This window comes from Mytilus edulis, chromosome 12 (genome assembly GCF_963676685.1).
Source record: "Mytilus edulis chromosome 12, xbMytEdul2.2, whole genome shotgun sequence".
Classification (NCBI taxonomy): domain Eukaryota; kingdom Metazoa; phylum Mollusca; class Bivalvia; order Mytilida; family Mytilidae; genus Mytilus; species Mytilus edulis.
Genome location: NC_092355.1, coordinates 27,146,416 through 27,290,594, shown reverse-complemented (window position 1 = coordinate 27,290,594; position 144,179 = coordinate 27,146,416). Strand labels below are relative to the sequence as shown.

The following is a 144,179-nucleotide window of genomic DNA, read 5'->3' as shown; positions in this document are numbered from 1 at the left end:
TTTCATTTTTGTAAATATTTTGTACTTTGTTTATTAACCTGGACACACACAATTTTGAAGATATATTCTCAAACATTTATATTCAAAGTTCCTGTAACAATGGCGTGATAGCAAGAAAAAAAACATACAATTTTGGTAATTAATTGTACCATGAAAACGAAAACGTGAAACGCTTTGGATATAAGTGTTTGGAAGGGCCATCGGTTTGTAAATATACATGCATGCATCCTTGATTTTATTTCAATTTTTATCGACATGCAGCTATGATTAGCATTAAAGGGCGTTAGTTTTCTCGTTTGAATAAAGTTACATTTGCTCAGGGTACATTTGTCATCCTTTTCGAGGCCTTTTTTTAGCTGACTATGCGGTATGGGATTTGCTCATTGTTGAAGGCCGTACGGTGACCTATATTCAGACACTAATTCTCATATAACCGTGAAATTCCTCGTCATTGAGTTTGAAGTGTCTAAAATTTGCCATTTGTTTTGTTTCTACAAGCTTTAGGGTGTTTTTTCATGCCATCATAACCAAGAGAAAAGAAAAAAACTAACAGCAAAGGATTAAATTATCCAGAAATTTCATTCCAAGTGCATGGAATGTAGGACCGATGCAAAAATGTCTATGTCATAATTTAAATTATATATAATTGTACTTACAAATGGCAATTAATTATTTGTTTATACCAAATAGCTACTAGTAATTTATTATCACTAAAACATATAGTTTTCGGTCAAACATTTCTTTCCGGGCTGACTTGTCCAGTTTCAAAATCCTGATCTCCAAAAAATTGTCGTATCCTTCAATGTAATTTACCGTAGTCCATAGGCTTATTGCTATGCTTGCACATAATATAACAGACAATCACTAACATTTTCGTGTTCATTTTACCCTTGTATATTTATATCATAGAGAATAATTAATTTTATACCATATTTCAAAGTGAAAATAAAACTAGAAACAAGGCATTCAAAAGTTTTGCCTATGTTAAGTTAAGATTGTAATCATACGGGACATCGTCCTAGACAAATTCATCATCTATACAACAAGTTACCGTGTGAATCTTTAATTATTAACTCTAACAACGAAAGAAAAATATCAGAATCATGTCCCGAAACTAAAGCAACTCTCAAAAATGTCAATTGAAAGCCGCAATGTAATCTACGAGTCGTTATCTACGAGTCATGTGATCATAGAAAAGGGGTGTATCGATGAAAAGGGAGTGTAACGCATGTAAATATCTTTCCTTTCGACCACTTCTATCATTGGCGGCATGGTTTAAATTGATGACAAAAAAATAACGCATCCAAATTGTTTACAATCAGGTAAGTCAAAATATTTTTACTATTCATATTTTAGTACAAGTAACAAGTTTTTTAATTACATCTTTTCAAAATCAATTGTTTGTTTTGGCTTTGCAATGTCAATAATTGATGATCATGCGTGAAAAATTTGCGATCACGAGTGCAGAAATGACACAATTAATGTCCCGTAAATTTCAGTGTTTTGTCCCGTAAATTACAACAACTTCAGAAGTAAAAAAATGAGGTTTGACAGGTTATATGACTACGAATGAAGATTAGTTTAGAACATGTATAAACAATTATCTTCTTATATTAATCGGAAACATAACAAAATTATCAAAACACTATTAAAAGGTTAAGAATAATACATATAGAGAATATTAAAAATGTTTTTTACAAGCTGTACCGATTCTACTTTTAAATCGTCATCTATTATCTTTTAGCCTGTTATTCCATAGAATATCTGATTCATTGTTATATGCTATTATTCAAAAATTTGAGACTAAGATAAGTTTGTTTGTGATTACTAATGACAAAATACAATGACAATTGTTCCTGTTTGTAGTCTCGTAAATTACATTGTAATTTGATGTGCACAATTCTCATCTGTGAATGAATTTTTGTTATTTCATCCCAAACATCAGTTAAAATTTAAAAATACATTTGTTTTGAAAAAAACAAATATTATTTTAACATCAGTTCAAATTTAAAAATACATTTGTTTTGATAAAAACAAATATTATTTTTCAGGTCAAAATGGCGAAGTCTAAGTCACAAAGGATGAAAGAATATAGAGAAAGGAAAAAAGCATCTCTAGGAGAGAAGTGGTTGATACAAGAAAGTAATCGAACCAGAGAATATTATAAACCAACAAGTCAACTTAACAGTAAAGAGAAGAAAGCAAGACGTGAACGGATTAGGGATATCGTTTCAGCGTACAGAAAACGACAAATAACATTGCTCAATAAAACCAATAATGTTGCACTTTTAAATGAAGCCGATCTAGATGAACCCAATCCGGTTGTTTTAATTGCAGATGAAAACGGTGTTTCGTCAACATCCACAAACCAGCCATTGATTGTAAAAATGCCATTAATATCTGCAAAAAGTAAAGGAGGAAAGAAAAGAGCTTCGCATGCATTAAAACGAGCAACCAATGAGATTCGTAACTTAAAGACACATAATAAAAACCTTAAGAAAAGTCAGAATACTTTGAGAAAAAGATTGGAACGAGAGAAGAAAAGGAACAGTGAAAAAAAGAACACACCTCGAAGCAAAACTGATGCACTTATCCAAAGAGCCGGTCTGACACCAGGCACAAGGAATACAGAAAATATAAGAAAGAAACTGTTATATGCAGAATGTGTATCAAAGGAAATAAGAGAAACATCAGAAAAAAAATCCTACAAAGAGAAAGCTGGTTAGAATCGTTGTCTCAGGAAAATTCATGAAAAAATACAAGATGCTTACTGAACTGAAGAAAAGTACGAACATCACATGGAGAACACAGGCACAACGTTCAAAGAAGCTGAACCATGAAAGACAACCCATGAATATGTTTCTGAGACAAAAAATTGCCAGTGATGTAGAACAATTTCTTTGTAGGGATGATAATTCAAGATGCATGCCAGGCAAGGCTGATGCTGTTAAGTATGGGAAAGTCAAGAAGCAGAAACGTATACTAAATGATTATTTACATAATATTCTAATTAAGTTTTGTGCTGAACATACCTACCGAATTTCACTGGCAACTTTGGCACGTTATAGACCAAAGTATATTTGTCTTGTTAACTATGCATCTAGAAATACGTGTCTTTGCCAAAAGCATCAAGACTTTGCATTAAAACTTCGATGTATGAAGCAAATGGGTGTCACAACCTGTACTAGTCCAGACCAGTACGTAACTATGCATAGAGATAATGGCATACAAGAAGATTTAGAAAAGATAACACTAGAAAAAGTCAATTACAAGCAGTGGAAAAAGGTAAAAATTATTGATGGTAAGGAGAGTATGAAAATAGTAGATATAGAATTAGGAAAAGACGACTTCAAAGTTGAAATGGTGAAGCAATTTGAATGCTTCACGTGCCATGTTGATAGGATCAAAGCGCAGTATACTGCAGTAAGAGACATGAAAAAACAACTTCCAAACAACCACGCACTTGTCCAAATGGACTTTGCAGAAAATTATTCTTGTCAGACCTTAGAAGAAATACAGTCAGCATACTGGAATGCTTCGATGGTAACTTTACATCCAACTATTACATATATTCGTTCAACCGATGGTTCCATAGTCCATTTCAGTACGGTTTATGTTTCCAGTATTCTTCAACATAATGCCAGCATGGTGTATGCAATAATTAAAGATCTTATCAATCACCTGAAGGACGAAAACCCTGAGCTTACCAACATACATTTTTGGACAGATTCACCTACCTCGCAATACAGGAATAAATCTATTTTTGACCTGATAAGTTCCTTCGAAACCAAATTCAGTATCAAGGCATCATGGCATTATTTTGAATGCGGTCACGGAAAAGGACCATGTGACGGCATAGGTGGCACGCTGATAATGCCGTCAAACAAGGGAAAGCTACCATTCAAGATGGACACGATTTTATGGCATGGGCATTAAGTGAATCAGCCAGTCAAATAAGTTATAGATACATATCTACAGAGGAATTTGAAAACAGTAGAACAGAGATTGAGAATAGACTAAAAGAAATCAAACCAGTGAAAGGTACAATGAAACTTCATGCTGTTGCTGCTATTGCTGATGGACGGATCCTCACGAAGGAGACAACATGCGTATGTCAGGAATGTTTTTGAGATGATGGATTTAAGGAAACAACCAACTGTAATTGGACTGTTCAGTCTGTTCTCAAAAATCGTGATCAGTTGACACCAGATGTCCATCAAACGGAGATTGATGAAGTTGAAATACAAAACAATGAAGTACCAACAGAAATAGAAATATCTTTAGATGATCAAATTAAGATAGGGTCATATGTAGCCGCGATATATGATAACATTGTTTACATGGGTAAAGTGGTGGAAATAGATGCACCTGAAAAAGAAATGAACATATCTTTCATGGGTCGAGGAAAACTGGAAGGACATTATAGATGGCCTAGCACAGAGGATACTGTTTGGATAGATTTCACAAAGATACTTTGCAGAGTTAATGACCCTACTCCGACAGGGAGATCTAGGAGAGTTTTTGTCTTTCAAATTGAAGATGTTGCTGAATCCGAGAGACGTTTCAGAGAATATTTACACTCATGAAGCCTTTTGTATACATAAAAATCACGACTTTTGCTATGACGTCTTTGTCTGGACATAAATAGTGAAATATTTGACTATGATAAAAAAAATGTAATTTACGAGCCATTGTGGAAAATCTGACAAAAATATCAATAGCGATGTTTTTTTAACAATACAATTTAACAAGTACATTAAATAAGGGCATTTGACTATCGTAAATGTATAGTAAGACCTCTGCTTGGTTAATTTAATAATTGTAATCTACAAGCCAAATATATGTAATTTACGAGACATTATTTTATAAGGGTAGCAAACAGTTCAGTACACTCAGATTGGATTTCAACAATAAAATTATCACATTATGACCCTTAGTAGATGTCTAAAAAGCTGTTGTATTTCTTAGGTAAAGCCTTAATAAATCGAGACTTAATTTGAAAGAAATCTTTTGCAAAACTTTAGTTGGGCAAATTTGTCTGCCATCTATTTCAATCTGTTAAAATTACTTCATTCAGAATTTTGTTCATTGTTTGAGTTTTATATGTTACAAAGGAGTTTTTCTATTCATTAAATTGGCTGTATTTGTCACACAATGTGTTTTGGTTCATTTTCAATTGTTAACTTCACAGGCGGTCATCGACTCGTAAATTACAAAGTCCCGTTCTTACCCACCTTCCTGTTGGAATGGAAAAAAATATTAATTTTTATGTGATGCTGCAGAAAATTTGGGAAAACGTTCTATAGATATGTATGTTACTATTGGAACACAAGCCAAAGTAAATCTAACCCAAAAAAAAAAAATTCCGACCTTAATCCTTGAAATATCACGCTTATGTGAGAATTACGAGTTGTTAATTTCTGTGTCTTTTTGGTTTCTCGTCTCTCGTGGAGACTTTAATAATGTCCCTAAATGACAAATTGACAAAACGAGAAAACTCACGGCCCGGTTGTAATCTATGTTCAAAATAATTAACGAAAAATAAATATGTATCAAAGCAACAGACAACCACTGAATAACAATCCCTTACTTTGGACAATCACGTACATGTACAGAATGTTGCGGGGTTAAAATAGAAATTAGAAGAAGAAGAAAAAAAAAGAATTATTAACTTGCAAGACATTAATACAGTCACCATCGATGTGTTCAGCTCATTTCGACAATTCAGTGAATATGAGTCAAACTGACTGATAATTTTGCTAATCGATGAGCGAAATATTTCTGAATTCTGCTTTTATACACTTGTTTTTAAATATCAAAAACCAAAAAAAGTCATATAACGCTTATTATTTCTTTATGAATAATTCTTCTTTTTTTTCCCCTTTTCTCTATTATGACCAAATTATTCTCTATTTTTTATATGTGATATAAGAATCATATAAAATTAGTGGTATTTTATTTAGACCAAAGTGTCTATCTGGATAGCCGGAATCAGTACCTGAAACGGCTTTAATTTTAGAAATCAATGTAACGTCACAAACGACAGATGGCGGGAACAATGAATTGTGGGGCAACATGGAATCTCTAGTATTGTGTTTGTAGGTATATTCGCTGACACCATAATTTATAAGTCCATATAACGGAGATCTTAGAGTGACAAATAAGGTAATAAACGATCCGTTCGTCGTTTGCACACAGATGTCTTATACTCTCACCTGGAGCTGTTTTTTTTCTATTTCTTTTCACTAGCTACTAGCTAGAATTTAATTTTTCGACTGTATTTATATCCGCGTAAAGTTTAAATATCAATTGTCAAGTATTGTTCCGTTCCTTCTGTACAATAGTCTGTAAAAAAAATTTGTTTGTATACTTTGAGTCGAGACAACATGGCAACATGGACACTGAGACTACTGTGTTATAGTAGTCTCAGATGGACAGTAAAACAAACAATTGATTAGCATGATTAGATGACAACAAAAAAACCACATTTTATTTTGAATACAATTATGTCATGAACGTGAGTATTTTCTTATTGGTCAGAGGCAACATGACCAATAACAAGGCCAATGCAGAAATAATCATATTTTATGACATAATAATAATAGTGTTTGACTGTTTTAGTTTTTTCTTTTCACTAGAATATATAGCTGCGGAACCGTAGCTCATAGGTCCTTATGTTATTTTTTGACAATTTGCGGACTATGGTCTGCAAATAAGTAAAAAAATAACATAAGGACCTATGAACTACAGTTTCACAGCTACATGTATACCACATTTATAATAATTGATATTTATTAATTATCAATTTATGGTTTACGTTGGGAGGCTTGAGATAGAATTATCTGCATAATTTAATTTCTTAAACCATGTAAACAAGTAAATATGAGTGTACTTTCATATATATGCTAAGATGATCAGATATGTTTCGAGAGGTCTTCTAAATTTTCTGGTGATTTGTTCACCTTTTTCAGTCACTCTAAATTTATATTTAAGAATTGAATGCTTCTTTTTGCAACTTTATTGGGGTGTAAAAGCGTTGACCGAAATACATTTTGAAGTAACAAAAAGAAGTAGTGACAATACTTATAATTACATTAATTTTTTTAGTTAGATACTATCATAAAAACACGAATTTTATCAATTTTTTATTTACTTCACCTGTGCACTTTATTGTTGGACCTCGTGTTATCACGAATGATAAATTTTATTGTGTAATGCAATTGCCGTAAACATGTCGCACCGTAACTTGAGAATGACTTATCCAAATTTCATGAAACTTAATATTATTGTTTCTTATGACGGTCAAATGATCTGTATACTTTTTGGTGAAAATTAGATTAAAACTTTTTGAGTTACAGGACTTTGTTACTAAAACAGGGTTGTGTTTTTTCCCACATCGTGCTATATCTCAATAATGATTTATGATAATTGATTAAAACTTTACACACTTCACAGTTATATTAATCTAAAGAACTGTATACTTTTTGGTGATGATTCAAAATTGATTGTAAAAAAAAAGGGGGGGGTTTTGACATGTCGCGCCGTATCTCAAAAACAATTTATGACTACTTTACACACTTCTTAGTTATATTAATCTTCAGATCTTTATACTTTTTGGTTTTGATTCAAAATTTTATGTGAGAGATATTGAGTTTTTTGTTAAAAAAAGGTGTGTTTTCACATGTCACGCTGTATCTCAAAAACTATTTATGATTATTGCATAAAACGACGGGTGTATCATGCGCTCATGACGCAGCTGTTTATTTTCAGTTGACAGACAAATTCAAAAGTGGTCTTATAGCCAGTTTAGGCCACACCAAATTAATTTCTTGTTCTATGGATTTTTTACTTCAAAAATTGGGACGAGCGAGTGATTTGGAAATTTTAATAAAAAAAAAAAAAAAAATTGTACAAAAAATGTGTAAGTATTAGACAATATTTCATTATTTGATAATAAATTAAACATATGTCCTTCATACAAGGATACAGCTAGAGGGATTTAAAATTGATCTAGATGTAAACACTTTTATTTTAATGTTTCCAGCTTGTGAAAAATAAATATATTAAGAATGACGACATCTCATTAAACAGCAGCAAACGACATACACATGCCTTTTAAACACTTAATTGTTATTTTTGTGTCACAAACAATAATCGTAGGCGCATTGATCACTGTTCAATAATCAAGTAAATGTATCTGTGAATATATAAGTGATGACCATTCCAAGGAGAGATCTACATGTAGCGTGATTAATAATTGATCTAAGTAAAAACGGTTTTATTTTAATGCTTTCAGGTGAAAAATATAAGAATGACGACGTCTCCAAGACTCATGCAAAACCTAGCAAATGCTAGAATGGCCAATAATACCAGTATAACTGCTGCAGCAGAAGTAACCAGACTGGTCAGACAACACTTTGATCCTCCACCAGGTGAGTAATAAGGGTTATCCCATGAAAATGGATGGAGAACTGGAGTGAAGAAAAGGAAAACCAAAGACAGCTCCCCCCCCCCCCCCCATAAAAAAAAACAAAAAAAACCAATCAGTCATAGAGCAATTTGGCACACTTCAAATGGACATGAAAACATCAAGCATAATCAGGGTTCTCACTTAGGTGAGTCCATGGATTCATGAAAATCTATCTGGAATCAAAACTGGTGAATCCAAAGATGCATCAAGATTGGAAAAAATGTATTTATATATAAACTGAAAACTCAATAATTTTACAGCAAAAGTCATCTGAATTTAATGTCATTTCATTGCTCTTTAACCCTTTCACTGATTGCTGCCCAGAGAGAAGCTACTCTGAGACGATGGCTTCCCTGGCTACTATTACTCAAGTGGGAGATCTTCACAATAAATGTCAATAAAAACTTGTTTGTAGTTATTTGTGTATTTATTGCATTCACTAACACCATGTTCACAGTTTTTTTCATGTTTTGAATATTTTTTATTCATAAAATATTCAAATTTTCAAATTTTCGGCATTTATTTCTAGGTGAAATTCTCAAAATTCTGCTCTTTGACCCCAAATCGTAATTTTAAAACCCAAAACGGCAAAATTTTGAAAATTTTTATGAGGTTGTACAAATTCCTCACACTGAACGATGTCCATTCCAAGTGTTTTGTACATAAAACGACATTTTACGTCAAAAAAGTATACTAGTTTGGCTTCAATTCTTCCATATTCTTTCAATAAAAATGTTCCCTCATTTCAAATTCTCGTAAATTCCGTAAATTCGGTCTGATTTTGACACAGTTTTCAACAAACGGAAGCGCCATGTTTATACTTTCATCCGGGTATTCATCAAAGAAAGATAACTCATGTTTGCAATGTTTTGAGCGGGAAACATAAAAGATGTATTCCGATCCCGGTAAAACGGGACTCATCGTCAGCTGTCTGAAGCGTGAATCCCGGTAAACCGGGACTAATCGGCGAAAGGGTTAAGGTCATTGATACTTAAACAATAAATAATTTGCAATAAAATATTTTCTTATTTACTGTTGGATTCACCTTTGCCAAAAATGATGATCTTTGTCTCTGGACTCACCTTCAAAAATTCTAAGTGTGAGGACATTTTGGTACTCAATTTTGCAATGATAATAAGCTTATTCTTACTTGTATCATAGACATGTCATAGACATATAAGGTACTAGTCTTTCACATAGATGACACGTCAAGATATAAACTATAGATTGATTACAGCACTAAAAATGTGGTTCAAGTGACTAAAAAACTGATGAGCCCAACCTCAGAGACTAACACATGAACCTATTGGTCCCAGCTAAACCAACATGGATTAGAATTATTAAAACAAGTTTCTTAAAAAGCACTGGGGCTAATGTGATGGCTGTAACTGCAGTTACGTATATATCCAAAGATGGCAGACGATGATTCTGGTCAATATAAATTTCTTTTGTCAATTCTGTATTAAATAATTATGTAGTATTTTTCAGTATTTTGTGTCTTATTTAACATAGTTTGAAACTCATATTAAAGCTTAAATTTCTTTTCCTAGTTCAACCGCTAAATTGACATCACATTAATCCCAATGAAAATACTTCATCACCAGTGTTTTCCATAATTCAGAATTTCATGAGGGTCTGGATTAGGTTTATGCCTTATTATACAAGACGAGAGAAATGGTTTTCTGCAGAAAATACCTTGAAATCTTTAACATGATTAAAGACAGTATCATGAGTATTGTAGGATGCAATTATACATTAGGTAACCATGGTGACAGTCACTTTTCATTTTGTAATTTCTATGATTAAATGTAAATTTCAAATTACTAACTTAATCATGTGAATGCTGATTAAACTATGATATGTATAGATTATAACATGCCCTTTTCCATATTGGCCCTGGTATCATCCCGAGACTCCCATATCGGCCTCGAGGCTTTAGCCGAGGGCCGATATGGGTCGAGGGATGATACCTGGGCCAATATGGAAAAGACATGTTATAATCTTTTTATCACATATTTAAGTTTTGCAGAAAAGAGAAAAAAAGGTCAATTATAACAATTTAATGAAACATAAAAGGTAAAATCTTACACATTTTATCACAAACGTGTCGTAAAGGACGCAATGACGTCACGTCATTTGGAATCAGGGCACATTATCAATATACTCTTTTTTGCCCCGGGCAATTTTGAGGTTATTGCATATGCAAAACCTAAGGTATTCATAACAAATATGTGATAATATACAATTATAGCCTTTGTATGAGGTAGATACGAGGTTATATCCACCTAAGAGAAGCATATTGACTGAGGACGAAGTCCGAGGTCGATATGCTTCTCTAGGTCGATATAACATCGTATTGACCTCTATCAAAGGCTACAATTGTTATATTATTTAATCAACAACTATTGCATGAACAATGTAAATTTGGGGATTTCTAGAATGTATTTTTAGTAACATGCTGTATGCCCTGTGCAATATGCTGTTTTTGACCTATGAAAAGCTTAATAACACAACAGTATTGGCGTGCAATCTGAGTAAATACAAATGTACATGTGATCAAGTTTTAACGAATCACAAATCCTTAAAAATATTCAATTAATAATATATTTTATTTAAGCATCTCCATACAGATATCGGAAGGTGTGTCAAAAGACCAGTCAAACTTTGTTACACGAGAGACCAGAAAGTACCTGGCAGGAAAATTATGAACGAAGAGACCATCACATGAAGTGTGGCTACTATAGTCTTCCAAATGAACCATACAGAAATGTTGGTGGTCAGTTTGACCTTGATCCTTATGACCTTGTGTTGAAGACAATTTCAAAAAATTTAGATGTGAAGGTAATATTATAAATATATTAAAAGTAGATCAAGTGTTGGGCAATGTTTAAAAAATTTGAATAATTAATGTCTGATCTTATCCTCTGGGTCAATTCTTATTTGAGCAAATGATAGAAAAGGCAATTATCAATGAGTTTTTATTAGTCATTAATTCTGCAAAACAAAACTTTTGAAAATTTCAAGTTAGTTGTTTAAAATTCCTTGTGGCTGCAGATTGAAACTGCTTGTGACAATAAAAAAAAAAAAATTCTGCTTACCAATCCTTAAAAAATTCTTGTTAAGGGAAACCAACATTTGCTTTCTGTATAGGCTTGTATATTTAATAGTAAGTTATAATTTTATGAATAGCAAAGACAAAGTATATAATTGCATAAATATGTACATGTATACAAACACTGTAAGAGTAATGTAGTCAAGAGAAATCCAAAAAAGGAAGAAAATATGACTATTAATTATAAAAATATAATATGTACATGTATGTATGTAAACAATAAGCATCTGAAAAGAACAAGAGAGATAACTAAATAATTACCTACAAAATGGCCACCAAAAATCAGCATGTATTACTGTTTTACAGGTTTGGGATGCTAGATCAAGACATGGGACTGCTACTAAATCAAGACGTACACCGCAAAAGAAAAGAAGACAAAGTTTGCTTCCCCCGATATCTTATGAAAAGGTAAACATGAGCATTCCAAAGGAATTTAAAATTTAGAATCAATTACAGTCTTTTGAGAGATTATTAGGGCCCCGCCGACGGCGGGTCGCCCTATAGTGATCAGTCTGTCCGTCCGTCTGTCCGTCCGTAACACTTTCGTGTCCGCTCCATATCTAGAGAACCGTTATGATTTCATACTTAATACTTAACATGATTATTAACCAACACCAGAGGGTGTGTCATGTTGTATGTACAACTTCCTAGGTCAAAGGTCAAGGTCAAAAACTTTGGTTTCAGTTGACAACCCCGTGTCCTGTGGTGAAGATCGTGTCCGCTCCATATCTAGATAACCATTATGATTTCAAAGTTTATACTTGACATCCATTTTAACAACCACCAGAGGGTGTGTCATGATGTATGTACAACTTCCTAGGTCAAAGGTCAAGGTCAAAAACTTTGGTTTCGAGTTGACAATCCTGTGTCCTGTGGTGAAGATCGTGTCCGCTCCATATCTAGATAATCGTTATGATTTCAAAGTATATACTTGTCATACATTTTAACCACCACCAGAGGGCGTGTCATGATGTATGTACAACTTCCTAGGTCAAAGGTCAACGTCAAAAAAACTTTGGTTTCAGTTGACAACCCTGTGTCCTGTGGTGAAGATTGTGTCCGCTCTATATCTTGAGAACCGTTATGATTTCAAATATTATACTTGACATCCATTTTAACCAACACCAGAGGGTGTGTCATGATGTATGTACCACTTCCTAGGTCAAAGGTCTGTCTGTCTGTTGGTCTGTCCATCGCTAACAAATTTGATCCACATTATATTTTGAGAGGACAGCTGTTATTATTTCATACTTTATACCTGACAAACATTTTCAACTTAACATATATATTAACCAACACAAGAGAATGTGTCATAATGTATGCATCCTAGGTCTAAGATCAGTCTGTCGGTCTGTCCATCCGTTCGTTGTTCTTAACAAACTGTGTCCGCTCTACCTCTCGAGAACCATTAATATTTCATACTTTATACTTGGTGGGTCATAATATATTGAAGGCATAATTCTAAAAATATGTGACAAATATCAATTGGGCAGCACCTTTAAACATATTGTTCAAACATCAATCCATATATCCAGAAGTCACCTTAGAGTAGTAAACAATGAGTTCACATCATGCAGTCATATCACTATTATACTATGAAAGTAAGATGAGAATATTTATCAGTTTTAACTTAAAATCTTAGATCAAAATCACACATGAGACTATGTAATAACTTCAAATAATGCTTCATATCAGATTATCCATACAACTTATTTACCCCACGTTATTGACAGCGGGGCCCACAGAGATGGCTCCCATCTCAATGATATCTAGTTTATTTATGATTCCTATTTGTAAGTTGATAGATTTACCCAGCCCACATCTACCATGGTACCGTCATCTTTATGCCCCATTTATGGTCATTATGTTTTCTGGTCTGTTCGTTTGTCCGTCTGTCCTGCTTCAGGTTAAAGTTTTTGTTCGAGGTAGTTTTTGATGAAGTTGAAGTTCAATCAACTTGAAACTTAGTACACATGTTCCATATGATATAATCTTTCTAATTGTAATGCCAAATTAGAGATTTTCTCCAATTTTCACAGTCCACTGAACATATATAGAAAATGACATTGCGGATGGGGCATCCGTGTACTGGAGACACATTATTGTTGAGAATATGAAATAGCTTATTGAAAAGTAAACATGTTCTAAAAATTCCTTTAAATGTCAATTTCTATCAAACTTTATAAAAATGTATGTTTTCATTCCAATAGTTGCTGGTTCTGTTTCAAACAATAAAAACTTACCACCGTGCTATAACCAAGTTGCTGCCAAGCATGTTGGAAGTGCTGTTACACACAGACATTCAATCAACAATCTTGTCTGTATAAACTTCTCTGTTTTAGGGTGACATTATAAGTGTTTGTGTGATAAACATTGCTGTCTCAATTACAAAATCTGTTGAACTACATACAGAATTCACTCTTAACTTCCCATACTTGAAAATCTATTTTATCCTGAGTGCTATAAATAGTTTCCTTCAAAATATGTAGTTTTAATTGATGAAGATATAAAGGTTTTTTGGGGTTTTTTTTTTGTAGAGAGCTAAATCTCCCACAAAGTCAGAATGTCAGCTACTTGAAGATAAACAATCAGATGGAGGAATCAGTACTATAAAAGATCAGATATATGACCTTCAAACGGCAAAGAAATACGTACTAGCAGGACAGTCTTTTGAAAACTTCATAAAACAACTCCAGGTATGTATACAGCAAGATACCGTAAAGCGGGTTATTTTCCCAGATTTCATGTTTTTAAGCCCAGGAAATTGGGATCGGGATCCCTCTGACCCTCCTCTCTAGTGTGAGGTAAAAAAGTGTGAAATCTGAATAATTTTAAATTAGGATTTATTCTCAATTAACCATGTTAACATCAGAGTATTTTAATCACGATATGTATGAAATATTTGCCACTCGATTTTTTAAACACCAGTCCATTATAACATCCTTGTATTGCCGATTTATGATTACTGTAAAGCGGGAAATTATTGCAAAGTCTTTATTTCACGATTTACTAACACAATCCCAATTTGCCCCATTTTGAATTCGCGATTTCCCAGTGGCCTAATATAAATATTTTCATAAACATGATAAATGATTTGAAAAGTGAACAGCTTTACTTAAATCAAGTGATAGAAATCTTTTGTTTTCAGTTCATTAATGTTAAAGTATGGATGAAAACGTTTGTCATGTTTGCTTGTAAAAACACATTCTCAATAACAAAAAGTAGACCTAATTAGGAGTTAATTGGAATTAACAGCTGTCAGGATTAATGCTAATTAAAAGATATTTTGATTTGATTAATCTGTGTGTTGGATTCAACAAGGTGATTCTTTTTTGACTGATCGACAGGTGTCATTTACATATTTTTGTTTGCATAACAATATCAGTAATGTCCGCTTACTAGAGATAACTTCTGTGTTAATAAGATTGCTGACGTGAGTTAAAGATGTGACTTCTAACATTGCTTTTCATTAAGACTTTCAGTTAGGATTTGAGGTATAGATGTGTCCCTCTATTAAAGCAGTGCATTACAGTAGTCCTCAAAATATTCTATTCATATACGTAGATATAAGAAGATGTGGTATTAGAGCCAATGAAACAACTCTCCATCCAAGTCATAATTTGTAAAAATAAAGGTATGGTCTTCATGTTATGAAAATTTTTTCCTTGATATTTTCAATTCATACGGCGAAAATGAAACTGCCGTGAACATTTCCTTGTTTACAGTAATTACTTCTTTTTTTTTTCTTTTAAGGACATCAAAGCCAATAAGATTAATAAGTCAGTTAAAAAGAATGAAATGGTCCTCATCCCAATGTCAGATCCCTCAATGGAACTCACAGACACAAAAGTGCAGTCTACGCCAACGCCATTGTTTGGTAAAAGTTCTGCAATAAGTTTCAATACATGTACAAACAAGAAAAACCTTAAACAAGATGTTCTTTCAATGCAAAATACAGGATCTGCCACACCTGAGAGTTCAAAATTGACAATGATAGAAAGTCGTAAAATGTCTGTTTATTTACGATCAACCACGTCAGTAATGGCTGTAATGGACCTACAAGCGGCTGCAAGGTAAGTGGCATCCAACCCGTAGATAATTAAGGAACTTTATGCATATATTTATTAAATATTGAAATTTTCTAAACAATAGACAAACATGCTAAATTAATAATTGTGATTCCGGTAAATTAGCTGCATAAAATAAATACTGTCAAAATTAAGAATGTAATTTTTATGCCCCCAAGATTATCCATGACCTCTTCATGCAGTTAGTACCAAAAATATGTCCAACTACCTGTCATTTTCTGAATATTAAAAAACATCCTGCAAAATATTAAAGATGTACCTCCAAAATTGTAGGAGACAATAGAACAAACAATGTATTCTAATTTGGACAGACTGAAGGACGAATGAGCTTTATTCTCCTACTGTAAAATCTTCATACATAGTGTTAAATTTATATGGTTGGGGGGGGGGGGGTGGAGGGAGGCATCATTTGTGTCTTACAGACCGTAAAAATTTCAAGAAGTATGCCATCACTGTTTGTCAAATCTTAAATATGTGGAACTATATAAATACTCATGCATATGGTAGAGCAGGAAAAGGGGGGCATTGTCCATATCTAGTTTATTTTTACAATACCTTTTCCGTCACAATTCCCCAATTATAAAAACATAATAAAAATTTCTGGATGATTCCATTATTAATTTTAGACTATTTGTGTAATAGACAGAAAATTGTCATAAAGAGGTCTCAAACTGAAAGGGAAAAACACAAAAATACTGTAATCAATGCTAGTACACATATATATAATAACTGCATGTTCTCCCATTTCTTATTAGTATTAATAAATGGCGTGAAACTGTATCACCAGTGCTCAAGGTTCACTTGTACATTTGTAATTAAACAAAATAAAACTCGGATAAAAATTTAAAGCACTTGTAATAGGAATATTGTCAAAGTATATCTATATATAATAAACAGACTTTTATTTATAACCTTAGACATGTTAGATTTAACTTAAATAGATAATCAAAGGATATGGGGTATATATCCATGTCAAAAAATAAGTACATGCATGTATCTCTTATGAAGTCAGTTTTCTCTGGTCCCAATATTGACTTTGAACTATAACTTTTAGGATTAGGGCTATTCCAGAAAAAAATGTATGGAGGGGTTGGAAGTCTGTTTTTGTCAGCACCCGCCACCCAGACAATTGTAATTGAGAATAATAGTGCATTATAGTGTGAAAAGTTGCTCTGATACCCATCACCCATGTATTATTAATATAATGTGCCTTCCAACCCCCCCATACCTTTTTTTCTGGAAAAGCCCTTAAGGCATAATAAGACAAAATGTAAGAGTTGACTCATAAGCACTCATACCACATTTTCTTATCAATATTGACTGTACTTTTGTTTTCTTCAGGGAACGTAAAGAAAGAATGAAGAGAATACACATTGAATACCTTGAAGCAGTGAATATTATTCTAAATAGTCTCTATAATATGAAAACAAAGGATTTAAAATCAAAGGTCAGTAGAAGAGGGGTGAAAGATACCAGAGGGACACTCAGACTCATATATCAAAAATAAACTGACAATGCCATTGCCAAAAAAGAAAAAGACAAGCAGACAAATAATAATACACAAGACATAACATATAGAAAACTAAAGACTCAGTAACACTAACCCCACCAAGAACTGGGGGTGATCTCAGGTGCTCCAGAAGGGTAAACAGATCCTGCTCTACATGTGGCACCCGTCATGTTGCTCATATTATTACAAACCAGGGCCTACTTCGATTTGTCCAACTTGGGTTAGTAGAGTCTGTCAAGTTTACTCGACTGACATTCGAAACCCCCACCCCCCCAGTTTAACCTTTTAAACCTACCAGAAGAACCTCGACATAAACCCTGGGTCAGGGCAGGTTTAGTACAGTTTCAAGATGGCGTCAAGTAGTTAATGATACAAATAAACTGGAATTTGACAGAATACAGACGAGGGAAATTTATTTTTGCCTGTATTTTGGAATAAAAAAATATTGTTAATTTGTGAATCATTACTGTCGGTGATGTTCATAAATAAAACAAAATTATTTTTTTTCTGAACGAACTTTTTTTTTCTTAACCCTGTTTAGCTCTCTTTCAAACTATTTTTCAAAAGCATACAGGCCAGGACTTTTCTTTCTGAAACATAATGTATTTTTTGTTATTTTAATGCTCAGTAAAAAAAATCAATCACTTCCCGTCGATGGAAGAGATTTTACTTTGATTTCGGAACGGTTGCGCACATGCACATTAGAATCGATATTTTAACTCAAGTCAACCGGAGTTGGACGAATTAAAGGTAATTAGTCAAATAGGTACGGTCACATTCATAGCTGTTACATAATCTAGTGTAGTAATGTTAGAAAAGGGGTTGTAAGTTTGAACCCTGCTATTGCGGGTGCACTGGAATCCAATATCAATTGACTAGGATTGTCAGATTTCCTATAGAAGGTTGTGGTTTTCTCAAAGCACTCCAGCTTCCTACACCAAAAAAAACTGCCCAATAAGAAATAGCCCAAAAGGCGTGCTTAAAAGTGGCGTTAAAATACATAACGTCAAATCAAATCATAAATAATGTGAACCGATGCAAATAAAAAAACAGATATAACAGACAGCAACCATTGTTAAACACTGAATTGAATGCTTTTTAACGTATTTTTTTATACACGTTTATCTCTTTGTAATCTAAATATGTCCCTTTAAATTTTAGCTATATTAATCTGGGTTTTTATTTCAGACCCCTTTATCATTTGACCATCTGAAGCAGTTGAGAAAGGATACAGTCTTCACACTACAAACTCATGGCGATGGAAATATGTAAGAAACTAAAGGATTATTTCTGTGCTACAAAAATGTAGGATAGAAACTTTTAGCAAAATATTTGTCTTTAGATATATTTAAACCTCATTAAAATCTACTGTATTGTAAATAAACTCATTATAGATACTAGGAATAAAATTTTATATTTACGCCAGACGCGCATTTCTTCTACAAAAGACTCATCAGTGAAGCTCGAATCAAAAAATGTTTTAATGGCCAAATAAAGTACGAAATTGAAGAGCATTGAGGACCAAAAATTAAGAAGTCGACAGCAAAATCTTTTCCATCGTACAAGGAGTCTGAATACCAATGTTCCAACAACTTTCTTACGTTTATAAAAACAAATATTTGACAATTCTTACTTATATATTATATATATATATATATATATTATGTTACTAAGATCTGAATAAAATTTATTTAATTTAAAATTATGTCTACAGACACAGTAAAAAAAAATGATTGCAGATTTTTATTTGCATGTACCTTTTAAGATAATAATTTCTAGCTTTTAAAATTTACAGTACTGTAGAAACATTATTTTTTCTAAATTCAAAGAATGACAATTTTCTATAGATATTATTATTGTGTATGCAGACTTTGCAACCTCGAAATAAAATATCAACGAAAATGTAAGTTTACAAGAATAAAGAAAATTGAGACCCAATAAAAATTAAATAATTCCACACAGTAAATAAGCTGTTTATTTGCAGGCTGAGTCGACAATCCAGGCCCTATAAGAATGCTTCAGTTGTCAGCACTGTAGCTTCAGAGAATAAAGTTGGTGGTTTTGCAGGACTGTTTGCCAAAAAGAAACCATCTAATATGTTTGTTCAGGTTGCTATGCTTCCAGCAAAACTGGCACCAAACAAATTTGGGTAAGGCTAAGAAAATAAATATTGTTTCTTGTCTCCTGGTAGGAAAAAAATATGCTTAATAGGAAGGTAGATTACCTTGATTTCTCAGTGAAATAAAATGTGATAATTTTACATTTTAATCTATTGCCCTCCCATATATATGACTTTTTTTTTGAAAAATGTAGAAAAGAATTATGACATAAATATGAAGAAACAGTCAATACATGTTCATTGTTGCTATAAATCTAGTGTGATTTCAAAAATTTGAAAAAAATGGGCACAAATTTTAAGTCATCTCATTATGACCGAAATTGTGTGAAAAAAAATCCAGATCCTTGATCAGAACAATACTTAACTTTTTCAGTCAAATGTTTAAGCCAAAAAATTTCCAGATCCTTGATCAGAACAATGTTTATCTTTTTCAGTCAAATGTTCAAGCCAAAGCAAAAGGAACCTGAGTTGAAATTAGAATCCTGGGAGGACTTTCTGGCAGTTGATCCACACACACCAATGCCAGAGAAAAAAAAGAAGAAGATGTTTGCCACAGGAGTTATGGCCCTTGTCAAGGCAGTTCAGTGGCAAAAGTAAGATAATATAGAATAATTAAGTCATTTGCCATAGCAGTTATGGCCCTTGTCAAGGCAGTTCAGTGGCACAAGTAAGATAATATAGAATAATTTCTTTTAAATAATGTTCTGTAAAAAAAACACTGTGTCACTTCTTATACTGACGTTTTCAGTAGATATGTTTTTAGGATGGAAATAAATGAACTTTAAGTATATTTTAATGGAAGAGCCATTATGCCTAGGTCACACATTCATGGATCACCTGGCCGGATCCGCTACGGAGTAAATCACACAGATGATCCCGGAAATGGAGTTTCTGTAGTCTGATACGTATCCTATACGGATGCACAACGGTATGACTATGGGTTTTGACGTTACTACCACTGATAATGAAGGACGGGGTTCATTTTGGCAACACGAGTGATACAGGTTCTTACGGTAAGACAGTAAAATACGGAAATGACACAGTTTACTACGCAACGACAAGGATGTACTGAGGATAAAGAACGGTTTACTACGGTATAAGTAAGGGTAAGTACGAATGAGAAAGGACTGAAATGGAATCGCACAAACCGCCACATTTCTATAACTTACTTGTTATTCATCATTTCTATATGGCAGTTAATTGAGATTTTTTTCAACCTTGTTAAATAAATCATTTATCTGCCTGTCTGTACTATGTAGTGTTATTCGTAATCCTCGGACCAATGACATGTAGCAGTTGGGTGGAATCAGAAAAAATGAAGCAAAAGTGTGACATGGGGGGTCCAATTTCAAACTTAATATTTTGTATTTATTTTTGTCTTGCCCTATTACCAATACTTTAAATTTTATAATTCCAAAGTTTCAGGCCGAACAAAACAGACACATTGAATAATCTTAAATTTTAATAGCATACATCTCAAAAATATTTAACAGAAACCATACCACTTAAAAACAAGTTTGGTAATAAAACAGTCAAGAAAACATTGCTCAGACCTTTTCCAAATGAAAGTCAATGTAAAAAGGAAAATTTTAAAACCAAAATTTCCATCTTTTCTGCTAAATCATATAATAACAATCAAATTGAATAGCTTAATTTGAAAAAAATAATAGTAACTAGTGATTGAAGTTTTTGCCAATAAAAAGAATCTTAATATATTTCAGTTACAATAGTAAACTTTGAAAGCCCTGAGATTTTGTGATCATTTGCAAAAAACAAAATGTCATTTCATTGTACCGTTTTAATGTAATTGTATGTAGAAAAAGCCTTCTATTTTCAGTATTTTGTCACACTCCTGACATATTTTATAAAGATTGAAAAATGCTTTAAACTTTCACAAAAAATCACTAAACACATTGCTATATCATTGATTTCAATTTCTGATATCTTTACCCATAGAACAGGACTTTCTTTTTAGGACCATTTGAAAAAAACACAAAGAGAGGCACCCCAAAATGTCAGGAGTGTGACAACTGTCTTTAAACATCTACCAAAGAATACAAAGGACTTAAATGTTTTATTTTTTTTATTTTTCAGAAGTGGCTATTCTAAAGAGAAGAAAAAAAAATCATTACCACTGTGATATGTTTATATCATAGATGTGGGAGTGCATTATATATGTCAGGAGTGTGACGCTTTTTTAAGGCATTTTCTGTCAATTCATAATTTCACAAGAACAAGTTCCACAAGTTTCTTTGTGTAAGAAATGTTAAAACCAAGTAATATTCATATCATTTACCTCTTAAATGTGTTATTTATCATGATTGTTTTGGCACAATCAGTTTTAATTAGTCATTTTTCTATTTTTTGTGCACTGAGTAATGCAAATTTATCAAAGGAAATAAGTGTGTACAACTATAATATCATATAGGAAAGTGAGGAAATGAATTTTGTACAAAATAGAACAATTATTTTGATTTAAAATGGTATATTTAAAGATGTTTCAAGGATTAACCATTCAGATGTAATTCGTCACACTCCTGACATGAATTTAACAATTTAAGAAAAATATGAAAATTAGCTTTATTTTTAGGACAGATAATTGAAAGACAGCTAGTAAAATGAAGAAACTTTTGGTAAACCTTCCATTCCTTAAAACATCTACCAGATTTGCTGAAATAAGCAGGGCAAAATTTTCTAGAAGAAATGATTCAAAGAAAGAGACTTCGAATGAGAGAACTCGCAAATACTGGCTGAATCTGAAATTAAAAATTGATCAGCGGAAGTTTGACCATCTTAAAATAAAAACCTATAAAACCAAGCTAACAAAAAAAAGCTTAAAGAAAGAAGAACTTCAAATTCCAAATTTTATAAACAATATATATATAAAGAAAAACAAAGGCAGTGGCAGAGAAACAGTAGAAAAAAAGGAAGAAAGATAAAAAAGAAGTTGGGTTGAATAAGGACTTAGAATGGAACAAAAACAGCTCAAAAATTAAAATGAGAACAGATCTGTGACTGTGTCAGATTCCAGATCTACAGTGAGAAAACCTGCACAACAAACAAGAAAACAATTGCCACAAAACAAAAATGCTTATAAATGATCCCTTCTAGAAGGCCCTTCTGGGTGTAGCATTTTTTATGATGTGTTTCAAAGAACTCGTCCAAGCATTTGGGTTTTGTGGCAGTTGTTTTCTTGTGTGTTGTGCAGGTTTTCTCACTGTAGATCTGGAATCTGACACAGTTACAGATCTGTTCTCATTTGAATTTTTTAGCTGTTTTTGTTCGATTCTAAGTCCTTATTCAACCCAACTTCTTTTTTATCTTTCTTCCTTTTTTTCTACTGTTTTTCTGCTACTGCCTTTGTTTTTCTTTATATTGTTTATCAAATTTGGAATTCAAAGTTCTTCTTTCTTTAAGCCTTTTTTTGTTAGCATGGTTTTGTAGTTTTTTATTTTGTTTAAGATTGTCCAACTTCCTCTGATAATTTTTTAATTTTATATTCAGCCAATATTTGCGGGTTTTCTCTTTCCAAGTCTCTTTCTTTGAATCATTTCTTCCAGATAATTTTGCCTGGCTTATGTCAGCAAGTCTAGTGGATGTTTTAAGGAATGGAAGATTTACCAAAAGTTTCTAAATTACTAGCTGTCTTTCAACTATCTGTCCTAAAAATAAAGCTAATTTTCATATTTTTCTTAAATTGTTAAATTCATGTCAGGAGTGTGACGAATTACATCTGAATGGTTAATCCTTGAAACATCTTTAAATATACCATTTAAATTCAAAATGATTGTTCTATTTTGTACAAAATTCATTTCCTCACTTTCCTATATGATTTTATAGTTGTACACACTTATTTCCTTTGATAAATTTGCATTTACTGTGCACAAAAAATAGAAAAATGACTAATTAAAACTTATTGTGTCAAAACAATCATGATAAATAACACATTTAAGAGGTAAATGATAGGAATATAACTTTGTTTTAACATTTCTAACACAAAGAAACCTGTTGAACTTGTCCTTGTGAAATTATGAATTGACAGAAAATGCCTTAAAAAAAGCGTCACACTCCTGACATATATAATGCACTCCCACATCTATGATATAAACATATCACAGTTGTAATAAATTTTTTTCTTCTCTTTGGAATAGCCACTACTGAAAAATAAAGAAGAAGAACATATTTAAGTCCTATGTATTCTTTGGTACATGTTTAAAGACAGTTGTCACACTCCTGACATTTTTGGGTGCTTGTATAGAAGTTAATCCAATATGTGAATTATGCACCTCAGGATGTCTGTATAGCCTTTTATGGATAGCTTATACATGTATACAATAAATACTTACCAGTTTTACACACAAATACTCCTTTAAAATACAACCATAACACTTTAATTTAGAAATTATCAAATTTTGCCAATATTAATTTTTGGTACATACCTTTTCACAATGTATATTTATTTACATAATATTTGTGCAATGATAACACCAATCTATAATCTACAAAACCTAGTAGTGAAGAATGAACATAAACCATCTTCATATACATGCATTCATCATAATAATTTTTACTCAACATGTAAATTATTAAAAAAAAATCCTGTCACACAAAAAGCGTCACACTCCTGACAAATTTGACATGTTTTTTTAATAAAACTTTTGGCTGGTACAAGATATCTAAATGAAATTTGGCTGCAAGTTAGCTGGTATTGAACTTGTTGGTTTGACATTTAATTTACTTTCCTAAATATAATGGGGGAAACAATATGCCCCAATATGTTAAAATCTTCATTTTTTCTGATTCCACCCAGTTCTTGAAACATATTTAGGACTATTCTTCACACAATTGAGTCATGGAGGGCTCAAACTTGCCATAGATAGGGATGTCAGTCCCTAGACCACCATCTACTTTGCCTCCTGTCACCTCTACGTCTGTCATCAAGTATCTCAACCCTGCCCTATCATTTTGTGCCATTCCAGCCAATTATTTGCAAGCAGCAGTTGTTGATTATTCATGTTGGATAATCAGTATGTATACCTCAACGTCAAGACACAGAATAAGTAGCTTTAGGGCCCTACAGGTATGAAGTATTTATACAGAAGCTAACCTTATGTCAGTCTGTCATTGTTACAGACATAATACTGTGGATTCATTATTTTATTTTTTTTTATTTTTATTATTTTCAAGATTTACAACAAATACAACACATCAAACATACATACAGTATTAGCGATAGATTTGAATATATATTTATTTATGACAATACACATTGTTGTAAATTATTTTTTTCTATTTATATGGAAAAAAAAGAAGCAAGAAAATACAGAAGAAAATATAATTAGAGTTAAATGTTTATGTACCACTGTGTGGCACTTGAGAATTGTAAAGAATTTTATAAAAAAAAAAAAAAAAAAAGGAAGAGGTTAAAAAATATCCCGTAAGATTTTCAGTACATAATAAATTGTGCTATTAGATACAATATTTTATGTTAGTTTTGACAATAAATATAGATTGTAAAAACAAATGACAAATTGAATTATAAAAATAATTCTTTAAATGCATTCCACATGGTATCAAAGTGTTTTTGCCTCTATTTTTTCTAAATTGTACATATATTTTAACTTTTCTTTAATGGCACTGACTGAAAGATCTTTTGAAAAACATCTACTGTTGTATATATATTGTTTCATGTATAGAAAAATCAAATTATATGGGTCACCTTTTCGAACTTTTGATATATCTCCAAAAATAAAATTCAACTTATTCAATGGCGGCTTACCCCACCAGATAAGAACCAATAATCTACATCTTGCAAAAAATTTTGGATAATCTCACAATTCCACAGAATATGTTCAATAGTTTCATCTTCTAATTTACAAAAAGTACATAGAGGGTTATCGATAAGTTTGATTTTACATAAAAATTTATTTGTGGCAAGAATTCTATGGTTGATTCTGTACTGAAGCCACTGTAGTTTTGTATTGACAGTGACTGTAAAAGGTAGTTTGAATATATGTTTCCAAATGAGATGTTCACTTAATATTTCACTCCACTTCAGTTGTCCTGTTGGAGTCACCTTGTTACTTATGAGTATTTTGTACATATCTTTAGTACCTTTTCTACTTTTAAGAAAGACTTGTAAGCAAGCTGGAATAAATGGACAACATAACTTATATGAACCTTTTTTGTAATTGTTTGCTGCTTTTTTAATAGCAGAAATAACACTCATGTAATTCAAAAAAATTACATTGATATCTTAACATTGCTGTAACAATTCTAATGAAATAAAACATCCATGTTCATCTATTACATCATTGACATATTGTAAACCATGATTAAACCAATGTTGATAAAAAACAGGTTTATTACCAATTCTGATCATTATTTGTTAAACCAAATAGGACTTGATAAAAAATATTCATAGTCCATATTTCTGTCTTTATCAGTAATCATTTCCCATGCTCTGAATACATCTTTCCAAAAACTGTTTTTGATATATAAACTAGCTTGTTTGATATACTGAACACCACAATTAAAAAGTTTATTTTTATCAATATCAGACATCAAAATACTTTGCCACTTATTATCTCTCTGAAAAATCCTTCTTATCCATGATGATTTAGTGCCATGGTAAAACTATAAAGATCTATCATTTTTAATCCTCCCTCCAAATATTCTTTAATCAATATGTCCTTCTTCACTCTATGAATAGGAGAATTCCATACAAAAGAATAAAAAATGTCATTAATTTTTTGGAAGACACTGTTTGAAGGATTAGGCAAAGACATATATAATAAGGTGGTTTAAAATAGGTAAAACAAGAGTTTTTATCAAAGTTATTCTACCTATCACTGTAAGGTTTCTTTTTGACCATTGTTTTATTATGTTCTTAATCTGTATAATTTTATCATTATAGTTGATGTTGACAATATTGTCTAAGTCCACATCAAAATTTATCCCAAGTAGTTTAAAAGTTGTCTCCCCCCATGAAAGGCTAACGTCGGGACATAAAATTTCCTTGTTATACTTTTTACTTCCAAACCAAATTACTTGTGTTTTCTCAAAATTTATATTTAAACCAGATATTTTTGCAAACCAGTCCAATTCAGATAAGGATTCATATAAAGATTTTTCACTACCATCTAAAATCAATGAAGTGTCATCAGCAAACTGTGACAACTTATGCTCAACTTGAGTTACTTCAATACCATTAATTTCCTTATTTCCTCTTATCTTTAGTGCAAGAATCTCAGCACAAAGGATGAAAAGATAAGGTGAAAGGGGATCACCTTGTCGACAGCCCCGACCTATGTTAAAAAATTCAGAAAGGTTACCCCCTTGTATAACTGCAGACTTGATATTATTATGAAAAGCTTTTATCCAGTTGATAATTGATTCCCCAAAATTAAAGAACTCTAAAACATTTAGCAAAAAATCCCAAGAAATAGAATCAAAAGCCTTTTCGAAATCAATTAACAACAAGAGTCCAGGTATTTCGTGATCTTCTGTGTATTGCATGATATCATATAAAAGCCTTATATTTTCTCCTATCCTATGTACCTCCCACTAATAAAACCAGTCTGATCTAGATTAATAAGTTTGTCAAGGACAGTCTTAAATCTGTTTGCAATTACTGCTGACCCAATTTTATAGACAGTGTTTAAAAGTGAAATAGGACGCCAATTTTTCAAAAAATGACGTGGTTTATTTCCTTTTGGAAGGCAAGTAATAATTCCTTGCTTTTGTGTTACTGACAATTCTCCCTGTTCTGAACCATAATTTAAAGATTCAACCACAAAAAAATGGAGATCTTTCCAAAAAAATTAAAAAAATTCAGTAGAAAAGCCATCAGAGCCAGGAGTTTTATTATTTTTCATATTTTTTAATGCCTGTCCAGCCTCTTTGACTGTGATTTTACCCTCTAAGCTCTCCTTCTCATCATTAGAAAGTATTGGAACATTTACATTTTTAAGATCTTCTTTCAGATCAGCTACTGAACTTGAGTTATCTCTCTTCTTATATAAATTTTCATAGAAAAGTTTTACTTCTTTTAAAATTTTGTTCTGATCAGTAAGTATTTCCCCATCATCTCTTTCAATTTTTGGTATAATTTTACTCATAAAATTTTTTGACTCCAGTCCACAAAAATAATTTGTTGGTTTTTCACCTTCCTCTATCCATTGAACACGTGATCTGACTATTTTACCCTTTAATTTTTTAATACGTAATTGCTCAAGTTCAATTTTTTTGCTCTCAAGTTTAGTTATTGAAAGTTCGTCAACATTCTCCTCTAACTGTATAATTTCATTTCGTAAAGTTGTTTCCCTTTTTTCAGATTCCCTTTTTTTGTAACTGGAATAAGAAATACTTTTCCCCCTGATTTCCATTAATAAAGTTTCAAGAAAAAGTTGGTGATTAATTCTCATTTGAATATCTTCATTATCCATCTCATCAATATTGTCAAAATCATAAACTAGTGCACAATATTGTGCTTTGATTTCACTAATCTTTTGTTTAACTGTATTTATATATTCTATATCATAAAGTAAGGAGTTGTTGAACTTCCATAAACCTTTTCCTCTAATAAAAGGATTAAATTCCAGTTCAAGTAATACCATAGAATGATCTGAACGATAACTTGGATGTACTTCACAGTTTTTGAGACTATTTAACATATTATCTGTAAGAAGAAAGAAGTCCAATCTAGCCTGTTTAAATGGAGTTCTTTTTCTCCAAGTATACCTTTGGACATTGGGATAAAGCTCCCTAAATGGATCTATTAAACTTCTTTCTTCCATGATTCCTAAAATACTATCTCTAGCCTTAGGATTATTAGTATGTTTGTAGTTACAATAATCTATATAAGGGTTCTGTACAAGATTGAAGTCACCACAAATTATGTAACTTTCATTTTCAAAATCATCAACAATGCCCATAATATTATCAAAAAAATCAGGACTATCCATATTTGGTCCATATAAGCACACTAAAGTAGTTTTTTGATTTTCTACAAAAATTTCTAAAATCAAATAGTTACCATTTATATCTTTTTTTCCTTTTAACACTTTGAACTCAAAATTATTGTTGAATAATATAGCAACTCCTCTAGAATTGGAACTGACAGAAGAAAAATAACTTTCATATCCCCACATAGATCTAATACTATTTTCTAAATCACTTGTAAAATGTGTATCCTGGATACAGTATATATTACATGCTTTTAACTTCAGCATATTAAAGACATCTTTTCTTTTAACTTTATCTCTGAGTCCCTGACAATTAACAGATAGAATTTTTAAAGAACCCATATTTGTAATAACTTTGTATCAATATACAACATAAAATATTTTTCAAAAACAGCACAACATTGCTGACAGTAACAGGATATATAGATATCAAACATGATAATTAGCAGAAATTGAAGACAGTAAATTTGAAGAAATTGTAATGAAAAAAGATTAAAAACATATGTAAATGATTCATTATTATTAGTTGGTACCAATATTCGTGAGTTTCCTGGGTACAGGTGAACAACGAATTTCAATGTTCAACGAAATACAAATTTCTATAAAGTTGTATCCTGACTTTGGCAGAACCTTGAAATCAAATATCCTCGAAAATTCAAGGTTTCCGCAATCCACGAAAATTGGTACCAATGTAATAAAAGAATCCACAGTATTCCATATGTTGTCATGTTGTAACGTAGTAAACTGTAATAGACTCTTAGAACCCTGGCTGATACCTAGCTATCCGTGTTACAACGTAATAAAAACTTACCCCTTACGTGGCACATTTGTAAGAAATGGTATCGTATCCTTACCAATTCATGGTGTAACCATAATAGTAAGTACTTCTCCGAAACTAGCCGTAGCAATCATTTTCGCCTCCGAATAAGTACGGATTAATACGGTTTTGACAGGGACTATAACGGATTAATACGGTTTAGTAAGGAGTTACTACAGTCGTTTGATCCGTGGTCAAATTTTGTGCAGGTTCAAAAATTGTCAAGGATTTACAAGTACTACTATGATCTACTACGAATGACTACGACAACAATACGGATATCTACGGACTAATACAGATTGCCACGAATGATGCCAAATAGTATCCGTAGCTAATCCGGCCTCAAATCTGTGAATGTGTGACCTAGGCATTAGTAATTCCATTAATTTGTTAAAAAGTTATTAAGATTTTCAATCATCATGCTCTATTCCCAAAAAGCTGGACTTTTCTTCCTTTTATTTGATTAATTTTGGCAACTGATAGCGAGTGAAGGTGTAGCAATATGTCGAAATCTCTTTCAGCAATCTTGCTATTATAGCACCATATGAATTTATCTCTAGCTATGTAAATCTGCAAAGCCTTGGAGAAAATGTCTACCCGGTAGAATTTCACAAAACTTTTTTCTAGAAAAAACTGTTACAGAATTCATTAGGTGAGGGGTATGCATGGTATGGGAGGCACTCAAATTAATAAATAAATTAAAAAAAAAGAAAAAAAGTAGTCAGGTTTTTACAATCCCTGTACAACACCACCTTATTATGGTGTTAACAGGTTTGATTTATAAAACAAAACTGTTTAATAATAGACTATATTTTTATTACCCATTTATGGGCATTATGTTTTTTCGGTCCTGTTCTTCCGTCTGTCTTAGTTCAGGTTAATGTTTTTGGTCAAGGTAATTTTTGATGAAGTTGAAGTCCAATCAACTTGAAACTTAGTACACATGTTCCATATGATTTGATCTTTATAATTTTAATGCAAAATTGGAGTTTTTACCCCAATTTAATGTTTCCACTGAACATAGAAGATGATAGTGCGAGTGGGGCATCATTTACTGGGGACACATTCTTGTTTTTTTCTATTTTTATTATGCCCCACCTACGATAGTAGAGGGGCATTATGTTTTCTGATCTGTGCGTCCCTTCGTCCGTCCGTCTGTACTGCTTCAGGTTAAAGTTTTTGGTCAAGGTAGTTTTTGATGAAGTTGAAGTCCAATCAACTTGAAACTTAGTACACATGTTCCATATGATATGATCTTTATAATTTTTATGCCAAATTAGAGATTGTTTCCCATTTTCAAGGTCAACTGAACATAGAAGATGATAGTGCAAGTGGGGTATCCGTGTACTATGGACACATTCTTGTTTTTTTCTATTTTTAGGAAATTAAGTGTAGCCAACGATGTTGGTGGTTCTTCTAGATCTCCAACGAAAACTAGTACTGACGGTAAATCACCAGAGGTACAAGACAGTACAGCAAAGATAGAAAATATAGCTCGACTACTACACAATGATCCAAACAAAAAACTACCTGCTATTAAGAAAACTCCCATCTGGCAAAGAATAGCTGCAGAAAAAGTGGATCTGTATGAAGAAAGTAAAAGGTATGCATTTAAACATCATTTGGCCAGATACACTGAGTAAGTAAAATTTAGGGTGGTACCAAACTCCTTAATTAAAATAAATTTGATTCGTTTAATTTTCATAAAATTTTGACAAAATATTTTCTTTGCCCTTTGACAAAAAAATAAAAACTTGAAAAAACTTGAACCACACACTTTCTCAGAAAAAAACATTGAACATGTTGGATATATAGCAGTTTGACAAACACTTATTTTGATAATTGAGAGGCTTTATATTTCCTTAACAATTAATACAACATGATTAATATGTAATAGCTGATTTTAACAGAGTTACAATGTATCTCCCTCATCCCCTGTAGTGCTAGGTACCACCTGAAGCAACATATATATTTATTAGAAATCTTAAATTTGAAGTTCGAACATAAATAATGTAATAAAGTATTGGATAAGAATAATTATAATGTTTGGTTCATATTTTTGTTACAATAAGTTTTGTATTTTATGTTTTGAAGTACTAAGGTTATTCAAAATATTTGTCTCTAAACTTTTGTTCTAAGTATATATATATTGATGATAATGCACTCACACACTGTCAACTCTTGAGCATAATTAATTAAATAACACTTAATTCGGACGAACCCCCCCTTGAAAACAAATAAGCTCTGTTAAAGTCAATGTTCTGTTCGAATTGTGACTGTTTAAGTCGAGTTTGTTAGTCCAACGAACCCCCCTTTGGAAATTCCTGGCTACGGGCCTGAAAATTATATCCGTAAAAAAAATATATCAGTACAGGAGATGACAAGAACATAAACAAGAGTCTCCTCATTGGAAATATCTGTACAATTTTAAAACGTGATCCAGACATATATAACATTGATCATGTTGATTGCAATGAACTACCGCGAGTTTCCCGTGAAAAAAAACCCAAATAGTTAACATGTTTATTAAACTCAATAATTTCACCAAGATTCTGATGTCAAACTAAAGTTGTTGTAGATAACTTTGAAATCAAAACAAAATGTGAATACCTTTTTAAAATTTTAGTCCCTTGCGTTTTCTAATTTATTTTCATTTAATAGCTAGCTCATTCTTGATGCAATAAAAAGAATAACTAATCAATTTTTCAAATATCGAAACATTTTCAACTCGTGACGGACCGAAACTGATAATTAACTCGTGCTCTTTGCGCATTCATAAATTAATGTGTTGTTCGGTCACTCTTGAATATTTATCTATATTTGAATACTTCGATTAGTTATTCTATAATTATTTTATTCTAGTGATAAAAAAGAAAAGATTGAACCAGAAGACATTGTCTGCAATATGAGGACCAAGTTTATTAATATGAAACATAAACATAAACAAGAAACAGATGCTGAAGTACAGAAATTGGAAAGGTAAAAGGTCAACATGGGGGTTGCAATTCAGAAATAGACCTTATACAAAAGAATATAAATACATCTGTTACAGCAGATTTCATTGAGTGTGTATTCAAAGGTAATATCGTTGGTTAGCTTGCTTGTTAGCTGAACCGTGAAGTCATTGTTAGGTCAGGTAAACTATCCTCCTTTAAGAGTAGACTAGTCCGGCAGATAACCAATCTATCTGTCTGTTGGACTAGGCTATTTTGAAAGAAGGGTAGTATACCTGACCTGATAATGAATTCAAGGTTCAGCTAACAAGCAAGCTAACCAAAGATACTACCTTTGGCTACATACTCAATGAAATCTGCTTTAACTTATTTCGGTTTATATCTCTACGGAAGTTGGTAAGTGTTTGAAAATTTAGTTGTTAGAACCTTACAAAACAGACCAAAATTCATCTTTTATTTGGTATTTGACTGTTCAAAAAATCAATAAAAGTCAAATGTTGGCACCTGTCCTAAGTCAGGAATATGGCCTTGCGGTCATAAAACTTTCAAGTCCGTTTTTTGTACTCGTACTCGAAAATCAACCAATCAAAATGCTGGATTTCATGTTTCGAGCACGATTTTTGTGCTCCGAGCACTGAGCAAAGTTTTATGACTTCAACCCCTGATATACAGTAGTTGTCGTCTGTTTATGTAGTTCATACGTGTTTCTCCTTTTTATATAGATTAGACTGTAGGTTTTCCCGTGTTTGAATGGTTTTAAACTAGTCAGTTTTGGGGCCCTTATAGCTTGCTGTTCAGTGTGAGCCAAGGCTCTGTGTCAAAGGCCATACCTTGACCTATAATGGTTTACTTTTATAAATTGTTACTTGGATGGAGAATTGTGTCATTGGCACTCATACCACATCTTCCTATATCTATTATCCATACTAGAACACACCCGTGATATCGCGGGTCCGTGACTTAATTAAAGTATAGAACTATGCGTATTATCTGATAAAGTCATGCCGATTATAAGATGCACAGTTTTCTCTGCTTTAAAAAAGCTTTCTGTTCAAGTTGAACCCGTCGACCTTGAACTTATCAATTATTGGTCATATTAATTATTTGGAAAACAAAAGTGCCTGGAATGAAGTATTTCTTAATCAACAGCATTGTCCTATATTAGTTATTTGATCTTTGATTCGCTGTTTTGCGTCATGCCGGCTAACAGATTGAAAACTGTACCTATACGCCTTAATTTAAGTCCAAATTTTTAGTATTCGTATTGTCATCTTAGAAAGTCATACTGATTAAAATACTACAATAGGGAACAATGTGACAATGGTTGAACTTAGTAGTGTCAACCCTGTGGTTATGACCTGTGTATATAGCAAAATCCTAAATACACCGTATGGTGGTGCGCCTGTTAGATGCGGAACGTACAGTTAAGGTAATAGGTAACAGGTGAATATACTATTGGTATCGGTATCGGATTCGACCCGGAACTTGTTAATTATTGGCAATTTTAATTATGTAGACTGCAAAAGGGTCTGGAGTGGTGTAATTTTTAATCAACACCAATGTCCTATATTAGCTATATATAAAGTTGAATTCTTTAATTTGCCGTTTTTACCTGATGACGGCTGACAAATTGGACCTCGTCATTTTAGTATTATAGATACATGGATACCTGCACTTGCATAAGGTTGATTGATATATGAAGCTGCTCATGTCTAATACCGTACTCATGATTTAATACACTTTTATGAATTGGCAAAATGAGAAATAAAGTTCTCTTAAAAAAAATTTAAACTTGAGTGAATATTAAGGTTGATAGATGATGCTAATTTGTCTTGGCTTTGTACTAATGAAATATAACTTTAAAATAGCAAAACAACAATAATTGGCTCAAAGCTATGATGTACTGTATTGTCAGTAAAACATATACTGCCATTAGGGACATAACTTAAGTAGTGACAGAAATATTATGTAGCAGCTTGTAAAGAGAATTACCAATGATGAAGTCATTACAATTATCCCAAGATAAACCTGATAGGTAACTTATGTCCGAAGCGATGGTTTTAATAGAGTTATGTCCCTTGGAAATATTCATTTTATCCGAAATTGAATTGCATTAAGATTTTGCTCTGAAATATTCGTTTCTCTTTAGATATTTAGAAGAAAAAATTTAAAATACAAACTAAGCTATTAATATTTTTAAGTTATTGTCCAATGCAAGCATCTGAAGAAGAAGAAGAAACGTGGAGCGCGGGAGATTTTGGGACTATGTTATATTTCCTTAAACATGTTAAAGAAAAGCAAGAATTTTAGAAAAAAATGCATTTGCTGAAAATTTATAAATATCAACAATATAACAATTAAGTGTACTGATTCTCTGCATACAACAAAACATGATTAAGTCTAACACAGTATATATATATGCTGAATCATCAAAAAATTTACAAAAATGGATCCAACATAAAATTATACCATTTATGATATTTTTTCGAAGACTTGACATTTTAGAGTCCTGAATCCTTAACCCTTAGACTGCTGCATTGATTTCTATTGTACTTTTGTGTAATGCTGAGTAAAATTTTAATCACTGATGAAATAAACATGTTCACTTACAATTGCTGTATCTTTGTAAATATTGAATATTCATCAATAAAAGTTATATAAAAAAGTATTGTTAGATTCTGTATTTTTAATTTATTTTATTTTTGTGCGAGTCTCTGGTCATGTTTTACCTGTACAGGTGCGAAAATAGGTAAACAAAGGTAAACTTATTTTTTCATGTTTTATTAAACGATCCATCAATGTAAAAGTATCCATGACTTCAGAATTGAACCAATATAGTTTAAAATCTCTTTTAAGAACTAAGTTCCATTGTGATTATCAAAAAATAAAAGTTTCTTCTCAGACCAACGGCCTTTTTGATGCAAATATTTTCCGGTATTTTCCTCCAACTTTCACTGCGCCGACTTTTACTTCCATGTACAAATATATTTACACGACAAGTTCATTTTTAAAGCTTTCATCAATATATAATCTTGACAAACTTAAAGTTCGGGTCTATCGATGTTAGTCAATATTGATTCACATTTGAAAGGCGAAATGATAAACATCGCAAATCCTGTTTCATGTCATCCATTTTGAACAATGTCTGGGAATCCCCGTAATTCTCGCTTTAAAAGTCTTCTGTTTGCAGTTTTGATAGAATACTTTCATTTCTGTCTATTATATCTTCGGTTCTCGTCCAAATCCTTTTAATCGTCCGCCGCTGTTAAATCGTTATCATTGAAATACTTCTGAACGTGTTGGCCATTTCTCCAAACAATGTCCGCCATTTTGTCACTTTTTTCATCAAAAATTTTCACTTTCGGTTTATCGCTTATACCTGATTAAAAGTCAAGAGACACTCGAAAGAACGCAGATTTTAAGCCAATCAGAATCCATACAAGTCGAAACTGCCGCAATCTCATGAATATTGACTCCGCCCATTCCATGGTAACTGTGTAAACAAACGAGTACGGAAAACGACTATAGTCGCGAGTAGCAGTAGCGGACTGTCTTATCGGAACGACAATAGTCGCGCGTAGCAGTCTAAGGGTTAAAACAATTCGCCATTACAGAAAACTTAAGGTCTATGGATAAATTGATTACTTTTGAAATCTTGGTGTACGAACAATGGTTTTTAGGCCAAGGACGCTACATTATATTGTTCCTAAACCAATCAAAATATATTGGTGTACGTTTCACCCACAATGCATTCGATTCTGAAATGGTGAATTGTAGCCTGTGAAATTTTTACTCAACTGTACCTTATGTCTATTGCAGGGAACGACTGTTAATATTTAAGTATAAGTATGGACTGTTTGGTGACATGAGTTCAGTGTTTGACGAACACGTACAGGAGCTTGCTCATGCAAGAAATAATGTTAATGATAATGTAGATATAGGAGAACTTATAAAGCCATCGCTATGGTAAGTATAAATTGAGATTCATATTTGTAAATGTTGCAATACAATATTTCACCTTTTATTTAATGCTGTAAGACAAAATACACTCGTTTTGCTAGTTTCAAAGTCGTGGGTCAAAACAAAATAAGTTGTGATTGTGGTTAAATAAATATAGTAGATGTTTTTATCTTCTCTTAGTAAATATGAGATATCATATGATTGCCCATGAGACAACTATCCAACAAGGACACCAAGATTTGAATGATATATAGGGTCAGTCCCAAGGGTTCACCCCATCCTGATGTTTTGATACCTTGTCAAACTTGTGAAGATCCCAACCCCTAAACCATAAAAATTCTTGTTTGTCATGTTTTAAAAATAGATTGAATGATTTGTGAGGAGGGATAGGACCTTTATCAGGATCCGGGAATTCTTTTTTGAAATTTCGGGATTTTAATTTATTTAAATTTCCGGACCTCAGGATTTCATGTTTTTAAGCCTGGGATTTTAGGTTAATGATATTTGCATTTTTATTATGGGCCAGAAAACTAAAAAAAAATCATCATTGTTTCATTCCTTAAAACAACAAATAGATTTGAATATCATCATAGTATAGAATCAATTACAAAATGTTATTGTAAATTCAAAAATTATTGCATGCATTTATTATTTCATTTTATTATTTTAGACTTAAATGCAGTTTAATTTTTATGATTTTGAGAAAAGTCCTGTTTAATTCATTTAAAATATTACAAATCTGTCCATTTTTCACAATAATAAAAACCTCGCAATAATTTCTGAATTTACAGATTTCAATCAATTCAAATGGCAAACAATTAATTTCATTGGAATAATTCTGTTTATTTTCTAAGGTATTCTGAACTAAAAGAGAAAGCCATTAAAGTGTGTGGTTCTGGTAATGATGTAGAAGATATATTCCACAAGATGGGACGCCATTCTATGATGGATGGAAAATCCATTCACTTAGGAAAGGTAAATTAAATGAATATAAAAGGGGAGCAACTATTAATGAATTGTAAAATTAGGAATATTGTGGGATAGGGGCAAAATCATTGAGAGTGTCAAAGCATAACTAGCAACAACAAAAACAAAACAAAAATAAATGGTCACCTGATGAAGTTAAAACTTTAGTTTTAAAACATTACTTCAATTTGCAAATTTATTACAATTTGTCAAAATCTATATAATGACCTATTGTCTGAGCTAAAAAAAAAATGAAAAAATTTTAAAACATCTTCCAAAACATCTTCCATAACAATGTTAAACCTGAAAGAAATTAAATAACATAGTTCTTGATGACCATAGCCTGAAATTCAAAATAAATACTGTGAGAATTATTTTTCAGGCAAAATTGTAATTATTTTTCTTTTATTGCAAATCAGCTGTTAAACTAATTTCAGGCAAAACTTTGTTTAATTGTGATGTCAATGCCTACCCATGAGATTTGTACAGTAGCTTTTCAAACAGCAATAAAGGTATGTATGAGATACTTAAAAATGTTAAACTTTTTACGGTTCATTCAACCTATGCCAACATTTTGAAATTTAGGTATAAAATTGTGTGAAAAAATGTTGGCATAGGTTGAATAATTTTTTACAGATTAAGTGTTATAAAAACAAAAATTAATTAGGGGCTAATCAATCTACAACCAGTTTAAACGTAGCGTTAAAGAATACTCAATATACATTTTTTATACAAGTATTAGTGAAAATGTAGGTAATTGGGTGTGTTGAGGATCTCTATTTCACAAAGGAATTAGTTTGTTAATTTCATAAAGACTGACTCATGTAAAATATCTATTTTAAATGTTCACTATTAATTCCAACACATACAGAGAATAAGATGAATTTCACTAATGTGATTGTCTCAATAGTCACACTATAAGATATAATGCTACATCTGCACAATCAACTGGTGTCATGTTCAACTTAATCCTTGAGTCTCTAGTATCAGTTTCGCAAAACTATCTCAGGAGTAAGACATGTCTTAGGATGTTTTAACAGCATATTCTAGTCTTAAGTGGGTTTTACAAAGTGGTCCTTAATTTGGACATCTTTTAATGTTTGTCACAAAGTAATGACTCCACGAGAGTTTGTTTATAAAAATTACTCATTTTATATATTAATTTTGCAAATTATCTTATATGATATTATCTTATTATCAATTTGGATGATGGAGTTTCAAATTAGAGACACAAAATGTAACCATAAATCTCACAACTCAATATAATTAATAAAAAAAAAACACAGGGAACTTGCATTTTTTAAAACTAAAACAAAGTAAATAAATGGTGCATTGTCCCACTGGAAAGTTGAACCAAAAAATCACTATTTTTTTAATTTATTTTAAATTTTATATTCTAAAATTACTTTGATTTTAAAAAAAATCTGTTGAAGTATGTTATATTTGTATATTTTGTTGCTTGTTGAAGTATGCTTCATATTAAATACAACAAAATAATGAACAAAAATTTAAAATTTGCACAAATGAAATAGCTTTTTTCTCTTTTTAAAGCAATTGCTTTTATGCTATCGCGTATGGCCATCTTGTGACCCAGATCAGAGACTCCGCCCATATCAAGCCATAGTATTTTGTTAAACAGGCTCCTGGTCTGCCATTCTTTAACACCTATGTATGTTTTCTACTGCAATACATAGCTTGAAACTTTAAAAAAACGTTAGTGGATTTAAGAAGTTTCAGAATATGTTCTTGTAGATGTATTTTTGTATTTAAAGGGTCAACCGTTTGACTATCAAATAACATAGAAGTCCGAGTGAAAAAAAGTACATTTTTATAAATGCGATTCCGTTTTCCTCCGTCCGTACGATGTTTCAACAAAATATGGATTCATTTCAGTTGTTGATTTAGTATTGAAAATTTAACTGAAATATCTCCTATTAAATACGGTTTTATATGTTTAATTTGTGTTTCTTTAAGAGGTCAGGTGCTCTTGTTCATTCATAAAATTATCGTTCATTCATACATTTATCGTAAAATCAAAATCACTACACAGGTTAATGCGTAGTGTCAAATGATTACCTGTAATCTAAAAATAGACAAACTTTGTTTGCGCAAATAATTTAGCGGAACGAAACCCTTGTTGAAAACACATATAAACAATAAGTTCGTTTTCCTTTTCTGTCAAAACTCCGTAATATTTATCGATCACCTTACTAATGAAATGGACCCGTCCAAACGTAGTAGATGCCAAGTCGATCCAGATGAAGAGATATTTCAATTTGGAATTTTCTAGTTACATAGATTGAAAAAAAGTACGTCTTTTTAAATATCATGATCAAAACTTGGTATGCATAACAAATGTCAGATGAAACCATTATCCTCGTCTTTTCAGTGAACAAGTCTACTACGTTTGTTGTCACTCGAAGGTCCACCGTGTTAGCAATTTTATTTCACATGTTTTCGAAATATTGAAGAACATTTTTCGCAATGTTTCCTGAAAATTGATAAATGTCAAAGCCATGTAGAGCTGTTTGTTCTTGTTCGTATAATAAAATTGAGAATGGAAATGGGGAATGTGTCAAAGAGACAACAACCCGACCATAGAAAAACATACAACAACAGAAGGTCACCAACAGGTCTTCAATGCAGCGTAAAATTCCCGCACCCGGAGGCGTCCTTACACTGGCCCTAAACAATACATATACTAGTTCAGTGATAACGATTTAATGTCATGTTTGTCTGTGATGACCCCCCCTTTTCGGGATTGCATGAGAATTATAGTTATCTTGTACCCACATGCACTTGTTTCTATCCATAGGAAGGTCGACTATCCATATAATACTATTTTGGATAGAAACAAGTGCCTGTGCTCGTACCGCATCAGAAGGACATACATGTATATCAACTGAGCAATAATGTTTGGAACAAAGTTTTAAAAATGATGACAAAGTACCATTATGAAAATATTTTTATTAAGCTGAAATATATATTTAGATCTATTCTTTACATGTTAAGTTTATGTCTTGTAAGATATTTTATTTCTTTCCCGTTTTTTAACATTTGCGTCTGGAAAGTTGAAATGTTTTAACTTAATCATTTGTGTTAATGGTTAAATATAAATTAATAATGAAAATTGTTAAAATTAAATCAATAAAGGAAATTATTGCCCAGTTACAAACACTACCAGGGGATAATCCATGATGATTTCTTTTTGAGTTATATGTTTCAGCACATGTATATTTGACCCCAACTTTAGCCTGGTAAACGTGTTGTCTCCTTGTGAAATATAAAACATATTAAAAATGACTTTCTGCTAAAGTCTTTTATTTATATAAAGTTAAAACCTTCTTACTTCTAACTAGACAACACTCATGCCAGGTTTAATTATGATATATATGTGGATGAAAAATAAAAGTCCCCAAACATTAACATGACAGCAATTGCTTTTACAGCCTTTAAGGCTTTGATTTTCTCAAGTATTGTTATATTTAAGCGTTACATTTTAGAAATTTAGTCTATTTTTTATAATTTTTATAATAATATTTAGTTCAACTAAATTTTTCTAGTATCAAGGGTTTTATTTTACAATTTTTGTCTTCTAGAATTTTTTTGATATTTCAATTTTTACTACAACATAATTTTGCAAATTACTTTATTTTTGTTTTGAATTTTTAACTAATTATGAAAAGTAATATTTAATGCTAAAATATACTGACTGTATTTTACCTTTTATTAATTAATATTTGTTATAACAACACCTTTTGTATTTCGTTTGTAGGCATAGGTTGAATATGTTTTTATCAAATGTTGGCATATGTTGAAGACACCGTTAAGGGGAGCTTACTCTGTTAATTGTCATTCTCATTCTCAAAAAGAGTAGGTCCAGTAAGACCCCTTTTTGGCCCCAAAATATAACAGTTTTACAAAATTGTTAAAATGTAAACTTTTAGTTAATATTTATTGGACAGTTGAATGCTTCTGCTACATAAATATGGGCTGTTTTTGACAATACATTGCACATATATCGGGTTGTAGCAGCATTAAGTCAAGCTAAATTACTGAAATCTTCAAAATTCTATCATTTTAGTTAAATTTTAGACGGTTTCCTTGTAAAACGAAAGTGGCCGCATTCCTGTTCATCCATAATATTGAAATGCAAGTTGTATTTTATGATAATACATAACATATATAAAGGTTGTGGATGAACACGGATGCGGCCACTTTCATTTTTGACAAAAACCATCTGAAAAGTGACGTTTTTTGGCATATTTGAGAGATTTTTCATATTTGAGCTTGAATCGGATCGTTTTTAATGACTAAATCAGTTAAAATCTTTCACTTATACTAATTAAATCAAGTGAAATAGACACTTAAGTCTTTAAAAAGTGGTCAAAATCTTTCGTCAGATGAAACTGAAATTTGAGGCCAAAATGAGTCCTTACCGGACCTACTCCTTTCTAGAATCACTGTAAATTCAAAATTTATTGCGTGCATTTATTATTGCGTCTTTGTCATTTTAGATTAAAATGCAATATAAAATCCTGTTAAATTCATATTAAAAATTAAAAACTCCAGTTTAAATTATTGCGATTATAAACCTGTCGCATTTTTCGCAATAATAAAAACATTGCAACAATTTCCAGAATGACCATGAACCCAGGAACAAAAATTCCACAATTTTTAACTCATTATGAAAACAAATTTCGTTTAAAATAGGATGGTTTGGTTGGTGGATTTCTTCCTTTAAAATTGCCTGATAAATACAAAAACACTAGCTGGCATTTAATTCATGATATTAAGGGTTATGTAACAATTTATAGTTCCTCACAGATTCAGGGCTTCATATATCTTTGGCTTTCATATTTTGGGGTGTGAGTATTTGTGATGAATGTAAAGGAAATGAACAATTTTGAAAGCACCACATTTATAAAGTGTTATTTTGAGTAAGATATCCTTATCTGTCAAAGTTCTTAATTAAACCCAATATAAGTTGTAAAAACTTTGCGGTATGGGCTTTGCTCATTGTTGAAGGCCGTACGGTGACCTATAGTTGTTAATGTCTGTGTCATTTTTGTCTTTTGTGGATAGTTGTCTCATTGGCAATCATACCACATATTCTTTTTTATATTGTAAGAAATTAGGGTTTAAGATGCTCATTCAGTCCATTAACTAAATAAAGGCTTATTAACATGTTACAAGGTTACGTAACAACAGTTTTGTAAGTACTCAATATTTTTCAGTCTTGGTCTTATAGTAGAAATGGTTCAGAGTAAAACATGATGAAGTTTAAATTATAAAGTATTAGTCCAAAATTGAACATCTTATTCTTCAGTGTATTCAATTAAGACATGACTATTGTATTTTTAAGCTTTGGCAGAGCATCAATTTGTGATTTGATGGTCGCAAATTAAGTTTGTTTGGGACATGTTAGCAGACTACTTGAAATACAATATTTTTATCTCCATTTTAATGAAACTGACAGAAAATAATGTCAAATCATACATTTAAAATCTGTCATTTGTTGTCTGGGTTTACACTTGTTTTCATAACATCAATTGTGAATTGATGTCATGATAATTGGTGATGTTATCCAATCAAAATGAACAGTACAAACAATGTTGCATTAGAATATTAATTCTTTATTTACTATTTGTAGTTTGTCCTGGAAAGAATAATGCTCCATGACCTAAGAAACTTACAAGATTGGTTACAACTAAGGAAGGTCCCATACAATGTATATGACAGCAAAGATACCAGGAGAGATATTCTTAAAGTGTAATGGATGTATAACTTAATTCAATTATTAAAATATAATATTATTTTTTATATTGATTTATACAACTTTTGAGGAGTCTTTTAGATTTTTTTCAAATTAATACCCAATTTAGAAAATGTTTTGTGAACTCCAAAAAATCTACCTAAACTGCTCATTTCACTTGGATTTGTAATTTATCTATAATGTAATGAGCCAAAGTTCTGTAAAATCTGTTTATTTATTATTAAGAAAAAAAATAGAAAAAATAAAATCTTTGCTATTCAATTTAAAAAAAAAGTTTGCTTGAATTCTTCATATCTTTAAATTGATGATTGATACATGTTCAAGTGCTTGGCCTATTTTGTAAGAATTCGATTACTTTTAATATCAACATATTTTTTCCAATAAACTTTATTGAATCTTGAAAGAAAGTACTCTTGTACAGTTTATTTTTTCTTTCTGGTGCTAACAGTATTTGTCCTTATTTTGAAGGAAAATGGTGCTCGTCAAATATGATATTGGTGCTTAATTTGTTATAATTTATTGTTTTTTATCACTGAAGTCAATAAAGTGCAATATTGATTGTTATTATATACTTATTGTTTATAAGAGATTTTATACCATTGCTTTACATTTGTTATACAAATTAATGTGATTTATATAACAGTTTTTGTATTGTTTTATGATATGTATAAAATGTTATTTATAATTATAGTTAATGAAGTATCAATTTTACAAATTTTTTATGACATGTTCATGTTTGTTTTATCTTTTTTAAATCATTAAATGGAAGAACTAACTAATTGTTCATTGTATATTTAAACCAAAATGGCTGAATGGTTGGTCAATGGTTTTTTTTAAACCAATAAAATAGTTATTGTGGATTCAGTATTAATTGTTGGATATCAATTTTTGTGCGTACAAGTGAACTACAAAATAAAGTATTCAGGGAATGACATATTTTATAAAGGCAACCAGGAAATTAAATGTATCCATGTACATTCAAGTTTTCACTTTAATTCACAAAAATTGGACCCACAAAAAAAAATCACAGTTATCAAATATGATTATATGGAGAAACACAAATCATTTCTATTATTTCAGGTTTGCAATAAATTTTATCACCTAGCATACACACATAAATCAACCTTTTCTTGTGTCCCACTTTTTATAAATTGAAAATTACATACAACCATCACTTTTTCAAAACAAGACTTAAGACAACAGTTTTTCAGCAACTTTTGTATAAACAAAAAAAGCTTTAAATTTTAACTTGGAATTAAGGCTCCTGTTACTGTTTTTTATTACCAAAAGCAAGTTAAAACATTTTATAGTGTTTTATATAAGAAATTAAAATATCAATACTTAAAAACAAATTAGACCAATAAGACTTAAGTTACTATTTTTTTAAAACCATATTTGTTGAATCCATTTAGATACGCTGGTTCAAAATGTGATATTTATTGTGTTTTGCGTTATCTTTGTATGGTGTTTTTGTTAAAATTTTACATTACTTTGGAAAAATTGTTAAACTTTTACATTGTTTTTTGTCTATTTTTAAAGTACAACATTTAGTATTATTATTCTCCATTATTGAATAAAAAATCAATTTGTTCACTTTGTTTTTGTATTACTTCATCTCCCTTATGGTTATTCTTACAAAATTGCTTTGAAAAATCTTTATACTCATATCCATTAGTTTGAACTTTTAATTTTGCCATTTGATTAGGGTCTTTCTGTTTTGAATTTTCCTCGAAATTCAATATTTTTGTGATTTTTTCTTTTTTCACTCCATTTCACATATTTGTCATTTTGCGTTTATATATTTTACACAAATGTAGCATGGTGAATGGTTTTAGGAAAAACATTAGTTGTTATGAGCCTTTTGTAAATAAGGTGTGTTTGACTCAAATCTTATTTGAAGTGGATTGTCAGTTTTCCTGTCGAAGGTTAGTTATTCTCCCTAGGCACTCCAAACTTTCTCCACTTTTCCTGTCGAAGGTCAGTTATTCTCCCTAGGCACTCCAAACTTTCTCCACTTTTCCTGTCGAAGGTCAGTTATTCTCCCTAGGCACTCCAAACTTTCTTCACTTTTCCTGTCGAAGGTCAGTAATTTTCCATAGGCACTCCAAACTTTCCCCACTTTTCCTGTCAAAGGTCAGTTATTCTCCATAGGCACTCCAAACTTTCCCCACTTTTCCTGTCGAAGGTCAGTTATTCTCCCTAGGCACTCCAAACTTTCTCCACTTTTCCTGTCGAAGGTCAGTTATTCTCCCTAGGCACTCCAAACTTTCTCCACTTTTCCTGTCGAAGGTCAGTTATTCTCCATAGGCACTCCAAACTTTCCCCACTTTTCCTGTCGAAGGTCAGTTATTCTCCATAGGCACTCCAAACTTTCTCCACTTTTCCTGTCGAAGGTCAGTTATTCTCCCTAGGCACTCCAAACTTTCTCCACTCAACAAAAACAACAAATTTAATAAAAAAATTTCCTCTCAATACTATCTTTTGATTGTAAGAAGCTTCTGGATAGTTTATGAATCTAATAAATGTTTTAAAAACTTTAAATGCAGACTGTACATGTAATGATAACTGGAAGACAAACTTAAGTCCATTTATAAGTAAAATACAGAAAAAAACAAAATTTACTTCTAGATACTAGCTTTTGATCATAAACAAGCTTCTGTCCAAGTTTGGTACAAATCCAGGATGGTTCAAGAAAGTTATTTTATAAGTAAAATATGGACAAAACAGATAATTTTTTTACAAAATTTACTTCTGGATACTATCTTATGATCATAAACAAGCTTCTGTCCAAGTTTGGTAGAAAACCAGGTTAGTTGAAGAAAGTTATTAAAATTTCAAAAACTTTAACCACAGAGTGAATATTTGTGGACGATGACGGAATGTAGGATCACTATGTCTCGCTTTTTCGACAAAAGTCGAAGGCTCGACAATAATACCCTTTGAGACTACCATTTCATGCCTGTACCAAGTCAGGAATATGACAGTTGTCATCCATTTGTTTGATGTGTTTGAGCTTTTGATTTTGCCATTTGATTAGGGACTTTCATTTTTAGCTCACCTGGCCCAAAGAGCCAAGTGAGCTTTTGTCATCACTTGGCGTCCGTCGTCTGTCGTCGGCGTAAACTTTTTATATTTTGAACTTATTCTAGAGAACCACTGAATGGAATGAAACCAAACATGGCATGAATGTTCCTTATGAGGTGCTGAACAAGAGTTGTTACTTTGTAGTCGATCCATCATCCAAGATGGCCACCAGTGGGGGACTTCGTTTAACACGGCCCTATGGGAAAGGCATATAAATGACTTCTTTTAGAGAACCACTAAATGGAATGAAACCAAACATAGTATGATTGTTCCTTATGAGGTGCTGACCAAGTGTTGTTACTTTGTAGCTGATCCATCATCCAAAATGGCCGCCAGCGGGGGACTTAGTTTAACATAGGACCCTATGGGAAATGCATACAACTAACTTCTTTTAGAAAACCACTGAATGGAATGAAACCAAACATGGCATGCATGTTCCTTATGAGTTGTTGACCAAGTGTTGTTACTTTGTAACTAATCCATCATCCAAGATGGCCGCCAGTGGGGGACTTAGTTTAACATAGGACCCTATTGGAAATGCATACAAATGACTTCTTTTAGAGAACCACTGAATGGAATGAAACCAAAAATAGTATGAATGTTCCTTGTGAGGTGCTGACCAAGTGTTGTTATTTTGTCGCCGACCCAACATCCAAGATGACCGCCAGTGGGGTGACTTGGTTTAACATAGGACCCTACGGGAAATGCATACAAATGACTTCTATGAGAGAACCACTGAATTGAATGAAACCAAACATAGCATGAATGCTCCTTATGAAGTGCTGCCCAAGTGTTGTTACTTTGTAGCCGATCCATCACCCAAGATGGCCACCAGCGAGGGGCTTAGTTTAACATAGGACCCTACGGGAAATTCATACATAAGTCTTGTACTAGAGAACCACTGAATTGAATAAAACCAAACATAGCATGAATGCTCCTTTCCTAATCAGGTGCTGGCTAAGTGTTTTTACTTTGTAGCCAAATTTTATCTTTTTTGTATTATTTCAAAAAAAGTAGAGTCAGGTGAGCGATACAGGCTCTTGGGAGCCTCTAGTTGAATTTTCCTCGGAGTTCAGTTTTTTTTTGTGATTTTACCCTTTTCCAACGAAACAAAACCAATTTTAGGGATAGTTAATCAAGTTAAAAAAAACACCAAAAGAGATGAAACTAGTATGTACTAACATTTGCACTATGGTCGAAACTCTTCTGAAATTGAAAAGAAGCTGTTTATTAGACATGTTAGATACAAGATTATATCAGCAGTAGGGAACTATTCCTATGACTTTTTCATTTTTTACCGATTAGATGATAAAAAAAAATTGAGTCAAGGTTTACAATTTTTAGACAACATTATTTGTTTAACCAACCTAGAATTTAAGGAAACTTTAGTATATTGTGATAACAGAATTCATGAAGCAACGATTTTAAAACAACAGTATTTTTCTCATCAATTCACTCTGGTTTTAGTAATTTTTTCACTATTTATTGTCATTTGTCTAATAACTAGTGTTTTTTACACTGATATATGTGATACCAACAATTTAAGGTGAGACAAAACGTTCCGTGGTAACCGTGATTGATTTTTTTTTTAAATTCATAAATCAAATGATTCTACCAACAAGCAATCATGGTTATCATACCTGTAATAAGAACACTACCATTTGTTACCACGTTGACAACTCGTATATTTAGAAAAATTTGGTAAAACATGCCTAATATGCAAATTATTTCAAATATCGGCAGGAATTTTTTCATGTAACCATATTTTACTAATAAATGGACTAAACTTTCCATCATGTAATCATGTTAAGGTGGTATGGGTGTCTTTCGCCATCTTGGATTGTAAAAAACAGAGAATCTAAGGTCCATATTTTCTATCAAATTAGCAAAATTTGATGCAAGAATGCAGATATTTCATGTGTTTTTACATTTAAAAGATCCAATTGATAAGGATATAACTTATAAATATAAATATATGTACAAGTGTAGATTATTTTTGGTTGTTTTTAAATCTTTTGAAATTGTCATTTTAAGGGGAGGTAACTCTAAAACAGTGCATTTTCTGTTGGATTGTTCATGGAATTTTCCTACTTTGTATTTTAGCCGGAAAAAACGCACGGTGACCCTATCTTTTCTTTTGATATTATCAAAGCATTGTTTGAAAGCTATATTTTCCTAATTTATTTTACAATTCTATCATTTGGTTTAGTTTCTATTCACAAAATGGTGTTTTTTCCTGTATAATCCATACAAAATGTGTCATTTTGTCACGACCCATAGCTTGAAAAAATGCACGGTGACCTATCATTTTTATGATATTTTTTAACATGTATCAATAGATACTACATTTTGGCAAAGTATGAACAAATTCTATCATTTTTATTTTAGACTCCTATACCACCTTAAGAATGTACTTGGGTGAAATTAAATAAATCAAGAATCAAAAATTGACACTATAAGCTGTAAGAGCATCGGTTAACAATCAAAATAAGCTAAAATAATTGATAGGTCATGGAGCTCCTTTTCGAGATATTTGATATTTAAAATATGGCAAAAAGGATGACTCAGACTTTTACCTTATATTTGCATTGATATTATTTGGGTCTCAAATCAAAAGAAAGAAAATCAACAATTTGCTATAATTTTGGTAAATGACCTATTATGAGCTATTAAATCTTGTATGAAAAAATAAATGAGTGTTATACATGTTATAGGGCAAAGTATTTTACGTTGTATTGTATGGAAAACACCAAGGAGTCCCGAACATTTGGCACAAATGCAAAAACTAAGTACATCTGTAAGCAACCCGGGCAGCAATCAATCAATCAATCATCATGTAAAACTAACATACATAGAATTTAACTTGAAACCTTGGATCAAGATAAAAATGTTTAAACTTAAAAAATCATCCTGTTTTACAAATGTACTGTTAAATTGACTTAGTTTTTGGCAGATTGCATTATGCTAGTACTTTTAAACTGACGACATCAATATCAGTTTAAAAAAGTGCAATGTTATAAATTTTAAATAAAGGGGCACTAGCTACGAGATATATAAAAAAATCTAATATCTTTTTTTATTTGCTCAATCAATAATGAAATGCATATAGTGAAATAATAATTAGCTTTGACAAAATGTTTGAGAAGCCAGTATGGTTCAATCATTGTCAAAATAAGCTAAAAATCATTTATTTTTAATTATTCACTTGCAAGTGAATAATTCGTCCTCATTGAATCCGTATTCATGTGAACTTCAATATTACCTCTTAGCTTGAGATGGATAACACGTGAATTGTATGTGTAAAGTTATTTAAAGGAAAAGAATGTAAACATTGAAAGTGAAACAAAGATTTGATTGACTGATCTGATCCATAAAAAATCATTCTTTTACAGGTAAAAACGATATTAAGCATTTTATTTTTCATCTATAAAATGAAATTAAATAGATATAGAATAATCTATCAGCACCAGTTTGCTTAATCTATTTATATCTATATTTATGTTTACATCGCTTATATGGTCAGGGCATGATTTTAAAGGTCATTTCGATAATTAATTATAACACTATAGATGGCGTTTGGACTAAAATACACACGAAACGAAGCTACTATTCTCCTGCTCGTGCCCTGTTTATTATTTATTTTAGACTTTTAATAGTTTGGATAAATATTTTATATTGTTATAAATAAAATATGAACTTTTGAATTAAATCGGTGAACATGAATTTGACAGCTAGTGCCCCTTTAATAATCATTAACTGTATTTATATATCTTTGGCTCTTTTCGTCTGAACAATATAATTCTTATTTTTATGACATGGTATCCCCCAATATTATTTTGCCTGTAATCAGCAATTTATAAGAGATAAGTATTTCCATTCTAGTAGGTTTTGATGCTATTATATATAAAAAAAAGAAGATGTGGTATGATTGCCAAAGAGACATATTACCATCTTTTATTTAAATAAAGAGACTATAATTTACAACAATTTTTCAAACACACAAAATGGTAATTTATCGAATAATGTTTTAAATTACTATATGAAATTATACCACATGCATCGTTGTATTAAAACGAGTCAACATTTTCTCAGTATAATTTCTGGAGATGTATCAGTGCTTACATTTCATTCAACTTGAAATTTACGATACTCCTGTAACCATTGTAACATGTGTAAGTAGGAAGACTGGATTATTTCATCTTATTCTCAAAATTGACATTTTTTGTATATTGCACTTTATGTTCGTTGGAAATTTAAATTATATGAAAAGTTAACCATGTTAACAATATAATTAACCTTTTTTCGAATTCTTCTTAATAATTTAGAATGGGTGCAATTTAAGGTGCAATTAAAACATACATATCATTTAAATCTAATGACGAAGCTGAGCCTTGAAAGATTCAGGACTCGGGGCGCAGACAGTAGAGTTTGGCAAGGTGTTCCACTCTCTGATTGTTCTAGGATGAAGGACTCCTTCCGTACAGTTGTTTTACATGATGGTATTCTTAGTGCCTTTTCGTTGTTATTTTTTGGAAGGGCTTTCGATCAATCGATATTAGCTTACTGGATGTATCAACTTTGACAAAGTTGTTCTGTAGCTTATACATCATTGTTAATTAAATCTTCTTTCTTCATTGTGGTTTGCTAGTATTTGTTTTGTTCAATTAGATTTTTATTTGAAGATCTTTGAAGAAGATAACATGGATAAAATACAAATTGAAGTTAGATTAGTTTCTCACAGATACATCACGTGGGATTACTTGGCGTTTTAATGATAAACTTTAAGTGTAGTCAACACTACTTTTAAATCTAAATATCATGTGACTAACAGTGAAAAACAATGAACTTTAAACCAGGTAGTTTATGTTAACCAGGTAGTAAGAGATATATACAAAGAAAATGGCGTCATTACAAGTCGCACAGAAAGCCAAAGTGGAAAAAGATTATGATGATTTATTGACTTGCTCAATATGCCTAGAAACTTTTAGAAATCCTAAGTATCTGCCGTGTCTGCACACGTTTTGTGAGTTGTGTATTAATACTTATATTCTGTCAATTGTTAAAGAAGAAAAATCCGTTGGATTCAAATGTCCCGTCTGTCGAAATCTAGTCCCGATCAATGAAAGTCAAGGTAAACCAGAAACATGGGCTAGACAATTACCAGGTAATCATTTTATAGTCTCAATGATTGATAGAAAAGCGATACAGAAATCGGAAAAGCTTTGCGATACATGTGAACAGAAAAACGTTTCACAATTGGCTGTATCGTTTTGCACTGTATGCGAAGAAACATATTGCGAACCCTGCGAAGCTAATCATAAGTTATATAAAATATCAAGAAATCACAAAATAATGTCAATTCAAAAGATAGACGAATTCACGGCTTCATCTACAAATTTCGGGCTAGTGAGTTGTGACGAACATCCGGAAAAGAATATTGAAATATTTTGCAAGGATCACTCGAAACCATGTTGCACGGTTTGTGCCACTGTTCATCATAGAAAATGTGAACAGGTTGTCACCGTAGACAAAGCAACTTCTGGTGTTAAACAATCAACAAAAGCACGAGAACTCATGGTGAAATTAACAGAAACCAGTGACAAATTAGGGAAAGGTATTATAAACCATAAAGACAACATTACAACTTTTGATGAAGGTATTGAAGTTGCCCTGACTGATATCAAATCCCAAAAGGATAATATTATCAGACGTTTAAATGAACTTGAACTTCAGTTGCAGAACGAAACGCATGATACGAAGAAAAAGATATCTCTAAAAATGTTCGATGAAGCTACTGCAATGTCAAGCCTGAAAAGCACTGTTGATAACTGGAAAAAGATCTTTGAAGCATGCACTCTGCAAGGTTCCGACCTCCAAGTCCTGATAAAAATGGACGAAATTTCAAGTAGAGTACCTCAGATTGAGAACGATATATCAAAGGTAGAACGTGAAATAAAGGACGTGTCGGTATCATTCAAACAAGAAGTCATAACGTTAAACTGTCTCGGTAGTTTAAAGGTTACAGAAAGATCAGTACACCTAGAAACTGGTTTAAAGAAAGTTAATTTCCATTCAGGTTGTGTTAAAGTTCTAGCAACCATTAACGTTGATGTAAACAAAGGTGTTCAACGAATGTTAAGCGGAGTTTTTATCGATGATAATATCATTCTGACAGACAGAGTGAATTGCAGAATACTGCGCTGCGATCTAAATGGATTAACGAAAGAGGAATTTAAAATTGAAAGTCAACCAACCGACGTTGCAAGAATGAGTGATAAAAAAATAGCCGTTGCTTCGGATTCACGCAAAGTGTTTACACTGAACCTTGATCCATTTAGCTTAATTCGTACGTTTGATATTGACGCCCCTGTTTGGGGCCTATGTTATCTAGATGGAGAGTTTATAACGGCTAATGGTAGGACTATAACCTGGATGAATTCTGAAACTTGTCAACAAATGAAAGTTTTTAAATCGGGGGTAGACACACGATTTGTCGCTTGTTACGAGAAAGACGAATACATATATATGAATGGCTGCAATTCCGTTTGCTTCAAATCGTCAAAAGGCAGAGGATTTGAATATAGTAATAGCCAATTAGGTTATTCTTACAGCCAGGACATGGACTATGACATGAACATTTACGTCACTGGTTATTCATATAAAAATATTCATCAGCTGTCATCTACCGGTCAACTTATAAGAATCATTCCTACATCTCAAATAGACCCGACTATATCAGATAATCCCTGGGTACTTCGATTTCAACCAAACAGTAATAAATTTTTGTTGACATTTTATGGTACTGGAAAAGTTCTCATTTGTGAAATTACCTAAAACATATCCATGATATACTCTACTGAGCATAGTAAGGAGTAAGATACTGTACTGTAGAGCAATGAATAGTATTCGCATTATAATCATATAGATTAAAAAAATGATTATTAACAAACATAGTATTACGTTGTTTTTCACATCTTACTGGTTTATTCATTTGTACAGTGGATCAAAATTTGTACAAAATATCTTACTTCTGTTCGTTTTCAGGCTAAATCCGGAACTAATTTTTAAATGTATTTGAAGACAGTAACGTAATTTTTACATTTTCGCTTACTTTCAGACCTTGATTGAAAAAACATAGAACATAACAAAAGAGACAATGAAAAATCTGAAGTAACAATACGACAATACAACGATCAAACGGAAAAACGACGTAGAGACTAACAACGGTTTATTAACATTGCATAACATTAAACAAAGAATTTGACAACACGAACACCATCAAAACTGGTGATGATCTTAAGACTCCTACAAAGTAAGCATATATCCTGTTCCCTGTTGATCATGACTCGTGAAAAAGGCAAACCAAATTGTGATAGCGCAATCAGTCTTGTCACAATCAAGATAAAGTGAAGTGTTGCTACGACTGGGATATTGCTTTTCGCTATTGTGTTTTTGTTTATAATATATACCCATGAAGAATTTATTATTTTTCATTTGAACTTTTTTTCAAGCAGTCTAACCATTTAGTGAAGGTTTCACAGTTCTACAATCTTTTGATACCTAAATTATTGGCACTGCACATGGTAATATTTTTCTCTGACTGTTTATGACGTCTTTACACTAAAGCCATTGAGTGTTAACTACGTTTTGTTAGACATTTTATTCTATGAAACATGAGTAGTCAGCACTCGGTGTTGACATGAATATCATTTACATGGTACTTTTTTTCATAAATTAACTGTTTACAAAAGTATGAATTATTCGAAATGGTACCTTTGATAACTATTATAACTATTTTTGATCTGAGCGTCACTAATGAGCCTTATGGTGCATGTAAAATTATGTGTATGTATCTTATAAGCTGTATTGCTTTCGGAATAAAGTATTATTATTATGTAGACGAAACGCGCGTCTGTCGTATCAAATTAAAGGCCTAGTACCTTTGATAACTACCGGTATTTTATTAGTTGTTATTGGCGTGGAACTAACTGCCACTACATACTCTCAAATCTGCATGCAGTATCTTTTTTACTGGGAGGGATGTTTGATTTCTATGCAACGTACGTTCGGTCTGTATTTTGTTGTTTTTCTTCTTTTTATCGATCTGACTACTTAAGACATGTTCAGCTGATTTTTGTAGCTTATGTTTGACTGTTACGCTACTGTTCCAGATAACGGAGACGACAAGACACCAACAAAACTGTTTAACCCTCCGATATTCTGTATGTGCCTGTTGTAAGTCTGGACATCGAAATTAGTTGTTGCCTTTGAAACGTTTTACATTTGTCATTTTGGGCCATTTATAGTTAGTTTACTAAGAGGTTTAGCACTTTCTCATTGTTGAAGGACGTACGGTGTCCTATAGTTAACTTTATTGTAACTTGGTCTCTAGTGAAGAGTTGTCTCATTCGCCATTATACAACAAACTCTTATCTGTATGTTATATAAATTGAATTAAAATGTTAAGATTGACAATATCTGGAGTAAGGTCAGAAACGAGGCCGACAGCAAAAAGTATCTAAGTAATAGCTTTGGAAATATAAATTAAATGTTAAAAAAAAACAGCCTTTATGTGCTTTCATTGGTAGTTTGTTATACGTATGTGCTTTAATCAAAACAATGCTACTTCCAACTGATGATGTATAAGTACAAAAATGTAATCTAAAATATCTATTCCAAAGTATTTTTAATATATTGATATATAGATTTCAAACTATGAAATATGATTACACCTATGCATATTGAACTTCAAGAACTTCAAGGACGTTTACAAATAACTCATCAAAATGGCGTCTTTACAAGACGTACAAGGGCACACACTGCAAAAAGATTTAGATGATTTATTGACTTGCTCAATTTGCCTGGAGATATTCAGAAATCCGAAGTATTTACAATTTCTGCACACATTTTGTGAGTTGTGCGTTAATACTTATACATGTATTATTTGATGATTATGAAAATGATATCATACTGTCTTGCATAAAATCTTGCACCAATAAGTATTCAAGAGTAGACATTGTATTTTATGTTTACTAAATGAATATTTTAAAGGCTGGGACGATAAATGGCAAGGTGCTGCTGCTGGTGCTAGACGGAAAGTTGTTGGTTCTGGTTCTGGTTCGGAGCAGTTTTCTCTGAAGATCACAACAACAACAAAATTGTTCAAGTTTCTTGCCGAAATTACTGCTTTTTTTAAAGACTAATAGAAATGCTTATCTAATGTTCAGTAGTTGTCGTTTGTTGATGTGGTTTATAAATGTTTCTTGTTTCTTGATTTTTATATAGATAAGACCATTGGTTTTTGGGACGCTTTATAGCTTGCTGTTCGGTGTGAGCCAAGGCTCCCGTGTTGATGGCCGTTCTCTGAACTATAATGGTTTATTTTACAAATCGTGACTGGGATTGAGCGATGTCTAATTGGCACTTATACCACATCTTCTTAAATCTATATTATGTTAATCAAGGTTGAAAATATGCTTTGCAATTTCAATAAGGATACTTCCCATCTATCCCCTGGTTACCATGAAGAAGCAGATACACGAATGTTTGTCCACGATAAGCCTATTGCTGAAAATGGTTGAAAAAATGTAATTTTAAGTAGTGACTGACAGATGAAGTAGTATAAGACTTTCAGCACTCGCAAGATAAGGTCTGGATAGGTGATGGTAGGAATAAAGTCTTTCGATGGCTTCCTGTACATGACACATCAAATGCAACTGGTCCTCGTGTAGCTGCTATTCATTCCTTTCCTGCATTCTCTGTTGATGTGAAACTGTGTCAGCATTTAGTGGTAACGTGAAGAGGTCAGCTTGGCAGACATGGGAAGTAATTCCAGATGTAACGGACGTTTATGTCAACTTTACTTTAGAATGAAAACACAGCCATGGACATCACAGAAGCATTTGTATGGCAACATCAACATTTGCTGTTAACAAGGCACGATTGAAATCATTTGCCAGGAAACAGCGGCCTTATGATGCTTGTCCGCCTACCAGAGGTTCTCTTCCGGAGCAGATCAACAGAGGAGCATATCAAGGTGGGCTCAACCAGATTTATGCATTCGACAAGTACACTTTCTCAGTCATGAACACTGGGTTTGGATGAAAGAAAAATAAACAAATAAGAGACGTATGCATTGCGCATGTTCCAATATGAAAGTTGATAATATAGTGTAAAATTGCAAAATTGATCAAAATAGTGATGAACACTTCAACGCTAGGAGTGAAACAGATCCATCTAAGAGTGAAAACTCTGACAAATCAAATATTGATTGGAAAGAAGGGGTTGCTGCCTTAGATTATACATGTGTTTGGATATTTATTACAGTTCTTATTATTTCAACCCTCGTGATGCTGATGACATCAGCTTTACAAAACTGATAAATACTGGATTTATAGTCAAGTTCGCTGGTCATGTTTTGGAAGTAAGATTTTCGGAATTCTCTGGTTTATCCATTTAAATGCCTTAAATAAATGCCCATTAACACCCATTTTTCTTTTTATAAATCTTTTACATGTATAACAAGTGTGGACACAGATGAGTGTGGATAGTATGTTAGGATGTTAGACAGTGTCTTATGACAAAAGGAGTTCTATGTTTTTCCTATATGGTGTTATTATCTGTGTTGCACGATGACAACCAATCTGAGCATTAGGAGTGTTATTTATTTAATATTTTTTTTATGTTCAAGACGGGCATGGAGAAGACAGTAATTACATTAGTTACCAAATGATTATGATAGAATATGTTCTACATCTTTGATTTTGGATACATTTTGTAGCTAGGAGAGCAACACATAATAGGTTCACATGTTTTTTTTTTCTAAATGGGAGATGATATCTAGATTTGAGAACATGATAAGGGGCCTGTAATTCAGTGGTTGTCGTTTGTTTATGTGTTTCATATTAATTTTTGTTTATTTTTTTAACATAAATAAGGCCATTAGTTTTCTCGTTTGAATTGTTTTACATTGTAATTTCGGGCCTTTTATAGCTGATTATGCGGTTTTGGCTTTGCTCATTGTTTAAGGCCGTATGGTGACCTGTAGTTGTTACTGAATTTCTGTTTCGATTTGGTCTCTTGTGGAGAATTGTGACAATTTGTCTCATTGGCAATCATACCACATCTTTTTTATATGTATTTGCTTACTATTGGTATGGTTCTATTTATATTACTTTGTGGTGGATCGTCAGTATCATTAGTAAATTGTTTTGTTAAAATGTCGAATTGTTCCTCAGATTAGAATACATTTGTTGGCTTTTAGTAATGACAATGCCTGACATGATGCTTGGGGCTAGATGAGCTAGGAAGTAAACTTCTGAGCTCATTTATATCAATTCTTTGATTATATCTCCTCAAAATTCCTAGATTGTTTGCCCCATAACCCACTAAAAATATCCCAACCTTCTACTTATGGTATTAAACATTGTGGTACAATTTCAGAACAATTAAAATATGTATACATAATTTTTAGTACTGACACTAGATTAATGCTCGTTTTGGGCACCTTTGGACCCCTTATTCCTAGACCTTAGGGACCATAACCCCCAAAATCAATCCCAACCTGCCTTTTGTGGTTATAAACATCGTGTTAAAATTTTATTGATTTCTATTTATTTACACTAAAGTTATTATCCGGAAACAATCCGTCTTCGGACGACGCTGACGTGACACCAATATACGACCGCAAACTTAAACTTTTTGCGGTGGTATAAAAATGTTGAACATGCACAATGAAATATAGTTTTAGAAATCGATTAGGCTAGATAGGCCTTATAATTTTTTTAACATAATTGAAGCCTTCAAGGACCATTTACATTCAGGACTGAGTCATCAGTAGGCAGTAAAGATGCATTAAAACAACCTAGCATCATATTGCAAGTAGCGGGAGTAGCATTGTCGGGTAAATTTGTTCTTTTTTTTTATAAAATGTTTAGTTCAAATCAAAATGGAATGCTTTTATCTCACTAATACTTACATTGTACATAGAGGTGATTCTACTTTGACAAATCCTTGTACATGAGAGTTGTCTGTCAAATCTTTACTTCACAAAGAATGAATTGCATAACAATGAACTGAGCTCAAAGCAAAGTACTTTAATAATACACTTAGACAAAGAGCTAAATCCAGTGATATACTTTGTACTACAGGCCCTTCATGAACATCCATCGACCAAAACCATATCTCAATAACATTCCATACTACATGGTTGGATTCAGAAGTCCTGAAAAAGACATGATTTTTTTATCGTATTTTAAGTATATATGCACAGGTTAAAACTTTCTTGTGGTATAATCATTCAGTATCTAGCAACTATCAATTTGCTTCATGCACATATAGATAAAGGTTGAGTGCCCCTCTGTTGGAAATAAGAACACACCTCCACCTAATTTTAATCAACTGACGGAGAAACATTCAAAACTATAAAATGTTATCTAAGACTTGTCAGTGTCTATTTACCATCGCCACTGAATCAGTGATATATGTACACATAATTATAACATGTAAGACTAAAATTTGAAAGTACATATATAAGACTAAAACTGACTTTCGGTCTTTACTACATCTTCGCTCCCAAAGTCAATTTCAAATCTGACTTCAAGATAAAATAAGATTCCATATTAATGAAAATCAAATATCCTTCTAATAGACTAGAATTGAAATCGCATTTTTCTAAAATGGTAGCTAGGTTGAACCTAGAACAAAAAAATTTGAAACAATATATCTTAAATATTTCAAATGCATGTACATTTAATAATATAAATTCTCAAAAATTCACTATATTTTTCCTTTTTTTGTCTTCTGTTCGAGGCTGTATATTGACCTCTAGATGTCTTTCAATTACATTCAGTTTGGCTCAACATTATTTCTATACATGTATTAATATATTTCAAAATGTGGACAAACCTACATTAAATATTCTACTTAAACGACTTTAATTAGTGGAGGAGATCAAATTAAAAAGTTGCAATGGTTAAATACACCAATGGCAGTCTTTCCTGCTAAAATCTCATGTGTAGAATGTGATATACCATTTTTGGGTCTATATACAATGTACTGTCCTTTACATTTAGGTCATTTTGACACAGAAAAATATAATGAAAATGTAAACAATGATATGGAAATTGAGTTCTTTTTCGCAAAATAAACCCACTAAAACTGAACTTTAAATGCAAAAGACCCCTAAATGGCTAACAGATATTGCTATAAAGTATAGTCCATGACAGTGATATTGTTTGCCTTAAATGAATGGAGAATAAAGGCTTTTTCCCCTGGAGAAGAATCCCAATTTGAAAAAAAAATGGCTTTAGTTATTCCAAAAAAAAAACATTTTTTTCCCAAACAGTGCAGTCTCAGTGGTAATTGTGCAGGAATACAAACTAAAAAACACTCATTTAAACATTTTTCATGCCTAAAATGACTATATGTACAGATTTGAGGGTCTATTTATTTATCATCACTAACAATAAAGGGTCTTATTTCAAATGAGGTTTTACCTTTTAAAAGGGGTTTTACAAATTGAAGTTCCAGTCAAATTCATGGTTTATTATAAAGTTCCCAATTTGATAGAAATGATGCATATTTTCCCAATAAAAAAGGGTAGAGGTGGTTTTGAAAAAAAACAACAATATCACTGCATGATTATAAATGTTATATTAAAGAATTCATGAAATTTACACCGATTCTGTCAGTTGAATGGACTAGAATGAGATAAGTTATATAGACATAAAGGTTTTTTCCAACAGTTGTGGTGGAAATTAAATAAGTTGTATTTTATGGTTGACATATTTATGTACAATGTATATACATGTATGTAGATCATTGGCTCTTCAACGCATTGATTTTTATAATTTTACAATATCGATTATCTATTTATTGTTCTATTGTTGAATTTGTTGGTATTTTTCAGCTTCCTAAAACAGCTTGAACACAACATGAACGCAAGCTTGATAGGGTGTCCTCACACATTTTGATGTGGCTGCAAAATTTTGGTTGACATATGTGTGCTCTTCTCATCGGTTATTGTGCTATTATAAGAATACATTCTGGCGTCACAATTCCACTTGAAAAGGCATGCAAAGTACAAATTCAAATGACATACCTAAACATATGATCTGACCATATACATGTACATGTATGAGGGTAGTAATAAGGGTACCTTATTGAAGCATTCTTGCCAAATGAAGACAACGGTAATTTTAGACATGACGATAAAATGTACACTTTTTTTCAGACGATAAAAAAATCGGCTGAATTTGACAAATCACGCTATTTGTTTTCCAAAAATAACAGTAATGATAATTATTTTAGACATCTGTCAAATCACCTTAAGGATATTTTGACTCGCCACAGTTAAATACTAACCAATTTGAAGCTAACGGTAGCCGAGAATTACTGTTTGACGCCCGACAGTAAAGGGCATTACCACCCTCATGTATGTACATGTTATCAGCTTCTCTACATATAGTATGAAATTCAAAACAGTGTAGCTGTGGCCATTGATTGACACATTAAAATCATTCATTGACTGGGACAATTTAGGTGAACGTTTGTATGTAACGACCATGCTCACTATGTACTTTTTAAAGACACTTAAACTATGGGATCACCAAAGGTTCTCAACACCTAAATAAAGTAATTCGAAAAATTAATCAGAAATAACACGATATTTTGATTTATATCAATTATATAAATCAAAACACAAAGGTTATTCCTGATTAATTTTTCGAATTATTTTATAATTAAAGGCGTTAAGAAACCTTTGTTGACCCCACAGTTTAAATGTCTATCGTAGGTACGTCATGAACAGTGGTTGTTACACATGTTACAGACAAACGTTCACGTAAATTGTCCCAGTCAATAGATGATTTTGATGGGTCAATCAATGGCCACAGCTACACTGTTTTGAATTTCATACTAAGCCAGTGAGCCGCAATGAACTCAATGGCAAATGAGTGCAGCTATTGAATCAAATTGTGTCCTTAGTGGGGGATATTTTAAGGGATCTATACGAAGAAAACCTGATTATCTTCTGTTACTGGCTTTTTCATACATGTATAACAATAAGTCATATGTAAAAGTCTTAAGAAAAATGGTTCTTTTTCTATCCTTTACATGGAGAAAATATATTAATATATATGTATGCTTTAAACATAGGATGAAGGGCTCACCCGTTGGACGACTGTATACTGTCCAGTTGCAAATTAAATGCATATATATAGGATGAGAACATGCTAATAATATTGGCGGCATTTTGTTCAAGGTTAAAGTCGTTTTTCTGCAATTGACTAACATTTCACCCCTTATTTAATTGATTTTGTATCTACATTGTGTCATAGATCATTTATTCGTTCAGTGTACATTCATTTGTTTGTGTTAAAATATTTTTTGATTGAGTGAAGCCATTTTAATTGATATTTCATAGTATGTCTTTCTATGTTGTGATGTTACGCTATTGTTTCAGGTAAAGGTGAAGGTTGGTACCTATTAAAACGTTTAAACCCACTTCATTTGTTTGCACCTGTTCTAAGTCATAAACCTGACGTTCAGTGGTTGTCGTTTGTTGATGTTGTTTAATACATGTTTCTCGTTTCTTGTTTTGTATATAGATCAATCTAATTAAAATATAGATCTCCGATTTCGTTATACTACGTTACTACATGTGTTGTAAATTAACGTAGTATAACGAAATCGGAGATCTATATTTTAATCAGATTGGTATATAGATTAGACCGTTGGTTCTCCCGTTTGAATGGTTTTACACTAGTCATTTTTAGGAGCCCTTTATAGCTTGTTGTTTGTTGTTAGCAAGGCTCCGTGTTGAAGGCCGTATTTTGACTTATTATGGTTTACTTTTACAAATTGTGACATGGATGGTGATTTGTCTCATTGGCATTCATTCCACATCTTCTTATATCTAATAGACAATGATTAGAACTAGACTGAAAAGACCTTCCGCGTGCAAAGTGAGAACGCAACCATGATATCACCTATATTATACTGCATCATAGATAGTTTATGTTTTTACTTCTAATAAACTATTTAGAGGAAGAGGGGCATGATGTTGGTACCAACAAACTAGTCAAACCTTTCAGCTTCTATATGTGTCTGTCAGGAGCACGTAATTCAGTCATTTGTTGCTTTATATCATATTTGTTTTTCGTTCTTTTGTCAATTGTGCAATTGTTATTTCGGGGTCTTATTTTATTCGTCTATACGATATGGATTTTACATTGTTGAAGGCCTTACGGTGGCCTATAGTTATTCGTGTTGCTCAGTCTTAAGTTTTCTATGTTGTGTTTTGTGTACTATAATTGTTTGTCTTTTTCTTTTTTAGTCATGGCGTTGCCAGTTTATTTTCTACTTGAGTTTGAATGTCCCTTTGTGATCTGTCGATTCTGTTTAAATACAGGTGATGTACCCACATGCTAAAGATGCAAATTCAGTATAAATCAAGTGACTTATTATATGACTCATTACTTCTGACCACAAGCCAACCTGTCCTAAATTCTGACCAAGGATCAAATACGTTGCCTCCCACACTCTCAACACGAGACCAAATGACACAGACATTAACAACTATAAGTCACTGTACGGCCTTCAACATTGAATAAAAACGTCATTAGCAATCAGAGAAAAAAACATGACCTTGTGCAATGCCAAGATACAGATATCGACAGATTGTAAAGCCATGAATGTGCATATGAATATAAAAATAACATTTAGTTTGATTTTAATTTACTGATGAAATTAACCTCAATATTAATACGAATAAAAACAATATATATTATATTTTACAAAGATCAAATTGTAGTGTTGTAGTGGTAACCTTTTATAATAAATTGATCGAAAGGATCGATAAGTTTACCCGGATCGTATCTAAATTCCGGGCTCGGTGAACAGTATATTCGTAAATGTACATGGTAATTTCATATGAAATTTACCATATATATTGAGTTTTAATTTATGGCGACATCCTAGTTCACACCACTTTCTTTTAAAATTGCAATGTATACTAGTTGTAAGTTCGTATAATAATTATTTGCTTAAATCAAAAATTAAAGCACCGTATATTATTGTTCTATATTTTCGTGTTTATCGATATTAGAAATTCTTATTATACCAACTAAGAATAGAATTCTATTCTATATTTGTTTCATGCAATTGGTGATTTGTGAATATTAAGGAATGGTTTCCTATTTAGTGTCGAACTTGCAAACTTGTTGTACCTCGTATTTAAACGGTTTTAAATATCATTTCCTATATAATATTACATAAAGTGAAGTGGCATGATTGCAAATGAGACAACTTTGCAACAGAGTCCAAACGAAGCAGATTTAGGCAACTGTAGGTAACCGTACGACCTTCAACACGGAGCTCAACTAGTACCGTACTGTGAGCTATAAAATTTGCCATGTGAGTAAATGTGCAAAAATTAAAAAAAGACATAATAACGGGTCAATTAACGACAGAACAAAGAAAAAAAACAAATGTGAAAGACTCAATCAATGACAACCAAAGAAATACAGGTTCAAGGCTTTAGAAAGTTGAAAGAGGCTTTACTCATTTAATATCTGGTTAACTTGCTTGTTAGCTGAACCGTTACGGCATTGAACATTAAGTAAGGATGTGCCACCCTCCTTTCGAAGTAGCCTAGTCATACAGACAGTTGGCCATCTGTCGGACTAGTCTACTCTAAGAGGAGGGTAGTTAACCCAACATAAAAATGACTAGCAAGCTAACCAAAGATATTACATTTGCCTACACACTCATTGAAATCGGCTGTAAATGCGGATATCAAGACGTCTAATATGAAACTGCAGAATAACTAGCTTGAGCAACAAGACAAGTGTCACATATCAACTTCCGAAGCAAGGTTGTCGGCTCTCCGGACATTCCCGAAGTCCTGCGTTTAATTGATTGCCGAGTTTATGAGCTTCGGTCCTTCCTTGGAAGTTGGTCACATGTATACATAAGGAGCATAAACTGCTTACCCTTCCTGGTCACACGAGTTCTATGTTGTTCTATATTGCCTTCGTGCTTTTCAATCTCATTTTTTAAAAGAAATCTCTGTAATATTTGTGTATTGTTTTTTTGGGATCTTTTTGTCATGTTTTGTCCATTTTTATTAGACTTGTAATTTTGTATTGCTCCCTTGGCTTGCTCCCTTGGTATTTTCTCTCTCTTTCGTCAATTCAATGATAACGTAGTACAAAGGTAATGTCTTAAACCAATCTAAATGTCAAAGCTCATGGTGGAAATCTTTTCTTATAATGTCATATAGTTCCAAAAGATCTTATCGATGTCGTTTGAGATTTGCTGTTTTCTGTTATTGTTATAACGAGTGGAAGTTTGAGCGGGGCGCGACCTTTTTCTGGACGTCGGAATAGGGTGTATTTAAGCTCGTGATTTCGCCGATTGACCCTTTCGGGAACAGGGATTTCTTTTTTGGAATTTCGGAATGGTAGTCGGAATTTTTTTTTTTTAATTCGGGATTTCGGGATCAGGACACCACCACCCGCCCCCACCCCTTACCCCTCAAGTTTGTTACATGAACGACCTCGATTGGCTATACACTGTTGTGTACAATAAAGTCGAAGTGAAATAAAAGTTAACAAAATGGTTTAAATCATCACAAGCAATTATATTTATGTTGCTATAATACATAAGCAAATAATAGTAGTAAGAAGGAAGATTCCCATACTAATAAAGAACAAACACGTGTCTACTGCAGTTATTGCTTCTTTCCACTTAACTTCCGGTATTTCCGAATCTATTTCCGGCTCTGTATATTCCGCCGATTTTACGTTGTTTTGACGCAACCGCAGTGCAATAAATCTCAATATTTTATACACTGGTACACTGTCTGGATTTGTAATTAGACCAGCTTCTACGGTCGATATCAAAACAACTAAAGTTCCCATGAGCAGTTGTATAATAATATAAATTGATACTATTGGAACTGATTCTGAGGTTTGGGGAAGAGAATCTGAGACGATGGTTAGAAATACAGCAAATGACAACCAGACAGTTATTGTGTAGCCTAAACGTTCACCAGTATCCGCAGGAATCTTAAAAGTAAAGATGTCTAACAACGCCAACAAAATAATTGGTAGAATTATATGTAAAATCATATACAAAGGCTTTCGTTTAATTACTATGGTGAACTTTACACTGGATGTCATGTAGTCGAACTCAATTGTGGCAGAAGAGGAGGTGATTTCCCACTCACCATGACTCTCCAATCCGTCAGAAAGTTCTATACCGTTAGTGGTCTGTGTCAAAACAATGTCTTGAGATGAATGACTCCATGACACAAAAATTATGTCACACTTATGTTCATCGAAAGGGAAATATTTTGAATTCAAATTGCATCTAGTTTCAAATACCTGAGAAGGTCTCCACGTTAAATAGCCAGAACTACCGACTAACACTTGAATAAACTTTGATCCTAGCTCTTCCAACTCGCTAAATCCATTTTGTAATGATATGTCAGGTTTCCATACATTATCCTGCGGTAAATACAGCATATATAACCCATTATAAGAAGCTGGTGTCCATGTTAAAAGATCGTCTTTCCAAACTATACTCAGCCATCCTGCAGTTATAAGTTTTTGATCAATTTCATTTACGTCATTTATTCCATAAAGATTAAATCTGATATCAACCTCCGTTGGTGCCGATTGGTCGGTACTTGGTCGTATCAACTTGTTATAGCTATTTGTTGAAAAGATCTGTGTGAGAAGGCTTTGAACGTCTGTGTTACTGTGCAATATAGCTATCCTAAACAGAGAGATAAATATCCACAGTTGTGTCGACTTCATGTTTCAAAGAGTTGACTGTAAAAGTTTCAAAAATAAATAAATTAATAAATAAATAATAATAATTTTAATTAAATTCTTAATTCTATTTTTAAGGAGTAAATCATTACACAACGTTGATGACGTCACGGTCACATGACAAAATTATGTATATTAGCTGACAGACAAAAACATTCAACCAACAAGAAGACGAGTTACATCCAAAATTAAATTTCTAAGCTATGAGGGGAAAAAATGTTTTTTTTCATAGAACGTGTTCAAAAGGTTCGACGGAAAGTTATGTTATTTCTTCATAGACAGAAAAAAATAGTACAGTCATTCCTTAGATCTATAATATAGATGGTCTTAAGTTATATATTCTAGGTTCTTAAGTTGGGTATCAATAGTTTATTTACTTTACATTTTTGTGATAGCGATAATTTGTGTAAGTTATGCATCTTCATTTGGAACTATTTAAAAAGTGTATTCTTCATAAATCTGATACTTTTGAACTTTCACTGACAAACTGTTCGGTCATAAATTGTCATTATATTGTTGAACTATAGTCATTGTTTTATCGTAATCCTTTTATAAATACGACCGGTTGCAGACGTTGGCGATGCTAACATTAGACAATGACTAGGATCTAGTCACTTGCCTGAGAACACTCGCTTTAATTAACTCCACTCGAAAAATTAGACACAAGTTTTACAAATGTTACAAATTGATGTACTTTTACAAATCGAGCGGATGTTGTTAGTACGAATGCCGGACTCTAACTGAAGTAAAAACTTCAGAAAACATATTTAAACCAAGAATTTACCAGGTTGTTATTTCAGAATAGAAACGAGATTATCGAATGACAATGACAATGACGATAAGGATTAACAAAAGAATATAACAAAAATCTGCAGTTTGAGCTTTAGGCTAAAAAGCCGGCCGTAATGGAAATGACTAAAGGATTAATTATTCTTTACGTAAGAAAACTTAAGAACATCTGTGATAGCGATAATTTGAGTTCGTCAGTTTTTATTGAATTTCCCTTTTTGCATTTCCCTTGGAGTTTGGTATTTTTGTTGGGTGTAAAAGCGTTGACCGAAGTACATTATGTATGAAGCGCGGAAGTATTAAAATGTGCGCAAGGGTAACGCTCTTGTATGGCCCTATAAAATTATATCAAGAAGCATTTAATTCTTATAGTTTCATGTGTATGCTATTACCATGAAATTAAGAGTTATATCAAGCTTTTCATTTATTTTTCATTGGCATGGATAGCATGTGAATTCATTGCTGCTGTATAATACGGAAATATATTTTGACATACTTTTCATTGGGGACAATATTTTATTTTACAATTTCACTCGAGAGGTGTTAAAGCAAAATACATTCAAATGAACAAAAATACTACGCGTGACGAAGGGACTCAGTCAGTAACATTCCTTTTGTAATTAAAATTATGCTTTCCATTCGTCAATTTTTTTTTCTTTCTAAAATTCTAAATTTAAAAATTGTCATATACAGGACACGATAGAATAAAATGACATGGCATCTTCTAAAATAGCTTTTATGTTGTTCTTTGTTGAAACTTTGCAATAAAATCTTGTTATAAAAAATACATAAATGTAAATTAAATAATTTAACGAAACTCACCTTCAAGAAGAACGCGCTTGTGTATATGATCACCACTGCAAGTGACCAGAAACGCCTGTCCAGATTTCTAACTTGATTTCCATGCAGGTGAGGTTTGACAGGGTGATTTGTTTTTATCAACAAGGAAAATTTGTAATTATCGTGTGTGGAATCTTGACATCATTAAATCGAAATGTTTGTCTAATTTGACTAATCTAGGTTAATTACAAACCGGATTAATTAACTATTGAGAATCAAATTATACAACATTATGTAATCCACTATTTGCTATCTTTTGTGAACATTAAGTTGTTAATTTAATTTATAAGTTCTTTATCTAATGAATTTTGTCACGATTCAATTCAATTTGCCTCTTGTTACAGTGTATTAATAAAGTAATACAAGTGAATAATTAATAGGATCCAGAAACAAGCTGTTAGCTTATTTTAATCCGTTTGCTAATTCAAATCAGAACATTTTCATGGACGTCAAGTTGGTTACTTATTCCCTATTCCCTATTCCCTATTCGTTACCTATTCCCTATTCCCTATTCGTTACCTATTCCCTATTCATTACCTATTCGTTACCTATTCCCTATTCCCTATTCGTTACCTATTCCCTATTCCCAATTCGTTACCTATTCCCTATTTCCTATTCGTTACCTATTCCCTATTCCCTATTCCCTATTTGTTCCTTATTCCCTATTCCCTATCGTTACCTATTCGTTACGTATTCCCTATTCCTTATTCGTTACTTATTCGATTTTTAATACCCTTCCCCCTTTTTAATTGTTTATACTCTTATATCTGGTAATAGTTCTAAATTTGTTGCGGTAAAATATCTTTTTATGACCTATTTATATGTATTTGTGCTCAACCGATCCTTTTACTTTATTTTCGATACTCATTTGTTCCTTATTTGATTTTTATACGTTCTACCTTTTAACTGCTTTATGTCCGTATGTTTGAAGATGGATCTTGGTTCGAAGGGATGAAATCACCGTGTTAGCGCTTGCATAAAAAAAAAGATGTGATATGATTGCCAATGAGACAACACCCCACAATAGACCAAAATGACACAGAAACTATCAACTATAGGTCAATGTACGGCCTTCAACAATGAGCATAGCCCAAACCGTGTAGTCACATATAAAAGGCCCAGACATGACAATTTCAAACAATTCAAACAACAAAACTAACGGCCGCATTTCATATACAAAAAAATAAACGGAAAACAAATATGTTACACAAAAACAAACGATAACTACTTAATTTCAGGCTCTTGTCGAGGGACAGGCACAAACTAACATAATGTGGTGGGGTTAAACATGTTAGCAGGGTGTACATAGTTTCGGAGCATGCTATTACCTTGTTTAATTCGTTCCATCACTCGCTTATAATTCGCTTATAATACGTGTATCATACGTTGCACCTTTTAAAACATGATTTTCAATTGTTTTGTTGTCTCTGGTGGGAGATTTGGGTTCTTAGAGGTGATATACCTCTATAAGCGCATATGTACCCGTTCCAGCGCTCGGATAATACCCTGTTAAATATTCGTTACTTATTCGCTTTTAAAAAGTTTGTTGTACGTTGCACCTTTTAGAAAAGGATTTTCAATTGTGTTCATATCTCTGGTGGTAATAATATGTTCTTATAGATGAAATACCCCTATTAGCGCGTATGTACTCGTTCCAGCGCTCGGATAATACCCTTTTACTTATTCGTTCCTTATTCGCTTTTAATGCGCGGGGTATACGTTGCACCTTGAAATAAATCGTTTTTTTAATTGTGTTCATGTCTCTGGTGGTAACAATGTGTTCTTAGAGATGAAATGACCCTATTAGCGCGCATGTACCCGTTCCAGCGCTCGGTTAATACCCTGTTACCTATTCATTACCTATTCGTTACCTATTCACTTATAATACGTTTGTTGTACGTTGCACCTTTTAGAAACGGATTTTCAATTGTGTTCATATCTCTGGTGGTAATAATGTGTTCTTATAGATGAAATACCCCTATTAGCGCGTATGTACCCGTTCCAGCGCTCGGATAATACCCTGTTACTTATTCGTTCCTTATTCGTTTTTAATGCGCAGGGTATACGTTGCACCTTGAAATAAATCGTTTTTTAATTGTGTTCATGTCTCTGGTGGTAACAATGTGTTCTTAGAGATAAAATGACCCTATTAGCGCGCATGTACCCGTTCCAGCGTTCGGTTGATACCCTGTTACTTATTCGTTACTTATTCGCCTATAATACGTTTCTTGTACGTTGCACCTTTTAGAAAAGGATTTTCAATTGTGTCCATGTCTCTAGATCTGCTGGTAACAATGTGTTCTTAGAGATGAAATGACCCTATGAGCGTGCATGTACCCGTTCCAGCGCTCGGTTGATACCCTGTTACTTTTTCGTTACTTATTCGCCTATAATACGTTTCTTGTACGTTGCACCTTTTAGAAAAGGATTTTCAATTGTGTCCATGTCTCTAGATCTGCTGGTAACAATGTGTTCTTAGAGATGAAATGACCCTATGAGCGTGCATGTACCCGTTCCAGCTCTCGGTTAATACCCTGTTAGTTACCTATTCGTTACTTATTCGCTTTTACTACGTTTGTTGTACTTTGCACCTTTTAGAAACGGATTTTCAATTGTGTTCATATCTCTGGTGGTAATAATGAGTTCTTATATATGAAATACCCCTATTAGCGCGTATGTACTCGTTCCAGCGCTCGGATAATACCCTGTTACTTATTCGTTCCTTATTCGTTTTTAATGCTCAGGGTATACGTTGCACCTTGAAATACATCGTTTTTTTTATTGCGTTCATGTCTCTGGTGGTAACAATGTGTTTTTAAGGATGAAATGACCCTATTAGCGCGCATGTACCCGTTCCACCGCTCGGTTGATACCCTGTTACTTATTCGTTACTTATTCGCCTATAATACGTTTCTTGTACGTTGCATCTTTTAGAAAAGGATTTTCAATTGTGTCCATGCATCTGCTGGTAACAATGTGTTTTTTTAGATGAAATGACCCTATGAGCGTGCATGTACTCGTTCCAGTGCTCTGTTAATACCCTTTTACCTATTCGTTACCTATTCGTTACTTATTCGCTTTTACTACGTTTGTTGTACGTTGCAACTTTTAGAAACGGATTTTCAATTGTGTTCATATCTCTGGTGGTAATAATGTGTTCTTATAGATGAAATGCCCCTATTAGCGCGTATGTTCCCGTTCCAGCGCTCGGATAATACCCTGTTACTTATTCGTTCCTTATTCGCTTTTAATGCGCAGGGTATACGTTGCACCTTGAAATAAATCGTTTTTTAATTATGTTCATGTCTCTGGTGGTAACAATGTGTTCTTGGAGATGAAATGACCCTATTAGCGCGCATGTACCCATTCAAGCGCTCGGTTGATACCCTGTTACTTATTCATTACTTATTCGCCTATAATACGTTTCTTGTACGTTGAACCTTTTAGAAAAGGATTTTCAATTGTGTCCATGTCTCTGCTGGTAACAATGTGTTCTTAGAGATGAAATGACCCTATGAGCGTGCATGTACCCGTTCCAGCGCTCGGTTAATAACCTGTTACCTATTCGTTACTTATTCGCTTTTACTACGTTTGTTGTACGTTGCACCTTTTAGAAACGGATTTTCAATTGTGTTCATATCTCTTGTGGTAAAAATGTGTTCTTATAGATGAAATACCCCTATTAGCGCGTATGTACCCGTTCCAGCGCTCGGATAATACCCTATTACTTATTCGTTCCTTATTCGCTTTTAATGCGCAGGGTAAACGTTGCACCTTGAAATAAATCGTTTTTTAATTGTGTTCGTGTTTCTGGTGGTAACAATGTGTTCTTAGAGATGAAATGACCCTATTAGCGCGCATATACCCGTTCAAGCGCTCGGTTGATACCCTGTTACTTATTCGTTACTTATTCGCCTATAATACGTTTCTTGTACGTTGCACCTTTTAGAAAAGGATTTTCAATTGTGTCCATGTCTCTGCTGGTAACAATGTGTTCTTAGAGATGAAATGACCCTATGAGCGTGCATGTACCCGTTCCAGCGCTCGGTTAATACCCTGTTACCTATTCGTTACCTATTCGTTACTTATTCGCTTTTACTACGTTTGTTGTACGTTGCACCTTTTAGAAACGGATTTTCAATTGTGTTCATATCTCTTGTGGTAAAAATGTGTTCTTATAGATGAAATACCCCTATTAGCGCGTATGTACCCGTTCCAGCGCTCGGATAATACCCTATTACTTATTCGTTCCTTATTCGCTTTTAATGCGCAGGGTATACGTTGCACCTTGAAATAAATCGTTTTTTAATTGTGTTCATGTCTCTGGTGGTAACAAAGTGTTCATAGAGATGAAATGACCCTATTAGCGCGCATGTACCCGTTCCAGCGCTCGGTTGATACCCTGTTACTTATTCGTTACTTATTCGCCTATAATACGTTTCTTGTACGTTGCACCTTTTAGAAAAGGATTTTCAATTGTGTCCATGTCTCTGCTGGTAACAATGTGTTCTTAGAGATAAAATGACCCTATGAACGTGCATGTACCCGTTCCAGCGCTCGGTTAATACCCTGTTACCTATTCGTTACTTATTCGTTACTTATTCGCTTTTACTACGTTTGTTGTACGTTGCACCTTTTAGAAACGGATTTTCAATTGTGTTCATATATCTGGTGGTAATAATGTGTTCTTATAGATGAAATACCCCTATTAGCGCGTATGTACCTATTCCAGCGCTCGGATAATACCCTGTTACTTATTCGTTCCTTGTTCGCTTTTAATGCGCAGGGTATACGTTGCACCTTGAAATAAATCGTTTTTTAATTGTGTTCATGTCTCTGGTGGTAACAATGTGTTCTTAGAGATGAAATGGCTCGGTTGATACCCTGTTACTTATTCGTAACTTATTCGCCTATAATACGTTTCTTGTACGTTGCACCTTTTAGAAAAGGATTTTCAATTGTGTCCATGTCTCTGCTGGTAACAATGTGTTCTTAGAGATAAAATGACCCTATGAGCGTGCATGTACCCGTTCCAGCGCTCGGTTAATACCCTGTTACCTATTCGTTACTTATTCGCTTTTACTACGTTTGTTGTACGTTGCATCTTTTAGAAACGGATTTTCAATTGTGTTCATATCTCTGGTGGTAATAATGTGTTCTTATAGATGAAATACCCCTATTAGCGCGTATGTACCCATTCCAGCGCTCGGATAATACCCTGTTACTTATTCGTTCCTTGTTCGCTTTTAATGCGCAGGGTATACGTTGCACCTTGAAATAAATCGTTTTTTAATTGTGTTCATGTCTCTGGTGGTAACAATGTGTTCTTAGAGATGAAATGACCCTATTAGCGCGCATGTACCCGTTCAAGCGCTCGGTTGATACCCTGTTACTTATTCGTTACTAATTCGCCTATAATACGTTTCTTGTACGTTGTACCTTTTAGAAAAGGATTTTCAATTGTGTCCATGTGTTCTTAGAGATGAAATGACCCTATGAGCGTGCATGTACCCGTTCCAGCGCTCGGTTAATACCCTGTTACCTATTCGTTACTTATTCGCTTTAAATACGTTTGGTGTACGTTACACCTTTTAGAAACGGACTTTCATTTGTGTTCATATCTCTGGTGGTAATAATGTGTTCTTATAGATGAAATACCCCTATTAGCGCGTATGTTCCCGTTCCAGCGCTCGGATAATACCCTGTTACTTATTCGTTCCTTATTCGCTTTTAATGCGCAGGGTATACGTTGCACCTTGAAATAAATCGTTTTTTAATTGTGTTCATGTCTCTGGTGGTAACAATGTGTTCTTAGAGATGAAATGACCCTATTAGCGTGCATGTACCCGTTCCAGCGCTCGGTTGATACCCTGTTACTTATTCGTTACTTATTCGCCTGTAATACGTTTCTTGTACGTTGCACCTTTTAGAAAAGGATTTTCAATTGTGTCCATGTCTCTGCTGGTAATAATGTGTTCTTAGAGATGAAATGACCCTATGAGCGTGCATGTACCTGTTCCAGTGCTCGGTTAATACCCTGTTACCTATTCGTTACCTCTTCGTTACCTATTCACTTATAATACGTTTGTTGTACGTTGCACCTTTCAGAAAAGGATTTCAATTGTGTTCATGTCTCTGGTGGCAACAATGTGTTCTTAGAGATGAAATGACCCTATTAGCGCGTATGTACCCGTTCCAGCGCTCAGTTAATACTCTGTTACTTATTCGTTACTTATTCGGCTATAATACGTTTGTTATAAGTTGCAACTTTTAGAAAATGATTTTCAATTGTGTCCATGTCTCTTGTGGTAACAATGTGTTCTTAGAGATGAAATGACCCTATTAGCGCGTATGTACCCGTTTCAGCGCTCGGTAAATACCCTATTACTTATTCGCTACTTATTCGCTGATAATATGTTTGTTGTACGTTGCACCTTTTAGAAAAGGATTTTCAATTGTGTTTATGTCTGTGGTGGTAACAATGTGTTTAGAGTTAAAAATGACCCTATTAGCGTGCATGTACATGTTCCAGCGCTCGGTTAATACCCTGTTACTTATTTGTTACCTATTCGTTACTTATTCTCTATTCCCTATGCGTTACCTATCCGTAACTTATTCCCTATTCCCTATTTGTTACCTATTCGTTACTTATTCCCTATTCCCTATGCGTTACCTATTCGTTATTTATTCTCTATTCCCTATTTGTTACCTATTCGTTACTTATTCTTTATTCGTTACTTATTCCTTATTCGTTACTTATTCGATTTTTGATTTCCTCACCCTTTTTAATTTTTGTCGAGCCTGCAACTTTTGTTGCAGAAAGCTCGACATAGGGATAGTGATCCGGCGGCGGCGGCGTCGGTGTTAGCTAACTTTTTAAAAACTTTATATTTTAGAAGGTGGATGCTTCATACTTTGTATATGGATGCCTCATGTTACGAAGTGTCTGTCAGTCACATGTCCAATGTCCTTGACCTCATTTTCATGGTTCAGTGACCACTTGAAAAAAAGTTAAGATTTTTTGTAATGTTGAATTCTCTCTTATTTTAAGTAATAGGATAATTATATTTGGTATGTGCGTACCTTGTAAGGTCCTCATGCCCGTCAGACAGTTTTCACTAACCTCGACCTCATTTCATGGATCAGTGAACAAGGTTAAATTTTGGTGGTCAAGTCCATATCTCAGATACTATAAGCAATAGGGCAAGTATATTCGGTGTATGGGAGGACTGTAAGGTGTCCATGTCCAACTGGCAGGTGTCATCTGACCTTGACCTTATTTTCATGGTTCAGTGGTTATAGTTAAGTTTTTGTGTTTTGGTCTCTTTTTCTCATACTTTACACAATTACAATATTTGTTGTATGGAATGATTGTAAGGTGTACATGTCTAGCGTGCAGATGTCATCTGACCTTGACCTCATTTTCATGGTTGAGTGGTTAAAGTTAAGTTTTTGAGTTTTGGTCTTTTTATCTAATACTATATGCTATAAGTCAACTATATTTGGTGTATGGAAATATTATATGATCTGTATGTCAGTCGCGCAGGTTTTATTTGACCTCGACCTCATTTTCACGGTTCATTGCTCAGTGTTAAGTTTTTGTGTTTTGGTCTATTTTTCTTAAACTATAAGTAAGAGGTCAACTATATTTGTTGTATGAAAGCATTGTTAGGTGTACATGTCTGTCTGGCATGTTTCATCTGACCTTGACCTCATTTTCATGGTTCATTGGTCTTTGTTATCTTGGTTAATGTTAAGTTATGTGACAGTTGTTATAAAGCTTTATACTTAAGACTATCAACATAATATCAATGATTAGTAAAGAAGGCGAGACATTTCAGCGTGTGCACTCTTGTTTATATTCTTATCTCTTGTTATAGATCTAAATTTGTTGAGGTAAAATGACCTTTTTATGACCTATTTATATGTGTTTGTGCTCAACCGATCCTGTTGCTTTATGTTAGATACTTATTTGTTTATTATTTGATTTTTATACGTTCTACTTTTTAAATGTTTTATTTTCGTATGTTTGAAGATCTGGTTCTTGGTTCGAAGAGGTGAAATCACCTTTTAGCGCTTGTATAAAAATGAACATTTTAGAAAATGATTTTTAATTGTGTTCTTGTCTCTGGCGGTAACTATGTGTTCTTAGAGATGAAATAACCCGTTCCAGCGCTCGGTTTATACCCTGTAACTGATTCGTTCCTTAATCGCTTTTAATACGCGTGGTAAACGTTGCACCTTGAAATAAAACGATTATGGATTGCTTTCATGTCTCTGGTGGTAATTATGTGTTCTCTGAGTTGCAAAAAACCTATTAGCACATATGTACCCATTTCACCGCTACACTGATACCCTGTTACCTGGTTCGATTCCCGTTCGGGATGAAAATTTCAGGAACTTAATTTTCGGCTCTCCCTTGACACCATTTGCGAGTATGATCTTGAGGAAACGATGATAGTCCGTCGGAAGAGGACGATAAATGGCTGACCCGTGTTAAGAGAGAGCCATATCTCTTGCATGTTAAAGACACCCTTGTAGATTTCGAAAAAGAGTAGGCTGATGCCGCTACAAGGCAGGGGCGTAGCTAGAAAGAAACTATGTGCAATCAACTACGGCCGAGCGGAGCGATGCGAAAAAATTTTGGGACCCTTTTCTGCAAAAAAATGTTGTTTTTTTTTCGGGTTTCGGTCATAGGACGGTTAAAAGAGGATCTATATGTAGATAGGATTTATAAAAAAAATATGAATGTAAAACTATTAATCAATCTTCTGAATAGAGTTATACATCAACAACACATATTTGTGATACAGAATTGACTCAAAATTGTTCAAAATCTGCTCTTCGAGTCTAGGCAGAAACAAACTTCTCTGATTACTTTAATTGTCAATATTCACACTGAAATCCCGATGAATATGCAGTAATGCTTGTAACTGTTGTTGTTCATTGTTGATCGTACATTTCAACATACGTATATATATAGTACCCTGATAGATCTCCATGGTAGCACTCGCGAGATGTTATAAACCAGCGTACGTGTTCGGCATCGAGCGACCTCCCAATTGAATTCGTCAAAATTACATGCCAAGTCAGTCTCGTATGTCTCAGACAATGTTGAGATTTGTTCGTTTGTTATATATCTTACAACACGATGAAGCAGATACAGCACAAAGAAGCGATTTTCTGATAATACTAGACGCGACTCCACTCTCCAGTTCCCTTATATCATATGGTCTATGAACGCAAAAAATAATGAGACTTTTCAATACTGTTTTGGAGTGTTTGCAGGGTGATTGGCTCTGGTAGTCTGTCGACCACATCGCCTCGGCATATTTTCAACGATATCGAAGGGTTCTGATAATTCTAATGCCGATTGGTACATCTCATTCCAAACTGATGAACCGTACACTGTTAAATGTGCTCCAAAAAGAACATGTCTTGGACTGAGTATTACAAATTCAAATCTTGTAAAAAATACAAGTTACTGTCCGATTTTGTCATAATCTCCAATAAAACATTTTGAAACCAAATGCCGTTATTTAATGATAATTCATCAATTAAAAAAGTGACAACATAGGTGTTTCCTTTAACATCTATAATTTTTTTTTTGCCATGTTTTTTTTGGCATGCCGAATCAATGTGCACGCAACTGCGTGTTAGCGTATAGGGAGCTACGCGCCTGCAAGGCAGCACTCGCACCCGCAAAGTGAAAAGGGATAAATATAAGTTGCAAAACTTGTTTCCCAATCCACTATAAATAAATATGTTTAAATTAAAAAATAAAACGTGTGTTATGCGTATCACTTTAAAAAAAAAGAAATATGTTTGTGTCTCTGGTGGTAACTGTCGGTTTTTAGAGGTGAAATAACCCTAATAGAACATATGTACCCGTTTCAGCGCTAGACTGATACCCTGTTACTTATTCGTTCCTTATTCGCTTTTAATACGCATGGTATACCATGCACCTTGTAATAAATCGATTATCGATTGATTTCACGTCTCTGGTGGTAATTATGTGTTCTCTGAGTTCAAAAAACCCTATTAGCGCATATGTACCCATTTCACCGCTACACTGATACCCTGTTACTTACTCGTTCCTTATTCGCTTTTCAAACGTGTGTTATGCGTTGCACTTTAAAAAGAAATATTTTTGTGTCTCTGGTGGTAACTGTTGGTTCTTAGAGGTGAAATAACCTTAATCGAACATATGTACCCGTTTCAACGCTCGACTGATACCCTGTTACTTATTCGTTCCTTATTCGCTTTAAATACGCGTGCTATGCGTTGCACCTTGAAATAAGAAGTAACGAATAAGTAACACGGTACTAGCCGAGCGCTGGAACGGGTACATACGCGCTAAAAGGGTTATTTCATCTCTAAGAACACATTGTTACCACCAGAGACATGAACACAAATGAAAATCTTTTTCTAAAAGGTGCAACGTACAACAAACGTATTATAAGCGAATAATTCTAATATGACGTTCTTCTTTAGCTTTGGGTACAAAGCCATGTTCTAATTCGAATAGAACATGGGCTTCACGTGATTGACGTCACAATTGAAATTGCAACGTCAGATGAATTTTTGAACAACACCAGAGATCAAAATGGACATTTTTGTTGGTGTTGTTCGCTAGGAAATTAAAAAAAAATAATTCTAAAAGTAAGTTTAAATGTTTCTGATCTTTTTTTATTGACAAACTGTTGATTTTTCTATAACGTTTTTGTTCATCAAATTAAAATGGTGACATTTCGAGCGTCTACTATAGGTCCGCTTCGAAGTACAAAAGTTCAAAATATTCCTATTAGAATCGAAATAATTCTATCATGCCATGCTTTATGCTCATTTTAACATGGGTAGGCATTATATTTGTAAACATTTAATACCTCGCTAACGCTCGGTATTAAGATAGTAACAAATATAATGCCTACCCATGTTAAAATGAGCATAGAGCATGGCATGAAAGAATTATTTCTTATTTGTAACGAATAGGTAACGAATAGGTAACAGGGTATTAACCGAGCGCTGGAACGGGTATATGCGCGCTAATAGGGTCATTTCATCTCTAAGAACACATTGTTACCACCAGAGACGTGAACACAATTGAAAATCCTTTTCTAAAAGGTGCAACATACAACAAACGTATTATAAGTGAATAGGTAACGAATAGGTAACGAGTAGGTAACAGGGTATTAACCGAGCGCTGGAACGGGTACATGTGCGCTAATAGGGTCATTTAATCTCTAAGAACACATTGTTACCACCAGAGACATGGACAAAATTGAAAATCCTTTTCTAAAAGGTGCAACGTACAACAAACGTATTATAAGCGAATAAGTAACGAATAGGTAAAAGGGTATTGACCGGGCGCTGGAACGGGTACATGCGCTCTAATAGGGTCATTTCATCTATAAGAACTCATTATACCACCAGAGATATGAACACAATTGAAAATCCGTTTCTTAAAATTGCAATGTACAACAAACGTATTAAAAGCGAAGAAGTAACGAATAGGTAACAGGGTATTAACCGAGCACTGAAACGGGTACATGCGCGCTAATAGGGTCATTTCATCTCTAAGAACACATTGTTACCACCAGAGACATGAGGAACAAATGAGTATAGAACATAAAGGATCGGTTGAGCACAAACACATATAAATAGTTCATAAAAAGATCATTTTACCTCAACAAATTTAGAACTATTACCAGATATAAGAGTATAAACAATTAAAAAGGGGGAAGGATATTAAAAATCGAATAAGTAACGAATAAGGAATAGGGAATAAGTAACGAATAGGTAACGATAGGGAATAGGGAATAAGTAACGAATAGGTAACGAATAGGGAATAGGTAATGAATAGGGAATAGGTAACGAATAGGTATTGAATTGGGAATAGGGAATAGGTAACGAATAGGGAATAGGGAATAGGTAACGAATAGGGAATAGGGAATAAGTAACCAACTTGACGTCCATAACATTTTCATATGGTAATACTCAATTGGAGTAGAATGTTAGAAAAAAAAATAACAATGTTACATTAGATGGAAAGAAACAAAACATATAATAAGGTTGTGAACACATAAGAAAGAAAGAAAATTATACATCGGAAAAACAATAATAAAGTGTATGTTTCTGAACGGACACAATTATTTTAGATAAAAGTATTACTTGTTGAACAAGATGTGTGCTATCATATGACAAATCTTTTTGCTACTGAGTATATATGTAAACTAAGTAAGTTTCAGAGTCAGCAGACCGTGACTGGAGGTCGTGGCCAAATAATTTCCATGGTCTTGGGACATTCCAATGCTAATACAACTGGACCTACTAAGGGGGTCTCATTGGGGGGTTCCGATCCCGGATCCCGCTTACTGTTTTGACCGATTCCCGTATCCCGCTTACACTATGTATGTAAGCAATTCTCATTTTTTTGTCATTTCCCGGGTCCCGCTAGACCTCATTTCCCGTTTTCCCGACACAATAGTTTGACTTTCACGTGTCACGCTTACAAAAAATCGGCAATCCCGCGTCACGCTTAGACCCCAATGAGATCCACTACTAAGTTATAAGCTTATGTTCCCTAACAATAATTCATTGCTGACACCGCCTCTTGACAAAACACATCAAAGTCTCGCTTTTTTTTTACTTTTTAACAATGAAAATGGAGACAAGATAAGACAATCCTACCAGACAGACCTGTAAACCATATAACTTAATACTAAATACAGTAGACATTATGCTTAGGGGGCTACCATTTGATTTTTATGAGGGGGGGGGGGGGGGGGGGGGGGGGCTAGGATGAAATTTGAAAAAAATAGGCAGGACAGGAGTTTTGAGTAAAAAAAAAAGGCAGGATGAGACACTTGCAACAAAAAAAAAAGTCAGGACGACAATTTAGGTAAAAAAAAGTCAGGATAATCTAAAAAAAAAAAGGCAGGACCGAACAGAGTGAAAAATAAAAAGGCAGGACAGAGATTACAGCTAAAAAAAAAATGCAGGACAAAATTTTTCATTCTAGCCCCCCCATAAAAATCAAATGGTAGCTCCCTTATAGTATCTGAGAAATATACCTCATCATGAAAATAGGGTTGAGATCAGATGAACCTTCAAAGACAATAAACTGCTATCACAGAGATATATGTCTCACCTTTTTGTAATTTTGATTACGCAAATGTTGCAAATCAAAATAGCAATACTTTAACATCTTACATAAGTTTTGCAAATATTTAAAGTCAATGAACCATGTCCAAGTTACATGACTAAACAATCCCATGTAAATGAGATGTGTCAATGCTAATACAACTGCATATCAAATACTATTGACTTATTATAAGTCGTTCCCAAACCTAAATAAAAACATTTACTTGTAAACTATATCCGGTGTTTATATATCTCAACTTGTACGATTCGCTCGTGTAGGTAATAATTTTTTAAGATTTTAACGAGAGAAATGTATTACTGAAAAATTATTACACCAGGGTTTTCGATATCACAAACTAGTCAAAACATGTACTAAATAATTTTATCATCGGTATAAGGACATCATTCGTAAATATAGCTCAACATGTAGACTTCTTATACGTTCAGGAATTTCACATCCAATTGTTTATGGAAATATTCTATATAAAGCACAAAAGTGTCAGTATTCACCTCACAAACTAACAAAAGCTTTAAATAGACTTATTAAGAAGGGATATAGTTACGATACTGTTGTCATGTCATTAAAGATTGCATATTGTTGTGTTAATATTGATTCACTTATAGGGTTTTTGCATCAGAACTAAACACATTTATTCAAAAACAAGTTGTTGGTATGACACGGGTTTTGTTCTTCTCATATATGTTGTGATGGTATGATACTAAACCCCTAATGGGAAGGATTGTGTCTGATACTCATATGATGAAACCATAATCTTTCAATCAGTTTAATTGAAGTCTGGAGCTGGCATGTCAGTTAACTGCTAGTAGTCTGTTGTTATTTATGTATTATTGTCATTTTGTTTATTTTCTTTGGTTACTTGTTCTGACATCAGACTCGGACTTCTCTTGAACTGAATTTTAATGTGCGTATTGTTATGCGTTTACTTTTCTATATTGGCTAGAGGTATAGGTGGAGGGTTGAGATCTCATAAACATGTTTAACCCCGCCACAGTTTTGCGCCTGTCCCAAGTTAGGAGCCTCTGGCCTTTGTTAGTCTTGTATTATTTTAATTTTAGCTTTTTGTGTACAATTTGGAGTTTAGTATGGCGTTCATTATCACTGAACTAGTATATAAAACGCGTCTGGTGCAAATACAAAATTTCAATCTATGATGCGTTTATATACTGGACTAAAAACTAAACAGTCTTAAAGTTGTTTTCATAATTTTATAGTTCTATTTGCCGTAGCAAACAAAACAAATCAGTGTTTATCATTTCAACATACAATTTTAACACATAAAATAAATCTCAGTAGTTTAAAAAAGTAAACAAGAACATCCATCACTTTCAACTTCACAAAAAGTCACTTTACAATATATCAACTAACACGGACATAAATTACTTATCAACTCACATATTCCTCTCTCTCACTAAAAGATGATACCCTATCTTACAAAGCCTTTTTGTATAACATGCCGTCTTTCAATATCAGAGATTTGGCCTTGTAAGAATTGGAATACAGCTCACGTACTGGAATATGATATCCCATCTTATAAGGCCATATTGTATCACATGCTGTCTTTCAGTTCTAGAGGGTTGGCCTTATAAGAAGGGGGATAGAGCTCACATACTGGAATATGTATTGATAAAAATAAAATAAAATGCAAGAATAAATGCTTATGAAACTGGGAAAAAAGGATGACTATCACATTTAAAAAATCTTTAAAACTAAATATTTGGAAATTTACACTTGAATGGATAATGTTTAATATCTTCAATGTTAAAGCATTGATCAACTTTCATCGATTTCTACATCTGGCTCTGTCCTGGATTCTTTTTCCTTTCTTTTTTTAGAATATGTAATTATATTTTCATATACCACAAAAGTAATGCAGCAAGCTGGTGTCACACGTAATAAATTGGGTTTCAATCCTTTATAAAATCCTGTCCAGCCTTCATACCTGCAAAAACCAAAATGTTTCTTCACTGAAAAATGAAATTATTTACCCTGTACAAATAAATTTGCGAACATCAAATCATTGACTTTATGTCACAAAATATTGCTGTTCCAGAAAATGTTCTTTGTGAGATTTTTTAAACCACTCATGTTCAAATCCCTCTGATTTTGCAATCAGAAAATTTTCAATTGAACAATCTGAACAGAAAATTATGTTGCTGGGAGTGAAAGAAAAAAAATAAAATAAAACCACTTCCAAAGAATTTTTTTCTGGAACAACATTTAGTAGTAATAGAGTGGTAACAGCTCCAAGAGTAGAGAATTATTAGGAACATATTTTTCACAAATATAACATATGATGCATGTTCTATTACATACAATACTGTGCATTCATTTATTTTTCTTGGTATTTTTTTTTCATGAATTTCATAACTTCAAAAGTCATGCTTACACATCCATAGAAAATGTGTCCTTTGTTGAACTTAAATTCCTAGTTCACCCAAAAAATAATATACAAAAATTAGTTCCAGAATCGTAATCAATCCACAGTATTCTATATATAACCTTTCACACCACTCTTTCATCATTTACACTATTTTGCTCTTAAATTTCAGATCTAAAAGCACATACATTCTAACTTACAGACAAAACACTACAATGAGGTTTGACCAGTGGTCAAAATCACATAATTAAGCTGCTTCAAATTAACAACCTACACCATTCAGATTCTGGTCCCAATATGTCTGTATTTTACACAAAAATACCATGATAACTAAAATATTTACATAAATATCACCTCACATTCCTGATAAAAAATGTAACAATTTTTAATCACTTTTTCATCAAATATATATACATAATATCATTCTGCCTTGAAAACATGGAATGTTCAACATTTCTTAAATTATGAAATCTGATTGTCCTTATTAACAACAGATTTCTGTAAGGTATGTATAAGAGATTGTCTTTGTGAGGTTCAGTTTATAGCTGAAGACCTTTAATAAACTCATTACATATTAAGGACAGCTATAAAGTGCTTTTACTGGGATAATCTGCAATTCATATCAATTCATATGAGTTTTTATTTAGAGATGCAGCCCATATCCTCTCTTTTCCTGTTTACTGTAAATTAAGAAATTATTGCAATGTTTTTATTATCACGAAATGCTATAATGTTATATTAATCCAAATAATTTCAACTCGCATTTTGATAATTTTTTATATGAATCAAATAAGATTTTTTTCAAATATCGCAAAGATTAAAATTGCATTTTAGTCTTAAATGTCAAAATCTCAATAATAAATACATGCAATGAGGGCCTCAAGGTAGATTAGCGAAAGCTAATTGAGTCACCCTCTTTAAATAAATTCATTACTTACTTACTTACTTACAATAATTTCTTAATTTACAGTAGTTTAGATCAGATAAGGCTGAACAATTAACATTTAGTGAATAACTCAAAAGCAAAACACTATGAGTTTCAAAAATTGCACAAAATACCTAATATCAGGCTCTTCTGTAAACAAAGCCACAATGAAAACACAGGATATTGTTTGCATTAAAGTACTGGAGAATACACGCTTTTTCCCCTGGAGAAAAATCCCAATTTGAAAAAAAAATGGCTTAAAAATATTCCCAAAAAGACAACTTTTTTCCCAAACAGTGCAGTCTCAGTAGTTATTGTTAAACATTTTTCATTGTTAAAATGACTATATGCGCAGATTTGAGGGTCTATTTATGTATTCTCACTGAGAATAATGGGTCTTATTTCAAATGAGGGTTTACCTGCAAATTTAAGTTCCAGTCAAATTCTTGGTTTATTAAAAATTTCCCAATTTGATAAAAATGATGCATATTTTCCCAATAAAAAGGGTAGAGGTAGTTTTGAAAAAAGCCAACAATATCACTGAAACATTGATATCCTTTGGATAAATGCAACAACTAAACAGTTGTATCTACCCAGCAATAAATATAACTTGTGAGACTTGCTACAAAGTAAACTCATGAAAAAAATGACAATAAATAATACAGACAGGGATGTTTTCGATAAAATACACATTTCTTTGGTGTTGTTCCATAAAAACATACATAAAACTCAGGGAATACACAAAACACACTGCTGAATCACCTCTGTTAGTGTGTGTCAAGTACAGTGAAAGTGTGAGAGAAATTATAAAATTGTCTCTATAAATGGTTATCTCATTTGCAAAATGCCTTCCCAGGGTACCATGCATGTTTTAATGGAACAACCCTTACACTTATGTTTATATGGGAAAAAAATAACAGATATATGCAGATAGAAACTAGAGAGAAATCCATTTCAATTGATTTAACAGGGTTGAAAGGCATTTTATATACTCAGCAGTGCTGACATTAAATATAATTTTTTAACATTCTTCCTCAAAATTCTCAATTTTTCTTTATTTCTTAATAGAAAACAGCCTTTCAATAATGCTATTTACTAGTATATCAAATAGCTTTTCATCAACAACAAGAGACAGTTTATGATTCCTTTTCCAAATGATTGTTTTTCTTAAAAAGAAATACATTAACTTACCTTGAAAAAATAAAATCACCATGAAACAAAATCTTAAGACTCTTTAATAGAGAATTTTAAAAATAGTGAGTTTCCAAGAAATAAAACCTTTATACAATAATTTATTGAAAGTTCTTATATTTTCTATGCGATTAATGAGAGTTCGGACAGTACGTTTTCTTCACAAAAAACAAATATTTTAATGTGTACTATTGTTGCCACAAAATTTTAAAGAAAACTCTTTTATTCTTTGGAAATGCTATAAATGAAAGACTACATGCCCTATTTTTGTCCAGTTTGTCACTTGTTGACAACACTTTTAACAGGCTTGAAAACCAGATCTTTCTCTTCAAGAACAACAGCACATATTGTTTTCGGTAAAATAAGTATCTCTTCAAAGTAACATGAGTGGTCAAATTTTTCACAGTGTTTTCTTTCAGATATAATATCAGAGATACCATTATCACAGTGAATAGGTAGAATCACGATCATCCTACCGAAAGACTTCAATTTCAATCGTCCGAGCTCCAATTATTTTCCAGGCTCTCTTCTGTTTTCTTCAGATTAGTGATTTTTTCCATGATTAGAAAGACAATCATTACATTTGGAGTAACGTGCCACATGTACACTCCACACCCTTTATAAAATCCCGCCAATCCTTCATACCTGTGTTAAACAAGATGGCATGATGCCAGGCACACAAAAACATAATATACAATTCGTCAAAAAAATAAATATAATAAGATGTGGTATATATCCACCAAAGACTTAATGATATATATGGGAGCAAGATTTTAAATTCATTATTAATTTATTTGCATACAAATTACAAAACTAGTAAAAACAAGAACTGTATTTTTATTACATTTAGGGCTATTCCATTAAAATGTATGTGAGAGGGTATGAAGGGGCTTTCAAAATATCCCTACAATCAAAAAACATTTTTAGATAATTTTGCATAATGGTTATAGAGGAATACAAAAAAAAAGACCCCTGACACATTAAATAACTAAATTTCCCTTCCTACCCTCCCACATACATTTTAATGGAATAGCCCTAATGGTGAATTCCAGAGGACGTCAACATATTGATTCAGAATGAAACACATTTTTTTGGTGTTGATTTTTATCGTAATTGTCATAAGATTTCTAATTTTTATGGTATGTGTTCATCATTTGATTGCATACATTTTTATATAATACACTATGTAATTCCCATTTGTTTCCGATCCTTTTGAAAACTAAAAGAATGTTAATTATTTTTGTTCCCCTATGCAGATCTATTTTTTATTGGTAACTTCTCATTTAATACCCAAGTTTGTTTTGATGACCAGTTTTTTTGTTATGTAATCTTGTCATCTCTATATATAATACAGCAATAGTGTTATCAAATCATAGACTAGCCTGCCATCAACAGTTATGAAGCTGAATTCAATATAATTTGTGAGATACAAATTTTCATGAATTTAGTGGATAAAGGTGAACAACCAATTTGATGTTAAACCAGAGAATCATCAAATTCTCTTGTGTCTCTATAGGCTTTGAAAATTTTCATGCAGACTTTACCAAAACCATGAAATCAAATTTCCACAAAAGTTTGTATCCACAAAAAATAAATAAATCCATAGCAGTATGTTTAAGAAAGAAGTACTACCATGCAACACTTTTCAAACATATCAACTTATTTTTTGTGTGAACCTTGCCATGTTCTGAACTGAATTTTTTGCATAATATAACATAACTCTTGTGAACATTTAAAATACATTTGTATGTGGAGAAATATTTATTTTACTGGAATGGTCTTCGATACCTTTTTTTAAATGTAAAACAAGTTAAATATCTGCAAACTTATTGTTGAATAAAATTTTAGGCATTTATCAAAAAATTTAAATTCAAAAACAGGACATGTTTATAATTAACAAATAGTTGATAATTTTTTCATATATTACAATGCAAGAAAGATTGTGTAAAAGTGTTGCAAAGTATGTGTATCAAATTGACCTTTGACATTATACACACCTCCACACTTGTTTTAGAACATCTATCACACCATTATAACTACGATGCTGGTCCTGTAGCCGTGACCGGACTACTTGGTAGGGATATGTAAGGGTCGCAGCAAATATTTTAGATAAAGCTGCAAATGTTAAATACTCTGCAGTGCCCTGTGAAAAGAGAACACAAGTGTTAGAATATTTCATTTAAGGAATGACTGTCATATTTAATTCGAAATTCAATTTTAAGCCGTTGTAAGTCATGAAAAAATGTTGATGACGTCGTGGTCACATGACAACATTATGTCGATGAGCTGATAGACAAAACACTGTTAGCCTATCAGAAGATGTGTTAGATCCAAAATTAAATTATTTCTTTGTCAACAGATCACAGCTATATGTTATTCAAGAAGTGTTTTTGAAATCAAAGGCACTGTTTTTTTCTTAAAAGCAGACGGCAGGCAAAAAAAGCACTTTCTTCAATTTTTTAGTCATCTTTTTTTCTGACAATGCTAATAGTTTTTTGTCAGTTCTTAAAGTTATCAACAAAACCTCTCCCAAAACTATATATATATTCACATGTATAAATAAGATTTCTTTTCTTATCAGAAAAACTAACTTTAGGTCCACAGTTGTCCATTGTACTTACTAATCTATAATCTATTGGTCTATTGAGGTATTGGTTAAACAAAGTCTTCATTTCTTCATAGGCCATAAACTGCAAAGCACCATGGGAGATTCCAAATATACCTGGTACAAAACCCTGAAAAAACATTTTAGTACACATTGCATATCAATAAAAAAATTTAAAGACCAGACATTATTTTGCACCAATAAATTTCCCTAAACTTTTTTTTTGTCAAGAAGCACAAAAATAGAAGTACAGTAATATCAATATGATTACAATTTTGGTATTACAGATAGTTTGCAAGTACAATCTAACTATATGGTGATGTATTGAACTTATGCTTGCTAATTTGTCACCAACAGTATATAGATATCACAGATATTTTAAAGGTGTGAAATATGATATTTTGAAGGTGTGAAATAGTATATTTTGATTGTGTGAAAAAATATTTTTTGAAGGTGTGAAATATGAAAATGAGAAATAGAAATATGGTGAAAGTTTATCTGATTCAAAAATTACCTTGCAGAAGAGATGTTTTAGAATATAAATTTATAATTGCCAGTTAAGATGTGTTTTTCTTCTTTGCTTTTTCCAATAATTTGAAGAGACAGTCAATTATCTCCCTTTGAAATAATTATATAACTGCCAATGTAACCTCAGAAGCTTGCTTTCTGCTTAATAGAACAGCCATCAGAATGAGACTGCATATGAAGTGATATGGGATTTATTTGCTTAGTTACAAAACTTTTTAAAAATAAATGAGCTTTTAAACAAAGATCATAAGAGGCTATAGCCAGTGAAATATGAATTATCTCCCCTTTTCCACAAGTTTAACCATGTCAAGAGTTTGGAAAATATTCCTCATGAACTGATCAAAATTGAAATATTTTTTAAAGGCTCCAAATTTCAAAATAAATGTGAACTTTTCATAAGAGCACAGTGATATAGGGTGGTAAAGGGAATATTTATAAGAGCACAGTATTGTAGGGTGGTAAAGGGAATATTTACGAACTAGTTGAACCTTTAAATTACAAGCTTTAATTCCTTAAAATATTGTTTTAGAAAAAACAGTTATATTACATAACCATACCCGATATAAACCTCTAATCCCTTCGTATTTATAGATTTTCAGTAAACCATCTAACATTCCTTTGTAATAAGTGTTGCCGTTGGTCTTCGGGGAATTCCCCTCATACTGTAAACACATTCTTGTTTTGGTCACCCATATTGGATTTGTTAGGAATAGTGTTAAAAGTCCTGAAAAATAACAAAAGCAACATATTAATGGACATATATTGTAGATTAAATAATCTATAACAGTTTTACAGAATATACAGTTTCATCCCTATCTGTAAAATGAAACAAATTAATAATGGAATAAAAAGTTCAGAAATACTGTAAATTCAGAAATTATTGCGATGTTTATACATTGTATAATGGCTATGCGAAGAGTTACAGTGGCCAATCCAGGGGGTTCTGGGGGTTTGGACCCTCCCTTTTTATGGGACGATCAATGCATTTGAATGGGGACATGTAGTTGGAACCAAGGGTCTGGAAACGGTCATATATGCCAGACATGACCGATTTCGTTGAGATCGAGTTTCATAATCACCATATTGAACATGTTTTTGTTTTCTTATCGATTTTATGTAATTAAACTGCCACTCCAGTAAAGTGTTATAATCCTGAGGGTCCTCCTAATAACTATATTAATGCCTCGGGGAGCTATTGGCTAATGATTGCTAATCTCTTTACCTGTGTTTTTAATTCACACCAGACTATTAATCACAAGCTCCAAATTATAAAGAAATTAAAATCATACCAACTGTCTTCATTATTTAATTACTTTCCAGCTAAGACAATTATCAATTATGATTAAAATTTAGTTAAAACTTGATTTAATTTACGTAAAAAAAAGATTTTTTTCACTACTAACACACATGCTTTGTTTACTATGTAATACGCATGCCTGAAATTCTCTTCCGCAGATTTGACACTAAATCGTAAATTTAAAATTGCTACATGCTAAATAAAGCAAGTGCAACTATTTTCATTAATATTCTTACATTATTAAAGGTAAAACATCAAAAAGCAGATGTTTTCCTGTGAATTTGATCAACAAAACTAATCCCGGAAATGAGTCCGGCATTGTTCGTTTTAGTATTATCGCATTACATCCGGGTTTAATTTCGACTTCAGAATCGAAAGAAACGTAAGCCATGACTGAGAAAATTATCATTTTGAGTCATTAAAATCATTTTATTTTTAAACTGTTGCCTTCCTTAATTGCTCTTGATCGATTTTTAGGAAAATGGAAGGATAAATCATGAAGTAAATGCGATGCAACAGTGAAACAAGTTCGTTGATGCTATGAGTATGAGCATACTCATGCAGTAATGAGATTTTGACAATCTTATTATGTTTTTGAAAAGGGGCACCAACTTTTAAGTTAAATGAAAATGACCGAAATTAGGTTGAAAAAATTTCCGGAACCTTGGTTGGAACCCCCCTTTGTCCTGAGTTAGGAACCCCTGCTTTTTGAAATGACTGGATCTGCCCCTGAGTTATACATGTACATTGTATAATGGCAATAATTTCAACTCTCAGAATGAATTTTTTTTATGAATTAAACAGATTTTTCTCAATATCGCAAAAACTAAAATCTTATTAAAGTCTTACCTAACACTATCACAATAACAAATGCACACAATAATTTCTGTCGTTATAGTATATAAATTGATTAAAGTTTCAGAAAGGAATATTCAGAGATCATTTAAAGCAGAATGTGTGTTCTTGAGACAAAGCTTCCCCCACTTACACATTACGTAAGACTGAGAGCCAATGTATTCATTCAAACCTATTGATGTTATTACACTCACTACCTTTAGTATCTTCTAGCATGTTTATAGTAGTTTCAGGATTCCCAACATAAGTTTAGTTTATTGCATAGCAGTATAATATTTCCCACAGAAAGTAACCAAAAGTTAGCATGCAATAAATTTCAATATTGCACTAGTTCAATAAATCTTCAAAATTTACGACGTCATCAACGACAAAATTTTAGTTTAAACCAATTCTTACTTTCAAATATTATATCACTATACAATAAAAGGGTTATTGCATGAATATTGGGGAATATTGTCCCTTGTAGAATATATATTGCACTCGCAAGCTCTTACAATATAACGGGACCTCGGACAATATTCATGCAATAACCCTATAATATTTTCACTTACCTGCTTCAGAAGCTGCCAGCATGTTTTTAAGAGGTCCCAAAGATTTTTGAGTATTTCCATCCTGCATCCATGTTTTTACACCATTATAACTGAAATAAATATAAATAAACAAATAGTTCTTTGTTTCCTCCCTCCTCCTGACTTATATTCTTAAGCTGATTTTGGTGATCAAAGTAAAAAACTTTCATTGCAATGAAGATTTTAGCTTGGATATACATTTTTAGTTGACATATATGTTTTTTCACATTTTTTGTTTATAATTAGACTGTTAAATCTCTTTTTTGGGTCTTCGATGCTCTTTAACTTCATACTTTATATGCACTTTCTTACTTAATAACCAAATATGAAGTCATTCTGTTCAGTAAATAGTTAATGAGAAAGATGTGGCTACAAATTTTGTTAAACCACTTTTAACAGACAAGAATCTTAGATGATTGCAATATACATACATTTGTATAGCCCCCAACAGTGAATAAAGACCTTAGGCCAGGGTTTTTTAATTTGTTGGTTTACGGATTTTACCAATGAAAAAGTCGGGTCGGTCGGTCAGCAAAAAAAAGAAAAAAAATATGCTATTTTGTCATCATTTCTTAGATTTTAGTTCGATGAAATCAGCTGTCATAAACATCGCATGACATTCTAATAATTTCCTGTAAACAAAAAGTGGACGGGAACTGCACGGATATCGTCATTTCACAAACATGAAAAACAGATTCGTGTAGCTCTTAATCAATTCCCGATAACTTGGTGGGCTTGGTGAATTACGATCTTCAAGCACGAAAACTGATAAAGAAGAAAAAATGTAAAAACGTCGTACGAAAATAAGTTTCAACACACATGTCAACAAACGTAATGGACTCGTCCACTGGAAAAACGATAATATCGGATTAATCTGTTGTCATGCATTCCCGTTTTTTTGGCCAAATGGACGATATTTTTTAATGATCTATGAAGCAAGAAAATTTCAAATGATTTGTGAATATTTAGTACTTTAACTAACTTGACGTTTTCTACCTGTCCACATTTGGACAAGTCTATTTCTATCAGATGATGCATCTTACGGACTGATGACAAATACGGTAAACGAATTGATTTTGTAATTGGTTTTAAACACAGGTTTTGTTTCGCAAAATTATTTGTGCAAACCACATTTCAATTTCAGTTATAATTGATTTGTCTATTTTTAGAAACGTAAACTGGAAGACTTTATTTTTTCACTACAGAAAGTGTTATCAATTTTGATAGTGATATGCATTTCATTTCATAAAAAAACGAGTATTTTAATTATTTTTTAGGGATAATGCATTTGTTACGGTCGGCGGGAATAAAAAAGCATGAAAAGTGAATTTTATTTTTATTCTGGAAATCGGCAAAATCGGATCGGCGGATCCGTAAACCAACAAATTAAAAAATTCTGGCCTTATTTAAGAGCTTAAAAAAGCTGTTGGAAATCAAATCCAACTTCTAATACGTTCAGGTATTTCACATCCAATTTTTTATAAAGCACAAAGGTGTCAGTATTCACCTCAGAAACTTACAAAACCTTTGAATAGACTTATTAAGAAGGGATATAATTACGATACTGTTGTCAAGTCATTAAAGATTGCATATTTTGGCGTTAATATTGAGTCACTGATAAGGTCTTTGCATCGGAACTAAACACATTTATTCTAAAAACAGTTGTTGGCATGACACGGGTTATGTTCTTCTCATACATGTATATGTTATGATGGTATGATACTAAACCCCTAACGGGAAGGATTGAGCCTGATGTTCATATGATGAAATCATAATCTTTCAGTCAGTTTAATTGAAGTCTGGAGCTGGCATGTCAGTTAACTGCTAGTAGTCTGTTGTTATTCATGTATTATTGTCATTTTGTTTATTTTCTTTGGTTACATCTTCTTACATCAGACTCGGACTTCTCTTGAACTGATTTTAATGTGCGTATTGTTATGCGTTTGCTTTTCTACATTGGTTTGAGGTATAGGGGGAGGGTTGAGATCTCACAAACATGTTTAACCCCGCCGCATTTTTGCGCCTGTCCCAAGTCAGGAGCCTCTGGCCTTTGTTAGTCTTGTATTATTTTAATTTTAGTTTCTTGTGTACAATTTGGAAATTAGTATGGCGTTCATTATCACTGGACTAGTATATATTTGTTTAGGGGCCAGCTGAGGGACGCCTCCGGGTGCTGGAGTTTCTCGCTGCATTGGAGACCTGTTGGTGACCCTCTGCTGTTGTTTTTTATTTGGTCGGGTTGTTGTCTCTTTGACACATTCCCCATTTCCATTCTCAATTTTATTTAAATATCTTCACATAATCAATAATATATATGTACAATGTACTTAAATACTAAAAAGTTCAAACATAAGGTTTAACACAAATTTGGTTTGCATGCTACATGTATTATAACAAGAACTAAGAAGTAGGGCAAAATATGTTTACGGATTTTCATTTCGTTTTGTTTTCTTATTACGACAATGTTATATAATTATCACTACTTCTATTTCTGAAGGTAAAATCCCACTATTAAATACATTTCTTACAAGAAAAAGTAGAGACCCCAAGAGAGTCCAGCTCCCCATACATTTGGTGTCACACCCTGGTACAATCCAATCATTCCCTGACTCTGTTTGATGGATCTAAATGCATCGACAATGCCTTTATATTCTGGTCGAGCAGCTCCAACGACATTTCCACCAGCTGTTCCTTCACTGACTGAAAAAAGACAACATGAATTTAGCATTTCATATTAATATATTCAACAAAATAGAAGACCACCACAGCTTGTATATAGGAAGTGCCAAACACCCCTTGCCCCCCCTCCCCCCAGAACAATATATTGCATAACTATTAGTAAAGTGCAATGTATAGTAACAGATAAGAACTATAAGTTATCTTCAATCTTCAATCTTTGTCGTGATGACAGAGTAATCTCTCTTGTAAATTATCCTCTCTTGTAAAATTATTATCACTAATGTAGTTACTCCTTTGTACCATGTTGTACTTAGATATTGTAGGTGGCGCTTTAAAAATATTAAAGAATCAATGTATGAAGTGAAAAAAATAAAAAAAATTGTTAATTAGGTAATGGAAATGACATGAAAAATTAAAAAGTAATAAAAATTAAAAGAAATTTGTATCAAATTATCCATTAAAACGGATTGTTTCCTCTATGTACTCCGCTAATAGTTTATGAGTGATATTTTCTGCATTTGGCAAATTGATTGTTAATAAATAGTCTAAATCTGTTGGAATTTTTCTTGTTATGAAGTAGATTTGATGAAATAATTTGTCTCTGGCATCTGAATACAGATCACATTCGAAAAAGGTAGTGTTGTACATTTTCTTTTTGTTTGCAGTGATCACCGTACCATGATCACAGGTTTCCGAGTTGATGTACTGATTTATTATAAGTTGGTATGCATTTAATTCAGAATAACCTGTTCGTAAACTGTTGATTATGTTGTACATTTTTTTTGACTGAAAGTCTTTTTTTACTTTAGGATAAAATCTGAAATAATGACGTCCAGCATTACTGTTTTCCCATCTGCATTGCCATTTTTTTGTAACTGAATTTCTAGTTGCTTTTTTTACATCTTGATTTGTAAAATACTACATGTATGTCATCAACTGCTAGTGTTTCTGCTTCTTTAGCAGCTTCTTTTGTGTTGGCATGTCCTGGTGTCCAGTTTAAGTTGATTAAAATTCCATGTTCGTTTAAATTTTTTATTTTCCCTTTGATTTCGTTAATGGTTTGATGATAGCTGTCACTTTTCCAGGGCACAGTACTAGGTCCTTTATTGTTCCTAACATACATCAATGACATGCCCGGATATACTCAATCAGACGTCCGCCTCTTTGCTGATGACAGTCTATTGTACAGGGAAATTAGTAACGCCAAAGATACAGAACAACTTCAGAAAGACCTTGAAGCGTTAGAAAATTGGGAAAAAACATGGATGATGAGATTCAATCCAACAAAATGCAATATTATCCGCATACCACCAAAGAACAAAGAACCAATACAATACCCATACACTCTGCATGGACACATACTCGAACCAGTAGATAGTGCCAAGTACTTGGGAGTGTCAATATCAAACAATCTCTCATGGAACAAACATATCCAGAGTGTAACAGCAAAGGGTAACCGAACACTTGGGTTTGTTAAACGAAACCTAAAAGAATGTACAAGGAAAGTAAAGGCTGCTGGCTATACAACACTCGTGCGACCTGTCATAGAGTATGCTTCTACTATATGGGACCCAACCAACCAAGCAAGCATCAACACACTAGAACTCATACAGAGGAGAGCTGCTAGATTCGTCTATAATGACTACACATCACGCACACCAGGGTGCGTCACTACCATGTTAGAAGATCTAAAATGGGACACATTACAGACGAGACGCCGTGACAACAGGCTATGCATGCTCTATCGTATCCAGAATGAGCTGATAGACATCAACAAGAGTACTTACCTCAAAGGTGGCGACAGTAGAACTCGTGGAGGACACAAGTTTTACCAACAAAGGGTCACCAGTGATGTCTACAGGAACTCCTTCTTTCCAAGAACAATCATGGAATGGAATACATTACCTGCCAGGGTTGCTGAATCGGGATCAGTTGAAGATTTCCGCTCAGGGCTACAGACAACACATTAATACCAGACTGGACGATTGTACATAATTTTAACCGTAACAACCTGATTTTATTGTAAATACTGTATATAGCCTTAGGGGACTAGATATTTAATGTCACCAAGCGTAGTCCCGCAGAGTTTAAACGTTTCATTCAAGGAACCCAACTCTTATATGGAAGAAGAAGAAGAAGAGAAGAAGAAATAATTTTATCCCTCTTTAGAAGGTTTATCCCTCTATAAAGGTATAATTACCATACACTACAGGGGGTTTGTTCCCAACCTGTTGATTTCTCTTTAATAATTGTAAATTCCTAAAGATCTTTTGGCTTTCTTCACTGTAGATTCTATGTGGCTATTGAAATTTAATTGTTCATCCAATTTTAATCCAAGTATTACTGGATTAGGGTTGTATTTTAGAATTGTGTTACCAAGCTTTAGTTTGATATTTTGGACTTTATTTTTTTCTTTACTGAATATATACTGTACTCTGTTTTTTTAATGCTAAGTTTCATTCTCCAATCATTGCTCCATTTTAGTCCTTGATTGAGATCTTTTTGCAATTTTTCTTGTATAACTTTTGGATCTGAATGTGAATGCCAAAATTATAGCTATATAGTTGCATCATCAAAATATAAAACAGGTACAAAATTATGTCAATGTATCATAATAACACTAACCGTGCATAATAATGTAAACAGCAATGTACCAACCTTGAAATCTAATTTTAACTAAATCCAGAGGATGCAAAACTAGTGTAGCCACTACTCCCCCTGAAACACCAGCAACCATATGACTGAGATGGCCATCCCATAGAACACTAGTACGTGGTCGCGGCAGCCTAAGGATTTTCCTCGCGTTATCGTCCATTTTCCTTAAGCTTTCTCTCGTTTAAAAATAAAAATATTTGTAAATTAAACAACGCACTTGTCTTTCTGTGCATTGTTTTTCCCCAGCGATGTTTACGTGACCATTTTCTAGGTAAAGGTTAAATTTTGGTCAGAGTACAAGCAGGTAGAAGTTAGGTCCGCTGCTGTATGCCCTGAGGTAATCGGTGCCCTCAGGTAATCATGGCAATAGTGCCCATATGCGTAGTAATAACATGATCTAAAAATAGAATAAACTAAAAATACATCATTGTACCTTCTATTTCGACTGACAGTATATGTGCGCAAAATAGGAGAAAACAGGAACACATACAACTTTTTACAATAAGTTACGACAAATAATTCACGAAAAAAATCCAAATATTTGGTTAATTTGTGATCATTGCAACGTGAACAGATATTTATTTAGTGAAACGTAAATGACATAAAATAATTAAAAAGAAAACACTTTTTGAAAGGTCATTTAAACTTTTATAATAATAGTTGTCAAAAACTGGTTTCATAAAGATTTATGTAAATAAATGTATACAATTATTTAAACTAACTATTAAAGAATAAAAGTTATCCACACATGCCTAAGGCAGCAAACATTTGATTTTCGGGAGGGGGGGCTATGGATTTTTTTCCTTCGGCGAAAGACAATATTTTTTGGAGACAAGTCGAAAACATTTTTTTCTTTCATTTCAATTTTAGCATTACATATAGTGGCAGCTGATGGTGAAACAAACAATTTTTTTTCTCAGGGTCAAAAACAAATTATTTGTTTCTCAAACAATAAGAAACAACTTTTTTTTTCAAAAAAATATCCATAGATCCTATCCCCAGAACACCCCTGTACCCTCCACTGAGCTGTTACAAAAAATATCGCTATAAACTGTCACGGCATTATTTGAATTCAAGTGTACTGCATGCATCTTGCACTGTAAGATTAGCATTAACACTAATGCAAAATTGTTAAATAATTACCACTTTCGTTGGTTTTTTCTTATCTTTGTTTGAAATGTATTTTATTCAAAGCTTCTTTGTGTACCATTCTTTGTTTATTCGAAAGGGGTAGTAGATATATATATATATATACAATTAAAATAGAAGAACCTAGATAACGATATGTATGCGTTCAATAATGATACATATAAAAAAGAAGCTGTGGTATAAATGCCAATGAGACAACTGTCCACAAAAGGACACAGAAATTAACAACTGTAGGTCACCGTACGGCCTTCAACAATGAGCAAAGTCCATACCGCATTGTCATCTATAAAAGGTCCAGAAATAACAATGTAAAACAATTCAAACGAGAAAACTAACGGCCTAAATTATATAAAACAAATGAACAAAAAACAAATATGTAGCACATACTAGTAAACAAACGACAACCACTGAATTACAGGCTCCTGACTTGGGACAGGCACATACGTTTTTTTTCCATAAAAGTTGTACAAACAATCGATATGTGAAAAGTATTCCATCAATTATATCAAAGTATAAATAATCATAAATCTTTATGATTTAAGGAAAGCATACATTTATAGATCCGTATTTTACTCGCTTGGCTTTAAAATAGTTAATAATATATGACACTTACATATGGACAGATTACGCATATATTGATTTTGGTTACTTCTTTTAAAGTAACATAAGTAGAAAATGATAACATTTAATAGATAGGTTATTGAAAATCAGTCCATCTTGTCCGACTGCATGAGGGGTAGTGGCGGATCCATCCATTTAAAAAAAAGGGGGGGGGTTCCCAATCCAGGACACAAGGAGGGGGTTCCAACTATATGTTTCCATTCAAATGCATTGATCTCCAAAAAAAGGGTTCCTATCCCCAGAACACCCCTGGACCCGCCACTGTCCATTGTTCAACTACTAAATTGTCTGTTTTACTTACTAGTACACTTGGTACAATAAAAAACCTGATAATAAATAGTTCAAATAAGGCCTTTGAAAATAGTGGAATTAATTACTTTTGGAGTGTCAAAAACTCGTTGGAAGTACTTGATAAATTGCATGCATATATTGGTGATTTTGAATCTGTTCAAAGTTTTGATTTTTCTACCCTATATACCACTTTGCCTCATGTTCTTATTAAGAAAAAAATCACATCCCTAATTAACTGGGCATTTAAAAAGTCGGAATGCGAGTACATATGTTCAAAATCTTTTAGATCATTTTTTAGTAGCAATAAACAAAAGAACTATGTCTATGGACATGCTTTGATACTATTTAGGCGCTTGCATTTTTACTTGATAACATTTTTGTTCGCTTTGGAGATTCCGTATATCGTCAAGTTATTGGAATTCCAATGGGGACTTACTGTGCACCACTTATTGCGGACCTGTTTTTGTATTGTTATGAGTTACAATATATGACTAAAACTAGCAAAGACCCATCAAAACAACATTTGATACAAAAAATTTAACAATACTTTTAGATATTTGGATGATATATTGGCTCTCAATAATGACGACTTCCGTAGTTATACTAAAGAAATGTATCCTGTAGAACTTACTTTAAATAAAGCTAATGATAACAATGACCACTGCCCTTTCCTCGATCTTGATATCTATATCATAAACGGGAAGCTTATTAATAATACAAAAAATTTTATAAAAGAGATGATTTTTCATTTCCTATTGTTAATTATTCATTTTAGATGGTGACGTTCCCTTGTCACCATCTTATGGTGTTTATATATCTCAACTTGTACGATTCGCTCGTGTATGTAACAACGTATTAGATTTTAGCGAGAGAAATTTATGTATAACTGAAAAATTATTACACCAGGGTTTTCGATATCACAAACTGGTCAAAACATTTACTAAATTTTATCACCGGTATAGGGAAATAATTCGTAAAAATAACTCAACATGCCGACATCTTATACGTTCAGGTATTTCACATTCAATTTTTTATGGAAATATTCTTTATAAAGCACAAAAATGTCAGTATTCTCCCAAGAAACTAACAAAACCTTTAAATAGACTTATTAAAAAGGGATATAGTTACGATACTGTTGTCAGGTCATTAAAGATTGCATATTTTGGCTTTAATATTGATTCACTGATAGGGTCTTTGCATCGGAACTAAACACATTTATTTCTAAAAAAACAGTTGTTGGCATGACACGGGTTATGTTCTTCTCATATATTTTATGATAGTATGATACTAAACCCCTAACGGGAGGGATTGTGCCTGATATTCATATGATGAACACATAATTTTTCAATCAGTTTAATTGAGGTCTGGAGCTGGCATGTCAGTTAACTGCTAGTAGTCTGTTGTTTTTTATGTATTATTGTCATTTTATTTATTTTCTTTTGTTACATCTTTTGACATCGGACTCGAACTTCTCTTGAACTGAATTTTAATGTGCGTATTGTTATGCTTTTACTTTTCTACATTGGCTAGAGGTATAGGGGGAGGGTTGATATCTCATAAACATGTTTAACCCCGCCGCAATTTTGCGCCTGTCCCAAGTCGCCTCTGGCCTTTGTTAGTCTTGTATGATTTTAAATTTTAGTTTCTTGTGTATAATTCGGAGTTTAGTATGACGTCCATTATCACTGGACTATTATACATATTTTAGGGGCCAGCTGAAGGACACCTACGGGTGCGGGAATTCTCGCTACATTGGAGACCCATTGGTTGCCTTCGGCTGTTGTCTGCTCTATGGTCGGGTGGTTGTCGCTTTGACATATTCACCATTTCCTTTCTCAATTTTAATAACTATGTTTCTGATCTAATTTGTATTCTATAAACGGCATCTATATATTTACACTACAAATCTACAACTCTCAATCTATGGCTACACGTGCTGATCTTATCTATATTCATGCATAATATTCATTAGCTGTGTATGCGTATCAAAATCGTATCATACGCGATGATGACCAGCCAGTACACACTGTAAGGATTTAATTCACCAGTATTAAAAAAGAGAAACAATACAGTACGAACACTAATCTATTTTTTTTTTCATTTGACATTACTTCGAAAGTAACGTAGTAACAAGCACAGGTTATATAGTATATAACTGCTTTTCTAAATTGTTAATTGTCTTAATTAATCTTATTTGTAGAGATGTTGGATATTTTCAAGGAAAAACCTCACATCTCCAGTGTACTTTTGTACATGGTCAGATAACCTTAGGTCATCTCTAAATTACTGTGTATTGCCTGTATCTCAGATCATTTCTATGATTGCTCACATGGTGAGGTTACCTCAGGTCACCTCCGTATGATTGAACATTGTGAGGTTACCTAATATCACCTCTGTCTTGCTGTACATGGTGAGGTTACTCTGTATAACTGCACATACTCGTATTACCACAGTTTGTATAAACTTTACAAAACACTAGTTTTTTAGTTTTCCTCAGGGCACTTCTGCATTTCTATACATGGCCAAGTGCACATGTTAACTAATGTCATCTCTTAACTGCTGTATATAAATATGTAACCTCAGAATACCTCTGTATGTTAGAACATGGTCAGGTTACCTAAGGTCGCAACTTCATGGTCATTGTACTAGCTGCATGTTACCACAGATAAACTTTGCAAAACGCTTATTTTCTGGAAACCTCAGGTTACCACAATTGAATGTTCATAACTCCCTTCGTCAGCTTAGTCCAGATTACATCTATGTTCTTTTTTTCACGGACAGGCTACCTCAGGTCATCTGTAAATTACTGTACATGACCAGGTTACCTCAGGTCATCTGTAAATTAATGTACATGACAAGGTTACCTCAGGTCATATGTATTTTACTATACATGACCAGGTTACCTCAGGGAACCATTGTACTACTGTGCATGGTAAGGTTACCTCAGGGAACCATGGTACTACTGTGCATGGTCGGGTTTCTTCAAGGAACCATTGTTCTACTGTGCATGGTCTGGTTACCTCAGGGATCCATTGTACTACTGTGCATGGTCATGTTACCGCAGGGAACCATTGGTCAGGTTACCTCAGGGAACCATTGTACTACTGTACATGGTCAGGTTATCTCAGGGAATCATTGTACTGCTTTGCATGGTGAGGTTACCTCAGGGAACCATTGTACTGAAAACCTCAGGTAATCACAATTGATTTACATGATCATAACTCCCTTCGTAAGCTTAATCCAGATCACATCTATGTGATTTTGTGCACGAACAGGTTACCTCAGGTCAACTGTGAATTACTGTACATGACCGATTTTCTCAGGTCATCTGTAAATTACTATACATGATCAGGTTACCTCAGGGAACCATTATACTACTGTGCATAGTCAGGTTACCTCGGAGAACCTTTGTACTACTGTGCATGGTTATTTTACCCAAGGTCAGCCCAGATTTTTGTACATTGTCTCATCTGTATGATTGAACGTGGTCAGGATACCCAAGGTCATTACTGTACATTGTCATGTTATCAGCTGCATGTTTGCCCAGGGAATCATTGTACTACTGTGCATGGTCAGGTTACTTCAAGGAACCATTGTACTACTGTGCCTCGTCAGGTTACCTCAGGGAACCACTGTACAACTGTGCATGGTCAGGTCTCCTCAGGGAACAATTGTACTACTGTGTATATTCAAGTCTCCTCATGGAACCATTGTACTACTGTGCATCGTCAAGTCTCCACAGTAAACCATTGTACTACTGTGCATGGTCATGGTACCCCAGGGAACCATTGTTCTACTGTGCATTGTCATGTCACCTCAGGGAATCATTGTACTACTGTGCATTGTCAGGTTACCTCAGGAAAGCATTGTACTACTGTGCATCATCATGGTCAGGGTTTTCAGGGAACCACTGCACAACTGTGCATTGTCAGGTTCACTCAGGGAACCATTGTACTACTGTGCATGGTAGGTTTACTCAGGAAATCATTATACTACTGTGCATTGTCAGGTTTCCTCAGGGAACCATTGTACTACTGTACATGGTTGTGTTACCTCAGGGAACCACTGTACTACTTTGCATTGTCAGGTTACATCAGGGAACCATTGTACTACTGTGCATTGTCATGTTACCTCAGGGAACCATTGTACTACTGCGCATGGTCAGGTTTCCCCAGGGAACCATTGTACTAGTGTACATGGTCAGGTTACCATTGTACTACTGTGCATGGTCAGGTTACCTCAGGGAACCATTGTACTACTGTGCATTGTCAGTTTATCTCAGGGAACCATTGTACTACTGTGCATGGTCAGGTTACCTCAGGGAACCATTGTACTACTGTGCATGGTCAGGTTACCTCAGAGAACCATTGTACTACTGTGCATGGTCAGGTTACCTCAGGGAACCATTGCACTACTGTGCATGATCAGGTTACTTCAGGGAACCATTGTACTACTGTACATGGTCATGTTACCTCAGAGAACCATTGTACTACTGTGCATGGTCAGGTTACCTCAGGGAACCACTGTACTACTGTGCATGGTCAGGTTACCTCAGGGAACCATTGTACTACTGTGCATGGTGAGGTTACCTCAGGGAACCATTGTACTGCTGTGCATGGTGAGGTTACCTCAGGGAACCACTGTACTACTGTGCATGGTCAGGTTACCTCAGGGAACCATTGTACTACTGTACATGGTCAGGTTACTTCAGGGAACCATTGTACTACTCTGCATGGTCAGGTTACCTCAGGGAACCATTGTACTACTGTGCATGGTAAGTTTATCTCAGGGAACCATTGTACTACTGTGCATGGTCAGGTTACCACAGGAAACCATTGTACTACTGTGCATGGTCAGGTTACTTCAGGGAACCACTGTACAACTGTGCATGGTCAAGTTACTACAAGGAACCATTTTGCTACTGTGCATGGTCAGGTTACCTCAGGGAACCATTGTACTTCTGTGTATGGCCATGTTACCTTAGGGAATCATTGTACTGCTGTGCATGGTCAGGTTACTACAGGGAACCACTGTTCTACTGTGTATGGTCATATTATCCCAGGGAACTACTGTACAACTGGGTATGGTTAGGTAACCTCAGGAAATCATTGTACTACTGTGCAGGGAACCTTTGTACTATTGTGCATGGTCAAGTCTCCTCAGGGAATCATTGTTCTACTGTACATGGTCATGGTACCTCAGGGAACCATTGTACTGTTGTGTATTGTGAGTTTACCTCAGGGAACCATTCTACTACTGTGCATAGTCAGGTTACCTCAGGGAACCATTGTACTACTGTGCATGGTGAGTTTACCTCAGGGAACCATTGTACTACTGTGCATGGTAAGTTACCTCAGGAAACCATTGTACTGCTGTGCATGGTAGGTTTAATCAGGGAATCATTGTACTACTGTGCATTGTCAGGTTACTCAGGGAACCACTGTACTACTGTGCATGGTCAGGTTACCTCAGGTAACCATTGTACTACTGTGCATGGTAGGTTTACTCAGGATATCATTGTTCTACTGTGCATTGTCAGGTTACCTCAGACAACCATTGTACTACTGTGTATGGTCATTTTACCTCAGGAAACCACTGTACAACTGGGCATGGTCAGGTAACCTCAGGGAACCATTGTTCTACTGTGCATTGTCATGTTACCTCAGGGAACCACTGTACAACTGGGCATGGTCAGGTTACCTCAGGGAACCATTGTACTACTCTGCAGGGAACCATTGTACTACTGTGCATTGTCATGTTACCTCAGGGAATCATTGTAATACTGTGCATTGTCAGGATTCCTCAGGGAACCATTGTACTACTGTGCATGGTAAGTTACCTCAGGGAATCACTGTACTACTGTGCATGGTCAGGTTACCTCAGGTAACCATTGTACTAATATGCATGGTCAGGTTACCTCAGGGAACCATTGTACTTTGTGCATGGCTATGTTACCTTAGGGAACCATGGTACTACTGTGCATGGTCAGGTTACCTCAGGTAACCATTGTACTACTGTGCATGGTAGGTTTACTCAGGATATCATTGTTCTACTGTGCATTGTCAGGTTACCTCAGAGAACCATTGTGCTACTGTGCATGGTCAGATAACCTCAGGGAACCATCGTACTACTCTGCAGGGAACCATTGTACTATTGTGCATGGTCAAGTCTCCTCAGGAAATCATTGTTCTACTGTGCATGGTCATGGTACCTCAGGGAACCACTGTACTGCTGTGTATTGTGAGGTTACCTCAGGGAACCATTGAACTACTGTGCATGGTCAGGTTACCTCAGGGAACCATTGCACTACTGTGCATGGTCAGGTTACTTCAGGGAACTATTGTACTACTGTGCATGGTAGGTAACCTCAGGGAATCACTGTACTACTGTGCATGGTCATGTTACCCCAGGGAACCACTGTACAACTGGGCATTGTCATGTAACCTCAGGGAACCATTGTACTACTGTGCAGGGAACCATTGTACTATTGTGCATGATCAAGTCTCCTCAGGGAATTGTTGTTCTACTGTGCATGGTCATGGTACCTCAGGGAACCCTTGTACTGTTGTGTATTGTGAGTTTACCTAAAGGAACCATTTTACTACTGTGCATGGTCAGGTTACCTCAGGGAACCATTGCACTACTGTGCATGGTCAGGTTTCTTTAGGGAACCATTGTACTACTGTGCATGGTAGGTAACATCAGGGAATCATTGTACTACTGTTCATGGTCAGGTTACTTCAGGGAACAATTGTACTACTGTGCATGGTAAGTAATCAGGGAACCATTGCACTACTGTGCATGATCAGGTTACTTCAGGGAACCATTGTACTACTGTTCATGGTCAGGTTACCTCAGGGAACCCCTGTACAACTGTGCATGGTCAGGTTACCTCAGGGAACCATTGTTCTACTGTGCATGGTCAGGTTACTTCAGGGAACCACTGTACAACTGTGCATGGTCAGGTTATTCATAAAGATAGACTAGAATGAGATTTACAGATAATTTAGTAGACTGAATTTTTTTCTGAACTCATTTTTTTCTGTTTGTTTATAGGTTTATGGTGAATGGAAACATAAATATAGACTTTTTAAAAAATCTTGCATCTTTTGGGGATATCATTCCAGGAAAGTGGAAGGATATCATATTTACTTGAAGTGGTGAGGTCTAGTAAAAATAGCAAACAGAAAGTAGTAAATAAAATTAGTTGACTTCAGGATTGCGTAACTTTTTATTCTTCGTGGCAAGACCCCCTTTTTTTCGATTAAATCACAATTTCACTTTGGTACATACATGATATGAACATGAATTTTTTTTTCTAAGATCAGCTGTTTTGCATGTAAGCCTATTGAGCAGTCAATAACAAGACTGCAACCTTATTTTAATTTGATTTGAATCGATTATATTTGTTGTTATTTTTGGGGTTACCTGAGGTAATCCTGTTATGAAAGAATACTTCGTAGATACTTTGCTGGTATATGCATTTATGCTGTAATTACACAATTTCTTAATTTAAAATGTAGGATTTCATAGATTTGTATTGTTTATGCGATTATATGTAAATGTTACCTGAGTTCACTTGAGTTAAATGGGTTGTATTTGGTGTTATAATTGGGGTTACCTGAGGTGAATACTTCGTAGATACTTTGCTAGTCTTTACATTAATTGTAATAAACCAACTTATTCATTTTGAATGTAGGACTTCATTGAAGTTATATTGTTTATGGGATATACATGTGAAGGTAATCTCAATTAACTTCATTTAAGTGGGTTATATTTGTAATTATATTTGGGGTTACCTCAGGTACCCCTGTTATGAAAGAATGCTTATTAGATAGTTTGCTAGTGTAAACATTTATGGTGTAATCAAACAATTTCTTTATTTTACATGTAGGACTTCACAGATGTAAATTGTTTATGTGATATTTAGAAAATGGGATCTGTCTTACCTCGATTTCAATGGATTATACTTGTAGCTATTTTATGGGTTACCTGAGGTAACCCTGTCATGACAGAATATTTAGTAGATACTTTGCTAGTATATGTATTTATGCTGAAATAAATCAACTTCTTCATTTTCAATGTAGGAATTCATTGAATTTATATTGTTTATGTGATGTATATGTAAAGGTGATCTGAATTAACTTGAGTTAAATTGGTTGTAATTGCTGTTATTGTTTGGGTTACCTCAGGTAACCCTGTTATGAAAAAAAATATTAGTAGATACTTTGCTAGTGTATACATTTGTATTTTAATTACACAATTTCTTAATTTAAAAATGTATGACATCATAGATTTGTATTGTTTATTTGATGCATATATTTAAAGGTGACCTGAGTTAACTTGAAATAAAAAGGTTATCTTTGTTGTTATTGTTATGGTTACCCGAGGTTATCTTGTCATGTAAGAATACTTCGTAGATAGTTTTCCAGAATATACATTTAAGTTGTAATAAACCATTTTCTTTTTTATAAATTTGAACTTTATAGATGTGTATTGTTTATATGATATTTAGGAAAGGCGACTTAAGTTAACTTGATATGAATGGATAATACTTGTTGCTATTTTATGGGTTACCTGAGGTAACCCTGTCATGACAGAATATTTAATAGATACTTTGCTAGTATATGCATTTATGGTGTAATAAACCAACTTCTCCATTTTTAATGTAGGAATTCATTGATGTTATATTGTTTATATGATGTATATGTAAAGGTGATCTGACTTAACTTGAGTTTAATAGGTTGTATTTGTTGTTATTGTATTGGTTACCTCAGGTAACCCTGCTATGAAAGAATTCTTAGTAGATACTTTGCTAGTGTATACATTTATATAGTAATTCCACAATTTTTTAATTTGAAATGTAGGACTTCATAGATTTGTATTGTTTATGTGATGTATATATATTTAAAGGTGACCTCAGTTAACTTGAGTTAGATGGGTTATCTTTGTTGTTATTGTTATGGTTACCTGAGGTAACCCTGTAATTAATGAATCCTTCGTAGACACCTTGCTAGTGTTTAAATTAATTGTAATAAACAAACTTCTTTATTTTAAATGTAGGACTTCATGAAAGTTGTATTGTTTATGTGATGCACATGTAAAGGTGACCTCAGTTAACTTCAGTTAAGTGGGTTATATTTGTAATTATGTCTGGGGTTACCTCAGGTACCCATGTTAGGAAGAATGCTTTTTAGATAGTTTGCTAGTGTAAACATTTATGTTGTAATCAAAAAATTTCTTTATTTTAAATGTAGGACTTCATAGATGTGTATTGTTTATGTGATATATCTGAAAGGCGACTTAAGTTAACTTGATATGAATGGATAATACTTGTTGCTATTTTATGAGTTACCTGAGGTAACCGTGCATGACAGAATATTTAGTAGATACTTTGCTAGTATTTGCATTTATTGTGTAATCAACCAACTTCTTCATTTTTAATGTAGGAATTCATTAAAGTTATATTGTTTATGTGATGTATATGTAAAGGTGATCTGAATTAACTTGAGTTAAATAGGTTGTATTTGCTGTTATTGTTTTGGTTACCTCAGGTAACCCTGCTATGAAAAAATTCTTAGTAGATACTTTGCTAGTGTATACATTCATATTGTAATTCCACAATTTTTTAATTTAAAATGTAGGACTTCATAGATTTGTATTGTTTATGCGATGTATATATAAAATTACCTCAGTTGACTTGAGTTAAATGGTTGTATTTGTTGTTATTATTGGGGTTACCTCAGGTAACCCTGTCATGAATGAATACTTTAGATCATTAATTGAACTTTTATAAAAAAAAAAGTTTATAATTTTACCAGTCATCCCCACCCGACACGTACATACGAAATGAATGATCGGTGAATACAAATAATAAAATCATTTGGGAAGTTTGTTGACATCTTTGGTATTTGGTCACATTAAAATTTGGTATTAAGATCTATCTAAATAAGAACTATATTTTCGTGCGTATTTAATCAATGACGCATTACCACGATTACCTCAGGGCACCGATTACCAAAGGGCATACAGCAGCGGACCTAACTTCCACCTGCAGAGTACAACGGAATATCCATAGGAGTGCTTGTGGGGTAGAATGAAATGCTGCCACGAATTCGAAAAGTAAATGTCGGCGTGGATACGTTGTCGTTCCGAATAGATAAGAACAATCTTGACTGAACTAGAAATATTAAATAAGCTATTCAAACAAATATTTGATGCTTTAGAAGGTAAATGATAAAAAAATCATTTATCAGAGTGGTCAGTTGGTTCAAATAATTATGATGTCTTGAAAGGCTATAATACGTTTTGCGGTGACACCTTACATGCAGCGACTTGGACAGTAAGTGGTCAGTGTAACACTTTAATATGAATTCAATTTTTTTTTATTTTTTTTTTATTTTGATCAAAGTTTAAAAATATTAAAATTCCATATTTTGTACCAAGGTTAGGATTTGTATGTAAGTCAGATTATACAAATCCTTGATTTCACAAAAAAAAAAATCAAAATTCAAAATTAAAAACTTTGTTTTAAAATTAAATAGTTTAGATATTAAGGAGGCTCGAGGGTATAAAAATTTCAGAAAAAAATTAAACATTTGTTTTTCATTACAAATTTTATTTATTTCCTTTTGTAGTTGTTACTTTATCATATGGTACAAAAAACATTCAAAACAATTAATTCGTGTTGGCCCCAGATGACTTTTAAAATGTTTTACATCATTGAAAAACTTCCAAATTATCTCCCTTTGGTGGAAAAATGCCATTTTTTTTGGCTTTAAAATAGAAATATCTCTTTTAACTCATCGGTGATCTATATTTTTTAATATAATTTCGATATATGCTGTACTTAAACTAAATTATTGTAAAATGTGAGCGATTTCTGTAATAAATTTCTTTTTTTATTTCGATATTAACTTTAATTTATTTCTCCTATTAGGTCAACAGAAAAAAAAACACTTTTATAAAGATGTATGCTTCTTTCGAAGGCAGATTGTGAGCGCAAATGAACGGTGACCCCATTTTTTTATTTTATTTTACTTAAAAGTGGATACCTGTTACAAGTACGAAGCAGCATAATTAAGAACAGAACGAAACTGTGACGAAATGATATTTAAAAAAAAAATCAATAGAAAACTAAATTTTCTAAAAAAAAAACTAGGTATCATATAAAACAAGAGTATAACTTGCTAGATCTACTGACAAAACATGATAAATATGATTCTTCATGTCAAAAATAATAATTTGTTAGTAGATATAAGAAGATGTGGTATGAACGCCAATAAGACAACTCTCCATGAGGGTTTGGATGGGGTTAAATGATTAAAGAATAATGCCCTTAAAAAATGAAGATTAGAGAATAACGGGCAAAAAAATGAAGATTAGAGAAAAAAAGGGGTTAATGTTTTGAAGATTAGAGAAAAAAGGGGTTAATTTTTTAATGATTAGAGAAAAAAAGGGGTGAAAATTAAATGTTTACAGAATAACAGACCCCCCCCCCCCCCCCATATCCAGACCCTCCTCCATCAAAGTCACAATTTGTAAAAGAAAAACCATTTTCAGTACGGTTTTCGAAACCAAAGCCCACTCCGCTCACAACTTCAATACACAAAATTTTACAAAATTTACGAAGCAAACTGGTAATCAGAGAAGTGTTTAAACCCCGGCAGGTGTAGCATATTTCTTTTGCCAATAGAGGCTGTTAATGGTGTTATTGGTGTAGCTTTTCAACATTAAGATTGTGAGTTCGAATCATGCTTTGGGTTGGGGTGTATTCTATTCCGATCTTCGTACCTTGCCGAGGGACAAATGGTCTCTCTCTCCATGTACTCTGGTTTCCCACCTATAAATGTTGATCGCTATAATCTATCAAAAAGTAGAATTGAAAGTGGGGACAGCAGATTATCAATCTTATGTGCTTTAAACTTCCGTAAAAGAAAATATGGCTGCATTGAGATTTATTGTATGATTGGTTGTTGTTTGCTTATCATGCAGTGGCAAATATTTCACTACTATAACATTGATGGAGATTGTTCATAACGAAAGAACATGTATCATTAAAGCAGTTGCAGGAACACACCAAGAATACATTGCGATAATTGGGCGAATGTTTAAACAATCAGTATTAATTACGTAGCATAAAGCGACTTCGTTCCCTTAAGCTTGTCACCATCTTATGGTGTTTATATATCTCAACTTGTACGATTCGCTCGTGTATATATATGTAACAACGTATTAGATTTTAGCGAGAGAAATTGATCTATTACTGAACAATTATTACACCAGGGTTTTTGATATCACAAACTAGTCAAAAAAATTACTAGTACTCAATTTTATCATCGGTATAAGGAAATAATTCGTTAATATAACTCAACATGCAGACATCTTATAGACGTGCAGGTATTTCACATCCAATCTTGTATGGTAATATTCTTTACAAGGCACACAAATGTCAGAATTCACCTCAAAAGCTTACAAAACCTTTAAAGGGAAAATCCGCGATTTTCTACTTATCATCTACATATGTTCGCCTTAACATAAAAAACACAATCACAAAGTTTTAAATTTATATTCCTTCTAATAACGGAGAAAATCAAGTATTTGTAACTTTTTTGCTTGACCTACGAGAGTGGGTTGTGACGTTTTAGCCCGATTTGTTGAATCCTTGGAAAACATATTAGTCAGTATTCACCTCAGAAACTAACAAAACCTTAAAATAGACTTATTAAGAAGGGATATAGTTACGATACTGTTGTCATGTCGTTAAAGATTGCATATATTGGCTTTAATATTGATTCACTTATGGGGTCTTTGCATCGGAACTAAACACATTTGTTTTAAAAAAAAAACAGTTGTTGGCATGACACGGGTTATGTTCTTCTCATATATTTTATGATAGTATGATACTAAACCCCTAACGGGAGAGATTGTTGCTGATATTCATATGATGAAGGCATAATCTTTCAATCCGTTTAATTGAAGTCTGGAGCTGGCTTGTCAGTTAACTGCTAGTTGTCTGTTGTTATTCATGTATTATTGTCATTTTGTTTATTTTCTTTGGTTACATCTTCTTACATCAGACTCGGACTTCTCTTGAACTGATTTTAATGTGCGTATTGTTATGCGTTTGCTTTTCTACATTGGTTAGAGGTATAGGGGGAGGGTTGAGATCTCACAAACATGTTTAACCCCGCCGCATTTTTGCGCCTGTCCCAAGTCAGGAGCCTCTGGCCTTTTGTTAGTCTTGCATGATTTAGAATTTTAGTTTCTTGTGTATAATTCGGAGTTTGGTATGACGTCCATTATCACTGTACTAGTATTATACATATTTTTTAAGGTGCCGTCTGAAGGAATCTTACGGGTGCGGGAGTTTCTCGCTACATATTGAACCCCATTGGTGGCCTTCGGCTGTTGTCTGCTATATATAGTCGGGTTGTTGTCGCCTTTGACACATTCACCACTTCCTTTCTCAATTTTATTAGACTGATAGCTGACTATGTGGTATAGGCTTTGCTCATTGTTGAAGACCGTACGGTGAACTATAATTGTTAATTTCTGTGTCATTTGGTTTCTTGTGAAGAGTTGTCTCGTTTTTTATCATACCATATCATCTTTTTTTATATTAGACAAACTGGAATTTGGAAACCTTTAAAGTTAGTATTTTTTAACGGAATCCGTTGAAATTGTATGCTATATGAAAGAACTATATATATATATATTAGATAGTCAAAGGTTCTCACGGAAGTATGAATGTGTAACAGTAGATAAAATCTTTTCCGGTTGAGTATTTCATTCTGTTTAGGTGCCTTAAAACTACATGTAACGGTTCTATTTATATATCCTAAATACGCTCAAATATTCGATCGTACACCTATCATGCACGTACGTGCCAGCACGGCCCCTGCTATCAAGGTTAAAATATTGCGATATGTTTATTAAATTGTAATTTACTTTTTATCAAAAACAGGTCGATAGTTTATCTTATAGTTTCTTTATAATTCAGTCAAAATTTATTTTCCTTTTATCATTTGTTTATAAATAATCAAATCCGGTTGTGTTTCGTAACATATATCATATGATTTCCTGTAAACTTTATTATAAACATGCCTGGTAGGAAACATGAAAAAGGAATACACAAGGAGTTACACCAGTTCTCTGAAAATACAGACGGCGATCAGGTTTGAACATCATCGACAAGAGTTTAATCGGTTAAAAGTGAATTGTGCAATTTATATTCTGACATGTGATTTTATGTTTTATAATATCACGTTAATATTTGTCAACTTCTTTTAACAATTTTATCATGACATGAGTAATATGAAAATAAGTTTGATATATGTAAATGTCAGAAACCAAGGGGAAAAAAGCGTGGCAAATAATACCTAATGCCTTATAAATGTAGTCAAAAGTTATGCGGTTTCCTTCAAATAAGGATCATTTACGTGCAAGGTCGTAAGAAGGGTTGAAACAAGTAATAAGATTTGAAACAACCAACTCACAGTTACAGATTCTTATTCAATCTGAGAATTATTTTCAAATGCGTACACCAAGACGCTATGATTCGAAAACACGTCCTGCTTCCTTGCCATGCTATGATCCCACTTGTGATGACTTTGAATTCTGGCGTACTAACAATTGCCCATAATACGTCCGATCGTAACCTCAGTGTTGTGCTTTGTTTATTTCGGAAACTCAGATTATATTTTCTTGATTTCATTGAACTAATCTCCATTTTGGTAAAGAGCCAAGCATATTCTGTAAGTTCTTGCCCTAGTCCAAGAGCATGCAATTCAGTGGTTGTCGTTCGTGACTATATTTCATATTTGTATTTGGTTTGCATATTGTTTTGTAAATACATGTTTTTGTCAAGCCTGCGACTTTTGTCGCAGAAAGCTCGACATAGGGATAGTGATCCGGCGGCGGCGTCGTTAGCTAACTTCTTTTAAAAAAAGCTTTATATTTTAGAAGGTGGAAAACCTGGATGCTTCATATACTTTGTATATAGATGCCTCATGATACGAAGTTTCCTTCCAATGTCCTTGACCTTATGTTCATGTTTCAGTGACTAATTGAAAAGTTAAGATTATTTGTAATGTTAAATTCTCTCTTATTATAAGTAATAGGATAACTATACTTTGTATGTGCGTTCCTTGCAAGGTCCTCATGCCCGACAGACAATATTCACTTGACCTCGACCTCGTTTCATGGATCAGTGAACAAGGTTAAGTTTTGGTGGTCAAGTCCATATCTCAAACACTATAAGCAATAGGTCTAGTATATTTGGTGTATGGAAGGACTGTAAGGTGAACATGTCCAACTGGCAGGTGTCATCTGACCTTGACCTCATTTTCATGGTTCAGTGGTTATAGTTAAGTTTTTGTGGTCTGTTTTTCTTATACAGTATGCAATAGGTCTACTATATTTGGTGTATGAAATTATTGTACTTGTGTACGTGACTAGCTCGCATGTGTTAACTGACCTTGACTTCATTTTCACGGTTCTGTGGTCAAAGTTTAGTTTTTGAGTTTTGGTCTTTTTTCTAATGCTATATGCAATTGGTCAACTATATTTGGTATGTGGAAATATTTTATGATCATGATATGTCAGTCCCACAGGTTTAATTTGACCTAGACCTCATTTTCACGGTTCATTGCTCAGTGTTATTTATATAAGTTTTTGAAATTTTCGTCGCTTTTTTCTAACCGCCCCCCCCCCCCCCCCCCCCCCCCAGAGTGTATTGTTTGATTCAAGCCTCATATAGTATTGGCTGCTATATGTAATGCAATTGTCACAGTTGCTTCGATCCATTGGCTATCTACCTCCTGTATATATTCCAGATACATGTATGTTCTTTATAGTTATGTGTATTGTATTGAATGCATTTACCTTGTGCAGCAGATACATGTATGTTCTATATAGTTATGTTTATTTAATTTATTGCCCTTGTGCAGCTTGGTGGTGGATATTGAAATGATTTTTTTTAATTTTATAAATATTTGGTCAGCGATTCTCTCTTGACAATGAAGCGTTTTCCGTAAAAACCCGAATGTTATTAAAGCCAAATACTTTATTTATATCTTGGCGTGATTTTTTTCTTTCTCAGGTTTGTTCTTGATTAACAAATATTAAGAATATCACTGTCTTAAATAAGATATCTCGATCTTTAAAAAAAAATGATGACTCGTCCCATTTTTCAAGGATGCTCTATTAAAGAAGTAACTCAACTCTTTGTCAATTTCCTGTGGAATTCACATTGTGTTCCCATATGAGTCCAGTCCTACATATACTCCCTTTTATTTATGCCAGTAATTCAGTTTCATGTCTTGTATCTGATGATAATCGCCTCGATGCCAGACTTCTGCTAATAACGTAAACCGTTTATGACAAATCCATTAACTTCTCTAAAGATCATCCGTATGTCCACGTGATATAAATTTTAAAACAGGAATATAATTGGTGTTCTGTTATATCATGGAAGTATTATACTTCCATGGTTATATCTATACTGATATATATATATATATATATATACTGGTTATTTTGTATTTAGGGAGTTTTTGTCACAATTTGTTTTCGGTCTATTTCCTTAATTTTTTGTTTAATTTGCCATGGCCGTTTTACTGTAGTATTGGTTTTCACTGCTCTCTATATCACCAAATCCCATTAAGAATTACATGCATGAAGCTTTTTTGATAATGAAGTTGAGAAAAAACAAAATAAGATTGAGAATGGAATCGGGGAACGATTAAAGGGACAACAACCCGACCAAGGAAATAGAAAATAGCCAATGGCCACCATCGCTTTTTTTAAGCGCAGGGAGAAAATCCTGCACCTGAAAAGGGGGTGCTTCAGTCGGTCAAAATGTATACTATTTCATCGAAAAAAAACCTCCGAAGCATTTGTATAGTAAGATACAAATCATTAGAGAACCAGAATTTTAAAACTATTCAGGTTCCATTTGTTAGACTAAGTGTAGGCTTTTAGTTGCTTGGGTTGCTGCCACACTGACGCACATTCCACATTTCCTTTAAATCATGTTAACATTGACAACATTCTGTTTATGTTTTTTTCAGAATAATACCAAGGAGAATTTGAATAATGACAAACACGATTTCTATACAGTTACAACAGACGACATCCATGAAGGTAAATGACTTGTCAAATCCTGGATTTTTTTCAAAGAAAAAAGCGTACCAGCACTGTATGTTTTTAGTCTTCTTTTTTTAAGGGTAATTTGATATAATTCTTATGTGTTTTTTAGTTTTTAAGCAGATTTGGTTTAGCAAGTTCATAACTTGTTTTCTTTAATTGTTTTAATAAGAAATACCACCTTCTACGTAGATATTCGTGGATTAAGTTATTTATAGTGATCGCAGTCGTCACTTCAGTTATTTATAGTAATCGCAGTCGTCACTTAAGTTATTTATAGTCATCGCAGTCGTCACTTAAGTTATTTATAGTCATCGCAGTCGTCACTTAAGTTATTTATAGTGTTCGAAGTCGTCACTTAAGTTATTTACAGTGATCGCAGTCGTCACTTAAGTTATTTACAGTGATCGCAGCATTTACAAGGATTGCAGTCGTCACTTATAAAGTTATTTATAGTGATCGCAGTCGTCACTAATTTCAAACTTTGATAATACCATTGTCCTTTACATATAAATTAAATCTGAAAATAGTGACCTTGCTGAAGGTCACATGTCCAAGCTAGCTAGAACATTCATAGATTCATAGATAAATATTTACTCGAGACAAGACAATGCCAAGGAAGCATTGAATGACCTGTTTGATAACTGAACAAGTCTCGCCAAATAGACAATAAAAACTTGATGAAAGTACGACTTGGGAGACGGATTTATAAAAGTTTTTCCAAACTTATTTCCGAATCCTATATATTTGAATTTCATGTAACAATGTCATACTTTACTCTTGTAATTTCTCATTAATAAATACTGTTTAAACTAAAGTACGACTTTGACTTTTAAGAGACCAATAACAATTAAACCAACCAAAAATAAACTTGAAATGTACTATCAAAAAGCCTTTATTTCAGAATAAAGTGTTCCGATTTTTTTAAATTGTAGTTCAAAAATGTTTCTCTAGACCATTTCAAAATATCCCTGGGAAAGTTGTGTTATTAAAATTTGCTGTTACAAAATGATAGAAATTATCATAAATTAAGGAATGTATCTCCCTCATGAAAAGCTCTGGTTCCTTTCACGGATTTGGCTATACTTTTTGGACCTTTTGGATTATAGCTCTTCATCTTTTTATATAAGCTTTGGATTTCAAATATTTTGGCCACGAGCATCACTATTACTGAAGAGACATGTATTGTCGAAATGCACATCTGGTGCAAGAAAAAAATACCGTTAATTTTATTAACAAAATTCATTTGTCATAGATTAATATTGTCTGGCTGCGGCCAATATTTGAAAATCAAACAATTACAGAGTGAAAAGAATATCCGCATTTTCCCCATATTTTTGGTGGTCCGGATGTTTTTTTCTTCGGAAGCTGAAGCTTGATGCGTTCTGCATTTTATATACACCAAAATGAAAAATTGTGGTTTAACATCACAAATGCGTTTTGAAAAGCAAAGATTTTCTCTAAAATTGAAGCATTTTAATGACAATGATTATCACATGATAATTTTCCACAAAAATATACCAAGCAGACAACTTGGTGAAAATGGCAAATTTAGGGACAATTGGAAGTGTGATAGGCAATATTGATGATTTAGAGAAAGGTTATTTAAGTTTTTAATTGTCAATTTATTTTAACAAGCAAATGGCATCCCTGAAATTGACCATTTTCAATTTGCCATACAAAAAAAAGTATGGAATAACATAATTTTTTTGATGGTTGTGCTGTTGACTTTCTTTGCGAGAATAAGGCAGCTGCTCCTGATAAGTCTCCATATGATACGGGTTTAATAATGATTTTTGCATGTTTGTTTAACATGTCAAACTTACTGTCATGTGACACGACAAGATTCTTACCTGTTTCATCTCATAAATAATTTGTTTTAATGTAGATAAAGACAGTCTTACCTGTATATATTTATCTTCGGGTCCTTAAATAAGCTAAAAAGCTTCTACTGACCCCTCATCTTGGATTGTTGTAATGCAATTTCCCATCTGATAATAATCGCATGATAATATATTTATATAAATTATACTTATAAAAATAGAACTTTGTTAGGTGTTCTCAGCTTAACAATTCACATGAACATATGGAATCTGATGTACAGTAGTTGTTGTTTGTTTATGTAATTTATACGTGTTTCTCGTTTTTTTTTTATATAGATTAGACTGTTGGTTTTCCTGTTTGAATGGTTTTACACTAGTAATTTTGGGGCCCTTTATAGCTTGTTGTTTGGTGTGAGCCAAGGCTCCGTGTTGAAGGCCGTACCTTGACCTATAATGGTTCACTTTTTTAAAATTGTTATTTGGATGGAGAGTTGTCTCATTGGCACTCACACCACATCTTCCTATATCTATATAAATTTATACGGGTTACTATTCTTGCCATTTAATGCCAACTTCAAATAATTCAAAGTCTTTGCTGTCACTGTTAAATCTGACAGGTTATTCCACTGATTGAAAAAGTATTTAGTCCCACAATGTGGTATTTATTATGATTATCAAAATAGCATGTTTAAAATGAACTGATTGATAGGAGGCAATATAATCATTAAAAGAAGTCCCAAAGAAGTAACTTAATGTAATTAAAATCACACTTGTACTCTTCTATTTCTAAAATATTATTAATATGATGAATAGATATATATATAAATATTTTCTATCTTAAAAAGGATAAACATAGACATGTTTATGGTGCTTTATCAAAAGTCCTGAAAAATATAATGGTATGAAATTAAAGTTTTCTTGCTTCAACAATATTGATGTACGTTTAAGTTGTTGAAGAATTTTAGAAATATTCTGCCAATTTTTTTCATTAATAAGACTAGTAATCTATACTATTAAACGAGAAGACCTCATTTTTGGTGTCGCTTCTCTTCTTTCCACAATAAATTAATCAACACGCCTCTGTGTCCTATAGGTGCAGTGCATAGTCGCATTTGTCATCCATTCATATCATTATTCAGATTGAGTTATTTTAGGAGAAAAACGAGAAAAAAGGCATCCGGGTATTGTCCCGTCATCGTACGAAATTTTAAGTCAGATTAGACTTCCGGTTTGCGTTTTTCTGTATACTTTGAACATACATATACTACGAATAAAGTGTATTTTCAGAATTTTATCTGCTATCATTTTCAAGTTTACTATCCACGGCAGTCACAGAGTTTATTAAATAGAGAGGGTCTGTATACTATATCAATGATCACCATGGATCGATTAGTAAACTTAGAATTGAAAGTAAATACGCTTTATTTATATAGTAATGAATCAATGTTCATAATATACAGATAAGCGCTAAAATTATTCATGTGAACTTTTGATACTTTTTCTGAAATTCTCCAGTCATTAAATCTTTTACAAAATTCATTGATTACAAAAAAAAAAGAAGATGTGGTATGATTGCCATGTTGAGACAACTTTCCACAAGAGACCAAAATGACACAGAAATTAACAATTATAGGTTACCGTACGGCCTTCAACAAAGAGCAAAGCCCATACCGCATACTCAGCTTCAAAAGGCCCCGAAATGACAATGTAAAACAATGCAAACGAGAAAACTAGCGGCCTTATTTATGTACAAAAAATGAACGAAAAACACATATGTAACACATAAACAAACGACAACCACTGAATTTTAAATAAACGTTCATAACATACTAAATGTATGTTCATATTGAAATTGATAAAAAACCAAAAATTGGGAACTTTGGAAATAACCTATGACTTATGATACTTTTGCTGAAATTCTCCAGTCATTCTGTATTTAACAAAATTCTTCCAACAACACTTTACATACTGATACTTTAAACTACGCTCTGAATGCCCGCGATTTCGCGGGTGTGTTCTAGTAAATCTTGAAAATACAATATCCTACAGTACTGGAAAATTAATTGACAGTTTCCAAATTTAACAATTTATTAAGATTTAATCCAATTTATCATGATTATCTAAATTTACTTGAATATTATATTAATCATTTTGAATTTCAAATTATATCAGATACATTGTCATGATTGAAGTAGCAGTTGATATAATGATATATGATACATTTTGTAATATATACTATACTTTATCTTTAGACAGATATTCATAATATTTTAACTCCAGTTATCTCCCTTTGTTCAGCTGTGTCAATATTATCCCAACAAAACAATTTGCTAAGATAAGTTAAAGATGTATTATATTACCAGAAACATAAATTTTGGATACAGACATTTTAAATCTGTAGTGATGTACTGAAAATTGATAGATCTGTAACAGTTGATGTCATTGCTGTATCTCTGTGTAGTGTTGGTAAAGCTGTAAAATTTTTTTTTATTATTAATCATATAAACTATATATATATATATATATGGGTTTTTATATTTATTAATATTTTTTCATTTCAAATGGTCCAAGTATTTCCATATAGTCAAATATCAAAGAAGAATAAAGGAGGAGTAACCATTTAGTGGTACACAAACCTGTACAAAGAGAGCATTATCATTTGAGGGGTACAAAAACCTGTCTAAACAACTGAATGATCTTGAGGTTTATAAAGCTTGAACATGTATTATTTTTGACTGAAAAAAAAAAAAAATACATTTGAACTTTTTTCTCCCTTAAAATGGCTAAATGTGTAATTTTTGTGCAATACAATCTTTTAAAAAAAGCTGCAAAAATCTTCTTTCTATAAATTCTTCATGTAGAATTTTCTTTAAAAGAGATATCATATATTATGTAATTGTCAAATAATTATCTGTGTTGATAAATTTTTGAAAAAAATCACATGGAAACCAACATCCAGAACAGACTTTGTTTTGGTGTGTTCAACATTGACCAAAAACAATATGCATCACCAAGATAAGCTTCATGTTGTAGTGCATGAGAGCAAAAACAAAAACTTAATTTAAAATTTTTTTTCAACAATTACAATAAAACATTGTTTAATACATGTTCAACAAATAAAGTTGGTGACCCTATGATTATTTAATGCTCATGCAGCCTATGGTATATGTAGGAGGGGCTTATGGATTCCCAGAGGTATAGGTTGCTTATGGAAGATGGTTGACACTTGTACAATGTCCTTAGCCATGTTGGAAGATGGTTGACACTTGTACAATGTCCTTAGCCATGTACATGTAAGCGGGGCCTGTATAAGTTAAACCATGCCAGATGTCATTTGGTCTCTGCTTAAACAAATCTTATTGAAAATCATATCGCATCACAGTGGCGGATCCAGGGGGGGGGGGGGGGGGGGTCCGGGGGTTGTAACCCCCCCTTTTTTTTGCCGATTAATGCATTTGAATGGGAGCATATAGTTGGAACCCCCCCTTTACTCTGTGTTGGGAACCCCCCCTTTTTAAAATGGCTGGATCCGCCACTGCATCACCTTTTTGCCTAACATAAATATTGAATTCATTCAAATTAAGAGATAACTGTATTGTATTTGAAGCTTTGCGGACGTCCATCGGTAGTTTTACTGTCCCAAATACCAGTTTACCTGTCTCCGCGGATGAAGCTTTGCGGACGTCCATCGGTAGTTTTACTGTCGCAAATTTAGTTTACCTGGCGACGCGGAGCGGAGACAGGTAAACTGGTATTTGGGACAGTAAAACTACCGATGGACGTCCGCAAAGCTTCAAATACAATACAGTTATCTCTATTGTAATGCAAACCGAGTTCATAATTAAATTTCAATTATTATTTCAGTCTTAATTCTTTATTAAAGAAAATTCCGCGAAAAGGTGTTATCTTCTTTGGTCCCTACACTAGGTGACGTCATAGGTATTCTTCCGGCTTCAAACAAAAACACCGGGCGTTTTCTGGATTCTGTGCCGCTTCAGAATGTAATAATATTTTATTAAAAGAAGATTTTTAGGTGCAACATGTGAGTTTTTTGGCTTATTATTGTAGAAACTACATGTCAATAGACAATACATTCAGCAATTCAAAATGTCGGCTTCCTTAGTTACAGACAAGGAGATAGAGAATTTTACGCTTACTGTCATCCAATCAGAACCATTGATACAAAATAATTGCACTAGAATAAATGAATTATGCAAGATTTTTACATGGCCTTATCCCTTTGTGTAAAGCATTGTACATCTAACTTCCTGTGTGTATGAATAAAATCAGATTATGTTTGTTTTCATTTTATACATTATTCATCTTTAAAATATCTGATTTTCATACATTTTTCACTATGTTCAAGTAACATATAATTTTCCCAAAAATGTAGGTTCAAACATTGTTTCTAAATTCTGACCTTCTACAGAAATTTTCCTTCATCTTGGTAAAAATGAAGTATTTGAATTTGAATTATTATTTTCATATTTTAAAAACTGACTTAAGTATAAATTTCACAATATTTGATTTTCATAGAAATTTTAACATGTTCAAGTGCTATGTGATTTTCCCTGAAAAATAGATTTATCTTAAGTTCTTACCTGCTATGGGAATTGTCCTATATGTATGTAGAAATACATGTAAAGTATTTGATTTTGAATTAAAATGTATATATATATATATATTCTACATTTTTAAGACTAGCATTGACTAGTAATTGTTCTATATGTAAACTTCACAAATTTGTCAACAAGAAAAACAGTATTTAATCTACCTATTTAACCTTATATTGTGATAGTTATATGTTGTTTAATAGAAACACAATAAATGTATAGAAGGCTAATTCAAAATAAATACCTTTATTGTGTAAATAAACAATTTTTTCCAAAATAAATGTTCACAGAGAATGTCATCATTTCAGTTTTCTGTTGATGTTCCAGTCATTAAATTTCTATCAGTATTATTTTGCATGGTTGAATAATTCTGTGATGGTGCAAAATTTTATATATATTGAATTTATTCTAAATCTGAATTTTATGTTTCCTGACCTAATATTGCAGATTATTAAAAGCGAAGTATTTAATGGTTTTATTTTGGATTTTTTAGAAATTGTGATTTTTACATATATACATACAAATGTATAATACATCTATGTGTTTCAAAATGGGGAGAGGTGAGTTTGAATATTTATATAGCTCTATAGATAAATGAATTCGTACATATTAGTTTAATTTATACTATTATTCTTAATTTTTATTGTCCTAGTCAGTAGGTCAAGGAAAAACAATGAATTAATTTATGCATGAAACTTAACTTTTTTACTTTCCTGCTTTCATACTTGTCAGAAGTTTTACTTTCTTTCACTATAAATTCATCATGTTCATAGACCAGGAGAATAAAAAAAAAATTTTGTTCATGAGGTGATTACGTTTTTGAAATAAGCATATGCTTATCAGATTATTTTGAGGAATGAAATTAGCATTTTTAAGAACATCAAAATATTTTTGAATGTGATGTTAAACTGTTTGTATTAAATTTGAATTTAGATTTGCAAGATCATTAGAATCATTGCAATTTCTTTTGTGAAAATGAATATTTGCATATTTGACTGCACAGATATTTTCATTTAGTGTAACTTACCTTAAACCACATATTACTCTTGTTAAGCTGAAACATAGACAATAATAGTGCATGGATTTGACATATCAACGATATAAGGATGAGGCTTCAGGCCGAATCCTTATATCGTTGATATGTCAAGTCAATGCACTATTATTGTCTTTATACTGCAATCTGGAAAAAAAACCCACATATTTTCAATTGTTGTTCACTGCGTTAAGGTTATTTATTTGATTTAAATATTGGGGGAAATACCCATTAAAAAGGCCTCAAATCATGCTCGCGGAGAAATATACAACAAAATGAAATTTATATTAACCTGTTGAAACCAACACTCGATGGTGAACGAAATCGTGAGAGTATGGACTTAAATATCAACCATAAGCATAAAACAATGATTTATAGGTTGCAAACAAATAATATTATCAAATTAAATATGTTTTTCCAATAATTGCAAAAGAAACAATGTTGAGTCATTCCACGCATCGTTGTATGCATTTGAAACAAGAACAGGTTGAAGAGGTCGTATGAATAATTCAATATTATTTAGGCAATTTCTATTTAAATATTCATGAGGAAAAGTGATATCGGGTCAGTGATTGTATATGACATAGAAATATACAGTCAACGCATTTTGACTGCTCAAATAGAACGAGTGCAGTATAAAATTCAATATAAAACCCTATCAACACTTTCTGTTATGCCAAATGAATATTTATTTAGGGGTTGCAACTCTAATATTTAGATAAATTAAGTAAAGACCTGATCATGATAGCAAAATAGCTTGCATTAGGTTATTTATTTTTAGATGACATTGATATTGTTTCCAACTAATATTATGATAGGTTCACTATGTATCCTTGAATACAGGATATTGTCGGTTATGTACTGCATGTTAATTGAAACTGGTGTACCAGTAAGAATTGAGGTACTTGAAGCAAGTGACAAAAAATGCTCCAGATATCTATCTTTATATTTAGTTGAATTTAGATTTTACCAACTTTATGTACAATTATATCTCATATTTGCAAGTTTCATGAAACACCTGTGTAGCTAATAACTGCCTAAACATGCATTCAAAATCGTTACTGTGGAATAGTGATCTCATTCAAAATCGTTACTGTGGAATAGTGATCTCATTCAAAATCGTTACTGTGGAATAGTGATCTCATTCAAAATCGTTACTGTGGAATAGTGATCTCATTCACTACTTCTCCTTATTTTATACTAAGGGAGCTACCATTTGATTTTTATGGGGGGCTAGGATGAAAAATTTTGTCCTGCATTTTTTTTTAGTTGTAATCTCTGTCCTGCCTTTTTATTTTTCACTCTCTTCGGTCCTGCCTTTTTTTTTATTAGCTATCCTGACTTTTTTTTACCTAAATTGTCATCCTGCCTTTTTTTTTTGCAAAGTGTCTCATCCTGCCTTTTTTTTTTACTCAAAACTGCTGTCCTGCCTATTTTTTTCAAATTTCATCCTAGCCCCCCCCATAAAAATCAAATGGTAGCTCCCTAACTTGTATTTGTTGTCTGCGTCGACTATTCCAATTCTGGGTACATCAGTTCCCATTTACTTATTGTACAGAACTGCCAATATCTGGTGTACTGGGTTACACAGTGAGGGTTAAATTTTATTAAAATGTGATTGTATTTCATCTGAATTTTCTTATATAATTGTTATGTTTTATTTTCAATATTAAGCTGTCAGCTCAAACAAATATAATCGTGTTGCTGGTAAGATACTCTAGGATCACCACAGGATATTTTCGGGTGGTATTTCCAATTCCAGCACCAGTTATGGATTTTAAGATTAAATCATAATAAATGAACAGATTTTAATAGTAATGCAAAGTGGTGTTTTATTGAAAGGAATTATTCAACAATTAAAATACTTCTTCATAACCACCCACTTTAAAATCATATCTGTGGTGATCCCTGATATAGTTCTTGTTTAAAAATTGAGATCAAAAGGATGGAAATAAATGTAACTGGTTTTAATGAAGTTTGATGATTAGGCTTAACTTTAAGATACATGCAACTGTGTTCATGGTGTTTGCCCTATCCTTGATCTAGTCACAAAATATATTAGATTTAGGGTTGAGAAAAAAAATGGATTATTAAAATTGTTCAAATTTTCCTTCCTTTTAAAAGTTACTTTCATTTCCAGTTAGGCCTTTACTTGAAAATTGTAGTTTGTTAATTTTCAATTATTGTTATTAATAAGAAGTAGAATGTTTTCAGAATTTACTGTTTTTTAAATTGGATTACACATTTGGGCATTTTGCCTGTCCTAATATTATTGCTTTCCTTATTTTCTGCCATTATTTCATTAAAAAAAAATTGCCTTGCACTGAAGAAATGAAACTGCACTATTAAAGTCCTCAAAATAGAATAACATTTAAGCATGTTAAGGAGAAAGCTATGTTTTATGCCATCATAATTAATCCCTGGTATTGATTGCATACAAAGTAAACAATTAACTGAACACTTATGCAAATGATGTCTGTGTTCGATAATTCAAAAGTCAATAGACAATTACCATATCATTTTTGTAATGCTATGATACCATTGTACACTTGTTGTTGGAAATAGATAAGTTGGTTATTAGCTTCATCCTATCAGGGATCATCTCAAAACACAACATACAGTAGTTGGAAGCTGTAGACCGAGTTCCCGAAAAGTGGTGGTCCGAGAGATTTGGCCACCATAATCTTGATGGTGGTGGTCTGAGAGATTTGGCCACCAAAATTTTCAAAGGACCAACTCAATTTTGGTATTTTTTAATAGAAATTGTAGTGAGGACCAGCAGTTTTCCTTCATATATAAAAAGATATCCAGAACTCTGTGTAGGGTAACATATAGTTGTTAATTTCCTCATCATTTGGTTCCAAATAATTATTATAATATTTTTGTATAACTATAGTCCAGTGGTTCCCAAGGCTTTGAGAAATTAACTGGACATGATTGGCCCAGATAACCATTTACCGGTAATACTTCTTAGCTGGAACAGACTCTTTTTTCAAGACAATTGCATATAGGATTTGGACGAAATTAAAGTTTTGGCTGGTCCAGTAATGCATACACCACTTAGCTGGACCAAACCAATTCGTTTTGGTTTTTTTTTCCATTGAGTCTGGCAACCTTGGGAATGACTATAGAGATATTGAAAAATTTGTTTTCATCACTTTTTGAAATTTAACCAATATTTTTATTATCCAATAAAATAACTAAATTTTAAATTACTAAAAGTACTTACTTTATTTTAGTTGAATATTTTTCGTAAGTTCACACAAACTTTCGACAGTTACCCTGATAACTGGACAATTATTGGTTTTGTTGCAAGTGTTTGTGTAAGCAGGAAGTCTGCTTAGTTCAATAACTTCACGAAGGCGAACTTTGAGAAAACCTGCCTTAAAACATAAATTACCCTAGCGATGCACAGATAATATATATAAAAAAAAACAACGTTTTCTATATTTAACTAATATTTAGTAGTACCTACTTTATTAATGAAAATATTGGTTCCACATTAAATAATATCCATGTTTAAAGTTATTCCCTGAATGCCTGAAGGGTAAAATCATTCATCAAATTTCCATGAGTGACATATGTTCCGAAAACCAGGAAAAATAGCGAACTACATTTTTATATTGATCTTACTTTATTAATACAACAATTTAGAAGTTTCTTTCTCATACATCTGTGCACTTTCTATGTTATACAGTGTTTTATATAAAAGGAGAATTAAAATGTTTTTATAAATCGGTGATGTAACGAAATTCACAACTGCAACATGTGGGCTGTTCAGTTGAAGCATGCATTAGAAAATTGAAAGTGCCGGATAATTGTTTAAAAGTTTATACATTTTCTGAAGATTTTGTCATGATTTATAGTTTAATGGATTTAATTAATGGATGATTTGATGGTTGATGTGACAGAAGTAAATCGGTGGATTTTTTTGGATTTTTAACCTTCATGTTATTGTAACGTTAACAATATATATGATACAGCTCATCGAACATATCTCTATTTAAAATTTTAATAGACTAGTGACAATGAATTTGAATTAAGGAGACAAAGTAATTTTCAAAGAAAATTGAATTTGGAACTGATCTGATTAAAACTTTGAAAATCTACGATAAAATCTAGGATATCATATGTTTAATGGTTTTTCTGGTTACTCCTGCTGATCATATACAGTTTCGTTTAAAGACGGGTTTAGTAGTGTTCTTAATAGGCTAATCCATTAAGACAACAGGAAGAAAAAGGATTGGAACCTCTTTACGTTTAGAAATAAAACAATATTCATCATTTGTTCTAGTATAAGAACCTAATTGCTGCTAATTTTGCAAAGATTGGATATAAAGGCATTGATTTTCATTACTATTTTTCGCTAATTTTGTTACAGAATATTTAGATTAGATATTTCCGACTATTTGGTGAAGTTGTATTTCCTGTGTATAGTCGTAAATGATATCTAGTGTAGAAATAGAATAAACCTTTTAGATTGATGTACGTCTTTTGTTCTAAAGAAGAAAAACTTGATATTTTTCCAGAAATTCACTGGATAGTTTGTTTGGATTTAGTGTATAACAATTTTTGGAATACATGTACCGGTAATAGGATTTCAAACTGTATTTTCAATTGAGTGACTCCTATTTGTTGTTAGATGAGATTTTTGTTACAAATTTTAACAACATACATGTATTGGATGAACTTTTATAAAGTTGAACCAGATTTCTGCCGATAGATTTATGGAATGTGTAATATTTTTTTATATGAATACAGTGAACTGGTTTAAACTGTATTAACATACTTTGAGCAAAGTCCATTTTTGTTTCATAAAAATCTAAATTTAAATTCTCACTATGAAATCGATGAGGCGCCAATCATCCTATGTAGTGACGGGGACAAAGTCTGCAGAAGTTGATAAGGAGGGGGATGCATCGACTACAATGCAGCAGGGACATTTCCGAAAGTTAGTTCTCCCTCGCCGATTTTCTACCCCTGCAATGGGTTTTAGGGAAGAGGAGGAGTCTATGGAATCTCGTCATTTGATCGAGGCTGATCAGTTTGTCACTAAACAGTATTTAGAAAAGAAGGGGAAAGGTAGACATGAAACAATCTCTGTTTTCTTTGTACATGTTACGCATGCATATATTATTATTTGGTGAATAAGGTTGGAATAGAATTCAAAGTTTTTGAAAATTTGTACTGATTTATTTCAGAATCACATTGTTGTCCAGGTAACTATAATTGAACATATGCATGCAAGTTCCAGTTTACATTATGTCTGATTTTAACCTGATTTTCAAGATTTGACACAATTTGTAGCATTTGCAGGGGACCAGACATTTCCAGTTTTGAGCTAGGTAAAGGAAGTGGAGGGGCAAGCTCAAGTCTATACTGTAAACTGAAGAAAATTATTGTGATTTTTGAAGAATTGTCAAAAATGCTAGATTAATTATTATAATTTCAGGAAAATCTGTGTACAAATATATGTATCTAATTCAAAATGTTTGTTCTTATTGTAGCGATCTCATCCAGTGGCATTATTCGCATGAATAAAACCTGGCAATAATTTCAGAATTTACAGTATATGTTTGGGGTAGTTAAAGATAGTTCTACCTCTATCATATCTTAAGTTTTGTATTTGAACTATATAATATCCTTTGTTTTTCTATGACAGTGGAACAATAATTATCTGTATCTTTTATATTGTACATTTTCAGGAGCACAAGTGGCCACCAGTTTATTACAACAGAGAGCCAATGATGTCAGAAGTAACCGAGTCAACTGGCAGTCCTATCTACAGTAAGTTCTTGTAATATTTACAGATTTTGATGATCATCTGATTTTTTCACTTGATCCAGTACGCCGTAAGTGAGAAAAGCAATCAAGGTGGGATGACCAATGATAATTTGTTTATCGCTATTTTACCTATTGGGACATTGTTAATTTCATTGACTTAGGACGGCATGTGTGCTCTTAGTTCACTCTATTGTGCTGAGAATGAAAATTTTAAGTCAGTAAGATAAAAGGAAAATTTTGTAAAATAGAAATAATGTTGCCTATATAATTAAAAAAAGATGTGGTATGATTGCCAATGAGACAACTCTCCACAAGACCCCAAATGACACAGAAAATAACAGTTATAGGTCACCATATGGCTTCCAACAATGAGCAAAGCCCATATATCACACACATGACATAGTCTGCTATAAATAGCCACAATATCACAATTATAAAACAATTCAACCAAGAAAGCTAATGGCCTGATTTACATACAATATAATAAACATTAAACAAATATGTAACGTTTCTTGTAACACAGTAACATACGACAATCACTGACCTACAAGCTCCTGACTTGGGACAGGCATATACATACAGAATTTGGTGAGGTAAAATACCATATACAATGTAGCATAGTTTTACCCCTTTTCTTCAAGTGGGGCTATATTGTAATTGACCTGTCAAACCATCCCTCCCTCACTACATTAGTCCATTAATATTTTTGTTGCACATTTCTTAAAAATTATTTCCTGTAAATAGAATGGTAAGTAACTTGACAGTGATGAGTTTTAATGTATTGGCACTTTTTGTTTCTCTTCAGATACATACTTTCTGCTTGCTACTCTAAATTTTTCAACAACAAAAAATTCATCCACTTTTGGACCATTGATTTTTTTGGGTGGATAGTTATTTCATTGGCAGTTATACCACATTTCATTATTTTTGTGGACAGTTTTATGTTAATTATATTTGATATTTAATTGATTTATATAATGATTATTTCATGTTACAGAGGACAGATGATATCACATGAAGATTTCCAGTTTATATCAAAGTTTGACAATGCTAATTCAGAAGTCAAGAATGCCATTCTTATGGATAATCCACAACAGGTATATAAATGTAAAAAAGAAGATGTGGTATGATTGCCAATGAGACAACTCTCCACAAGAGACCAAAATGGCACAGAAATTAACAACATCATGTAGAAGGTTAGGAACTATAGTTCAATATATAGCCTTCAATAATGAGCAAAATCCAAACCAAATAGTAAGCTGTAAAAGGCTTCCAAATGACAAAATTAAATAGATTGAACCCTGGATATGTTTGACTCCTGTCTTAATTGACTAGCAATTGTATTCATCTGTCCTGATGTTCAGTAGTTGTCATTTGTGGATGTGTCCTAAGTGTATCCTGTTTTTGTATATAGATTAGACTGTTGGCTTTCCCGCTTTATTGGTTTTACACTAGTAATTTTTGAATAGCATGCTGTTCAGTGTGACCCAGGCTTCATGTTGAAGACCATACCTTAACCTATAATGGTTTACTTTAATGAATTGTGACTTGGATTGATAGTTGTCTCATTGGCACTCATACCACATCTTCCTATATCAATACAGTATTGTCCATTTGTGGAAAAATTATGGCATTGATTATAATAAGGAATCTGTATTTTTATCATTCATTGTTTTTTTTTAGGGGTTTTGCAATATTACTTGTTCCAAACAGAATTTAACAAGGATTATTACAACTGTATATCATTATTTGTCTAATTTAAGGGACATTGACTCCTGTAAAAAACATCTGCTATTTTATTCATAAACCAGATCAGATTATAAATCAGCAGTTACAATGATTAATTTAGTGTCAATACTTTACATACTGTACATGAACATTTGAGTTTTTGCAAATAATTTTCAAGATTAGGTCTTGATTAAGATTTTTTTAAATTTTTTTTATATTAAAACACATGTGTGAGATTCAACTTTTAAAAGAACTACTCCATTTATAGTTTTGATTGTTTGAAAATGCTGAATTGACCTATCGCTGAGGGGTTTGATTGGAGGGGTTACATATTCATGAACATAAATTTGAAAATTGACAAAAAAGCTTCTTAAATCCCTTGTTTTTAATTTCTGTTGTGTTGTTCCGATTCTGTGTGTATTATTAATAGCCTACTGTTTGTCATTCTATCTTTATTATCCAGTAATTCAATATTTATACATTTTACATACTGTTTGTTTCAGTTTGCCAAGACGATGTTTAGTCTAATGAACAGAATAGCTAAAGACCAGACTTTACAGTATATATTGACCATGTTAGATGATGTTCTTCAGGTATGACTTTTAGTAGGTCTGAAACTATACTCTTAAGTAACTATACTATTGATTTTAGATATAAAGGCCATTGTTTGGTTTTTGGCATTAGTAATTCAAAAATCTTTTATTAAGAACACAAAAGACAGAGAGTGTGAAGATTGAAAGGGAAAGCCTTTTATCATTTTGACTAATAAAAACAAATTAGAAAAACAGAAATAAGGAAAATTACCCCATTTTGTCAACATGAATGTATAAAATGTATATTTGGATTACAAGAAAGGTTCTAAGAAAACAACGCTAAAGCTCTCACTAAGTTGCTGTATCTTTTATTGTGTCGACTAGTTTCTCCACAAATGTGTTGTCAGAACCAACTACAGTGAAACCTGATAAAACCGAACCCTGAATAAACCGAAAACCTGTCTAATCCAAACTTGTTCTGAAGACCAATCATATCACATTTTATGCATTGTGAACCTGATCAAACCGAATACCTGCCAAAACCGAACAAAATCTCAAGTCCCGAAAGGGTTCGGTTTAGTCAGGTTTCACTGTATATATATATATGGGATAGACAACTGCAACAAACCGTTAGGTATACACTTCAGCTATCCTACCATACAACTACCATAGATAGGTGTTAATTGATACACCTACCGTAGATAGGTGTTGGTTTACTTTTATCTTTCATGTATTTTTTTTAAGCCCAAAGGTAGATTGGTTGACTAATATGAAAATGTCAAATTTTAATACCAAACAAATTTTGTGTGAAAAAGAAATTTATTTATTGGTTGTAAAACGAAAATGAGATAAAATATTATGATGCATCAAAACTGTTGTTAATTATGTTATTAAATTGATTGCCACCTGTCAAGGGTCAATAAAATAAACCAATTAATTTTTACCTGACTTTTTCAAAATGATTTCTGATTGAGATCAGATTTTTTTAACTATTATTTGTTTTATCTTTATTGAGGAATGTATAATGCATAGTTGATGTGTGTAAAGGAGAGTTTAATTAATGTCAGTTGTTCTACATGTGTTGAATCAGTGTAAATGGGCAAATTATTCAAATAATGAATAACTAATCTTAATTTTAATATTTTCTAATTCAATGAAAACATTGCACATTTCTTGTTAATCACCATATTTCAAATATTTTTATTTTTCAGGATGATAAAGGCAGGGTAGAAATATTTAAAGAATATTCCAGGAAGAACAAAGAATCTGTCTGGGTTCCATTTCTACACCTTCTAAATAGGGATGACAGATTTATTGTAAATCAGGTAAGATTTATTAAATCTTTAATGAAGTTTCCATTGAAAAGTGCTGATGTAAACACTTATTTGTTAGCTATGGGCCCAAAGACCACTGTATAAGGTTAAAAACTGGTAGTGTGTTTTAAATTTCACTATTAGGAATTATACAGTTTTGTCAACAAATCAGTTGGGGAAAAAAACTCATTAAACGATTATATATTCTTGAATTGAAATTTTCCACACAAAAAAAATTGAGAAACAAGAAAATCATTAAAAATATGTGAAATAGATCAAGGGAAATAACTCTGGGTCATTGAATATTCATTCACTAGTTTAATGATATATTCTGAGATTTAGTAGACTTATTGAAAATAATAACATGTCAGTTGACAGTTTATTTAACAGACTTGATAATTTGTCATATTACATGTTATTCATTTGATACCAGTGTTAAAGCACAGTAAATCCTCCTTTCTTTCAAAAAATATTCCATATTTTCATTATTTCGAAAGTTGTCTCCCATGTCATGGAGTTGCTTTGAAAGTTATTTTGTGTTTATCTGTTCTGTATCACTGAAATTTACTTGTGCATATTTTTTTGTTGGGGGAGGGGTGTGGTTGTGATATAAGAAGAAGTCGAAAATTTAATAATAGGATATGAAAAATGAAATGATAATCAAATCGGGGAAATATGAGAAAGAGAATACTAAATTACAAGTTTTGGTTGAATTTAGATGTCTGAATAAAGATTGAATGACTTTTTTATCATACTATTATATCTTTTACAGACTAGCAGAATAATAGCCAAGATAGCATGCTGGGGAAAAGAGCTGATGGGATTAGAAGATCTCAAATTTTATTTGAACTGGCTGAAGGATCAACTCAGACTTCCAGTAAGTAGTAGTAGTAGTAGTAGAAAGATAAAGTTAATATGAATTACAGTTAACTCTCGTTGTCTTGGTTGACTCGAAATTTCGGATGAGTCGAAGTTTTCATGTGGTCCCGAACTTTATTCCATACAAAGGTATGTAATTCGACTCCTGATGAGTCGAAATTTCAGTTGAGTCGTACTAAATTTACGGTCCCAAGGTTAACAAAAGCATTCAAAATTCATTTTTTATCTCGAACTAATATACATATGTCAAAATACACGTGTAATTAAATTTCTGGTCACTGACCACTGTATTGATATATGACATGCTATTTCCATGAGTGTTTACCTAAGATTATCTTTTATAGAAATTTTATAAATAATTAGTGATACATTGTTAATGTTCATGAAAAAGTTTTTAAAATGTTTACAAAACAATTAATTTGTGATATACACTAATGAGCTTGGGTGTGTATAAAGTGAGAATTATGGCTTCCGTTGATGATCACCTAAAAACTACTCAAACCGCGTCTTGAATCTTGTTAGATTTTCTTTTGAAAAGAAAGAGTGAGATATTATTTTATTTTATTTGAATAAGTAAAAAAAATGTCATTATAATAACATGAATAATAAAAGACTGTGACATACAAATACATCGATCTGATACTAGAATATCGATCCCCTGGCCATATTCACCCAGATTTATTTTAGCTTTACCAAGCTGAGCAAGAGTTGTGTCCCTTATATTGTCGAACTTCCGGTGTTGGTTTGAGTCAAACGGTCAAACTACGTGTATCTCGAAATATTTCTCTGGTCCGGCTGACTTCGACATAACGAGAGTCAACTGTATATAGTACACATGTATAACACTTTCATACACAAGTAAAAAATTAGTCCCTTCTCTCCTTATCTTGTGTTATTGGATGACATCTTTGTCCTCAGTCATAAAACTGTACTCAGTACTTGGAGTACAAAATTTGTGGTCGAAACACTAAATCAAGTATTTTGATTGGTTGATTCCAGAGTCTGAGTACAAAAATCATACTTGAAAGTGTTATGACGACAAGTCCTGGTGTCATGGCTTGACATAAATCTAGAATAATATCATTCTTCTTATTTGCCTATAATAAAATTGATTCCATTAAAATTATGGAATTTGTCACATGACACAGTCCATTACACCTCAGAATAATTTTGTAACATATAGTGAGAAGTTAAAACCAGGATATTTTATACAGTAAATAAACTCATCATAGATACCAGGATTACATTTTGTTTTTATGCCAAACGCACGTTTTGTCTACAAAAGACTCATCAGTGATGCTCAAATTTAAAAAAGTTAAAAAGAGCCACATCACTATTGTTTGATTTTGTTCCAAAATTTACTTTAAAGCTGATGATTGCTCCTGTTTGTGACCAATAGCATAGTACACCACTGCTCTACAGGTCAATTAAGATCTAATTTTGTGAGAGAAAAAAACCTTTCTGCACAAGTATTTTTAAAATATACTTTTTTTCTTTTTTTTTTAAATCGTAGTCAAGTTTTCCTGAGGAAGGTAAATCAAGAAAAGTGATTCGACCACACCTAATTTATACATTGTAAAGGGTTATGTTAATTTGAAAGGAGTACTGTATTTAAGTATGCTTAATACAGGACCTTTACAAATTTACTCATAAATTGGATGTATGACTTCATATGTCTTATGTGTTTTGTTATTATACTTTTTAGGGAAATGAGTACATGCAGACAGCAGCAAGATGTTTACAGATGATGTTACGTATAGATAAATATAGACAGGTCTTTGTTGACGTGGACGGCATATCAACGTAAGTTACAGATGATGCTACGTATAGATAAATATAGACAGGTCTTTGTTGACCTGGACGGCATATCAACGTAAGTTACAGATGATGCTACATATAGATAAATATAGACAGGTCTTTGTTGACGTGGACGGCATATCAACGTAAGTTACAGATGATGCTACGTATAGATAAATATAGACAGGTCTTTGTTGACGTGGACGGCATATCAATGTAAGTTACAGATGATGCTACGTATAGATAAATATAGACAGGTCTTTGTTGACGTGGACGGCATATCAACGTAAGTTACAGATGATGCTACGTATAGATAAATATAGACAGGTCTTTGTTGACGTGGACGGCATATCAACGTAGGTTTTCAGAGTACTGATATATCTATATAGAGCATGAAAATGGTTTTAGATTAACTTTAAAATAAGATGTGAAGTTCACCTGATGAGTCTTAAAATGTGATTTCAATGCTTTTTAATTAGAGAAGATACAAAAAGAGTAATTATGTTGCCTTTTGATTAGCAAAGAAGGTATAATTCTTCAATCCTATTTAACACGGAAACAATAACTCAACAAACAAAATTGAACAATATAAAAATTTATGTAAACATAAAAAGTATGATAATTAACCTCTTTCCTTTCAAACAATCAAATAATATTGATACCATACTGGCTTTTTTTATTAAACACTTTTTGTCATCTGTTTTGAAATATTATTTTATAGACAGTTCTTTAAGCCCAGGATCGACCGAGAATTAACTATTGTTTTTATTTAAATACCAGAATTGTGATGGGTTTGGTTGGATCTAAAGCATTGTTATATTTATATTTACAGAATTGTGATGGTTTTGGTGGGATCTAAAGCAGGCTTTCAAATACAGTACCAGCTTATATTCTGTTTATGGTGTCTGACCTTTAACCCTTTCTTGGCAGAGAAAATGAATAAGTAAGTACACCTTGCTAAAAGAAATAAAGTTTTACAGGTTTTAATAAAAAAAAAATGAGTGCTTGTGGAAATTATATTTTAGTTACTGTTGTTTGTACACATGTTACTAGCATTTAAAAATTGGCACAGCAATAGGTAAATGTTTCTTTATTGAACCATAAAGGATGACCATATACACAAATTTAAAGGCAGTTTCAGCAAGTATCCCAGATACTAGAAATTTGATTAGACATTTTTTCTTTAAGATCACCTCTAATGCTACAGAAATTTGAATTACATTTTATATCCAGTGGCGGATCTAGAAAATTTCATAAGTGGGGGCTGGCTGCCTAAGGAGGGGGGGATCCTGTCACGCTACAGTGATTCCCTATATAATCAACCAAATTTTTCTCATAAGTTGGGGCCTAGCCCCCCCTTCTAAATCCGCCTCTGATATCAACATACAAAACAAGAATTTAAATGATATGCATTTTTTTACAATAGACAAACAGTTAATGCATTGCCAAACTGTCAAACAAAATATAAATATATTTGTACTGGGCTTCAGAAAAAAAAAACCAATATAAAATTTGTTATGTCGCTCATTAAATGATTCGGATGTCATCATAAAAAAAACATTGTGTAACAAAGGAACATTAAATGTGTATTATCATGTGAACAGTTATCTCCCCTAAAACTGTATCATCTTTTTAATAAAGTGGATTTTTATGTGCAATTATCAATCTATTTAATAAAAGCTCAATATTTTTACAGATTTCAAGTGATTCCAACATTAGCAGATATATTAAGTGAAACAGTGAAGGAGAAAGTTTCCAGGATCATTCTAGCTACTTATAGAGTAAGTCTTAATCATTATTCAAGTACTTAATAGAGTATGGTAGTCTTATTATTATATTCAATAATGATTATCTCCCTTTTAAAAAAAAATTAATAAGACATCAATAACTTTGTCTAACAAAAGTATCAGTAGAAATATTTGGAAAATGTTTTATTTATTTTACTGATGTTAAAAAATTAAAGACTTTGCCATTGCTTAATATGGGAATTGCTCAATTGATAAAAACTTTGTCAATTTGCTTTGTGATAATTGAAGTGGAATAAAACTGGTCAAAAATTGCTCTGTTTTGTGCAGATGGGTTTTTGTATTGTAGTCAGAAGAAAATGTGGGAGGCATACATTTTTATGTTTAAAAAAACTTAAATTATAAACCCACATTAAAAGTATACTGTTCATCATTCAGCACATGTTTTCCGTCAATCTGTCCCATATTTTTATGCCCCACCTACGATAGTAGAGGGGCATTATGTTTTCTGGTCTGTGGCTCCGTTCGTCCGTTCGTCCATCCGTCTGTCTGTGGTTCCGTTCGTCCGTCCAGGTTAAAGTTTTTGGTCAAGGTATTTTTTGATGAAGCTGAAGTCCAATCAACTTGAAACTTAGTACACTTGTTGCCTATGAGATGATCTTTCTAATTTTAATGCCAAAATGGTATCCGTGTACTTTGGACACATTCTTGTTTTTGTCAAATTTTTCTCAGGAACTACAAATCAAGACTTTCTGACATTAAGATTCAACCTTTATGTGAGCATGCTTTTCTGTCATATGCCTTCAAATATTTACTAACTGGTTACCGAAGATTTGTAGTTTACAGTTCAAATTATTCAATTTTAGAATTTACTAGAGAAGCCAGAAGAGAAAGAGGTTGTGACGGACCATGCCCTATCAATGGTCCAATGTAAAGTTATAAAACAATTAGAATTACTGGATTCAAGAAAGTTTGATGATCAAGACATAGTAGATGATATAGAATTCCTATCAGAAAAACTACAGTCTTCTATTCAGGATCTCAGGTAAGGGAAGGAACTCCTGATAGAACAGGGTTGATCAAGACATGGTGGATGCTATAGAATTACTATTTTCAAAGAGTGACATAAAATTATCAAAAAAATGATGTTGTCAAGTGTAAGAACATGTTAAGACTAAGGACTGTGGTATATTTGCCAATCAAAAAAACTATTCACAGAATAACATGGATTTGAGCAACTATTAGTCACTTTAAACAACGAGCAAAATACATACTTTATAGTCAGCTTACCACATCTTTCCTACAAAAATAGATTCTGCTTAATTACTGTCTATAAATTCAATTATATCAAATTATCTATATTAGACATATTAATAGAATATTTACCTTCCAATTATTTCAGTTCCTTTGATGAATACACAACTGAGGTGAAGTCTGGTAGATTGGAATGGAGCCCTGTACATAAATCTGATAGATTCTGGAGGGAAAACTGTATCAGACTGAACGAGAAAAATTATGAATTATTAAAGTAAGTATTAACTGTACAGTGTTTGACAATAATAAAAGAAGATGTGGGGTATACATCAATGAGACAGCAACCAAACAACATAAAAAACCAAAGGACAAAATATAAAATTGAGAAAGGAAATGGGGAATGTGTCAAAGCAACAACAACCCGACCATAGAGCAGACAACAGTCTATAACACTTCTTGACACTGTTATGTTTACTTTTCTGTTCTATTTCATTGTAAAAAAATGTAAGTTTTGACATTACAGCAGATTTCATTGAGTGTGTATCCAAAGGTAATATCGTTGGTTAGCTTGCTTGTTAGCTGAACCGTGAAGTCATTGTTAGGTCATGTAAACTACCCTCCTTTAAGAGTAGACTAGTCCGGCTGATAACCAATCTATCTGTCTGTTGAACTAGGCTACTTCGAAAGAAGGGTAGTATACCTGACCTGATAATGAATTCACGGTTCAGCTAACAAGCAAGCTAACCAAAGATACTACCTTTGGCTACATACTCAATGAAATCTGCTGTAAGTTGGCATGACACATGTTTCTGTTGTTACATTCATCATATTGTGACCATGAATATTGGAAACAAATGCTTAAAAATTTTGTGATTGTCAACTTGAAGGACCTAAAGGAATCTGTATATATGGGAATTATTCATTTTTGGAGGAAATGCTTTGCGAACTTCTTTGAATTAAAAATATGGTGTATTTTTTTTTGCAGTGTTGCAGAATTGATATGTAATTCTTTATTTTCAGAATTTTAGTGAAGTTATTAGAAACAAGTAAAGATCCTTTAATTTTGTCAGTCGCAGCACATGATCTTGGAGAATATGTACGACATTATCCTAGAGGCAAAAAGTAAGTTTTCTTAAATAGTAGTTGGTACAGAAAATGCAACTGCATAGTTCATACTAATAAATTGAGAATGGAAATGAGGAATGTGTAAAAAAAACTACAACAAGCAAACCTGAAGACAGGAAACAGCCCAAAGTCAACAATAGAATTCTAAGTTAATAGATATAGGAAGATGTGGTGTGAGTGCCAATGAGACAACTCTCCATCCAAATAACAATTTAAAAAAAGTAAAGGTAAGGCCTTCAACACAGAGCCTTGGCTCACACCGAACAACAAGCTATAAAGGGCCCCAAAATTACTAGTGTAAAACCATTCAAACGCGAAAACCAACGGTCTAAGCTATATAAAAAAACAAGAAACGAGAAACACGTATAAATCACATAAACAAACGACAACTACTGTACATTTGTTTGCAAGCAAATATGTTTCATGCTATCGTTTGATCTCCATGGTTTGTAATATTGTATTGTTACATTTCTAAACATTTTCTGAAATTGTAATAATAACAAAATTCTTAGTTTTATCCATAAATGAATAAAATGTTAAAAACTTGGAACTTAGATATATATCAGTTGCAATTCTTGATGAGTTAGCATGTGAAATCACAAAACAAATAGAATTCTTTGAAACCCATAGAAGGTTGGATATTTGCTGATATATTATTGAAATTCTGATTTTTTACAGTGTAATAGAGCAGTTAGGAGGTAAACAGTTAGTGATGCAGTACCTATCACATGAAGATCCCAATGTCAGATTTGAGGCTTTGATAGCTGTACAGAAACTGATGGTACACAACTGGTATGTATATTCCTATACCCCCACTTACACAGTGGGTGGCATTTATCAATCACCTAGTCCAATCTTCTGTCTGGCTCCCTCTTTAACTTTTGTTACATATTTTTCAACCGTCATTATCATGAAGTTAATTGGTATTTGTTCTGAAACATGAAAATATGTATTTGTACTGTGTTTAGAATGATTGGTTAGTCTGCAAAGCAGTCACTTTTTGTTTGACTACAATTTGGATTTAATTTTACACCCAGGTATTTAATTGTTAGGTTGTAAAAAAGAGTTAAGAGTTGATGATGGCAGACAAAAATATAATTGCAAAAATACCAAACTTCAAGGTGATTCATAAAGGAAAAGTTTGTAAAAACTGAAAAAACCAATAGGTTTGACAGACTATATCAACCAAAAAACAAAAACAAATTATTCCTCACTTTGTACAAAGGGAGACAAATTTGTAATTTCTACTTTTTCGTTGTTTTTTATGTATCTTGTTGTCTATTGATTTCAAATCCTTGGAATCTTATTAAAAACCTATGGGAAGTAACTGGTACATTAAATAATAGTTGTATTCGTTCTATTCATTCTATTTTATTTACCCTTGAGAGGGATTTAAAGCTTTATAAGCATACAAATTGTTCAATCATTATCATTATGTTTCACATATTTTTTTAACAAAAATTCTGTTGTGCCAAATATTCAAACTTAACATCGATTAAAAGAATAATGTACATACATTCTGGAAATATCAAATTCTTGATTTATAAGTCCCCAAAAAAATGCTGAAAAATTATCAATTATTAAATTATATGAAAAGAAGATGTGGTATGATTACCAATGAGACAACTCTCGAACCCCATTTTCTAAAAAAATGTTAGCAACTGGCACAAAATGTTTCAGTTAGATTTAGATCAAAATGTTAATAAAATTATGTATTTTGAAAAACAAAGTGAAAGAAGTTTTCTTTATTTTTTTAATGTAGCATATCTTTTGTGTTTGCAATTTGGCTGAAATACGGTGTTAAATTGATTACAAACTAAAAAACAATAATTGAATCAATAGATGAATATTCAATGAACAACCTACTATACCATGAACAACCTACTATACCATGAACAACCTACTATACCATGAACAACCTACTATACCGTGAACAACCTACTATACCATGAACAACCTACTATACCATGAACAACCTACTATACCGTGAACAACCTACTATACCATGAACAACCTACTATACCATGAACAACCTACTATACCAATAAGCAAAACACAGATATACCAGTAGGTTTACTTGAATCTACATTATCAACATCAAAATAATTGTTTTCAATATTTTTTTCAGGGAATACCTTGGCAGACAGTTAGAAGCTAGTGATAAACCTAAAGACTCTACACAGCTTGTGTCGGCTAAAGCTTAGTTAAAACATTCCATTATATAGTTTGTAAAACAATTCAATAGATCTTAATGTGATGTCAGAGAATATATGACATATATCTAGAGGATTATTGTGATATTATGAAAAATATGTTGATAGACTACATTCCTCCCTTGGCAAAATGTGAGGAGTCTTTGTTAAAAATTTTTATGATGTGTGTTTGTTTATAATAATATAAAAGTTGAAGAGCACTATGTGAGTAGTACTGTAAATTTTATAGTTTTTGCTTGCGTTCATTTATGCGATCTTTGAACGTAAGACCCAAATACAAGATTAACTATTGCCAATTCAGGGAAATAGCTGCATTCACATGATGCTATTGAAATTTAAAATGAATAATATTCATTCCGTATAATTTTTAGCTTTAATTCCTGTATTTACAACTTGTTTAAATGTAGGGGACACTTTCTTAGGGTGCTAAAAAGCATTACTCTTAATGTAACCAGCTTTCATTCTAATGGTAGGTTCATCCTTATCCTAGAGAAATACAGAGAATTCTGACATAAAGATGTCTCTAAACACAATAGCTCCAATGGAACTGACTTCAAAGAGATATTAATTATGTGAATAAGCAGAATAAAATTAAGCAAAAATATATTATCACTAGTGCTGTTAATTATGTGTTTTGGCATAACCTATACATTTTATAAATCGTTATCCCAAGTCAAGTCTAGCTCTAGCAATCCTCTCATCTTGGTATGTCCCATCAAAAAATTCATGAATGTTGAAAAATTAATCATAATCAGTATTTGTTAGATATTATATATGGTTTTATAAATATAATAATAAAATTGCTTTGAGTCCCAAAAATCAGAAAGAAACATTAGTAAATTATACTTGCAAATTGACGAGGTACATTGAAAACTGATCCATTTGGACCAGAGAATTTAAGGGAGAGAATGTAAATATATATGTAAATTATCTCCCTTGGATACATTTGTAAAAGGAATTTTATTGACTAAATTCCCATGACATGGCTGGAATTCCATATATTATTGTAAATGTTGTATTCAAGAGAGATGATAGTGATTGTATGTATGCAATAGTAAAGAGTCTAGTCAAATTGTGTTACTTGTTTTTATATCCTACATGTTATGCACCATCAAATGGATTTTTTCTTTCTTTTTGAAAAAAATTATATTTCCATGTATAGCAACAACATTACTTAAAATCTACTTCATATTTTTAAGACTTTACAACATATTTGTGCTTTCAAAATCAATTTTTATCATGTTCTCCTTTAACAAGTGATTTATATCCCCCTTTTTTTTTTTAGCAAAAGAACCTAACAGGATAAAGTAAATTTTTAACCTGATTTGTTCAGATGAAAAAAAAACCAACCATTTTTGTGTCTGTCCCAAGTCAGGTTCTTTATTAGTCTTGCATGATTTTAATTCTAGTCCACTTATATGTTTTGGAGTTTAGTATGACATCCATTTTTAACCGGATTTTTGTGACAAAAATGTCGGTTATTGATTTGGGGATGTACGGCGGGCGGGCGGGCGGGCGGCAATCAAATGTTGTCCGTGCACTAACTCATGAACCGTTCAACCAAAGCTTTTAAAATTTTAATATGTTATTACTGACAACTATTCGAAGGTCAAGTTCAATAATGGCGATTTTGACTTTTACCGTTCAGGAGTTATGGTTCTTGAAAGATTGAAAAATGGAGTTGTCCGTGCATTTACGCATGAACTGTTCTACCAAAGCTTCCCAAATTTTAATATGTTGTTACTTATGAAAGAATGGAGGTCAAGTTCAATAATGACGAATTTGACTTTTACCGTTCAGGAGTTATGGTTCTTGAAAGATTGAAAAATGGAGTTTCCAGTCGTGTCCGTGCATTTATGCATGAACTGTTCTACCAAAGCTTCCGAAATTTTAATATGCTGTTACTGATGACAAAATGGAGGTCAAGTTCAATAATGACGATTTTGACTGTTACCGTTCAGGAGTTATGGTTCTTGAAAGATTGAAAAATGGTGTTTCCCGTCGTGTCCGTGCATTTTCTCATGAACCATTCAACCAAAATTTGAAATTTTAATATGTTGTTACGGATGACAAAATAGAGGTCAACTTCAATAATGACGATTTTGACTTTTACCGTTCAGGAGTTATGGTTCTTGAAAGATCGTAAAATGGCGTTTCCATTCAGGTTGTTGCATTTACTCATGAACCATTCAATCTAAGCTTTTCAAATTTTAATATGTTGATACTGATGACAAAATGGAGGTCAAATTTGATATTGACGATTTTCACTTTCACCATTCATCAGTAATGGTTCTTGTGATATTGCCAGGACACAAATAAATGTTAATAAATCCGGTTTACTGTCGTTGTGACAGCCTCTTGTTACTGAACTAGTACACATTTTTATTTGGGTGCCAGTTGAAGCCCGACTTTCGGGTGCAGGATTATCTCGCTGTTTTGAAGACCCATTGGTGGCCTTCGGTTGTTATCTGATTTTGGTTGGATTGTTGTCTTTTTGACAAATTCCCCATTTCCATTCTCAATTTTAAATACATGACAAATAATCTGTCTTCTGTATTTGATATCAGCTGGTAGACAAGTTTTCAAGAAATATTTTTAGAAACAATTCATATGGACTCAAAACTCAGTACACAAAACTGTAAACCAACTTTTTTGCAGATACTTTATTTCACATTTATCCATTTCTAGATATCGATTTGATTTCTTAATTTTCAAATTTACATAATGTATTTTAATCGGGGAAGAGCCAATTTTTATGTTATCAGGTCTCTAAAGTTCTGCAAAAATCAGTTAGTTTTAGTTACCATAATGACATATATATGCTTCAACTTTAAACACAATTAAGTTAAATACGTTAAGTTAGATAAGAACGTTGGTTCATTTCATTCTAGTTTTACCTACAAAGGCTAAATAAGGACTTCCAAGGGTAAACCGCAATTCCCGCAGTTTCTGTGAGATTTTTGGGTTTATCTCTTCTTTTTATCGATTTGTAAGA

At 32.8% G+C, this 144,179-nt stretch overlaps 5 protein-coding genes across 14 annotated transcripts; 3 read left to right on the top strand and 2 right to left on the bottom strand.

Annotated features, from left to right (window-relative positions):
* Positions 1 to 6,024: 6,024 nt before the first annotated feature.
* Positions 6,025 to 43,517, top strand: LOC139498162 (uncharacterized). 3 transcript variants are annotated; one of them, XM_071286496.1, is made up of 16 exons: positions 6,025 to 6,098; positions 8,297 to 8,432; positions 11,088 to 11,311; positions 11,889 to 11,990; positions 14,120 to 14,278; positions 15,336 to 15,655; positions 17,012 to 17,117; positions 18,369 to 18,448; positions 19,165 to 19,329; positions 19,734 to 19,892; positions 30,464 to 30,685; positions 31,945 to 32,061; positions 35,856 to 36,002; positions 36,851 to 36,971; positions 37,400 to 37,474; positions 42,616 to 43,517. In XM_071286496.1, the coding sequence occupies exons 2-16, from the start codon at positions 8,312 to 8,314 to the stop codon at positions 42,736 to 42,738; spliced, it is 2,241 nt and encodes a 746-aa protein (XP_071142597.1). In that variant the 5' UTR covers positions 6,025 to 6,098; positions 8,297 to 8,311; the 3' UTR covers positions 42,739 to 43,517. The 3 variants fall into 3 exon arrangements, with proteins under 3 accessions (XP_071142597.1, XP_071142598.1, XP_071142596.1); XM_071286497.1 differs by having other exon boundaries at positions 6,032 to 6,102; positions 42,616 to 42,871; XM_071286495.1 differs by having other exon boundaries at positions 6,036 to 6,165.
* A 7,175-nt stretch (positions 43,518 to 50,692) lies between these two features.
* LOC139498159 (uncharacterized) lies at positions 50,693 to 52,771 on the top strand. The gene has a single exon (XM_071286493.1). It carries the CDS (start codon positions 50,722 to 50,724, stop codon positions 52,654 to 52,656), a length of 1,935 nt encoding a protein of 644 aa, XP_071142594.1. The 5' UTR covers positions 50,693 to 50,721; the 3' UTR covers positions 52,657 to 52,771.
* Positions 52,772 to 64,444: 11,673 nt separating this feature from the next.
* Positions 64,445 to 67,353, bottom strand: LOC139498158 (acetylcholine receptor subunit delta-like). Its single transcript, XM_071286492.1, has 2 exons — positions 67,272 to 67,353; positions 64,445 to 65,660 (listed from the first exon to the last, which is right to left on the bottom strand). The coding sequence occupies exon 2, from the start codon at positions 65,643 to 65,645 to the stop codon at positions 64,470 to 64,472; it is 1,176 nt and encodes a 391-aa protein (XP_071142593.1). The 5' UTR covers positions 65,646 to 65,660; positions 67,272 to 67,353; the 3' UTR covers positions 64,445 to 64,469.
* Positions 67,354 to 81,645: 14,292 nt separating this feature from the next.
* Positions 81,646 to 96,435, bottom strand: LOC139498182 (solute carrier family 25 member 32-like). 3 transcript variants are annotated; one of them, XR_011657836.1, is made up of 8 exons: positions 96,139 to 96,435; positions 93,330 to 93,501; positions 90,784 to 90,872; positions 88,638 to 88,804; positions 87,569 to 87,682; positions 86,945 to 87,090; positions 83,800 to 85,592; positions 81,646 to 83,746 (listed from the first exon to the last, which is right to left on the bottom strand). XR_011657836.1 is itself a non-coding variant. In XM_071286526.1 (7 exons), exons 1-7 carry the CDS (start codon positions 96,293 to 96,295, stop codon positions 85,439 to 85,441), a joined length of 999 nt encoding a protein of 332 aa, XP_071142627.1. In that variant the 5' UTR covers positions 96,296 to 96,435; the 3' UTR covers positions 81,646 to 85,438. The 3 variants fall into 3 exon arrangements, 2 of the variants coding, with proteins under 2 accessions (XP_071142627.1, XP_071142626.1); XM_071286526.1 differs by having other exon boundaries at positions 81,646 to 85,592; XM_071286525.1 differs by lacking the exon at positions 83,800 to 85,592 and having other exon boundaries at positions 81,646 to 82,393.
* A 15,531-nt stretch (positions 96,436 to 111,966) lies between these two features.
* On the top strand, positions 111,967 to 142,256 carry LOC139498180 (V-type proton ATPase subunit H-like). 6 transcript variants are annotated; one of them, XM_071286521.1, is made up of 16 exons: positions 116,827 to 116,944; positions 124,488 to 124,520; positions 128,015 to 128,032; positions 128,519 to 128,600; positions 129,595 to 129,694; positions 130,829 to 130,918; positions 132,070 to 132,183; positions 132,944 to 133,048; positions 134,756 to 134,853; positions 135,680 to 135,790; positions 136,544 to 136,628; positions 137,459 to 137,637; positions 137,995 to 138,120; positions 138,867 to 138,968; positions 139,650 to 139,763; positions 141,100 to 142,256. In XM_071286521.1, the coding sequence occupies exons 1-16, from the start codon at positions 116,887 to 116,889 to the stop codon at positions 141,173 to 141,175; spliced, it is 1,491 nt and encodes a 496-aa protein (XP_071142622.1). In that variant the 5' UTR covers positions 116,827 to 116,886; the 3' UTR covers positions 141,176 to 142,256. The 6 variants fall into 6 exon arrangements, with proteins under 6 accessions (XP_071142621.1, XP_071142624.1, XP_071142622.1 ...); XM_071286520.1 differs by lacking the exons at positions 116,827 to 116,944; positions 124,488 to 124,520; positions 128,015 to 128,032 and adding exons at positions 111,967 to 112,373; positions 115,269 to 115,341; XM_071286522.1 differs by lacking the exon at positions 128,015 to 128,032 and having other exon boundaries at positions 116,828 to 116,944.
* The last annotated feature ends 1,923 nt before the right edge of the window (positions 142,257 to 144,179 follow it).

Excerpts from the sequence above, each read along its gene's own strand:
- LOC139498162 (XM_071286496.1), top strand. The coding sequence starts at position 8,312 with ATGACGACGTCTCCAAGACTCATGCAAAACCTAGCAAATGCTAGAATG. Across the intron at positions 14,279-15,335 it reads ACTTCATAAAACAACTCCAG|GACATCAAAGCCAATAAGAT; the intron begins GTATGTATACAG and ends TTTTCTTTTAAG. Across the intron at positions 17,118-18,368 it reads CAAAGGATTTAAAATCAAAG|ACCCCTTTATCATTTGACCA; the intron begins GTCAGTAGAAGA and ends TTTTTATTTCAG.
- LOC139498159 (XM_071286493.1), top strand. The coding sequence starts at position 50,722 with ATGGCGTCATTACAAGTCGCACAGAAAGCCAAAGTGGAAAAAGATTAT.
- LOC139498158 (XM_071286492.1), bottom strand. The coding sequence starts at position 65,645 with ATGAAGTCGACACAACTGTGGATATTTATCTCTCTGTTTAGGATAGCT.
- LOC139498182 (XM_071286525.1), bottom strand. The coding sequence starts at position 96,295 with ATGGACGATAACGCGAGGAAAATCCTTAGGCTGCCGCGACCACGTACT. Across the intron at positions 87,683-88,637 it reads GGATTAGAGGTTTATATCGG|GGTTTTGTACCAGGTATATT; the intron begins GTATGGTTATGT and ends ATGTTTTTTCAG. Across the intron at positions 87,091-87,568 it reads GACCAATAGATTATAGATTA|GGCACTGCAGAGTATTTAAC; the intron begins GTAAGTACAATG and ends CTCTTTTCACAG.
- LOC139498180 (XM_071286519.1), top strand. The coding sequence starts at position 127,655 with ATGAAATCGATGAGGCGCCAATCATCCTATGTAGTGACGGGGACAAAG. Across the intron at positions 127,896-128,518 it reads TTTAGAAAAGAAGGGGAAAG|GAGCACAAGTGGCCACCAGT; the intron begins GTAGACATGAAA and ends GTACATTTTCAG. Across the intron at positions 129,695-130,828 it reads TTATGGATAATCCACAACAG|TTTGCCAAGACGATGTTTAG; the intron begins GTATATAAATGT and ends TGTTTGTTTCAG.